This window comes from Pleurodeles waltl, chromosome 12 (genome assembly GCF_031143425.1).
Source record: "Pleurodeles waltl isolate 20211129_DDA chromosome 12, aPleWal1.hap1.20221129, whole genome shotgun sequence".
NCBI lineage: Eukaryota > Metazoa > Chordata > Amphibia > Caudata > Salamandridae > Pleurodeles > Pleurodeles waltl.
In genome coordinates this window covers 278,015,826-278,160,004 of record NC_090451.1, presented here as the reverse complement: position 1 = coordinate 278,160,004, position 144,179 = coordinate 278,015,826, and the positions used below count along the sequence as shown (strand labels likewise).

Below are 144,179 nucleotides of genomic sequence, written 5' to 3'. Positions count from 1 at the left end.
GGATTCCCCATTGGCATCCATGTTAACCAATGACTGTGCGAACGGCAGTAAACACCGCCTTACGCTTTACATCAACCGCTAGCGGTATGAGGACACTTCCACCACAACAGTTCTGGAATACAGGGGGCAGACATTGTGGCCTTATTAATAATAATGATATCTGCACAATGCAGGCCCTATTGTTCACCTAACGCACCTATGCATGTGACCATTAACAATACCACACATGACAAACCCTGAGCAATCATTATGATCTAGATGAATTTCTGTCAAAAGCATTTAGCATTTGAGTCCCTACAGTCAAGTCAGCAGTGCTCAATGACTGACAATGTGTGCCTATGTATGAGTGTTCCTCACACATGTTTCAAATCCCTCCTAGGTACCGACCCTTGTGGCGAGGAAGGGCCCCATCGGTGTTCAGATCACTTGTGGATATGCGGACCATGGTGGAATGTCACATCATAATCAATTACAGACTCACCCATGCAACTATTTTCAAACTTTGTGTATTACTGGATCCTGCACTGACTCCGGCAAATCGTAATCAGCATGCCATCCCTACTGAAGTGCAGGTGCTCTCTGCACTCCATTTCCTGGCCACGGGCTCATTTCAAGTGACAGTGGGCATGGGTGCTGGATTTTCACAGCCAATGTTCAGCATGATACTGACATGATTTCTGAATGCATTTGTACGACACCTGCAGTCCTATGTGAGGTTTCCACAAAGTACTGACCTCCCTGCCATCAAGTCGGACTTCTATGCGTTTGCAAACATACCCCATGTGATAGGTGCCATTTATTGCACCCACATACCTAAATACCCCCAAGAGTCAGTGAACAGGTGTACAGAAACAGAAAGAACTTTCACTCCATGAACAGTCAATTGGTATGTACTGCAGACCAGTACATCTCACATGTGAATGCCATGTTCCCCGGTTCAGTCCATGATTCCTTTGTGCTGAGGAACAGTAGTCTGCCACACAAGATGGAACAACTACAAGAGGACAGAGGGTGGATCATAGGTAAGTGTTTCTGTCACTAACTGCCACGTAGCAGACAGCCAGACTGTCTGACTCAGAGGCTTGACAATGACTGCTCTGTTTTGCACCTTTTTCTGGGTGATTCTGGCTATCCCAACTTGCGTTGGCTCCTGACACCAGTGAGGAATCCTGGGACAGATGCAGAGAGGAATTACAATGAGGCCCCTGGACATACTAGGAGGGTGATAGAGTGCACAATAGGTCTCCTGAAGGCTAGAGTTTGTTGTCTACATATCCGTGGGGGGTTCCCTGGCCTATGGGCCTGAAAAGGTGTGTAGAATAGTGGTGGCCTGCTGCATGCTGCACAATGTGGTAGTGAGAAATTCTATCCTCCTCTTGGAGGTGGATGGTGCTGTATATCCTGACCAGCTTCCTCAGAGAGGGGACAAGAGTGATGGTGATGATGAGGAAGGGGAAGATGTCAATTCCAGGACCCAACTGATACAACTCTACTTCCAGTAACTATGTGGGACTGAGGGCTGACATTGGTGTTTGTGAAACATACTGTCAGTGTGCCTTGTCATCTGGGGGGGGGGGGTTGAATGTGCTAATTGCAACTGTGTCCAGGTCTGCATAGGACATAATACAATTTAGTGGTTATTTATGAAATGGATGTTCCTTGTGTTTCCTCTAAGGGTAGTTCGTGGAATGTTGCTGCTGATGCTGTCATTGTCAGGGGCCTCCTGTACTGTGTGGGTCTCAGACTGGGTTTGTAAAAGCTGCAGCAGTGCTCCTGCTATGCTGGCCATTGTGGCGTTGTGCAGTTTCCACTGCTCCATGGCCTCTTGGTGGTGTTCCTGCTGCATCCTCTGACTATGCTCCAGGGTGGATACTATCTGGGCCAATCTGTCATGGGTACGCTGGTCGGCCCCCAGGACCTCAGAGATCATGTCCTGGGCTGCAGCATCCACCCCCCCTGGGCCACTGATGTCCTCCCATTGGGCCTAGCCCCCTGTGCCTGTGTCCCTTGTACTTGTGTTCCACCAGTGTGTGGACGGTTGCCCTGGGCTGTTGCTCTTACCTGGGTGGTAGAGGTGTCAGTGGTATCCTGGGTGGGGCTGCTGGATGGTGACAGTCCAGGACTGTGTGAGGGGCCAGCCTGCTCATCAGTGTCCAGGGTTCCATCACCAGTGTCCGGTGAGGTGCCTTTTTCTCCCAGGGGGGCACTGCCACTCCTTGTCCTGTCCATCAGGGTGGCATGGGTGATGGTGCCTGTTGGGGAAAATGGACATGTCTGTTACAAATGCATGATCGGATGGGCTGCACAAGGCAGGGCTGTTTTGTGCAGGTTTTACACTTTGGGGCCATGCAGGGTGCCTTTGTGAGGTTTGCACTGCATTTTGCTAAGGATGTGGAGTTGCATTGTGGGTGGTTTAGTGCCATTGTGATTCCTTGCAGAGGTAGGTGGCTGTGCACAGGGGGAGGGATGTGGGCCTGTTAGTGGGTTTGTGGGCATGCAGGGTGAATGGATGTTGTCAATGTGGGATGGATGGGGTAGTGTTCCTATTGGATGTTGGAGGGGTGGGGTGGTGCATGCATTCCAGGTGTGATGGATATGGGGTAATTGTAGACGACTTACCTGAGTCCATTCCTCCAGTGAGTCCAGTGAGTCCCTCAGGGTGCAGGATGGCCCGTACCTTTTCCTCCCAGTCGGTGTAGTCGGTGGTGTTGGTGGAGGTCCTCCCCCAGTTTTCTGGACTGCAATGTGGTGCCTAGATGCCATGGCACTGACCTTCCCCCGCAGGTCATTCCATCTCTTGCGGATGTCGTCCCTGGTGCGTGGATGGTGTCCCACTGCATTGACCCTGTTGACAATGGTTTGCCATAGCTCCATCTTCCTGACGATGGGCGTGTGCTGCACCTGAGCACCGAATAGTTGTGGCTCCACCTTCAGGATCTGGTCCACCATGGTCCTTAGCTCCTTTTCTGTGAAGCTTTGATGTTTGGGGGTGACATGGTGCGTGTGGTGAATGCTGTCGGGGTGGAATTGCGGTGAGGGTGCTCTTCTGTGGTTCGGTGTGAGTCTCGTGTATAGTGGCGTTCGGTGTCTGCTTCTGGTGTTCTCTGTCTTCGTTGGCCTACTTTTGTTGCAAAGGATTGTGGGGTGTGTCTGTGAGTGTTTTATGGTGTTGTGGATGTGTGTCAGGTGTGTGGGTTTCTAACTTATCCAATGTGTGCACTTCTTGCTGTTGGGTCCACTTGCCGCCTGTGGCGGTCTGCACCGCCAATGGTGGTTCAGCTTCCACTGACCGCCAAGGTGATTTGTGCATCATTATTTGGAGGGCATGAAGTGGGTGTGCTCGGCGGTGGCGGGGTGGGAGGTCCAGAATTTCCACTGACGGTGACTGGTGATTTTTGGCGGATTCTGGATTTTGGTTCATTATATGGCGGCTTTCTATTCACCGCCAACGGAGGTCTTCTCTTCACCGCCACCACGGTGGTCAGCGGTGTTTACCGCTGTGTTCATAATGACCGCCATAGTCCTTCATAGATTAAAATCCAACACCTTGTACTTTGGGGAGGTCCTGTGGATCCTAAAGTAACAAAGGTTACTCTTGTTATGTCTCTCCCATAACAAGAGTGACAAGCTCACCCAATATAAGGGACTCACCTCTTACCCATTTCTTACTCCTTTGGTGGGAAATGCAGACTTTTCCCTAAGTCTTGATAGCATCTGTTTCCAGTTGTGGAAAACACAGGGAGGCGACTGGTTTATAGACTATTATTGTAATGAAGATGGAGTCATAGTTTGGCTGCTGCATTCTGTGACTGCAGGAGGTGCCCTATAGTGTACTCTGGTAACACAAGGTAACCATTGTTAGCATTGTTAATCTCAATAGACAGCCATGTCTACCCTGCCTAAATGTCATGGTGGGCCCATAGGAAGTGGATAAAAGTGTGTTTAGTATACAATGCAACTGAATCTACCTAGCGTGCATGAGGCAGCTTGAGTCAACTAAAAACCCCCAGTTCTTTGACTAGCTGTGCAGAGTGAGGGAAGGGTTCCATGCTATTGGGGTCGTATCTCTTATAGGCATGTACTGGAGAAACTTCTAAGGAAATCACTGTTGAGTTCAGCAGGAATTTTCACAGTTATCCACCATGTATCAATTGTCAGTGAGGCATTAGCTATAATCAATGACTTTGGCATTGTCAGTGCTTCTAACTAGTGGGTCTGCACTCATTGCTGGCTGCATGGATATGCCCGTCTCATGCCCCCGAAGTTCTCATCTGTTCTGCTCACAGATGTGCTGATCAGACATGTGACACTCATGTGGGTTGAAAGTGCATACATTAAGGGATGGCACTACAAGTGGGTAGTAGTATAAAAACAAACTGGCAAACCTGCCAAAAGATTGCAGATGATGAATGAAAATTGTAAAGATTCTCTCATTGGATGAGCCATCTGTGAGCTTCAGTTTCATTATATCATGAGCAATCTGCATCAGACTCCATGATCCCTGTCTCGCAGCTTTCAGGTGCTGTTGAAAAAACAGGGGTTGTATCATGAGGGCCTACTCTGACTCGTTACAGAGCTAATGGTCTGTTTTTTCCATTTGAGGTGTCTAAAATGTACATATAACTCAGAATCTATCCAAATGAATGCATAAAAAGTGGACACCACAAGTCCGAAACAATGAGCAGTGATTGCCTCTCTGTGTCCGATTTCTCTTCTCTAAAGTTTATGCATTAACTGAAATAATTTCATAATAATGTATATGACATTTAGACAACTCAAATTCAATGCACAGGTGTGTGGCTCTTCACAGAGCCAGAAGTAGCTCCTCATGATATGGCCACAGATGTGCCTTACCGAAAGACTTGTCAATATTGTTGTGTAAGAACTAAGGGCCAGATGTAGCATGCCGTTTGCATGGCGCGAACTGCAAAAAAGGCAGTTTGCGCCATGCAAACGGCCTCACACGATGCTCATTCCCAAATTGCGAGTCGGTACCGACTCGCAATTTGGGAATGCGACTCGCAAATAGGAAGGGGTGTTCCCTTCCTATTTGCGACTCACATCGCAATTCAGAGTTGCTTTGTGACCGCGAATGCGGTCGCAAACCAACTCGCAGTTACCACCAGTGTCACACTGGTGGTAACACATTCGCAAAAGGGAAGGGGTCCCCAAGGGACCCCTTCCCCTTTGTGAATGTCGACATAAATATTTTTTCAGAGCAGGTAGTGGTCCTATGGACGCCCCCGGCACCCTTGTTCCGCCAGCGTTTGCATGGCGGGGCTACCGGCATGCAAATGCTGGTGGAATGGGGACTAGTAATCCCCAGGGCAGCGCTTTAAGGAACGCTGGCCTGGAGGATTACAATCGCCTAGACCGCCAGGCTGTCCGCTGGCGTCAACCTGTGGGTGTTGGTGGCCCGACTGTGGCGACTCCACCACGGTCGTAATGTCACAGTCGGACCACCACTTTGGCGGCAGTCTGACTGCGCCTGTGACCGTGGTGGTCTGGTGACCTCCAGGGTCATAATGGGGGCATAAGTGTATAGAGTGTCTTGGTCTTCCCTTTGTCTGGCAAGAAATGTAAGCTAGCTCCACTGCAATTGAATTTGATCTCAGGGACTGATCCATCTGTAGAATATTTTTCATTGTGGTGTACCAGATACGTCTGTCACACACTGCACAAGCTGCAGCAGTGCCTGAGATGAAGAGACTGGTTACAAAGACTATTGGGACTCACCCACCCCATGCTAGGGGCTCAACCGTCTCCTTTTTTAGATCCCTTGCTCTGGAATTCAGTCAATCCTACTCTAACTCCCATCCATCACGTACTGCGGTACTCATTGAACTATTCTCTGGGACTCGCCAAATCCCTTTGGTGGATATGGGCAACAGTGCTTTTGGGCTTCACTGATACCGTGCAGAGTGGTCACTGATAGTCTGCATGGAGGCTCACTGATATCTTGCTTGTGTGGGAATCACTGAATCCTTCTATGGGATTCACTCATTGCTGATGGTCCCTATGAGTAATTCACCTAATTTTGTATGATTACAATTCTCGCTATATGTTGATGGGAATGCCTACAATCATGAAGTGCTGGATCGAATGAGTGTGTTCGCATGGCTTTGCTTATACTTTACAAACTATGTAATATGATGGACCTTTTAAGGTAAAGCAAGCTTGAGCCTATCGCAGTACACCATTTAATTCTGAGCACCCCAGGTATTCACTGAGATTTGATTCTTTAGTTAAAAAAAATATTTAATCTTTGGCTTTATCTGTAATGCCAACAATAACACTGTCCATCAACCTGTCTTTGTCCCCATATCCACACTTATTTACTTTCATCACAATATCCCTTGTCTTACCTTCCCTTCCCTTCCATCTATTCTATTCTATTCTATTCTATTCTATTCTATTCTGTTCTACTCCAATCATCTATATACAAGGACCAAATTATTTAGGTTGGCCAGATTTAACCCACAGTCACTTTACCCATATTCCTTGTTGTATACAAGCCTACTATTTAGGATAGTCTGCTGCACTCTTATAGACTTACGTTTCAGATCCAATTACTCTATTATGCTCTGCTAAACCTATGTTAATCTGACTTTTCTACAGTCTCCCACTCTTTCAGTACCTATGCTCTTCTACGTTTAACGATCATACATTAGTCTGGCTTTTGTATTCTAATCTACCATTACATTGCTCAGACTTTTCTCCTCTCTTTCACAATTACATTATTTATAATCCTCTTCCCCTCTCCATGCTATTGCTCTAAATCTTTCTGCTACATCTGGCCATCACATTACCTATACTTGTTTATTCTCTTGCACACTTACTTTGCACATACTGTTCTACTCTCTCTTTCTCTCTCTCTCTCTCTCTCTCTCTCACACTTCCTTAAATTACACAAACCTTTTTATTGTACCCCACGCTCACACACAGATTATCTATAGTCTGCTCCTGTTTCCCATCCTCATATTGTATATATTTCTTCCCATTAGCCAGACTCTTTTAGCCCATGCTTACCTTGCCAAGAATATTTTTCTGTCTCCTCCTTGCATTACACAGACCTTTTAACACTCTTCCCCAGTTACATTGTCATTAGCCTGCTCCTGTCTCCCACCATCATAGAATAGATATTTCTTCTCTCTTACTACCCAGACCGTCCTAGTCCCTTCCACCCTACTGTACATAGACTCCCTACTGTCTCCTCCTTACATAACCAAGGCTCTTTACTCTCTTCCAAATTTACATAACTAAGAGCAGCATTTTGTCTCCCTAACATATATAACAACACCTCTGCTCCCTCTGACCCATGCAATATTCAGACTGTTTTACTCCTATTCCTACATTATTAGTAGCCCTCCCAACATTACACATTTGTGTTGTGTAGTGTGAGTGTGTATGGCGGACCCCTTTTGGCTCCTAAAAGACTTAGGCGGTCATTCTGACCCTGGCGCGGAGGACCGCGGGAGCACCGCCGACAGGCCGGCGGTGCTCCAATGGGGATTCCGACTGCGGCGGTAAAGCCGCGGTCGGACCGGCACCACTGGCGGGCTCCCGCCAGTGTACCGCCGCCCCATTGAATCCTCCACGGCAGCGCAGCTTGCTGCACCGCCGCAGGGATTCCGACCCCCCCTACCGCCATCCAGATCCCGGCGGTCCGACCGCCGGGATCCGGATGGCGGTAGGGGGGGTCGCGGGGCCCCTGGGGGCCCCTGCAGTGCCCATGCCACTGGCATGGGCATTGCAGGGGCCCCCGTAAGAGGGCCCCTACATGTATTTCACTGTCTGCTGCGCAGACAGTGAAATACGCGACGGGTGCAACTGCACCCGTCGCACAGCTTCCACTCCGCCGGCTCGATTCCGAGCCGGCTTCATCGTGGAAGCCTCTTTCCCGCTGGGCTGGCGGGCGGTCTGAAGGCGACCGCCCGCCAGCCCAGCGGGAAAGTCAGAATTACCGCCGCGGTCTTTCGACCGCGGAACGGTAACCTGACGGCGGGACTTTGGCGGGCGGCCTCCGCCGCCCGCCAAGGTCAGAATGAGGGCCTTAGTCAAATGAAGACGCAAGTGTTAGAAGTGGGTTGCAGTTACACGTAGATGAATAAAGACGTGTAATACTTAGCTCCGTGTGTGACATAGTCATTGATGGGTACCCAGGCTGGGGAGGATGCTATAACTGGTAATGAGATAGGGCATAAGTAACCCTGAAGATCGACAGTTCTCTCCCAGAGAGTTTGCTGTGGTTCAAGCAAAGTGCTCATTTGTGCCACATGTGCCTTTGTCAAAGCGCCAAAGATCAACGTCTGGCTTATGTGGAATCAAAGTGCAACTCCAGCCGGTGTGAAGCGTTAAAATAAAAAAAGCTTCACGGAGAAGTTTACGTATTGTTGGTCAGGAAAATACTAGAAAGGCCATACACAAAGGTATTGCGCTTCCATTTAAAATAAAGCTATACATTATATAGAGTGTTACTGCTGAAGGCGGATCCAACCTGAATTTGAAAGTACAAAAAATAGCGACAGCAAATTACATGGTAATGCTGTGATCAGAAGGGCTACAAGGCAGAGATCAACCAGGTGTCAAAGTGCAAAAGAACACCTGAAAAAGTAGCAAATCAGATGCAAGGAAAGGTCATCTGCTTGCCAGAATAGAATAAAGAAAATTATCGTACTACTGCTGAAAGTGGTCTCAAGTGGTCTGCAGCAATGAAAGGCCCAGTGGAAGGTAGTTCTTTCAATGGAGACCAAGTAAGAGGCCACGTTTCCCCCATGCATTAAAGATGACCCCGATGCCAGCACATCACAGGGCCAGCAGATGGTATGAATGGAACAGATACTGATGAACGGTTGATGGAGTCTGAGAGAGCTCCAGTCACAGTTTCAGACAATCCCAGGAACAGTTATAATGTTGTCTCCTTCCTGAAACCACCACCACCCTTTGATACTGTGAAAAAGCAAAAGTATTGGTGATAGATTAGCTGCCTGGATGGAGACATTTGTTGTCTTCATTGATGTGCTAGAAGCAACAGATAACAAAAAGATTATCAAATACCTCAAGAATATTGCTGGTGATGGTGTAAAAGAAGTGATAAAGAAAATGCATCGAGCTGATGACGTTACGTACTGTCAAATTAAAGAAGCCTTGAATCTCAAATTCAATCCAATGCCGAGTGTGGATTATAAAAGAGGGATTTTCAGTCAAGAATGACAAAGAGTTGGTGAAACGATAAATTAATTTGTTGAGAGACTAGATGCACTCATAAAACACTGCAGATTCAATTAATTTAATGGCAAAGAAGCAATATGTCTCATAGCTATTGACGAATGCCAGTCCTATTCATTCAGACGACAAATGCTGAGAGAACTCTTAGTCAGGAGCGAATTCTCATGGCTGCTAGAGATGAAGAGCATACTGATCGACAAGCTGCGTACATGGAGGTTGGAGGTGCCCAAAGTGAGTCACTCATGTAATGAAAAGCAAGCAAAAACACAAAGCTGAAGGAAAAAAGGTGATGTGCCCGCAGAAAAAGTTTGTTTTTCAGATGTGGATAGTAATTTCCACATGAAGGTAAATGTCCCACAATTGGACAGATATGCACAGGCTGTGGTAAAGAGAACCATTTTGTTAAGGTTTGCAAGGCCAAGGAAAAAGCAAGTGTCACAGCCAGAAGACAAAATGGCCAACCGAACGTTCCAGAAGCGCTGATCGATAAACACGCACAAGGCCAAGCGACCACATCAGTTGAGACAAATCAACACCAAACTGATTTGATGGTCATCTAATCATCATTAAAAAGTTTGTCAGTATCAGTGTCAAGTTAAAGTGAAGAAGATGATGGTGCAATGTTGATGTTTACCTCAGAAAAATGTGCACATTTGGATTGGCTGCATGTGGAGAAAAATACCTGACAGAGAAGCTGACATGAAAAAGCACCAAAGTAATTGAAACAATGTTTGAAGATTACACTGAAAATAAATGGTTGTTCCATATCTTTTATCGACAGTGGTGAGTCTATAAATATTGTGCCTGAGGAGAAATATAATGAACTATCTCCATTACAATTACTCATGCCATCAAAAACCAAAGTGTACACATGGGCTGCATTAACACCCTAGAAAAGTAAAGGTTAATTTGCAGTGACTATAAAACACAAGAAAACAAAAGTACAAGCGCCAAATCACATACCCCAAGGTACGGCATCAAGTGCCTGTTTGCTCAGCTCCAGTACTGCTGCTGATATGGACTGATATCAGTGAGCTACAGTATCAATGCTCGTTGTGAAATAGTAAGTCAGTTCCCTTCATTATTACATGGATTAGGAAAATTTAAGACTATGAAAGTAAAATAGCATATTAATGAGGATGTCCGTCCTGTTGCTCAGAGACACAGAAGAATTGCATTTTATTTGGAAGAAGCTGTTGAAAAGGAACTCAAATCATTCTTTAAGCATGATATCATTGAGCGTTCTACTGGTCCAATGCCATGGGTTTCTCCCATTGTGGTAGAGCCCACAAAGGGCAGTGAAGGAGGTGTACTCATCTGCGTGGGTATGCATCAAGCGAATAAGGCAATTGAAACAGAACAACTAGGTCTGTACATTGCTGACATGATAACTCAACTGAATGGAGCGAAGGTCTTCTCTCGCCTTGCTTTAAGTAAAGGATATCATCACTTGGAACTTGAAGAGAATTGCAGGTACATTACAACTTTTTCTACCTGTATTGGTCTGTTTGGATACAAAAGGCTAAGTTTTGGTGTGTCATCAGCTGCAGAGATTTTTCAAATTGTCATTAGACTCATCGTACAACCTGTCATTAATGCTGTCAACTATAGCGATGACATATTAGTTTACGGGGCTACACAGAAGGAACATGACAAAACACTCAGGCAAATATGTTGCTTACATGTTGATGCTGATTTAACACTAAGGGCCTGATTCTAACTTTGGAGGACGGTGTTAAACCGTCCCAAAAGTGGCGGATATACCACCTACCGTATTACGAGTTCCATAGGATATAATGGACTCGTAATACGGTAGGTGGTATATCCGCCACTTTTGGGACGGTTTAACACCGTCCTCCAAAGTTAGAATCAGGCCCTAAATGCTGAGAAATATGAATTTAATAAGACAAAGCTAAAATTCTGTGGCCAGATCTTTTCGGTTGAGGGCATGACACCAGAGCCAGCCAAAGTACAAGTGTTATCAACTGCCAGTACCCAAGATGTTTCCATGTTATGTTCATTCTTTGGCATGGCCAGTTACTGTTCCAGATATACAAGAGACTTAGGCCCTCATTCTGACCCTGGCGGATTGAATCCGCCAGGGCCGAGGGCAGCGAATGCACCGCCAACAGGCTGGCGGTGCATTCATGGGCATTCTGACCGCGGCGGTAACGCCGCGGTCAGAAACGGGAAACCAGCGGTCTCCCGCCGGTTTCCCGCTGCCCATGGGAATCCTCCATGGCGGCGCAGCAAGCTGCGCCGCCATGGGGATTCCGACCCCCTTCCCGCCAGCCTGGTTCTGGCGGTTTACACCGCCAGAACCTGGCTGGCGGGAACGGGTGTCGTGGGGCCCCTGGGGGCCCCTGCAGTGCCCATGTCAATGGCATGGGCACTGCAGGGGCCCCCTAACAGGGCCCCACATTGCTTTTCAGTGTCTGCTTAGCAGACACTGAAAAGCGCGACGGGTGCCACAGCACCCGTCGCACACCTTCCACTCCGCCGGCTCCATTCGGAGCCGGCATCCTCGTGGAAGGCGCTTTCCCGCTGGGCCGGCGGGCGATCTTTTGCAGATCGCCCGCCGGCCCAGCGGGAAAGTTGAAATGCCCCCCGCGGTATTCTGACCGCGGGGCGGTGTTTGGGCGGTTTCCGCCCGGCGGGCGGCGTCCGCCGCCCGTCCGGGTCGGAATGAGGCCCTTTGCCATTGCGTGTGGTCCTTTAAGGGAGCTGATGAAAAAGAATGTTTCATTTCACTGATCACATGAATGTGAGCAAAGATTTTAAGAGAATCAAACAAGCTACTGAAAAGCTATGGAAATGGCATATTTTGATCCAAAGCAACATACACAAGTTGTTGTCGATGCTATCCCATTTGGATTAGGAGCAATCCTTGTACACCACAGCGGACACCAAATGCTCAAAGACATATTGTGGCTTATGCAAGCAAAAGTTTGTCCCAGACTGAATGTGCTTATTTACAATCTGAAAAGGAAAGTTTAGCAGGGGTGTCAGCTTGTGAACATTTTCACGTGTTCCTATATGGAAAACCTTTCACGCATGTGACAGATTTTAAATCATTGCTGACCATCTTTGGCAATCCAAAGGCCAAGATGCCTCCGCGCATTGAACATTGGAATCTTCAATTACAAGAACACAACTACACAACTGTACATCATCCAGGGAAAGATAGATCAAAATCCTGCTGACTACTTCCACCGCAAGATCGCAGACATCCATGATAGCTTCAGCACCCAGACCCCCTGTCAACCACCAACACCACAGACACATCACCCACAAGCCCCCTGCTCTCCTGGACCCATGTCAATGACAACGACACCTTCAAAGTCATGAACACCATCCACTCCGGCTCACCAACCGACCCCTGCCCTCACCACATCTTCAATAAAGCAAGCTCCGTCATCACACCCCAACTCCGGAAGATCATCAGCAGCCAATCTGCCACCTTCCCGGAGAGCTGGAAACACGCCGAGATTAGCGCCCTCCTCAAGAAACTTAAGGCGGACCCAAATTACCTTAAGAACTTCCGGCCCATCTCCCTGCTACCTTTCCCGGCAAAAGTCATAGAGAAAAATTGTCAACAAACAAATGACCCATTTCCTCAAGGAGAACAGCACTCTAGACCCATCCCAATCCGTATTCCCAAGCAACCACAGCACCGAAACTGACCTCCTCGCCGCCACAGACAACATCAGAACCATACTGGACAACGGTGAAACCGCTGCCCTCATCCTCCTGGACCTCTCAGCTGCGTTCAGCACCATCTGCCACCCTATGCACATGCCTCAGCGACGCAGGAATCCACTACAGAGCCCTGGACTGGATCACCTCCTTTCTCACCGGCAGAACTCTGAGAGTCCATCTCCCTCCATTCCACTCTGAAGCCACCAAAATCATCTGCGGCATACCCCAGAATTCGTCCCTTTGGCCAATCTTCTTCAACGTCTACATGGCTCCGCTCGCTAACATCGCCCGATCCCACAACGTCAACGTCATCTCATACGCCGATGACACCCAGCTGATCCTCTCCCTCACCAAGGACACCGCCAAGACCAATGTACATGAAGGAATGAAGGCCATCGACGAATGGATGTAGAACAGCTGCCTTAAACTGAATTCCAACAAGACGGAGGTCCTAATCTTCAGCTCCACCCCTCTGCATGGGACGGCTCCTGGTGGCCTGCTACACTGGGAACCGCACTGACACCCACTGGCCATGCACGCAACCTGGGATTCATCCTGGACTCTTCATTATCTATGACCCAGCAAGTCAGCGCCATCTCCTCCTCCTGCTTCAACACCCTCTGCATGCTTCAGAAGATCTACAAATGGATCCCCACTGAAACCAGAAGAACATTCACCCAAGCCCTCGTAAGCAGCAAACTGGACTACGGCAATGCCCTCTACACGGGAACCACAGCCAAACTCCAGAAAAGACTGCAACGCATCCAGAAAGCCTCAGCACGCCTCACCCTGGATATCCCCCGCCACAGCCACATCACAGCCCACCTTACAGACCTGCATTGGCTCCCCATCAACAAGAGAATCACCTTCAAACTCATCATCCACGCTCACAAGGCACTGCACAACACCGGACCAGAATGTAAGAATCCATTTTGAATTGCTCCTTTTCCTTTAACACGTGTAAGTTTGAGCTCTTTCTCTCTGAACGCACTGCCTATCACATATGTTATCTTATGTATATTTGTTTAAGTAAAATAAGCCTGGCTCCACACCACAGGCTTGCAGCTGGTTTCTTTCCCTAGCTGGGGCACGTTACTCATTATAATCATGTGATAAAAATAACTAACCAATCTCGGCTGTTGTATTTTGGGGAGGGAAAGGCTGATATCTATACCTTTGAACCATGCAATCCTTTGAAGGGTCTCAAGAATGTGGGAAGTCAGGCAGCTGCAGAAGGGAGTCGAGGACGAAGCAGGGAATGGAACCGGCGACCGGAGAGAAATCCAGGAAAAGCAGATAGTCAGGTAAGACTGTTCCTCGCTGGCTATTTGTCTGCTTTAACTTGCATTTGAGAGAATAATTGTTTTTGGATAACTTATCAATTTTGGGAATGATTAGTTCTTGGTAAATTTGCATTTGTACAAGGTACCATTTGACAATTTGTATTACACGTGTTTTGTTCATCTTTAATATTTTGCCCAGGCCTCGAGCAATTTGTAAGTTGGTAAACATTTGAAAAGCGGTAAAAAAATAAAAATAAAAAAAAAAGTTTCTTTGTTGCATATTACATTTTTTAATTTAAAAGGTTAGATATGGGAAATAAAAAATGCTGGCAAGGGCTATGTCGTTGTTTTCGCCGAAATCATGTTCCACTTTTAGATAAAAAACAACCGATCCCAAAAGAGGGAACACCAGGGTGGGACATGTTAAAGGATTATGGTTTAAAGAATAATTTGTATAACAGTATATGGCGCAGATATAGTAAACATTGTCCTGACCTCCAGTGGCCGGAGGATGGTTCTTTTGTTTTAAAGAAAATAACCTACCTACAGGAATGTTTGTTTCATAAAAATGCTAGACAACACATGTTTGAGGTATACAGAAAATGGGAAACAGAGGCCACCAAAAGAAAAATTAAGACAGATAAACTGATAGAGAAAGAGCAAAGGAAAACCATCATGCAAAAAGCCGCACAATACCACCATTCCCCAAACCCAGAAAAGAATTGAGTCTAAAGATAGAGTCCATAGAGCCCAGGTGGAGGGAAGTAATGTATCAAAGTCAACAGAATCCAAACATGCATTAGAGGAAGATGAGGTATTGCTACAGATATTAGATAATAGCCCCAGTGCACCTCCACTTTACACACCCCCTGCAGTAGCCCAACCTATCATGGGGGCATAGCAACAGCAGCAAGGGAAAGGGCACAATTTGGGAAATCCAGGTGCATCACCACAGCAGCATGTGCCACAGCAACCACAGACTCTAGCCCAAGTCCAAATCCCTCCTCCACCTGCTCCACCACTACCAGCCAGCACTGCAAGTTTACTAATAATGTCCGCTGCCCCTAATACCCCAAATGGACAACGCCGACGGTGTACAGCCATTCATCCACTTTCACCCATGTGGAGCACACCTATGAAGTCGATTTCGCCCCCTAGTACCCGCTCCACTATTGGGGAGGAAGAAAAACAGGTTATCAAAAATCAATCAGAGACCTGGATGGCACATCCTATTTACACTCACACCGATATTATGCACACAATACAACAGATGTCACATTTTGGACAGCAATTAGCAATACAGTACATGATTGAAAAATTGGAAAGGGATTGGAATTCTTGTGTTAGCGACTCTACCCCTCTCCCTTATGAACAAGAATTACACCAATTTTGGCGGGACAGTGTGGCTTGTAGCTTGATAGTAAGGGCATAACTGAGGGAGTACGCATTTGCGTTATAGCCAGAGAAGATGTTCTCAATACATATGACAAGGAGTACCCAATGAGGGAAGTACACCCTGATCTTCCGACTGCAGCTGCAATTGCAGCGGCAGCTGCCGCCCGACTACCACCTCCCGTACCGGTGGCCCTACTTTTTTGGTGTGTTATTGGGCCCTGAAGTCTGGCATAAAATTCGAAGAGTAGATGATGCGCCTACATTGGGTGATACATGGGGGGGTTTAGAAGCACATGAAGCACAAAGAGCACCAGGATCCCTGCCTCATCAGGATATTTTAAATTTACCTAACCGGATATTGACTAAATTAGAAACTGTTATTCCCCTTCAGACTGTGGATTGGGGAAAACTTGCCAATTATAAACAGAAAATAGGTGAAGATGTCCCAGATTATTTTACTAGAATTGAACAAGCTTTCATAGATTTTAGCGGTCAAGACCTCGCCACCGTAACAGGTGTCACGCTATTTGTGGAACGCTTTGTTAACGGCCTTCTACCTGAAACATCACAAAAAATTAAAAGCAACAGAGAGTTCGTGGATGACGAAGGGACAGGCAGAGATTTTACAGATGGTACAATATTATGAGAGCAGGTACAAGGAAGAATTAGAAAAGAATGAGAAGTCAGTAAAAGAATTGAAGAAAAAGGTACTATTACAGCAGGCATATCCCCAGCGGGACACAACCCCTCAGCCAAGGGGTGGCCCACCAAGGGGACGGGGAAGGGGTCGAGGCCGAGGTGCATCTGCACCACCCCAAGAGTGCCGATTGAACATCAACCAATGTGCCTACTGTAAACAAGATGGCCATTGGCGTGATACTTGTCCATTACTGGAAGGAAGGCAAAGTATGTCACTTGATAGAGGGAACGCATCAGGTAATGCACGAGGGCGAGGAAGAGGGAGAAATGGTCAGAATTTTCAGAATGAGAACCTGGTCCTGGGTAATAATAATATTTTTGACAATGCATTTGAACGACAATATTATGCTAATGATTCCTTTTCTGAATCCTACAATTATTAGGACAGCCACAGACAGGGCCAGGGGCGAGTAAGTATTCCTGTAGATCAGAGTGGTCCCTATATCGATGTATAAATCGAAGGAGAGGGCCATAAGTTTCTCCTAGATACTGGTGCCACCAGAACATCTGTTGCACATTCTGCAGTCCCCGGGGCTCCCCTGTCTGGGCTTCATACCACGTCAATTGGGATTTCTGGGATCCCCGTGGTGAGCCCCATCTCAGCACCTATGGGAGTCACTGTAGGACCATTTACAGTACACACGCCACTCTCTTTAACCTCAGGTTGCAATGAAAACTTGTTTGCATTAGATATGTTAAAGAAATTAAATGCAGTTATTCACTGTTCAATGGATGTGGTCTATGTAAATTTGGATAGTGTTTCCCCTACTTGGTGCATGTTCTCACAGAAATACGACTTACCCCCAGAGCTAAAGGAAATAGACCCTTGCTTATGGGCCAAAGGCAAAAATGATGAAGGCATTATGGATATCGACCCTATTGTAATAAAAATCAAACCAGGTGCCCGGTTACCTCATGTTCCTCAATACAAATTACCTAAAGCAAGCGAAAAAGGGCTCAAGGCAGTCATTTCTGATCTTGTGCATGCAGGTGTCATAAAGGAAATAGTGAGCAGCCCCTGTAACAGTCCAATTCTTCCTGTTGTAAAGAAACAAAATGATGCTAATAGATCAGATGGTGAGCAATCAGTTACTGATAACACGGTATATCGATTAGTTATTGATCTTTGAGAAATAAATAAAATAGTAATTCCCCAGTTTCCTGTGGTCCCAGACATGAATAGTCTTTTCACCATGGTCCCACCCTCTGCGTGTTATTTCTCCATTATTGATCTGAAGAATACGTTTTTCAGTATTCCAATTGCCGAAGAAAGCCAATATTTGTTCAGCTTTGCAATATTTGGTAGATCATTTTCACTGACAAGAGCTCCACAAGGGTTTGTGCAGAGTCCCAGTATATATAATCAGTGTCTTAAACGTCAACTAGACCAATTCAATCCACCTTCAGGCTCTGCACTGTTGCAGTACATTGACGATATTTTAATTGCCTCAGATTCCATGACACAATGTAAGACTGATACTGTTGCATTATTACATCATTTAGCATCCCTGGGCCATAAGGTGTCCCTCCCATAATTGCAGTATTGTAGAGAGGAGGTCACCTATCTAGGACACCTCCTCTCTAAGGAGGGAAGGAGATTACATCCAGACAGAATTAAACTGGTTCATACAATGACTGCACCACGCACCCCTTCTGAAGTCCGAGCATTTTTGGGATTTACATCCTTTTGCAGACAGTGGATTCCAAATTTTTCACATATAGCAAAACCATTGACTGCTCTGACACTTTCAGATGTGGCCTCTCCTGCACCTTGGACTGACAGATGTGAGGAGGCTTTTCAGGAATTAAAAAAGGCGATGTGCTCTGCTCCTGTATTGGGTAATCCGGATTACAGCAAACCATTTGTTTTATTTGTGCATGAAAAGCATGACTGTACATTGTCTGTTTTGACACAGGATCAAGGTGGGAGACAACGCCCTTGTTCATACTTCTCTTCCACCTTGAACACTGTGGCGCTAGCTTTGCCTACTTGTCTTAGAGGAGTGGCTTCTGCAGCTGCTGCGGTGAATCAAAGTGAAGGGTTTGTTGGTGGCAATCCGCTCACTGTGATGGTTCCTCATGCAGTTGATATTTTGTTAAACAAGACACAGACGCAGCACCTCACCAGTGCTCGTCTAACGGGTTATGAATTAACATTGTTCAGTCCAAATATTACTTTGAAGCGGTGCAATGTCTTGAACCCAGCTACGTTACTACCCCTCTCTCAGGACAATGTGGAATTTGATCATAATTGCATTTTTGCCACTGAGGAATAAACCAAGGGACGGGTAGACTTAACAGATACTCCCCTATCTGACCCACAGGGAGAGCTGTTTGTAGATGGGTCTTGCTTGAAGTTACCAGACGGTACAAGCACTGCAGCCTATGCCGTCACCACATTAAAAACAGTAGTTGAATCTCATAGAATCATGCAAAATTCGGCACAGGCTGCCCTCACCAGAGCTTGTGAAATAAGTGAACATCTTAGTGTTAATATGATAGCCAGTATGCGTTTGGAGTAGCTCATAATTTTGGGCAACTCTGGGCGAATAGAGGCTTTATCACATCACATGGCACTACCATTCAGCATGGCAACTTGATTGTGACACTTTTGAATGCTCTCAGCCTGCCCCGTCAGGTCGCAATCATTAAGTGTAGTGCCTACAAGAAAATGACTGATGATATAGGACGAGGAAATGCTTTTGCAGATTCTAATGCGAAAGCAACAGCACGAGCACCATTTGACAATGCATACGTTGAGAGCAGTATCAGGGGGGAGCCCAAGAACGAAGTACTAGAAAATACCTTGCAGTGTGTGAGAGATATTCAAGCAGAAGCAACAGCAGAGGAAAGGGAACAGTGGGAGAAGAACGGTAGACTAGACAGAGAGGGTTGTTACACAGATGACACAGACAGAAGAAGATGGATATTACCTAATTGTTATGTACACGCTATGGTTACTATGGCCCACAGTCCTGCACACATCAGTGCCCAAGGCATCAAGACAACTTTGGACCAGTTTGGTGTATTTCCATGATATCCAAAGCTGCTAATAACCTGGTCAAAAGTTGTATGGTGTGTGCAGTACACAATGCAGGAAAAGGGACCCCTACGCCCCCTGGCCATTTTGCCCCTCCTCACCCCCCCCTTTGAGGCTATACAGATGGATTTTATCCACATGGAACCATGTAACAAACTGAAATACGTGTTAGTGGTAGTATGTATGTTTTCAAAATGGATAGAGGCCTACCCATTAAAAGACAATGGTGCCCTCTCTACCGCCAAAATATTACTGAAAGAATACTTTCCTAGATACGGATTGCCAAGATTAGTCTGGAGTAACAATGGCTGTCATTTTGCTAATGAGGTAATGGGAAAGGTCTGTACCGCCCTTAACATCAAACAGCGATTTCATGCTGAAAATCACCCACAATCAGCGGGCCTTGTAGAAAGGTATAATTACACTTTGAAGAGCAAAATAGCTAAGATTTGTGTGGGGATAAATTTATAATGGCCAGATGCTTTGCCCCGGGCATTAATGTCCATTAGGACGACTGCCAGTAGCAAGTCACGATTATCCCCCTATGAGGTAGTCATGGGAAGGCCAGCCAATATCTGGGGGCTACCACGACCAAAGAAGCTTTCTGAAGTAGAATATCCTTTGTTTGTAGACTATTGTAAACAATTGACTAAAGATTTGCGTTTGATCCACCAACAGGTCAAGGCCAGCCTACCGACTCCTCCTGAAGGCCCTGGTCACCCTTTCAAGCCGGGGGATTGGCTTATGACAAAGAACTTTCAAAGAACCAACAGTCTTCAGCCCAGGTTGCGGGGGCCAGCCCAGGTACTGCTTGCAACACAGACGGCAGTGAAAGTGGAAGGAAGGAAAACCTGGATACATGCTAGCCATTGTAAGCGTGCACCAATTCTACTGCAATCTACTCCAATAGCAGAATTACCATTGTCTCCTGATTACAGAGAAGTAGGGAGGCAGGAAACACCTCCACCTGATTCAAGTGCTACCATTTCTGCTCCTGAGGTGACACAGCAGCTCAGTGATGAAGGTTTGCTGTTTGAAGATCAACAAACTCATCGATACAATCTGCGTCCTTCCCCACCCAAATGAACAGAATTCTGAAGGTGCGTAAAGTGGTGACCCCTACGAAAAGCTACATTTACATCACCCTGATAGCTCCCAGCCTGGAACTGCAAACTGAGGTCTTTTCTGAATGGCCAAGGAATCCTTTGCTCAGCAGAATACGGCTCGCTTGCCTTCATGAAATACAGTTCCCCGCTTTCACCGCCACAGGCATTTCCGATGCCCCTGCTGTACCAGCATTAAAACGAGCTATCCTCTCTGTTGTTACGCACACCTTGGGCGACGAGGTTGTAAATGACTGTGATGACTAAAACTTCAGCATAAGCATGAACACGGGTGACTAGCCTGTGCAACGACACCAGAACATTGATCAGAACAACTGTCTCAACTAGAACACAAGCATAGTGGGATGCAGCTTGTGCAACAATATTATCTGTGATAAAAAAGTGTGTAAGTGGGGTTAACAGTTCTGTGACTGGTGAGAAAAAACAAGTACCAGTTCTACAGAAGCGGCCAGTCATTAGGGTTGGTGCGGTTTGTAGTCCCAGCGGGAAAGAAGGTGCCTTTTTCTGTTAAGTACCCAGCACACCACCGATCTGGTGGCAATTGGTGGCCTCTGCCCTCATTTTTCTGAAACACTGAACAAAACTGACAAACTATACTGAAGACGAACTTTGAAGTATCGCAACTTACTCACTGGGAGTTGAGTTCCCATCAGGAGTTAAAACTCAACAAGGAGCGGTCAAGGGACCTAGGATCAAGCCAACATCTATTGTCCAGTATTTGAAAAACTAGTTCATGGACCAATTAGTGCAGCCGAACTGCTAGAGTGGGAAGCACGGCGTTGCTGAACCCTAGTGGGTTGTGAACATTGAAGGAAACTCACTTATTTGTATACATACATATATGATTATTAGTATAGTGGTCTCAATATTTTGCATTTGCATATTTGGTAATTGTGTGGGTATATTTTTGAACACCAATAGGTGGTTGAGACGAGTAAAACGGCACCATAAAAAGTTTGTAGGAACAAGGAGGAGAGTAGAATAAAATTATGAAAATATATCCATTTGGCAGGACAAATATCCCTCAAGAGAATAGAGAAGGGTGGTCTTATAATTATTTCTACAAAACAACAATGAAGTACCTAGTGACCCTCATGTTAATATGTACAATGTCCAGCGGTGTTGCATCATTGTTGCAAAATCCCACTATACATCCATTGATAAAGGTTCATGGAAAGTTGGCTGAGACATTAAGTCTCACTGACTGCTGGATTTGCCGGCACTTGTCTAGACACCCTGAGGACCCTATAGGGCTTTATGAAGTACCAGTATCACCAAGCGAATATGAAAGAGGGGAAGTGTGTCTTGTACCAAATACCACTTGGAGATGTGACCAACGAGAATATCAGTGGTACCCTAGGTGTGTTGTGCTCCCTAATACCCAGGCAGAATACAAGCTTTCCCCGATTCCTGGAGAGAATGCCACACTTAAAATGTTTCCCATATGTTTTGGTACCTATTTTTACGGGCAAAACCCAGAGGCAAAATCATGGGGAATATCCCACCTGAACAATGTGTTTACACTTTGTTATTTGATATTAAAACAGGGAATTGGGATCTTGAAGGAGAGGAGAAAATAGACAGAAATTGGACTGCATTAATTAATGGGACTCAGCAAAATTACACTGTAAATTATTGGAACCTGACGGTGGGAGGAAATGAGGTTCTGGTAGACCCAGAAGGATTGTTATATGATCCCTCCAGGGAACGAGATAGAAATTGGAAGAATTCACTTGAAATATTGTCCCGGGTTTTCTTTGGCCCCTTCTGGATGGCTAGATGTTCTTATGTTGCACCCTGGGCCAATGTGTCATTGCTAAATGAAATTTGGGTGGATTACAGGTATTGTAATAGTTCTGAGCATGACACACCCGAGGGTGTCGGTTTGCCCCGGATAAAATACAGTGTGATAAATTCACAAATCCAGGGAGGCATGTATTTTGTATGTGGAAGAACTGCATATAAAGTACTCCCCCTGAACTGGGAATGGATCTGTTCACTGGCATATTTGGCACCCAACATTACTGTGATATCAAATATATCATCTTCCCAGCCCCTTAACATGGGGAGTTTTGCACATAGGTACAAACGAGGGACGCCCATATTAGAGGAACAAAAGAACTGGGTATTTCAAGTACTACATGTTCTTATTCCAGGATTTTGAATATTTGACTTACAGCTGGCAATGATGAACATGTCTGCTGAATTAGCCATTGCATTTAATGCCACCAGGGAGGCCATAGGAAGTGTACAGTTAGAAATAAACTCTGCAGCCCAATTGGCGATACAAAATTGGCTTGCTCTAGATTTGGTTATGGTACAACAAGGAGGAGTATGTGTTTTAATCCAACATCAGTACCAGCAAAAATGCTGCTACTTTGTCAACAAGTAATCAGAGATAGAATTGGATATTGGGAAAATAAAAGAAGCAGTACAGGTATTTGAAAAGGGGGGCCAATATGAAGGAGGCAATTTAAGTTTATCATGGTTATGGTCTTGGCTTGGCGTGTGGGGCTGGTTGTTTAAAGACATACTTTTTATAATAATAGCTATTATATTAAGCTGTCTGTTAGTACAGTGCTTACCTGCTTTCTGTTCCTGTTTAAAATTGTGTAAACTTCCTCCAGTTAAAATATTAGAAACCAATCGAACTATGATGCAGAGAGAAGAGATAAATTCCCTAATGGCTATTGATCCCACTATTCTCACTACAGATACTGGGTGCTCATACCCATCGGTTGTTTATGTCCCCATGAATGTCAATTCCAAAGAAGTAGGAGTAAAATTCAACATATATGAGGAAATTTAGAACTCCTTTCAAACGTCGATTATGTTCAGGGAGTAAAAAAACTCAAAAAGGGTCGATTGTAAGAATCCATTTTGAATTGCTCCTTTTCCTTTAACACGTGTAAGTTTGAGCTCTTTCTCTCTGAACGCACTGCCTATCACATATGTTATCTTATGTACATTTGTTTAAGTAAAATAAGCCTGGCTCCACACCACAGGCGTGCAGCTGGTTTCTTTCCCTAGCTGGGGCACGTTACTCATTATAATCATGTGATAAAAATAACTAACCGACCTCGGCTGTTGTATTTTGGGGAGGAAAAGGCTGATATCTTTACCTTTGAACCATGCAATCCTTTGAAGGGTCTCAAGAATGTGGGAAGTCAGGCAGCTGCAGAAGGGAGTCGAAGACGAAGCAGGGAATGGAACCGGTGTGTGGAAAACTGATTAACTCCTAAAATATCTGTATGACGTATATCATTATTTACATACTTTATGTATCCTTTGATGTATGAGTATAAATATCACTGTTAAACGCTCCATGCGAGCACACTTTACTTCGGGCCAGGGATGCCAGTGGTAAACCTGTCCTCTTTTGCTGCAGCAAAAATAAATAGACCTACATGAGGTCTAGCTGAAGCTGAGTGCCAAGATGGCTGCCAACACTTTCTGGTTTGAAGTGTTGGCCGCCAATCACAGTTCTCCAGCTCTGTGCTCAAGCTCGTTTTTATTGGTGAAGTCATCGCGACCAGAGATATACAAATTTGGATTTTGTTTCATTTCTCCTAAACTACTGGACGGTTTTACACTAATTAACCAAAGCTCAATCTGTGTACCAACAGCTAGCTTTTTGCCAAATTTGGTGTCATTTTGTCCAGCGGTTCGGGTTGTAGTCATGTCTAAAGGTCCTATGGGAATTAACATGGGAAGATCAGCTTTTTTGACCCACCCTTTTTCTCAGCCCTCGCTTGATGGATCACCCCGAAACTTTCCATGCACAACAAGAATCACCATGACACTTTTTTTGGGAACAATTCATGAAGATTTGTCAAAAGGTGCCACAGATATTAAAAATATGATTTTTCCATAGAAGCATGGTCCTAACTATAACTACCTACTGGTGACTGCCAGTAGGTTAAAAAAATATACACACACATACACACACACACACACACACACACACACACACATACATACATTTACAAGGCTACATTTCTAACATTAGTTATGCTAGGACCTCTGCCTCCCCTCTCAGCTGGGAGTATGCAGCCGACCCGGTGCCCTGTATAAAAGAAACTGATGAATTATTTCAGACTTTAGAAGGGCCCCGTGGAAATGAAATGATACATTTCTATTCTGGTTTGCAGGATGACATGACCTTTGCCACAAAAACCTGCACATGTATTTAAAATTAAGAGTTTTAAATTTAAGAATATCTTTGGCGTGCACGGACAGTCCTCTGAAAACCGAGACTGTCCAGGGAAATTCGGGATGTCTGGTCACCCTGCTTCAAAAGCACTCTAGGATCTCAGGGGAGGCACTTAGAGACCAACAGGAGGGTGCAGTACAGTTTCAGTTTCCACTGGTTTGCTGGTCAGTTGCTGGAAAATGCCTTTTGTAGCTTTAACAGGTGGCCATTCTTATGACCCTTGGAGTCTACTTTGTCCTGGGTACAGGAGGGAATGCAGGTCAAATCGTCCAGGCTCTTCTCAGGTCTCAGACTGCTGGTTCAGTCCTCGGGCTAACCCTACCCACTTTGGGCCTTTTAAGATGGCTGAAGTCTTTAGCCACACTAAACCAGGGTTCTGAGAGCTAGGTATGTGTGTATGGGGAGTGTAGTATGGTAATCCTAGTGTCCTCCCATATCAACATTAACGTCCAGTTTTATGCAGTCCCTGTGCACTCACCAAAATCAGAGACAGAAGTCTTGGAGAAGAAAGCTAACCTTTGAGCAACCAGACAGTGTGGACACACACAAATTGTTTTGGCATTCGTTTTCCATCTTTTGTGCCCCAAATGTTTTATGTAATCCCAGTAGGCTTGTCAAACTGTCAAACAGGCTTTTGAACTGTAATATCAAAAAGAGGCCCGCTGTGATTGGGGCCTGACTGGCTGTGGGGACAAAAGAAAAGCCTTTCCCAAGTGTTAGCTAACATTTGCCTGTGAGATGAGAGGCCTCTTTGAAGTGCACCCCAGTGTCATATAAAAAATCCCAGCAGACATGTCAACCAGAATATGACATTCAAGCAGGACATAGCACTTTAATGTGAAAGAATACCACTGCAGCCTAACTCGCATATTTAGTCAAGTTCTGAGACCGTGTGCACCTATTGTGTTTTGGAAGTAGTTCAGTATCGGTCAGTTTAAAAACTCCCTTTACACTCTCTTTATGAATTACATCTAGTACAGCCTTTTGGCTGTGGATCTTCGAGTACCTATGTACCCTCATTCCTTAGATCTTTCTGCACTAGAAATGTGATGCATTTTCACTCCTTCTCACACAAAGACAGAAATTACAATTACATGATAATTCAAACTGAGTTGAGAAGTCCTACTGATGTGGTTACGTCCTTTGTATCAGAGGGCATGTGATGCTTTGGCTGCTATTTTATTAGTCATGTGGATGCATTTAATTTTGATAAGCATTTCTTGACATTTCTGAAGGTATCCTCGCCTGAAATGCTTGAGTAGTCATAGTATGATTTTAACATTTGTCATTGCTATTTTACCGTGATAAACTTTTCTAGTAAGTCGGGAGAATGTTCCTTGAGCAAAAGTAGTTCTCACTAAAGAAATGATTGGAGACCCGGGGAACTGAGGTTTTGATGATGAAGTCAATAGTTTCTGGCAAAAGACTCGGAACAGACCAGAGATTCCCACATTCTCCAAGACATGAGTTGGAGTTAGCTAAAAAGACTGAGGTGGTGGCATTGTTCTGAAGTAAATAGGGAAGATTGAGTAGAAGGATGGATATGTCTATGGTATTTGTAGTAGGTTGGGAAAACAAATCTCAGAAGACCAGAATGGAGTAACAATGATCACAAAAGATAGTTCTTGTCTGATTCTGGATAAACAATGAGAAATCATCAGGAAAGGAAAGTTGGATGCTGCAACTGGATAAAGACATATAAATTGGTAGGGGGCCACAAATGGTTTGAATATGTTGAAAAACTGGAACAATGAGTTTCCAATTCCTGTAATCTCTGAGATGTTGGAAGCACCAATCCACCATTGAATTCAGTTGGCCCAGTAGATATTTTGCTGTCACAGAAATATGTTGGTGGAGAATTCCGAAAACTGTTTTGCTAGGTTTACCAAAAATGTTTAACATGTGCCTTCGGGGTGATTGCAATATCTCACAGCAGTGTGATTATGTATCCTGAAGAGGACTAAATACTGGGAATGATCACTTGCAAATATTTGGATCACAGATGAGCCTGCAAGAAGCTCTAAATAATTTATGTGCATTGTTGACTCCCTCTGTGATCATCCACTACCAGCCGAGAACTGCCCGCAGCGTGCTCACCACCCTGACAAACTTGAGGCAGATTATAATATAACCTCTGGATTAGAATCAAAACTTGATATTCTATTCCATGTAAGGGTTACATGTAAGCATATTAGTGTCCCAACCACCAATTTGCCTCTTTTGTTGCCTAATCTAAAATAATTAAATCTGAATAGCTTAGGCCTTTTCACAAGTAGCAGAATTTGAGTCTGTTGATGGCACAGTAATAAAGTAGTCAAGAGAAATGGGGACTGGAAGACAGTATCATGGTCCAGTGTACTATCTCCCAAATTGTAATACAAAAAAATAAAAAGGTACACTGTAACATATATAATTTTCTGCAATACTTATTCAGAGAGGACAAAACAATCACCCAAAGCGATAGCTTTTAGGAGCAAGTGCCCTTACCCACCTTTAGGTGCATGCTTCATCATCGGGCATTTATCCTCATTGGGCTGGTGCTGCAATCAATGCCCAACGCACCCCGCAACAGCAAGTGAGTACTGCTTCAGTATGAAAAAAAAGTGTGAAGGATTGGGAAGAAGTGGGTTGTAGTTGAATTTCAAGAAATAAAGACGTGACACAACTCTGATGGCAATATAGTATATGTTTATCCAATAAAAATACGGCCAGGAGTACATCTCAGTTTTGTAACTGAAACCACACTCAACTCAGTTCTTACAAACAGCATCTTTTATAGTCTTGGTCTACCATTGAAGTTCCACATGTCTTATCATATTTCCAATTAGCACAGTAGCACAACTCTCTGTTATCTTTATTCATTTTAGCAAAAGCAATAATTCTGTAAACAGCATCTGACTACTTGTCCCTAAAATGCAGCTGTGACGTATATAATATATGAATTCATCCTCTAACAAGCACAGTGTCTTTTGATCTTACCTTTGGAACTCTATCAGTATATCCTTTCCACGCTACGTCCATACCCCTGAAGTTCTATGGCCTGTCTTCCCGCTACTAACCTTGGCGCACACAAGAATCTTATGTCTCTCTTTTAGGAATGTCATGATGTACGCCTCCCCTCAAGACTTGTATCCAAACTCGGCTCAGGCTCTTGTGTGTGTGACCTTCTTATTTATCTTTGGTATGCGAGGTCCAGCTGTAACTACTTTGCCGTCCATGTGGCCTCTCTCTTCATTTTCCTTCCTGTCCTTGTATTCCAGTCTAACATCGGACCCAGTTTGAGGTCTTCTGCCCGTCTTGCAAAATATGCACTTCTGCACGTTTCCATTCTAAGCCATGTGTTGACCAGAGTGGGCCTTCTTTCTTTTGCTTGAGGCCTATTACCGAGTTAAAACTGGCTACTGGTGCTGATGCTGTCACTTTCCTATAAGCGGTAAAACCTATGCCAAGGTTAAACCAAAAGGAGGAAGAATATTTGATGCTATGATCTGACAATTCCCAGTGATAAGTCTGTGTGCCAGCAGCAGCGAGAAAACTGAGTACCCATTTCATTGAAAAACAACACACTCCTGATGAATGGGTACTTCTGGAAACAGTGTCTGACCTAATCTGCCTATCAAGGAGCTATTAATGGGTATTCAGTAGCATCCTTGATGTTAACATCACCTCCCGGTTTATCCTATTATCCCACTATTAGAGCCAACATTGGTTGGGGATCTCATCTTTTAGCTAGTATGATTTCATCTGCTCATGAGCTCTGGCACACCAGGGATTTTGGGTAAAAGGCATGTTATTGTGACGGGCCGGTCGGAGACGGCCCGTGCACAATTGTAGCTGGTGCTGACCCTGCCCCAGGTACTCTGGAACGACCTGCGGCAGGACCCAATCAGGAATCGTCAGCGGCGGTGACGTGGAGGGGCCGAGGTGGAAACAGAACATCGGGAGAGGTGAAAACGCCGATGTCCGAGGAGGACGAGAGAGGCGGCGAGGAGGAGTAGGAAGACGGAGACGTTGACGAGCAGTGTCTGCCCCTGAAGAAAGAAGAAGACGAGGAGGTAGCAGCTGGAGAATGGAACACTGCGGCGGCTCTGGGAGGCCAAGCGAATAATCCCACCACGCTTCTAGAGAAGCGTGGCACTATCAGGTGTGTGTCCCCGCCCCACTAGGAATAACCAGGGGTACGGGAGGACGGGAGGAACGGGAATAAAAAACAAGGGGGAGTGGGTGGAGGAAAAACGAAATCAAAGGGGAGGGAAACCGGGCACAGCACGAGCACTTCTGCACTAAATAAAGGCACAGCGGTATAAAACCCACAAAAGCCTTAAGAAGCTAACGTACGGACATCACTGGCAGAAAGGGTGTTTGCCAGGAAATCACTGAAGGCACTGTAATAGAAGGGGAAGGCGCAAAAGAAGAAGGAACTCACAGAAAGGGCAGGAAAACAAGCAGAAAAGCTACATGCAGAAAGGGAAAACCACAAATAAGAGACAGGAACGGAAGAACAGAGGCACAGAGTCCTAGATAGGACAGAGACAAAAGAGAGAGAGAAAGAAAAGGAGTCAGTAATATCCAATACAGAGAAAAGGAAGAAGAAAGAGACCAAGACGTGCGTGAGACAGAGGAGTAAGGAAAAGAAGAGGAAGAAAAGGATAAGAGACAGGTAAAGAATAGAACCACTTACCGATACTGTTCTTGTTCTTCTCCCCGCATGTGCTTCCTGGGTGCCCTGAAAGGGAAGAAAAACAACAAAGAAGTAAGGATCCAGGGAAAAGAGACCAAAGTCGCCCAAGGAAAACACTACAAGAAAACCAGAGAAAAGCATAGTCATTACTTCACTATTTTCTTCAATAAATCACATTCGAACTATACTCCCAGACCTCGTGTTGTCCTTTAAGCCAACCTATTACAGTTATAAATTAGGGTTCAATGCCCTTTATCTGTAGCATTTAGCTACCAACAGTATGGTGTGTTGCTACAGTTTTAAGATTTAAGAAAAAAAATGTTCTTAGTGATAATCAGACCCTGGTGAGAGTTGATCACAGTCTATTCCTCATTTCTATGTTTTTCAAATTCTGAAGCCTTTCCCTTTAATTATTCTGCAGTGCCAATGTGTGAATCAACCAGCACACCGATGACTCTTGAAAATTTGTCATCCACTGTAGTTCCCCACTTCCAGGGTCGTGGACTAGCGGGTAGGTCAGGGAGCCTGCAGCACCTCCGTTTACAAGTAAGTGCAGATGGATGTTTAAATTCCTTGATCCTCAGCCAACTGACCTGATAATAGTGGGAGCACTGCCGCTCATTGCTCACTGGCCGGGAATTGATTTCTCCCCCCATGAGTGGGTACCAGCCACAACTATTTGGGTTTTATACCGGCTTCTTGAGCGGTGGGCGAGTATGCATTTTACCTCCCAGACAGCTCTTAAAGATCAGCCTTCTTAATCCATAGACGATCTGTGGCAGACCGCGGGATAACATTTTCATCCTGATACTGAAAGTCATGCGACTTACAGAAACACATGGGAGAACAATCTCAAATAGGAAGACCCATTCCTTTCACCGCAGTGTGAGTTGAAATGGTGGGATCAAATTTTCTGGAATCTCATGCAATGTGGCTTACAGTACATATGATGTTTGTCTCTATGTCATTTACAGCATTTTCTGTTTTCCCAAGCTGTAGGTTTGACATTACCATGAAGGTGGAGACATGTTATTTAGATGAGACTTGGAGGTGCATTACAGGAACATTCTTCAGTGATTTTCTAATTACCCTGCACAGTGAGGTCTGTACACACTGTATTTTAATTGAATATGGTCCTATTTTAAGAATATGTCCTTGGCGGGGGCTTTGACAGCAACCGGTACAACTATTAACACTGCGCCTTGGAACTTATTTTCATTGTGGACATTCTCCTCTTTAGAGTCTGCATTTCTAAGTGCCGTAATCACGGGAACACCTCAGTGTTACACCTTACTTGATATACCTGCATCTTCGGTACTTAATGTTAGGCCATTTTGTTTGTTTCACTTGTGAGTACATTATTCTAAACACAATTCTGTAAGGTGCCTGACTTGGTCACCACAAGGAGATATGTTTAATGTTCACATCTTGTACCTAGAAGTGAAAGCATGAGTTTGGCATGATTACTCACTGTTACTTGAGCTGCCAATGTGAGCATGACTACACTGATTGTGAACACAACATGTTTGGTCCATGATACTTACTTGACTTGCTTCATATTTTTTTTGTTTCTTCTTTACAGGTCACCTTTGGAGGAAGTACACACATACATCAGTGTAAGGTACATTAGGATGTTGGCATACTTGGCATCAGAGCCATCTTACCCTCTCTTAGTAAGGATTAGGTTTGTTTTTGGTCTTGAAGAAATGCCACTAGATCCACAAGTACATACCCAGTGCGTGAAACATGTCAACCTTAATTCTGGTAATGTAGGATGCATACACACAAACTTTTCACTGGGAGTCGTCTGATCATAGCTTCTCTTTTTCTTCCCCCTTTTGTTTTCACCTTGCCATAGGTTCTACTACTTATAGTAAAGTGACAGCATCAGCACCTATCATCAATTTTAACCCACTTCTTTCCAAGAACATATGTGGTTCAATGCCCCACCTATGTGGAATATGTTAGCCACTCATAATAGCAAACGCTGTTAAAGAATCCCCACGTAAATGCTGGCTTGTGTGACATTAAAGATAGAGATTACGTAAATATTGAGTGTATAGGAAGAAAACAATGTCCACCTGATATGCCAGTTCCCTTAGCTCCTGTATTTTAATAGTCTCTTCTTAGTTTCCAAATCTGTCTTTGTATCATGAATATATATATGTATATATATATATATATATACAGGCATACAGTTAATTATGCATTAGTCACAGAGCAGTGGCCACCAAGCCCATCTATTTTGCCAGTTTTGCTTAGTTTCTGAAGTAGTTACTTTATACACGTGTGAGACCAATGGAGTCACCTAGTCTACTCATTCTACTTGCCTTCTGTAACTATGTCATCAGTAGCCTTCTGTTAACTCATGCACTATTGCTGAATTGTATAAAGAGACATGACTAAATATATATTCAAGGCAAGTTACAAGCTGATACTCACATCGAGATTTCCCTATCTCGCTTCCTCTTTGATCAGACACACTCACTCTACCTGCGTCTTTGTCTTTGGTCTTGTGTGTGTGGGGTATGCAGTGCTAAAGAAAACAACAATACGTCATATGGACTGTTAGATAGGGTTCTTTGGAGAACTTAAAGCTGGGTGGGGAGACAGAGACAGGGCTGCAGCCCTGCCACCAATGTCTGTACACACATTAGCCAGTGAAAGCATTATGGGACTATCTTCTCACACCATGGAAGATAACTCCAGCTTTCCCCAAGCAAGGAGCCATTCAAGCTTTTTCTTTTCTCCCTTGAGGCATTATTCAGTCAAACTCTATCCAGAGGTGTTATTTCTGCGGCAATGAGGAGCAACATCTACAAAAAGTGACTGCAAAGCCAAATGGTCAGGTAATAACATTAACTTGGGGGACCAGTTGACTTTGCCAATGATCATTTAAACCTGCAATCATTCTTATTGTGTTAGAAAGGATGGCAAGTTTTATTGAATGAGCTATCTATGAAAGCAATTACTAAATCACTGAAGAATGATTTCAAAGCAATGGTTATTTCCCAAATCGCCTGATAATCAATAATATTGCACAAATACCTTAGTTATAATTCAAATACACATCCTCATTGTAACCCATTAAGAACATACATTAAACATGTGAAAATAAAGGTGCAGTAAATATTAACATACTCATGCACATGTACACACCTTGAAGTCAAGATAGCGGGTTAGGATAAAATTTTAAAGAATGACACCTAAATCAGGCCACTGCTTTAAGGGCAGTTATAAGTAGGTAGAATAGTGTTATTTCTGCTTGGCATTTTGTCCAGGAAATATTTGTTGAAACTCAAAAAAGTGAACTTTGTTATTAGAAAAGTCTATATTCCATGGCAAGGCAATACACTTTTATTATTTAACACTAATTACTACATATGTGCCTCTCTGCTGATTTTCCTGTCCTCAGCCATTCCGTACAGACAATTGGCATCTTTGTTGGGCACCTTGTGCTCTAATTTTGAAACCAAATGATTTTAAAGTAAAGGCACAGTGTCATGGAGCTCAAAACCCAGCTGTTCTCAGTCAACTCTTCAAATCAAAGATGGAAAACGAAACATGAGGTCACCACACACTGCCTCTGGCTAATACCTACAAATCCTCCCTCCCCCAACACTGTCCTTTCACGTTCTACTTACAGTGTGCTTTTTCATCAAGTGATGGTATACTCAAGAACGGTTTCTGCACCCAGAGGAATTATGGGTCATGATCCTACTTCAACCAATAAAACAAACTTCATTTGGCTCGCACATGGGTGCGAACCTTGCTTTTCCTCACGTAGGACAGTTTGTAAGCAAAAATATAGGTGAGCATTAGGGAAGCTAAAAATGAGTGTCTCAGTTATACATCATTTGATGGTATCAATCCCGGGCAACATGTCAAAGAAATGCATTTTATTTGCACTGCTCTTTCATATTTTCTTTTATCATAGTGTCTTAGTGAACCACAGGTGTCGTAATACATCCAGGATTACATGCTTGAGTGTGGTGGGTAAAGCAAAGCACTGCTATAGCTTAGTGTTGACAAAGTAAAATAATTGTTTCTGCTAGTTTGGAGTGGAAACATGTCACTTTAAAATATGAATGCTTGCCCTGCATAGTGTATATGGATACTTAATGCTTGTTTTGTTTACATGTTTTCCAACTCATAAAACTTGGTGACAATTGATTCCGTTGAAGAATGAGAAAAAAAAAACACATTTTCATACGCTGATACAAATTCATCCTGAAGCTGTTGTGAAATCATCCTAGAGCAATCCACAGGGACCTGAAGTTGTCCAACAATGATTGTCATACAAATTCTCTTTACTGGGGCCTTCAGGCATACCGGCTGAAGAGACTGCAGCTGGCACAGAATGCTGCTGCCCGGCTTTTAATGAAAGTCTCCAGAGGGGCACACATTCTTCAACACATTAAGGAGCTTCATTGGTTGCTGACCAAACAGAGGGTATGGTTTAAAGACCTCACTTTGGTTCATAGAGCCTTTTATGTGATTAGCGCTTTGTATTTGGCCAAGAGGCTTATTCCATATCATCTTGCCAGAAACCTTCGTTCTTCTGGTGCCGAGCTGGCAGTGATCTCGCTATTCAAGAGAAAAAGATGGGTAGCACGTCTTTCTCCTATCTTGCTGCCACAACTTGGAATGTCCTTCCTTCGAACCTATGGGCTATGAAGGATGAGTACATTGGTGCAGTGTAAAATATGGCACCACCCCTGATCTCGCCGCATCAGCCTATAGGTACACGTGATGTTTCACATCACGTGTACTAACATTATTAATGGAAAGTGTTTCACTCGACTTCAGTAATTAAGTGCATTCAGTGAGAACTAGAGAACCATATACATTTTGTGCCTTAACCTTTTTAAATGGTAATGGTAAGTTTATTGTTTAGTTAATAAAAACCATAACAAAAAAGTTTTAAAAAGATTATAGCTAGCAAACAAAATAGCCTAGAAAACGATTCCAAGGTTAAAACAGTTTAAATATTTCTACACTAGCATAAAAGGAAACAGCCTAAAACTTCCAAGTTCACTCAGCCAATAAAAGGGAAAATTATGGAGTTCAGTTAGTAAAAAGGGAAAGTTATTACACAAGATGCCGCAATAAAGCTGGGTTAAAATGCAACATACTATAATACGGTGCACCCCCAGCCAAATTAGGGACATGCTATCATGGGATCACTTGGATCTTATAAAAGTATTTGGCTATGAGTAAGAAGATTTTTTTTATACAAAAGTGCCACAGCTAGTCGGGCACTAGCAGGACTAAAGTCCGTCATGCAGAAATTCTACCCCAAACCAGGCAGAGACAATATGTATTGAAGCCGATTAGATTTTGTAAAAATAGTCTGTTATAAGTCTTTTGCTTACAGTTGTTATATTTTTTGACTTTGGGTTGGGGGGCGAAGGAGATTCCTGAGCTCCCTCACATATTTAGTGCATTTGGCTCATAACATTGCGTTGGTCCAAGAGAAACAGAGCGAGGAGGCCTCTCGACAGGTGAACACCCCTTCTGCAAGAAAAATGTATTTCAGTTAGGACTTTCTGTTTATGTCCAAAGTGGGACAAGAGCACAGTAGATGCAACCAGGACTCTTGTTTAAAGTTGCACGGCCCGCAGGCTTCTCCTTGACATGCACTAGTCCAAGCTGAATTAAGGTATTTTTTCGGGAGCTCCAGAAGTCTCATCTTCAGAATATCGGTCCATGCCTGGAAGTTCATTGAGTCAGCAAGGTAGGATTGGGGCCTCCTACCAGATAGGAAGAGATCAATGGAAGAACAATATCCGAGGAGTTCAATGAGGCAGTGTCTTGCTGAAAACAAAATTAAATGACACTGCCGGTTGATCTCCCTTTTCTACTCCGAGAAAGGGAAAGAGTTCGATAACGAGGCTGGGTCAACAATTTGGGATGTCCTTATGGCTTTCTATAGAAGGTCGTGCCATGGATTTCATGGACTTTGAAAAGCATCTTTTAAATTGGCCTTTAGTGAGCTCTTGGGTGCCTTCAGTACCCTCAGGTAATACTTCACATGTGCCTTGCCATGACAGACCAAATTCTAAGTGAATTCTGGTACTCCGTAGGTGCCTTGGTAGGTGGAACAACATTTTATAGCCCAACGACTGGACTTTTTCCAGTATTGGTGAGCATGCCCTGGGGAAGACCAATTGCCCATAACATAATGCAGGGAGGAGAGTGGCATTGATGACTTTCAGAACTGGTGCTGCATAGTAACTCTTTAAGTTCTTATTGAGACAGGAAAGGCCATGCATTATCACAATGGCTTTCTTCTTAATGGCAGCTACCTGGCAGCTGATTTTGCAGATTCTGAGAAACTTGTCATTGACTTGATATCACCGGGACTGGCATCGAAGAGCATCAGTCGAATGTTTCATTTTCGGTTTGCCATTTTTCAGATTGGCATATATTTTGTGCCTTACCAAAGAAGCCGCTGCTGAAATAGAAACGGAATCTCGTAGGACAGAAGGAAAGGCCTTAGGATGTCAACCATGAAGACAGAAAAAGGGAGTGGCTTTACAGAACTGTGAACAGTGTAGTTATAGGAAAACTCCACTAGGGATGAATAAGATGAGCAATCTCTTTCGGTGGAATTGCAGGAACCCTGGAGATATTGTTCTAACCCTTGATTTTATTCAGTCAGCTTGACCATTGGTCTGGGGATGGGAACCTGAGGACACGGCTGTGTCTATAGGTAGGGACTTCCAGAAACGTTTCCAGACCCAGAAGATATATTGAGGACCTCGATCGGATATTATGACTTGTGGTAAACTATGTAACCGAAAGATCTCCTGCAGAAAGATCTTTCCTAATTCTTGTGCAGGGGATAATTTACGTAAAGCTGTGAAGTATGCCATCTTAGAAAAAGAGTCTACAGTTACCATAATAACACGGATGCCTGTGGATGGAGGTAATGAAGAAATAAAATCAGTGGATATTGAAAGTCAGGGTGCAGGTGGAACAGGTAAAGGTCACAGAAACCCTACAGGCCTGGTAGGAGGGTTCTTGGCTTGAACACAGATGGGACATGAAGAGACCTAGGTCTCCATATCTTCTTTTACTGATGGCCGCAAGGAATGACAGAATATATGTTCCAGGGTGGATTGAGTCTTCGATGATCAGCAATGGGAGAATCATGGCACATCTGTGAGGCCTCAACCTGTAACTTCTCTGTAGGAGGACATATCGCCTTCTCCTTGTAATAGTGGGTGTCATGCTGAACGAGCTCTTTTGTTATTGTTTCTTTTTCCTCTGCAGGTATAGAAGCATAGCTCCATTGGACTCTATCAAGGAATGACTGGACTGTGCCTATAATACACCAGGGAGACAAGTCATCAGCCAGAGTGTTCTGAGAGCCAGGTATATAGGTAACAGTGAAATCTTACTGCCATATGCCTATTGGGTTTGGCGACTGTTATGACACTGGATACTGCAAAGACATTGCAGATTTCTGTGGTCTACTCATATTTCAAATGATCCCCTTTTGCCCATTAAAAATTGCCTCCAATCACAACAGGTTAGTTTCATGGCCAATAGTTCCATTTCAAGAACAGAGTAATTTCTCTCATATTTTGACAGGACATGTGACATGTAAAAAGACAGGTTCTTTAAGCCTATCGTCTTTCTGTGTCTGAAGAAGTATCACCCCTATAGCTTGGTCTGATACACCTGTTCGTACGATCAACTTATTGGTAGTATCAGTGTTGTGTAAGATTAGTTCCTTGTAAAGGCCGGTTTAAGAGATTAGAAGGTGTTTTTGCTGCTTCAGTCTATTTGAACCCTTGCTATAGGTTTTCCTTTTTTTAGGGTTTGCAAAGTGTAGTTTGTTCGGTGGGCAAAGTTGCTGCTAAATTGGCAGTAGAAGTTCAACAGTCCCAAAAACATTGAGTTTTTTTTTATGGTTGTGTGTGAAGGCCACTCCAATACAGCTTGTACCTTTTTAGGATCCATTGTGATCCTTGTCTTGTTGATTAGAAATCCCAGGTATTCCACCTCTGCCTAGTCAAATTCACATTTCCCTGGCTTGCAATATAGGTTGTTCTGGCGCAATCTTTCTAAAACCTGAAGAGCATATTCTTGGCGCAATTTATGAGCCACAGAATACACCAAGATGTCATTTAGATATATTACAACAATCTGATTCAACAGATCTGCGAACACTGTATGCACGAATCTTTGAAATATTGCAGGAGCATTGGTTAGTCCAAATGGCATTACACAATATTCAAAGTGACCAAAGGGTGTTCTAAGTGCAGTCTTCCACTTATCTCCATCCTTGACTCGAAGGAGTTGATAGGCCCTTCTAATAATCAGTTTGGTAAACCTTTGTGCCCCTCTTATCGGTCCCAGTATATCCTTGATCAAGGGCAAAGGATACCAATCTTTATTAATGACCTTATTTAGTTCTCTGAAGTTGATGCATAGTCGCAGATCTTTGGTCTTTTTGGGTACGCAAAAGAAAAAATGCCCCTCTGGTGAAGTAGAACGTGTAATTAGGCTACTCCAAAGGTTCTCCTTAATATATTGTTTCGAGGTTTCTTATTCTGGTTCACCCAGGAAGTAGAACCTCCCAAAGGGTACCGTAGCTCTTGGTTTTAGAGGTATAGTACAGTCAAATTCCCTATGAGGGAGTAAAGTAGTTTCTCTGGTTTCAGGAAGACGCCAGCATTGGACGGATAATGACTAGGTACCCCCTGTATTACATTAATGGAAGTACATACATCTTCTTTCACTAGGGGTACATCCTTAGGAGACCAATAGTTCTCAGAAGTATAACAAAAACATTGACATAACCAGGACGACAGACAGATGGTCCTTGGTTCACAGTTGATAAAGGGATTCTGTCTAACCAACTACGGAGTGCCTAGTATGATGACATGATTAGGTGAGGCAATCAGGTCAAAGGAGAGATACTCTTCATGCTTACTGAAGGTCAGTCGTATTGATGGTGTCATCTCCTTAATGGGTCCTGAACTAAGAGGAGTAACGTCTACAGTGTGCACTTGTTCTGGTGTGTTTTTTGGTACTCGACCTATCCATCTTTCCATGGCCCATCTTTCATCTAGATACATTCCACTAGCACCACAGTCCAGGAGTGCTAATACTCTTTCTCCTGTTCCATTTGGTAAGCCCAGAAGCATAGGTAGACAAAACATAGAGTTGGAAGTCCCATTTGAAGAACAAATTGAAGGGATTTCCGACCACCCCGCTCTCTTCCTTCTCATAGAGGATGAGATTTAGCATTTCCTGATGGTCTGGCTGGGCCAGTTGGGCAATTACAGATCATATGACCAGAGGAATCTCAATATAGGCATAAATCTGCTCTTATCCTGTTTTCTCAATCTCCTTCAGATAACGGTTTTCTAGCCAGGCCAATCTGAGTGGGTTCTTCACTTACTGAGACAACTCCCCTTGTGCAGGAACAGGTCAATGAATCATTGAACGTGAGGTCCTGGGATGAAGGTAGGCACATACTTTCCTTTTCTCTAATATGCGCTCATAGAGGCGGTGTTCAATTGACAATGCAGGATCTATTAGACTGGCCATGATCTCGACACAAGGAGAATTTACCAACTCATCCTTGATTTCATCTTGTAGTCCTCTACGGAAGAGTGTTACAAAAGTCAGTTCTACCCATGTAGTTTCGGCAGCCAGCTGTCTAAACTGAGTGATTTATAGTTGGACACTTTGAGTTCCTTGTTGAATCTCACACAAGGCTTCTTCCGCAGAGGTATCTAAAGTGGGCCTTTCAAACATGTGTTTAAAATCCACCACAATGGTTGTATAAATGGATATTCAGGGATCTTCTGCAGTTACCAAGGGTGTCGCCTAAGCCAATGCAGGACCAGATAAGGTGCTGATTAGGTAACCGACCTTGGTTCTGTCCTGTAAAAACTGAGCGGACAGAAGTCAATGAATCCAGGAATTCCTTTAATTTATTTGGATCACCAGAATATCAAGGGGTTGTAGCTGAGACAGACGGTACTTCAGATGTCTTGCCCGTCAAAACCCGAGGTAAAGCCAGATTTTCATGTCATAGTTGTTCCACCTCTTGAGCCTGTTGTTGGACTGTGTAGCAGGACTTGGGTAGCCTCTGTATAACCCTCTGAGGATGTGGGTTGCAGAACATCCATAGTGTTGGAACCAGAACAGGATTTTGGGCGTTGCAATCTGTCACGTTCTGTATCTTTGATTCCAGTGCCAGATCTTCATAAGATTCTTGCATGGTAGCCACAGTGCTGACGAAGGGACGTTAGAGCACACTGTGACCTCCAGAAGATGTCCCAAGAGGAGAAAAACCCTAGGGGAAAAACCTCTGGGCAGACAGGAAATCCTGATAAGAAGAGAGGACATGGTTGGGGATCAAGGCAGAGCCAAGCGAGAAGCAACGAGATGGACCAAGGCAGGTACAGTGTAAATCAAGAGATTCAAGAGAATCCAAGAAGGACAGGTCAACAGGAACGTAGACACACCAGGCAGAAACCAGATGCACCAATGGAATGAGGACACCTCAACCAGAAGTGAAGAGTGTTGTAAGGTAAGGAAATGAAAAGCACAGCCCCTTTTATTACCCACAGAAATGAAGTGACACAACAGGAAGTAAGAGGCGTCCATCTTGGATAGTGAAAGAGCAATAGGAAACAAGGAAGAGGCCACCATGTTGGAAAGGTGAGTAAAAATACTATTGTTTAGGCATTCTGGGAACAAGAAAGGAAGAAGGAAAGAGCAGAACATGGCTCCAAGAGAAAGGGAAAAAGAAAACAAAAAAAAACAACTGTACAGACATAGGAATCACAGCTCCAGTTGGAGTCGCAGTGGTAAATTTAATGCAATATGGGCCGCCACACCATCCTGCGGCATGCCCAACATAGATTCAAGACAGGCGCTGTGGAGTTCTTCCACAATGCCAGAATGACCCCAGCAGCTGCCGAGTTAACCCGTGACGCTCCTGGAAAAATGAAGGGAGCACCGCAGGCAGTGTCACATCCTGCAGAGGTAAGCCAGGTCGCTTCGCAGCCCGAGTCGGGGCCCGTGGCATGACAGAAAGTAAATAAAAGGACATGGGGAGGAAAAAGAGAACCATATATCAGCTTGTAAACAACTTGATTGATTGAACACTGCAGTGTTGGGGAGAAGGTAAGATACTAGCATAGTGACCCTATGAAAAGTCTGGTCATTCATTTATCAAGGAGTGAGCAAACAGTTACATTTTTATGAAAAAGATACAACATTGAAAGAAACTAAAACAAAACCAGGTCTTGGAGCCCACCTGCTCACCACACCCAGCATGTTCAGACAGGAGAACACATGACTGTAACATTGCTACAAAGTGCATATCATCATGATAGATGCAAAACTTGCAACAGTTCCATGGCAAATGTGCGCTTTAGAGAAGGAATGAGGAATGGGTGTCTGACAAACTTTGGAAGTGGCAGTCATTTTGATGAAACAGATTTCTTGAGTCAGAGGAATCCTCAACAAAGTGTACTTAAATGATGTGTCAAGAATAACACCAATAGGATGAAAGCATAATATGTGAGCACATAAGGATAGAAGTTTTGAGTTTGGCCCAGCCCATTAGGTTTATCCTGACACATATATGGATGAGTTAGAAATAGATTCTTCACAATAATGGAGCTCTGAAATCCAAAATCTGTTAACCACCAACGACCCCACTGCATTTTACCACTCTATTCTGCGACTCATCCAGAAGAATTGAGACCACAAATTAGACCCAATATCTGTAATGTCACAGTAGCCCTATGGCACACCAAACATTTTTGTGAGTGGTATTAACACTGTGCAGATTCTGAGTCAAATGCATATTGCATCAGCTCATGAGGGAGACCTCCACCTCAATGGTGAAGCTCCTCCATTGGTGAAGTGTAGGGAAAGTTAAAGAGTTTATTATACTTTAAACACAGTTAGAACAGTTTTATGTTAAATGATAATGTCATAATTTTATATGTTTATTTTAAATGTACTTCAAATTTAAAAATGCTAAAGCAACATTGACCTAAATTTGGAGTAAAAGTTTAATTGATGTAAATATATTTAATTAAATAATAATATTTGTATAGGGAGAAAGTCCCACCTAAATTGAAAAGATTATTCGGGTCATTACAACATTGGCTGGCGGCTAATGCCGCCCACCAAGCTGTAACCGCCGTGCAGCCGCCAATGTGGCCGCACTCCCGCGGTCCCCATTACAACATCCCCGCTGGGCCGGCCGGCGCAAACCTAGTTTACGGCCGCCGGCCCAGCGGGGATGCGGCCGCAACATAGGAGCCGGTGGTGTTGCGGCCGTGCGACGCGTGCAGTAGCACCCGTCGCGCTTTTCACTGTCTGCTAGGCAGACAGTGAAAAGCTGCACGGGCCCTGTTAGGGGGCCCCTGCACTGCCCATGCATGTGGTATGGGCAGTGCTGGGGCCCCCGGGGGCCCCAGGACTCCCCTTACCGCCAGCCTCTTCCTGGCGGAGCAAACTGCCAGAAACAGGCTGGCGGTAGGGAAGTCATAATCCCCAGGGCAGCGCTGCTTGCAGCGCTGCCCTGGCGGATTATCACCGCCGGGGCTAAAACGGCAGGAAACCGCCGGACACAGCAGTACGACCGCGACGCTACCGCCGCGGTCGAAATATGGGTCTCAGTACCGCCAGCCTGTTGGCGGTACAGATGCCACTTTAGCCCTGGCGGTCTCAGACCGCCAGGGTCGTAATGACCACCTATATGTTTATTATGGTATAATAATTATTAAAAGTGATAAATATAATTATTTCAAAGGAATCTAATTATATTTATATAAAAATGAACCTTACATTCATTTTTTAATTAAATAAGGTTATTAAAATAGATTTAAAATTAAATAATATGTTTTACTTTTAGATAATTACATTTAGTTATATTTTAAATAGTTCAAATAATTTGATGCAATGTAACATCATTTTCGATAGGGTTTTAAGTCTCTACATCCATTGATTTCTATGGGAGGTTCTGATGCTGCACCTACCCAGCTGTGTGCTGAGCTACATGTATTTACTAATGTATTGAGCCTTTTTTTGGCTAAATGGCCTTAGATGTGTAGTTTGTGAATAGAATGGGCTTACTCTTTTATGGGTGGGTGACTTTCCCTCACTAAACTCCTCCTTAACACTCCCTTTAGTCCTTTTTACTCCTCTCTTAACTCCACCTGTTTTGTATTAAACACATCCAATTTTTTAACCACTCCCCTAGTCTCTCCTACGTTTACTACTAAGTTTAAACTTTCATGTGTAAGAATCACCCATACCAAAGATAGGAAATGTAAAAATGGTGATTTAGACTCATAATTTTGTGAGTGGCATTTTGTGATAATTTATAAGTACTAAGTTAGTACTACTAAAGTACTACAAAATGCAGTTTGTGGATAGGGCCCACTGTATTTGAATCATTTAATTGAAATCTGCTTACCACCAAACAGAATTCCTTTTCTTTTTATGTTTGTGCTATCCCTCAAAGAAAACCTCCTGCAAAACAATGAAAGAGTGCTGTAGGGGAGGAGGGGAAGAAGAATGAGATAAAAATGCCCTGAGGAAGGAAAGGAGGTAGACATGTCTACATAGCAAGCAGGAGAAGAAGCCCATAAGAAGAGATTTACAACTCTTACATTGGAAGAACAAAGTTTAAGAGCACCAAATAATTAACAGAAGGAACATGAATCCAAATTAACATAGCTTTGAAGTGTATTTTGTAAATGTAGGCCTTAAGAAGATGGACTTTCATAGGTAGCACAGGTCATCAAGGGGCAAGAGTGCAGAGTAGCTTGAGTTGGGGAGTGAGGGGTGGTGTCCAAAGGGAATAGGGGTTGGTGCACATTTGAAGGCTTTCTATTTCTTGTTGTCTCTTTGCATGCAATGGGGAAACAAGATTGTGAAATTGAGTTATTCCAGGTGAAAAAAGTTGTGGCAGTGAGTTAGGCCTGGAGGAAGGTAAGTTAGTTAAGTTGAAGGATTAAGGGAGTTGGTAAATCGGAAAAGATGTAGTAGAGGCATGGCAGGTTTGTGAGAGGTTGACAAGAGGCACTGAAAGTGTCACAGGAGGCCATAACGGAGGACCTGGAAGATGACGAGTTAGGCAGGAGTAGGCCTTGGAAGTGGTCAGGCGTCATTATGGCAGGAGCACTATTGGCATGATCACTGCTGCGCACATGCAGGTCAGGAATGTCCCAGTCTGCAGAGATGGATGAGGCACAGTCTTTCGTGGGTGTAAAGGGGGGGAGCTGAAAGGGAAATAGCAGGATATGAAAGCATAGCAGTGGAGGGGTCAAAGGATGGGGTGGCGGTATTTTGCCAGCAGGTGGTGCTGTATGGTTTTTATGGATGCCACATGGATCTCAGTGCCTAGTGCTGGCGAGATAGGAGAAAGGTGTGTAGGAAGGAGAGGTGCTAGTTAGACTTTTGGAGGGAGGTCATTTTGGAGGCTACTGGGGTACGAGAAAAGCTAGGAGAAAGGCCAAGAGCAAAAATAATGGTGAGAGGCGTTCAGAAGATGCAGGAATTTCGGCAGACTGCGACCAGAGTGCTAAGGTGTATGGTGGTCTTAAGGTTAATGAATGATGATGACTTTCAAGAAGGGAAGATGCAGGATGAGGGCAGACCATCATTGCAAGAATGCGTAGGAAGCAGGAAGGCAGGTCACAGATACTCGACCTGGTAGGCAATGGAGTTGGAGGGGAATGCCAGGTGGCAAAAATATAACTGGGGAGGAGAGCAGTAGCAGCATGCAGAAAGCTGAACAGTGAAGAATGGAGGTAGAAATGATATGTTGAGGAGTAGGACAAAGCCCTAAGAAGAAAGGGTAGCTCTCCCTCAGCGAGGTAGAAGTTGGTGGAGTGTGTGGGAGGTGGCTCTGTGGGAGAGTTGTGGGGTGAGGAGTAAGGTAAAGGTGAAGAGATGTAGATTTATACAGGGAAAGTGTGGAGTAGAGTGGGCAAGGGTGTAGGGACATAGAGAAAGGGGTACAGCAGAAGATATCACTTTGTAAGAAAAGATGTTGACTGAGGGTGGTGCTGCAGAGAAAGTGAAAAAACGCATGGCCAGTGCTGGTGCCCAACATTTTTCGTTAGATGCTGCTGCCCCATTCGACCACTAGTAGAGGCCACTTTCATCACTGATGCAGTCCAAACCCACTACCCCTTTGTCATTTACAATGAATTTCACAAAATCCGATTGTAAAATACACCTTTGGACCAAATTTATCCTCAGTTTCCGTGAATAGCCAAAAATAGTAAACTTGACCAAAAATTTAAATTATTCAGAAATTTATAGCCTCCAAATCAGTCAATTTGATGATGACCTGTGAGTTACACTTTTGAAGTAAATTAACACTCAGATGTTGTGAATGGCCAAAAAGTACTAAGCTGGCTCAAACATGTAAATTACTATAGCACCCAGAGGCCCATTGAACACAATGGGAGCCTCTTTTTAACACTTGCACTTAGCAAGTGTTCAAAAATGCAGATAAAAATGGTGCAAAGGAATCTCATAGATTCCTTTGCACCCTTTTTACAGCCCCCAAGCGCCGGAACACCCCCCCTTTGCGTACATTATGCCTGGCGCAGGCATAATGTGGCACAAGGGGTTACAAAGTGGCGCAATGCAAGCTTTGTGTCACTTTGTAGATATGGCACAGCGTTTTGCTCCTCCAACGCAACAGTAGCATAAAATCAAATGATGATAATGTGGCGTTGGAATGCTGCAATAGCAACATAAATCTGTGCCTTAGCATTTCAGTTTGTTTTACTATCTACTATGTTTCGCCCTGGTGAGCTCAGATTGAGTCCTGCAACTTGAAATTGCTATCCGTTCATGTGCTGGGCTGGGGTGAGGACCATAGGAATAAACAAACTATGTTGCAAGAATGCCCTTCATAGCAGGGCACACTGATTTCCTCTTAAGAAAGAAAGCAGGCGCTAATTATCGACCCATTTCACTCCTTCCTCTATTAGACAATATTCTGGTAGGTCAAATAAATTCTCAACCTGGAAATGCATAATTTGTTGACAGTACACATTTATAACAAGGAAGTGGTTAATGCTATATTGTCGCACATCTGAAACCAATCAATTTAAAGTCGCGTAGCCTGTATTTGTGCGCGGTGCAAACCTGGTCGTAGAAACCCAACCACAAAGGGTTTCCAAATTGCACAGGTTTCGTAGATGGAACCCCAGAGGGGACCACCCATGGACTGTGCTGTGAGATACAAGTTGAGAAGGAAACAGGGACCAGGGCACTCTGAGTCTCTAAAATAAATATATAGTCCAAAAAGAATAGAGTTGCATGGAGTGTTTAATCCAAGAACAGACAACAGCCAACACGTGTTTCGTCCTAAAGGACTTTTTCAAGGCTGAAACATAAACAGATGGCAATTCTTATACATGAGATGATACAATGTATGAGGATCTGTCACATGGATACACATTTTTGCACGGGGGATGAACCCTTCGGAATACACGAATATTCGACCAGAAAAGCGATACCCCATTACTTAAACAATAAAGCAATTATAGTAAGCCTCTTTAACTTATTTTTAAAAAACAAAAGGAAGATGGTGCACGTGGATGAGATAGGTGAAAAACACCTAGGAGGTTCCTTTTCAAAGTGAGTAGAGAAGTTTCCCTTGTGCAATAGGGAAGCATGCAAATAAACCTTACATTTCGAACTGGTGTCCAAGACAGGGATAGATGCATGCATGGTAGGTAGCAAATAGGAGGAAAAAACGTGTATGCAAGCCAAGATTAGAGTAGGAATACTACACAAATAGGTTGTATTTACCTCATAGATTCAAACTTGTATGAAGAATAGTTTCACTAGGGTTGCTGTAGCCCCTAAAATATAGCATTGGTTCTAGAAGGAGAAACCAGATGAGACATGTTATGCTACTGAAATATCGTGGGCCGGGTAAACTGGATAAAACGGTAGGAAGAAGAAGAAAGTAGTAGTAACCTACCCAATGTAAATAGTGAGTCTTGACATATTTTGTGGCTAGTGCTCCTGTCTTTGGCACTATGCGGCTTGCCGTACTTGTAAGTATTGGTCAAATAGTATATCCGTGATTACATACGGTGATAGACACAGGGTCCCTCTGGGCCCAACCTGCAAAGAGTGACATAAAAGGAGTGGGTATATCAATGTAGATAATAAGTCTTGCCATATTTTGTCGCTAGTGCTCCTGTCTTTGGCACTATGCAGTTTGCCGTACTTGTAAGTATTGGTCAAATCGTATATCCGTAGTTACATACGGTGATAGACACGGGGTCCCTCTGGGCCCAACCTGAAAAGAGTGACATAAAAGGAGTGGGTATATCAAGGAAAACTTGAAATGGCAACTCCAGCTAGTAGTCCAGAAATAGTATGAGAGCTACTGCCTACACTCTCATTTTTGTTGAAAATAACTGGGTGGTTACAATTCTTCATCCATATAAGTCGAATGGTCTAGATTAGGCAATGTTATGTTCTCCTAGTGCTCGTAGTTAAGGCTGAAAAATGCTAAAAAAGGGGAAAGGAAACGTGCAATAATCGCTACTCCTTGCATTTGGCGATACCATATGCCATTATGCATAAAAATATTGTTGTCTAGGACCATTTGAATCAGGTCCATCAACATGTTCGAGTGGTCTAGTAAGGAGGCTTCCCTGGTGTCTAGATAGTGTTGTATGGCAGTGAGTCCTTCTGATCTAGGGATGCTCGTGTACAGAGAGGTGACATCCAGTGTGGCTAGATAATGTCCTTCCGTCCACTCATAATCTGTAATTTTACAGAGTAGATCTTTGGTATCTCTAATGTAAGAGGGTAAATTTTGGACAAAAGGCTGTAGAAAGATGTCAATATATTCCGATAGTTTTTCTGTAGGAGAGCCAAGGGCTCCCTAAGCGCTCTATCAGACTAGTTCGTAGTCCTTTTTTAATTTCTTAATGTTTTCGGCGCGCGCATATAGACGCCGACAATCTGCAGGACGCAGATTACACCGGCAACAAGACAGCGTTATCATGCGCTGTTTCTTGAGCTCTTCGAACTATTGGACGCATGACCAAACATACAGCGACTAAAGGAAATAAGGTATGTGCAGTCCATTTTCAGCAGCCGCAGAACCGCACCGGCATACGTTGCCTTTCGTATTTTATCCCTTCTGAGCATGAATTACAGGAACCCCGACGGGGCAGATCTTCCCTTCTTTTCGTTTAATTGGATGAAAGTACTTTGACGGGGATTCCCGCTTATAAGGAGTCTGGACTTGAAGAACCAGAACCTTTTGGGCCTGGCGGCGCAGGGTACGCCTAAAATCTCCTTGGATTCACCTGCCTCAACTAACAGAGACACGGGACACTCTGTCAGGCGTAAAAGATCAGATTTTATTAGCTGCAGCTAGTACAGTTGTCCAAGAAGTACACAAGGTATGTTCTCAGGAGACTGCCACTTTACTTTGTGGCGCACAATCTTATATACCGTATAAAAACATTTATTAACTACATACACTCCCAGAACACATAGAAAGGAGCCAGTAAGAATGATGTAAAGATAGAGCAGAGTCAATAGAAATGTCGGAAAACAAGACAGAACAAAGTATCAAGTGACTTAAGGTTGCCTCCCCTCCAGCTGTGTTTGTCACCCCTCCCTTGAACTAATTCATTAACCGATCCACAACGAAGTTTGCATGTGGTGCGATAAGTTTGTGTGCGTTTGGAAGACAGTTGTGAAATGAGAGAATACTAGCAAAGGACAGCGAAGGCCAGACGATAAGATAAGATCGGCGGAGAATAGTGTGAGCCTACAGATAGTTGAAACAAGGATTAGAAAACCAGACAGGGATTAGTGTACTCGGTCAGACCTTAATACCAGCCTTGTAAAGATAGAGGCAGAAAGCTGTTTTGAACACCATGTTGCAGAATAAGCAGAAAAGGCAGAATGGACTTCGTTCGCTGTGCTGCCTGAGTGAAGGCAACATAAAATGGCGGCGGGCCACAAAATGGCGGGTCGATACGATCGTATTAAAAAATCGAATTTCCTCAGACCCTCCTTTTGCCAGAACTCAGGCAAGATACACAAACTCATGTTAGTCTGAGTCGATGTCTATGGCCATGAGGTCATCAAGCTGTTGCTGTACCATCATTTTGATATTCTCTGCTCTTTGTGACTTGGGTTTGGGAATACATGCAGTAGCACATAGGTTGCAGACGGCAGGACCGCAGTGCATACAAAGACAACAAGAGAATATAAAAGCTAAAATTACTCCAAAGAATGTCAATACCTTCCAACCCCATTTGGACAGTAATCCCCAAAACCACTCTGAAAAGGACCAATCTCCTTCGTCCTGATGAATCGATTCGGAGATTATGTGTAACTTAGAGATAGCTTGGTATACTGTCGGAGCGTCATTAGGTATGAAAATACAGCAACTTGATCCGATCAATTTGCATACTCCACCACGGTCCGCAAGAACAAAGTCTAAGGCAACACGGTTCTGCAAGGTCATAAGACGATCAGCCTGTAGTTCAGCTGTAATGTTACTTAAAGCTCCTACAGTGATGTCTATGGTGGTTTCTACGACACGAACCAATTGCCTTATATTTCTGCTGTTGGCCATTGGACCCCAGAAGGGAAGAAATCCTTTGAGGAAATCTCCTCCCTCTTGTCCTGCTGTGTCTTTCGAATCCACAATCCCTCTGCCATATCTATTTTTATGATGGTTCGCAGGAGCGGTGTATGTAGGGGGAAGAAGAAAGGCTATATAACAAGTACCAGAAAAATAAGCTGGCAACCATGTATAAGCCCTATCGTGGCAAACGAAGTATGTACCTTGAGATGGTACTAACGGCGGTGAATTCAGGGCTGAATAAACATATGTATGGGAACATAAACTTTCTCTTTGTCCGGTGTTTGGAGTTCTACCATTTATTTGCAGACAGAAATTTCCTTGTTGGGGTATGAGCCGTATCGGAGGAGATTTTCCTTGCTCAATCTTATCATTGAGGCTGGAAATGTAATTAGTTATGTTCCAATATGCTTTTCTTTCATTTATGGAAGCTTCACTTTTTTCCATGATTTTAGCCATAGCTACCATTCCCTTTATCAATAAACTATGACTGAAATCTGAACCAACACTATGTGAACTGACAGGTTGTTTAATTTTACTTTGATATGCATTATTGAAAATGACAAAATAAGCCCAAGCGGAACCTTCATAGGAGAATGGAAGAACTAAATATGGCATTCCATTTTCTACTGTATGTGGTATGAGTCCACACACCCAACAGTCAGTTGTATTGATCACTAACTGATGTTGATGTAACAACTGGACGAAGGAATTGTTAAAGTATTCAGTTCTTCTGATGAGTTCATGCTGGGGAAGAGTGTGAAATAGGTGCGGAGAGATAGTAGAAGAAGATGTAGAGGTAGGAGAAGAGACAACTTTTTGCTGCAGAGTAATAATGATCCAGTTTACAGATGCCAAAAGAATACACGACAATATAATGACGCATAGAGCAATACTACAACGACTATATATTTCTTTACAATTATTCTTTACGTTTTTACTTTCTCTTTTATCTAATGTAGCCTCCATTTTTCTAAGTGGATGCTCACGGCAATCTTCCTCAATCACTGTAGTCACGATTATCTACCGTCCTATGACACTGTGAGGTCCTGCAGGCCTATTGCCACTTACTCAGGTCGTGACTAAGACTCCTACCGTGACCCTGCAACCGGGATAGAGTACTACATAGGAGAGAAAGTTACAAGTTCTTTGGTCTTGGTCTCAAATTATAGCGTTCCTGTCCAGAGGCAGTCTGGTTTTGAAACAATGTTCCTGGATTTGTCGTGTTCAAGCGACGATGCGATGGTATTGCTTCTTGAAGGATGTCGTCGTCCTCTTTCTCAGAAAGTGTTCCAATTAGACGCGCATCACTGAATGGTACAAATTGCGGAACTTTCTCACTTTCAGAGTCACTGATGCCTCTACGGACCCACTGATCGAAAGGCAAGGGCAAAGGCACTTTCTTGCAGTGCACGGCATGCACCCAGTTTTTCTTTCCTTCGACTTTAACTGCTGTTCTTGTGGTCAAAAGAACCAGGCGTGGCTCTCTCCATCGGGGCTCCAAATTTCTCTGTCGTTGGAAATTTTTCGTGCAGACCCAGTCACCTGGTCGGATGGAATGACCTGGGTCTGTGGAAGCCTCTGGTAGAGCACTCTGAACCTGTTGATGAAGAACACGCAATTTAGTTGTAAGGTCATGCAAGTAGTCAATCAACATCGGGTATGGCAAGTCTGAGTATTTCTTAGGGCGAGGAACTCCCCATACATTAGCTGGGCGACCAAATATCACTTCGTAAGGGCTAAGCCCCAAACGAGAGTGTACTGCTGTTCTGATGGACAGAAGAGCCAATGGTAAAGCATCAGGCCAATTAAGTCCTGTGCTAGCTTGCACCTTAGCAATTTTAAGCTTCAAGGTTCCATTGTAGCATTCTACTAAACCAGCCGACTGTGGGTGATTCGCCGCGTGGAACTTCTGTTTTATGCCAAGACCTGCACAAACTTTTTGCATGACTTGACCCACAAATTCGCTCCCATTGTCACTCCAGACAATGCGCGGCAAACCAAACCTAGGGAAGAATTCTTTCAAAAGTATTTTGGCAGTTGATAAAGCAGTATTGTCCTTCAGAGGGTAGGCTTCTACCCATCTAGAAAAAGCACATACTACCACCAGAACATATTTGAGGTTGTTGCATCGTTCCATGTGAATATAATCGATCTGCAACACCTCAAATGGATATGTTGGAGGAGCAAAATGACCTGCTGGAGTTGGGGTTCCCTTTCCCGGATTGTACATCAAGCAAACAATACAATGTTTTACTACATTATTTGCACACTTTGGGATACCCTCATTTTGCCACACTGGAGCCAGAAGTTTACATATTCCTTTTGCACTTAGGTGAGCTGGACCATGTGCCATAGTAACTACAGGTAGTACATAAGCATCTGGTAACAGCCATCGTTGATGTTCTGATAATTCAACCCAACATCCCATCTCATCTAACATTCCTGTACTTTCCTTCCACTTTCTCAACTCATTCTCCGTAGCCTCTCCTTGAATTGATTTCACACTCTCTACTGTATCTTCACACATTCCCTTTTCTCTTACGCAGTTTGCGGGACCTGCAACATACATTCGACTTGTGTTGTCTCTGGCTGTCTTTTTCGCTACCTCATCTGCAAATGCATTTCCTCGACCAACATCGTCCACAATCTTTTTGTGTGCACTACACTTCACAATCGCTATCTGAGTAGGCATTGTAAGTGACTCAAGAAGTTCAGTCATTAATTGACCATGTTGTATCTTAGTACCATGGGAAGTAAAGAATCCTCTTTCCTTCCATAAGCGCCCAAAGTTAAACGCTACACCAAAAGCGTATTGGCTATCAGTGTACACGTTTACTCTTTTTCCTTCGGATAACACACACGCTCTAGTTAAGGCTATTAATTCAGCTGCCTGAGCTGAATTATGTCTAATGCGTGCTGTCTCCACAATCGAATGCAAAGTAGTAATAGCGTAGGCTGAAACTGTATCTCCATTCGGGAGCTTGAAACAAGAACCATCTACCCATAGTGTTCCATCTGGATTTACTAATGGCGTGTCTTTTAGGTCAATTCTACCCTTAGTCTCTTCTTCAGTACGGAGAAAACAATCATGCTGTTCAGAGACATCTCTCTCTTCTGGAAGAGGCAACAAAGTAGCTGGATTCAGGGTATTACATCGTTTGATGTGTATGTGACTAGCCAAAAGCGTCAGCTCATATCCGGACAACCGAGCACTCGTAAGATGCTGCGTTTTTGTCCTATTTAGTAAAATATCCACTGCAAGTGGCACCATAACAATGAGAGTATTATCTAGCACTACTCCAGCAGACTGTCGAATAGAAATTGCTGCTGCCGCTGTCGCCTTAAGACAACTAGGCAATGCTTTAGCTACTGGATCTAACGTAGCTGAGAAATATGCGCATGGTCGCTGTTGGTCTCCAAAACGCTGCGTTAAGACTGACAATGCACAACCCTCTCTTTCGTGGACATAGAGCGTAAAGGGCTTACTGTAATCAGGAGTACCCAATACAGGAGCAGAACACAAAGCAATACGCAAATCAGTAAAACTCTTCTGACACTCGTCAGTCCACGGAAGAGGCTGAGGCGTATCTTTTAAAGTTAGTGCCAACAGCGGTTTAGCCAATAAAGAGAAACTCGGAATCCACTGTCTACAATAAGAAGTAATGCCCAAAAAGGCACGTACCTCTCTTTGTGTGGATGGGACTGACATTTGTGCAATTGCCTGAATTCGTTCGGGGGTCAATCGTCGTCCCTCCTTTGACAAGAGATGACCCAAATAAGTCACCTCGCGACAGACATATTGTAATTTAGAAGGAGAAACCTTGTGATTCAGATCAAACAAATGACGCAACAGTGCAACGGTCACGTTTTTGCAAATCTCCTCTGAATCAGCGGCAACTAATAAGTCATCCATGTACTGAATGAGAGCGGCACCGGACGGTAAGAAAAAGGCATCAAGATGACATTTTAGAGCTTGACTGTAAACAGAGGGACTTTCACAATAACCTTGAGGTGCGCGTTTAAACCGGAAGCTTCGGCCTCCGAGGGAAAAACCAAAAATATCTCTACTCTCTTCGGCGATGGGAATACTAAAGAAAGCATTCTTTAAATCGATAACTGAAAACCAAGTCGCTGTAGAAGGTATCATCGTCAACAGAGCAGTGATATCTGGGACTACAGGAAACTGCGGTACGACAATCTTGTTTACCTCCCGAAGATCAATTACAAAACGATAAACAGGAGGCTGAGAAGGATCAGTGCGTTTAAGAACCGGAAGAACAGGACTGTTACATATATTTCCTCTCGTTTCCTCAACCACACCCTTCTGAATCAAATCATGGACAATTTCCAGAAGTGCTTTCTCACCTTCAGTAGAGATTCTGTATTGCGGAATACGTGGCATTTCAGCATTGGGTTTAAGAGTAACAACATAAGGTGGGATCTCAAGACAACCAACGTCATTCGGACCCGTAGCCCAAAGCGTTTTGGGAAGAGAAAGCAATTCAGGTGGGAATTGATCTTTTGATAAGTACATTGGACTAGTCATTTTCTGTCCTAGAGTGAGGTATACACCAGAAGGTGAACAATATATCGTAGCATGCATTCTTTTTAATAGATCTAAACCCAACAGATTTTCACCACAACCATTCGTCAGAAAAAGCGGAGCTTCTAAATCATAAGGGCCTATTGAAACAGGCAAAGGGCAAGAAACTGGATTGCGAACAGAGGCGCCAGAAAATCCTACAGATACATTCGTTAAGCCAGACAAAGGTGCGCCAGGGAGTTTAGAATGAATGATAGAGCTTCTCATGGCACCAGTATCTAAAAGAAATGGCTCTGAAACACCCATTGTAGTGACATTAACATAAGGTCCATTCTGATCCACTGGAATTGACGTAACCCCCTTACTTTGTCCATGGCTGTCCTATTCAAAATGAAGACTTTCATTCCCTCCTTCAATATACTGATCCTCACTGTAATACTGTGTAGACCTAACATTTTGCTGGTCAAAGTAATTTCCGGAATTTGGAGGAACAAAAGAACGCTGCCCTTGGGTTAACACACCTCGACCTCTACCTCTATTTGCTGACTGAGAACCACCACGACCTCGTGAAGCAGATGTTGCTCCATTACGCTGCAACAATGCCGGACAATTGTTCTTAAAATGACCTTCCTCCCTACAATAAGCACATTGATTGGGACCTAGCAAAGGTCTTGGAATGAATGGTTCAGGCTTTTGATACAACCTCTGAAACTGCGGAGGCTGTTGAAACTGAGGCTGAACATAACGAGGAGGATAAGCCTGTTGCAAGAGAACTTTAGTTTTTAATTCTTTCGTCTTTTTCTCTTGTTTTTCCCTTTCTTCTTTGTCTCTATTTTCATAATATTGTGCAGTAGCCAATATCTGGGCGGAAGAAGAAACTGCCCATGAACTCTCGGAGTCTTTTAGCTTGTGTGATAGTTCAGGAAGCAAGTTATATACGAACTTATCCACAAATAATCGCTGTCCCCCTTCTGTAGCCATATCTTGACCACTGTGATCAATGAATGTCTCCTCGAATCGGGTAAAGAAATCGGAAACACTTTCATCTTTCTTTTGTTTACATGCTGCTAGCTTATCCCAATTAACTCTCAAAGCAGGCATCATTGTTTTCATTAATGTAATAATCCTTCCAGGGAGTTCTGAGATCAAAGCATCGGGCTTTGCACCACCTACTTGACCTCTATCTGCGGCAATAATAGCGTTCCAATCGCCGCCTAATTCTTGAGCGTGATCCTCTCTACGAATTTTAGCCCATATTGTCTGTGGAACTACATTTCCCATCAACATGTCAATATCTGCTAGATTCATAGTACATGCATCAACTGTTTGCGACAACTCTTTATAGTAACCAGCAGGATTTTTGCGTGAATCTGGTAGTGACTGTTTAAGTGCTAAAACTTCAGACCTTTTCCAGGGGACATGTATCCATATGCGCTGAAAATGCGCAGGAATAGCTGGATTAGCACCTGCTGCTGCAACTTCTTCCTTCCATATTGGAGAAACCTCTCTCATGGGATAGTTTTTCAGTGCTGTCCTAACTGAAGGATCAGAATCAGGAAAAGTCTGTGAGAACAATAGGGATCTGAAAGAAATAAGTGTTCTGACAGCGTTTTCAACCTTAGGACCTACAATAAGTCCTTTGTCAAAGTCAGCCTGAACATCTAACAGATCCTGTGGGACCGAACCCAAATTCATATCCTCCCATTCTTTAGCGAAAGTATCGCACATAACTTTAAAAACATATCTCTGCGTAGGTGCATTCCATTGCAGAAAGGTGGACATAATATCAGACGTACTATATTGGGGACCCTTCTTGATCCATCTACAAGCAAGTGAGTCCAATTTTTCTCGCTCTTCGGAGTCTGGGAATTGACTACGAGACTGTCTTCGAGAAAAAGCTGGAGACACATTTAAAGCTTCAAAGAAAGGTGATAAGAGACCAGAGACAGTATCTGAAAATCGCTTACGCATAGATGGAGAATTTGACATAAGGATAGGGGACAAGGTATTAGGTGAATTAACTAAAGGAGCATTAGGAATTGCCAAAGGAGCAGAAGGCAAAGGAGTTAAAGGCAAAGCTGGCATAGGCAATACTTGAGGAGGCAAATGTGGAAAAGCTGGAGCAGGCGGAAGCACAACTGGCGGCTGAACAGGCTGTAACATCGGGGGTGCATTAGCACCTTGTACATAGGGCGGAGGCAATTTCAATAAGTGGGACATTAAGGAATCTTCCTCAAAATCTTTTCTCTTATCAAGGGAAGAGATAGGCAACGTCGGATAGCATTTATCTATTGCCATTCGATGCTGTCTGTCTGAAGTTTCCATTGCATTATCTATTTCATCATCCTTGAATTGCTGAGCAGCCTGTATAATCGTCATTCCCTGTGTTTTCCTATCTCGTTTCGCTTGTTTAATTTCTCTCTGTTTGGCTTCCTTACGCCAAAGGCGAAAAGAGTCAAACATTGCCGGCCGGGCTTTTCTTTTAAATAACGTTGCTTCTAAATTATCTAGCACATCAGTTTCGAAACTACCATTTTCTGGCCATTTTAAAACACCATCTTTCTTTGTATTTCGGGTCCATGTTTTATTAAAGGCAATAGGACCAACACCATGTTTAGAATAGAGCTCATATGTGGGAGTTCCAACCGAAGGAATCGGACAGAAGTCCTCAAGCTGGGAGTCCCTATTACAACCAAAGCAACAAAGTTTTCCAAACTTAGTCAGACCAGACATCTCACGATTTTTACTGGCTGTTCACAAACATCAAGGGGGTAAAACTTTCAGTTTACACAGCACAAATGCACTTACCCCTCGGCTTTGGCCACTGCAATGGCCAAATCTAAGAACCTAAGGACAAAACAAAGACCAAAATTTGTGGGCGCGACCCACCAAATACTTAACTAAGGATGTCTTCTTACACCAACAGAGGCCCGTCTATCGTCTCGCTTTACCATACATCATCAAAGAAAGGGCCAAGGCAGGGCGGCAGTCAGGGCAGCAGTCGTCAGTAGCCGTCAGGAAGGAGTAACCGCGCTGAAAAAGACCTTCGGACCACTTCGACATACAGGGGTCGCTTGACGTGGCTCGCGATTCCTCCAGAATTTTCTTGCGGGGTTCCTCACGACCTTCAGGCAGAACCGGTACCGCTGAAGCCGCCCCACGTTGGGCGCCAGTTGAAGAACCAGAACCTTTTGGGCCTGGCGGCGCAGGGTACGCCTAAAATCTCCTTGGATTCACCTGCCTCAACTAACAGAGACACGGGACACTCTGTCAGGCGTAAAAGATCAGATTTTATTAGCTGCAGCTAGTACAGTTGTCCAAGAAGTACACAAGGTATGTTCTCAGGAGACTGCCACTTTACTTTGTGGCGCACAATCTTATATACCGTATAAAAACATTTATTAACTACATACACTCCCAGAACACATAGAAAGGAGCCAGTAAGAATGATGTAAAGATAGAGCAGAGTCAATAGAAATGTCGGAAAACAAGACAGAACAAAGTATCAAGTGACTTAAGGTTGCCTCCCCTCCAGCTGTGTTTGTCACCCCTCCCTTGAACTAATTCATTAACCGATCCACAACGAAGTTTGCATGTGGTGCGATAAGTTTGTGTGCGTTTGGAAGACAGTTGTGAAATGAGAGAATACTAGCAAAGGACAGCGAAGGCCAGACGATAAGATAAGATCGGCGGAGAATAGTGTGAGCCTACAGATAGTTGAAACAAGGATTAGAAAACCAGACAGGGATTAGTGTACTCGGTCAGACCTTAATACCAGCCTTGTAAAGATAGAGGCAGAAAGCTGTTTTGAACACCATGTTGCAGAATAAGCAGAAAAGGCAGAATGGACTTCGTTCGCTGTGCTGCCTGAGTGAAGGCAACATAAAATGGCGGCGGGCCACAAAATGGCGGGTCGATACGATCGTATTAAAAAATCGAATTTCCTCAGACTCTCCCGCTCCTTGAAATATAGCCGGTGGGACCATGCCCTTGTCCTTCATGAATCCTAATGGAGAGACGGACACGTGTGTCTACATTTATTATATATATTTTTTCTCTGGTTTGGCCATTATAGCTCTTCCTTCCCTTTTCTTCTCCCTTCTCCACCGCGACCTGCTTTGTTTTGGCGGCCATTATTGCACGTTTCCTTTCCCCTTTTTTTAGCATTTTTCAGCCTTAACTACGAGCACTAGGAGAACATAACATTGCCTAATCTAGACCATTCGACTTATATGGATGAAGAATTGTAACCACCCAGTTATTTTCAACAAAAATGAGAGTGTAGGCAGTAGCTCTCATACTATTTCTGGACTACTAGCTGGAGTTGCCATTTCAAGTTTTCCTTGATATACCCACTCCTCTTATGTCACTCTTTTCAGGTTGGGCCCAGAGGGACCCCGTGTCTATCACCGTATGTAACTACGGATATACGATTTGACCAATACTTACAAGTACGGCAAACTGCATAGTGCCAAAGACAGGAGCACTAGCGACAAAATATGGCAAGACTTATTATCTACATTGATATACCCACTCCTTTTATGTCACTCTTTGCAGGTTGGGCCCAGAGGGACCCCGTGTCTATCACCGTATGTAATCACGGATATACTATTTGACCAATACTTACAAGTACGGCAAGCCGCATAGTGCCAAAGACAGGAGCACTAGCCACAAAATATGGCAAGACTCACTATTTACATTGGGTAGGTTACTACTACTTTCTTCTTCTTCCTACCGTTTTATCCAGTTTACTCGGCCCACGATATTTCAGTAGCATAACATGTCTCATCTGGTTTCTCCTTCTAGAACCAATGCTATATTTTAGGGGCTACAGCAACCCTAGTGAAACTATTCTTCATACAAGTTTGAATCTATGAGGTAAATACAACCTATTTGTGTAGTATTCCTACTCTAATCTTGGCTTGCATACACGGTTTTTCCTCCTATTTGCTACCTACCATGCATGCATCTATCCCTGTCTTGGACACCAGTTCGAAATGTAAGGTTTATTTGCATGCTTCCCTATTGCACAAGGGAAACTTCTCTACTCACTTTGAAAAGGAACCTCCTAGGTGTTTTTCACCTATCTCATCCACGTGCACCATCTTCCTTTTGTTTTTTAAAAATAAGTTAAAGAGGCTTACTATAATTGCTTTATTGTTTAAGTAATGGGGTATCGCTTTTCTGGTCGAATATTCGTGTATTCCGAAGGGTTCATCCCCCGTGCAAAAATGTGTATCCATGTGACAGATCCTCATACATTGTATCATCTCATGTATAAGAATTGCCATCTGTTTATGTTTCAGCCTTGAAAAAGTCCTTTAGGACGAAACACGTGTTGGCTGTTGTCTGTTCTTGGATTAAACACTCCATGCAACTCTATTCTTTTTGGACTATATATTTATTTTAGAGACTCAGAGTGCCCTGGTCCCTGTTTCCTTCTCAACATGCATAATTTGTTGGATGCCTCCAAATCTGGCTTTAGACCAATGCATAGCACAGAGACCACTTTAGTGGCTGTTATGGACCATATTTGCTGCTCTTCTGATTAAAACATTGCTTCATTAATGGTTTTGCTTGATTTATCTGTAGTATTCTATACCGTGTCTCACTCCAGGATGCTGCAATGACTGCAAGAGATAGGGATACATGGTACAGCTTTGGCTTGGTTCAGGGAGTTTTTAAGTAATCGTACCCAGACTATCAACTTGGGCACTTTTAAATCGCGGACCTTGAAAGTGGTAAAAGGGGTGGCTCAGGGCTTGTGTCTCAGCCCCACGCTTTTTAACATCTATGTGACCCCCCTTGCCAATGCTGTAAAAACATTTTGCGTTATCCCACCTCATACACAGATGATACCCAGTTGATTTTCACTGTGGATAATGATCCAAATGAGGCCAAAATTAATTTTGCTGCGGATATGACAGCTATTGCAGTATGGATGATGGATAATTGCCTTCAGCTAAATGCAAATAAAACATAAATCATGCTGTTTGGAAAGGCCCAACAGCTTTGGACTCTTAACTGGTGGCCTTTAGACCTTGGCTCAGACCCTAGTCCCAAGTTAGTCACTAAAACCTTGGGTGTTTGCCTCGATCAGCCTTTATCGAAGACAGACTAGGTCGGGACCACGGTCGAAAATTGCTATTACATGCTCCGTCTTCTATGGAAAGTATTCCCCCTACTCCCTCACTCGGCTAGGAAGACTTTGATTCAAGCATTGGTTGTTACTGTCTAAATTACTGTAATGCTTTTCTAGCCTCTGCTAAAGGGACAGTATTGAACAAACTTCAAATCGTTCAGAATACTGCGGCACGGCTCATTTATGATTTACCACCAGGTCGGCAGATTCTCCCCTCTTTTATGCCCTTCATTGGCTGCCTATCCACAAGAGAATAGCTTTTAAAGTATGCTGTTTGACTCATAAATCGTTGAATGGAAAAGCCTGCTTCACATAACTAGCAAGCTTGCTCAATACCATCCTGATAGATTTTAAGATCTTCAGGTAAAGCTCTGATTATAGTCCCACAAAAAATAAGGGCAAGAACAAGTGGAAGAGCCTTTTCATTCCTGGCTCCTCGATACTGGAATGAACTTCCTTTCCAAACTGGCAATGTAAGGACCATCTTAAATTTAGGAAGCTGTTTGAAACTGTGCTGTTTGTGGCGTAATCAATCGCTTGTTGCCTGGTCGGTGATCTTTTTTGGTGCTGAGATACCTCTCAAGGGGTGAGCTGAGCGCTTTACAAATAATATTAACATACCATAACGGAGGAGGTTTCTAAGGTGGCAAGACCATGCAAGATGAGATCTCTTCAAATGCGATGACTGGCAAGACATCCAGAAGCAGCATTCCATTGAGCAAGGTTGTCATTTAGAGGACACCAGTAGCTGCAGCTGCAATCCCTGGCTTGCCCTTTGCTACCGCTGGCACTTACTTTGTGATCTTTGGCCTCAGAGGTGGCGAATTCAGTGCCAGGAACACAGTGGCAGCAACGTCAGTTGGGGCTTCACTCTCTTTATTTTCTGTCCATTTTTTATTTCACAACAGTGAATAATAATATACTATTCTCTGTTAGAATAAAAATTGAGTACAATTAGCTGGAATATGCCCTGCCATAGCAGCTGAGGTAAGTAAAAATGCTTTTAAATGTATGCAAGTAAGAGTGTGTTTATGTGAGAGGGAGTATGTAATTGTGAAATTGTGTGTATGTGTAAGTATGTGTGTGTGTGAGAAAGTGGAAGTCTAAGGGCGTGTGATGTCATTTCCGGTAGCCCTGGCATTTAAGTGAATTGACGTCCATGACATGGAGCAGGAGTCAGAGGAGGAGATGGTCTCCATGTTGCATGTTGACCTGCAATCTATGATAGAAGAGGCTGCCTCGACTGCCCTGAAAGAACCTGTTGCAAAAAGGAAGATGTTAGACACTTTGGGTTTGACTCGATGACCCAACAGCAGGAAGAAAACTTATGCTCAGTATAGCAGGCACGAGGACAGTCTCTCTATTTATGGAGTCGATAAAACTTCTTTTCCACAAATTCTGTATAAGCGATATCATTTATAGGACTTTGATGAACCTTTTTTCCAGGTGCCTAATGTGAACACAATACTGTCAAACATGGGATTTTCTTCATCCTTAGTCTTATTATCAGACCTGACTGATAAAAACGTAGAAAGCTCTTTAAACTGAGCTTATTCATCTGCTGAATTTGCAAAAAGAATGAGTTTTATGGTGCATATGCATCAGACTTTGCTGAAGGACTTCATGGTGCTTTTAGAATGTCTTCTGTAAGATTCCGATCCTATGGCCATCTTAGAAAATATTTAAATATTGGCAAAGTTTATATCAAGTACATCTTTTGACTTATTTTGGTCACCTGCAATCATCTCTCCAATGAGGCATGGGACCCCTTCCAGTTTGTGAATGGACCCAAAAATATTTTTTCAGGGCAGGGAGTGGTCCCAGCGACCACTCCCTGCCCTGAAATAATACCGAAACTAAAGGTTTCGTTTTTTTTTTTTCAAGTGCAGCTCGTTTTCCTTTAAGGAAAACGGGCTACACTTAAAAAAAAAAAAAAACTGCTTTATTGAAAGCAGTCACGAACATGGAGGTCTGCTGACGACAGCAGGCCTCCATGTTTGTGAGTGCCTATACTCGCTATGGGGCCGCAATTTGCGACCCACCTCATGAATATTAATGAGGTGGGTCATTGCGACCCCATAGCAAGTCGCAGTCGGTGTCTGAGACACCGTACTGCATACCAATTTGCGACTTGCAAATTGCGAGTCGCAGGGACTCGCAATTTGCAAGTCGCAAATTGGGGTTTTGCTACATCTGGCCCTAAATTGTCAAATATTCAACCTTCGCAATGGCAATGTTACAAGTAGAGATTCTATTAATCAATAAAGGGTGTTTCCGGGTGACTCTAGTTCTGAAGGATGCATATCTTCACATCCCTATCCTTGGTAAAAGTCAACCATTTCTTTTCCGTAAATGGAGCTCACTACAAGTTCAAAACTCTTCACTTTGACCCCTTTTCAGCTTAGAGGATTTTAAGCTATTGGCTCCTGTAGTATTTTTATTGCAACTGGGGGCTGTTCAGATCTATTTATATATTGAGACAACTGAGTAATGTTTGCTCATTCTTGCACTAAAGGATACAGCGATGTGAAGAGAGTGCAATTGTCTCCAAAGCGTGGGTTTCATGCTGATCTGGAAGGAATAGAAACCAGCTCCAGCACAAAATAAATGCTATTGATAGGTGCCTTATTCAAGACAAAGCATAACAAGGCCTTCCTTCCTAACAGCAGGAGAATAACTCTGCAAGACAACATTCATTGTAAACTTTCTCTTCCTTAAGCCCTGCCAGTTCAAGGGCTAACAGCGGCAATGACATGAGTAGTTCTCTGTGTCAGCCATCTCTCAAAACCTCTTGTTTGTCACCTACTACTCCTTTGGGTCTCTAAGACACAAGACTACAAGGTTCTCGTTCCAGTCTCAGAATGAATAGTCCAGGATGTACAATGGTGGTTAGTTCCAGGAGACATTTAAAATGGGATTTCTTTCTACCCTCATAGTTATAACTACATATCTAAGTCATAAAGGGTGAGGGGACTACTTTTGTAAGGGAAAGAGGCTCAGGGAGCCTGGTCACAACCATAAGCTTTCCAGTCCTAAAGCTGGAAAGAGCAACCACCTGTGTTTAAGAAAATTCATGATTTTTCTGCTCAGATAGATGGGAAAGCGATTATGTTCAGGACAGACAATTAGATCGTCAGAAGCTACATAAATTGACAGAGGGGAACAATGGTGAAATCTCTGGCCTTAATGACAGCGAACATCTTTATGTGGTTATGGAATCACCTCCTTCCTACAACAGCAGTGTATATTCAAGGAAGGGACAATTTCTATGCAGATTCCCTGAGTCGTAATTTGTGGTCCTCAATCAATTATCAACTGAGGAAAGATTTGTTCAGACAGATCACAGTAACCTTAGGCCATCCATGTCTAGATCTGTTTGTATCATCATCCAATGGTCTCTTTCCTCAATGTTGTACAGAAACATTGACCCGGGAATCGGGGGTGGAGGCACTGTCAATTGCCTAGTGGACAGGACTTCTTTATGCTTTTTCTTTCATTCGCCTTCTCCTTAATGTACTCAAGGAGACTCAGGAGGTGATGGGTTCAGTCATTCTGATCTGTCCACATAGGCCATGGAAACCATGGTTTCCAACATTAGTTCAGAAGTCTGTAGAGTAGGACAGTGTCTACACCAAAGCTTAATTTGTAAATAAAAACATGACGGTGCCCAAATCTCTCCTCTGAGACACACGGCTGCTGCAATTAAATGTGCAAGCACAGAATACTGAGGCAGCGTAATCCTGAATTAATCTCGGGCCTCTCTAATTCATTTATAGCCACTCCTTGCCCCTTCAATTCACTCTTTTGCTTTCTCCCTTTGTTACGCTTTTTCGCATTCTCTTCCTCTGTCTTTCTTTTATGTCTCTTGCTGGCAGTAAATGCCTGAGGCAGAAAAATAAGTGCCGGTCCTCAAAAATAAGTGCAGGTGCCCAGCACCGGAAACCACCAGCTCAAATTAAGCACTGGTCTACACCTTCTCTTCCCTTCATCACCTCTGATGTCCCCTCAGTTAACTTACAAATCACTAAAAGGCTTCAGATCACAGCTTGGAGCTTGAGAGTGTAGGCTTACAAACCTTGGCCTGTTGAACAGAAGTAGCAATTGCCATATTGGAATCCTGAAAAACATCTGCTTTATACTTGTACAATAAGCATTGGAAAACCTCTGAAAATGATGAATAGAGAACGTATTTTAACTTATTCTTTGTGATCATTTCACAATTTTAGATTTTCTGGAATGTTTCCAGATGGGGATAACCCCATTGACTTTATCAGCACACTAGGCAGCCAGTAGGAACCTTGGAGAGTGTGAAAAGATTATTGAAGGTCTTTAGGCTTACAAATCCAGTTTCGTTTATTACTTCTCAACCATGGTATTTTTCCAAAGTTTTGAAGGAATTGCTGTCATCACCTTCTAAACCTCTACATTTGGCACCAAATCAATGGCTGACACCAAAAGTATTTTTTCTAGCAGCCATTACATTGGTAACAAGACTGGGTGAGATGGTAGCTCTTTTGTAATTTTCCTCTTATATAAGACTCTTTCCAGACAGGGTGGTATTTAGCATGGATCCTTCATTCTAACCAAAAACTCAGTCTCAATTTCACTCTTGTCAAGAGTTGCTGTTTCCAGTCTTTCAATCAGACTGGGATACAGACCCCCATGGTAATTACATGTAAGAAGAGCCCTTTTAAATTATTTAACAGGGACAGAAGATTCTAGAGATTCTAAATATCTTTTTTCTCTTATAATGTGGGTAACATTAGTGAAAAAACTGCTACATCGATATTGAGTAGATGGGTGCGGCAAGTGATTGTTCAGGCTTATTGGAGTGCCCATCCCTAGTAACATCCAGAACAGGTATATAAAAGGATTTGCTGCTTGGGCAGAAGCAAATGGCATCCAGTACTGAAAATCCACAGAGCAGTGACATGGTGTAATGTCAGTACCTTTATAAAACATTATTGTTTACATTTAGGAAATGGGAAATCCGTTAACTTTGCATCTGAAGTCTTCAAAACCGCTATAAAGTGAATAACAGGGGATTAGATACTGAGTCATTAAATCAGTAGTGAGCATCTTTAATTGTGACCCTGTGTTTGTGTCTGAAGAAGTCAAAATAATTGTGCAGATCCTCAGCTTGTTAGGACTGTGACAGGCAGAATGGATAAAAGGGTGATGACTTAATTACTGTAAGAAATTGTGCTATTAGTTGAAAGGTGTGGGAGCCCAACTCAAGTAATAACACAATCCTTGTTGTGGTGAACCGCAAATGTAACTAAATAAACCTATGCTTAACCCTCTGGTAGCTTGGCACAAAAGCAGTCAAGTTTAATTTATAAGCAATGTGTAAAGCGTTTATGCAGCACTCAAACATTAATAAAGTGAAAATATAACAAAACAAAAATGTACAAACCAATTTAGAAATATAGAGAATAATTCAGTAAATAAAATGACACTAAAATGACAAAAGTCCAATAAGTAAACCTGAGTTTCTGAATATTTAAAGTTTCAGGTGAAGTAGCACCACAAAGCACCAAGCTTCACCCATGCTTATCTGGTTAGCTTGTTGTGTTGGTCAAAGTCACAAGTTCACGCCAACGGTGATGAACCACAGGCCAGATACAAGGAGCAGGTATGTCAAGTTGGAGAGTTTTCCTTCTCATACAGTCGCCGTCAGAGCTTCATGTTGGCAGGAGATTCGGGCCATTGTTTGTTGTTGTGAAGAACCTCAAAACATCTGTTTTGTCATGTGGAGTCCAGATTTTGCAGTTTGCAAGACAAAGTAGTACACTCTCACACCAGCAAAAGTCCAGGACCTAGGGATGCACTTCTTGGGGGTCAGGACTCAATCCAGCTGAGGCCAAAAGCAGGGCTCACACAGGTCAAGTTGGTGCTCTGCAGATGCAGGGGAGGATTATGAAAGTTTGCTGTGGCCGTGTAGCTCAAACAGGAGGTCAAGTAACTGACTCTTTGGGTCACTTTTGGGTTCCTGGTTCATGGCAAGCAGGTTCATTTATCCTTCTTCAAACGGCAGGACAGTCCTTCTTCTGAATCTGCCATAGGTCCAGGAGTGTACTGATGAGAGGTATTGAGGGTGCCACTTTTAGACCCAATGCCAGCCTTTGTATGGAGGGCAATCACAGACCTACTCCCTGATTAATTCTGTCCAGTTTTCCCCTCTTCCCTGGGTTTAGCTAAACCCTGGCTAGGGGGACAAAGGCAAGGGCCAGCCTGGTGTCAGGTCCTTTTGTGTTAGCTTTAGGCAGAGTCCTTTGAATCATAATCTGGTTGGAGCACAGCTCCTCCCCAGCTATTCTGTCAGGAAGACCCACTCCTTCCACACCCAGGCCCCTTTTGTCTCCATGTCTGAAAGGAATAAACATCACACCACAGGTAAGCTATTCATAGTCATGTGACCCTGGTCACTGGCAGAAAAGCACATCTGGTTTATGCAGGAAAATGCCACCTTTTCAAAAGTGGTGTTTTCAGAATAATAATGGAAAATCCAACTTTACAATTGAAGAGGATTTTAATTACATTTAAAAGAGTGATAGAGGTGATTCTCTAGCTGCTTCTAAACTGACTTATCGCTTAAGTGTAATAAGATAACTCAATATTAGTCCATGTTGAGATAGCCTTGCCTCAGTGAAAAAGGGTTTCACTGTCAGGACATGTAAAATTTAAATACAGATGTCCTACTTTTTAAGCACCATCCACCCTGCCCCACGAGCCTTGAGGGCCTACCTTAGGGGTGACTTGTAGGTATTAAAAAAAGGTTTATACCTGGCAAAAGTTTTAATTTGCCAGACTGAAATGCAGTTTTCAAATGCACACACATAATGCAAAGGCAGACCTGGAGACATGCTTTTGAGGGGGTACTTTAGTTGATAGCGTTAGTGGTGCAGCCCACTAGTAGCCTTTCATTTACAGGCCCTGGGAACATAGTACCATTTACTAGAGACATTACATTAAATGCACCAATCAGTTGTAGTCCAAGTTTACCATTTTTATGTGGGAAATAACAGGAACATCACCACTGGTTAGCAGGAGTAAAGTTTGCAGAGTCCGAAACGCCAACAAAAATGGGTTCAGCAAAGTAAGGTAAAATCCTGGGGTAACCCCGCAGAAAGGGCACGGTTTTAAAAATTACTTTTTGGTAGTCTTCATTTCCCTGCTCCATAGTTCTCCATGTCACAGTCCACATTACCTCCCTCCCAAATTTGTTTTATTTATTTATTTATTAGAGGAGTTTTATATATCCCGAACATGACCTGTAAGGGTAGCAGAGCGCTGTACAGATAGAATACAGGTCATACTTATAAAGTAAGAAAGCAATCAGGAAAAAAGTAAGTTTCAAAACAAATGTACTGTTCACATAGGTCCGGTAGGTTCGCATTCCTAGGCACAATGCTGATCTCTGTGTGATAACAAGAGGAGGGAAACAGGGGAGTAGGAGTCTGGATATTTAATAAAAACTGAGCAGAACACTTGAATACACCACAGTCTTGAGAGGGGCGGGCCTTCTCAACGTGTTAGGTCTGAAATGGGGAGGACACGGATTAGGGTAATGAAGATTACAGTCAGTACTTATAAAACCATTCCACTCTTCTATCTGCACCCACTCTAATACTCTTATCTACTTTAAAGATCTATTCTACTCACTCTACATTTCTCTATCTTTCTCCGTCTCTTCTTCCTATGTCCCCTTTGAGGCTCCCTTGAGCTCTTGTCTTCTCTCTCCCGCCAATGCCTGTCAGTTCTCTCGCTTACTATGTACAGCTGCACTGTCTATCCAGAGTACATGGTTAACACCAGCTGCACACTCTGAACTGGTACTCACAAGCAGAGGTATGCCAGACCTGCATGCTGACAGCTTAAGCCTGCCACTGTAGACTGCAGTTCACTGTTCTCTCAGCCTGGTCCATGGCAATGCTGAATTGAAAAAAGCAAAGCAACAGACGACTGTGATGTCAATGTTGACACAAGACATGAAACTAGCATGCATGCTAACACACCAGGAATGCCTGGACCTGGACAGGCATTCAACGAGACAAACGCGGCTTTGTCAGGTCTAGACAATAGTTTCCAGTTTACTGAGGACTGCAATGACCTGGAATTAAACTGGAAGGATTCCTGAACTCCAGTTAAAAAGTGCCGGTGGTGCCCACGAACACCCACTGGCACAAATTAAGTACTAAACGATGGAGGAAAAGCAGGACATGGTGAGGATTGTAAAGGCAAGAAGAGAGAAGACAGAAAGTGATGAAGTGACCATATGGGAATTACAAAACCACTGGGAGCCTATTTAATGGTGACCACAAAAGGAGAATATACAGAGGGGAAAGTTTCAGAACATTCTGCTGCTCCCTTATTGGCCGTTTTTCCATAGTCCCAATCACTATGGGTTGGACAATGTTGCACAGGGCCAGGTGCGGTGAGAGGAGATGACTGGACATTCGGCAGAAGAATGATCAGTTGACCTATTTGTAGATTACCGCATAATGACTTCAGATGTGGAGCAAAGCATGCACTGGTGCAGTGTGGGGGAATATATGGGATGCACCGCAGGACTGAAGGGCGCGGCAAATGCTTTATGGTGGGGTAAAGACTTGTAGTCTGGTTAAACAGGAGACTTGGCATTCTGGCTGGAATCATGACATATCCAAATGTAGTGTAGCAGTGTGGTGTAGCAGAAGCTAAAACAGAAAACTGAAGAAGGCAGGGTCTCAGTACAGCTTAGTGTTTGGCCGTTTGGGAGTTATTCTTAAACATGCAGGGGAGAATTCAGCATTATTCATCACTGGTTGTGAGTTTAGGGCCAATCTTTAATAATTTCATTGTGTAGAGTTGTTCTTTGCAGTATGCCAGAGTGGATGATGCAGTTTGGAGTGCTGTGGGCGGTGGATGGGAACTGAGATGTCAAGATGTGACATTGAGTCTAGTTTTCACTTGCTTCTGCTACAACTGAAGGAATTTTAGTTGCTGAGTAAGAAATTCAAATGAAGGATATATGTGCAGAAGGCTCTGCCTATGCCAATGGGCCGCTCAATTTTGTGTGCACTGTTTGAGACTTGGACGGCTTTTTTGTTTAGGCACGGTGGAGTGTTGTGTCAAACTACGGATATTCCCAGAGGTGAGGCCAAGCACTTACATCACATTTCAATTGATCAACCTGGATACGATCAGTGTGAGCCCTAATGGGTATGGAAATTAGATTTGAGCAATTGCAGCCCATGATCTGAACTTTGCTTAGAGATTGGTGGCAGGACTTTCTTCATGAGTATGGGTTTAACCATGTGAAGAGATGTGTTGCCAAACCACAATATCAGACTGAAGGTGAAGATGATTTGCCAGTCTGGGTGACATTCTTGTGAGTTTTAAGTGGCATCATAATGCAGGCATTCAGGAGAGAAGGCAAAGTACATAATGTATGTTAGAACTGGAATCCTTGACATGGTTTCCCCTTTTTGCCCTCTTACTTACTGTTTTTCAGATTCATTTTTACTGGGTTTTAGGATTCTGTGCACTTTACCACTGCTGAACAGTGCTAACGTGCAAATGCCCTGTGCTCTAAAACATTGGCTTATCCACCATTGGCAAATGTATTTTACTTGTAAGCCCCTAGTAAAGTGCACTAGGTGTGCCCAAGGCATGTAAACTAAATGCTACTAGTGGACCTGCAGCACTGATTGTGCCACTCACTACAGTAGCCTTTGAGCATGTCTCAGACCGGCCACGGCAGAGCCTGTGTGTGCAGTTTTAAGCTGCCATTTCGACCTGGCAAGTGTAAACCCTTGCCAGGAACAAACCTTCCTTTTTATTACTTATAAGTCACCCCAAATGTAGGCCCTGGTTAGTCCCAAAGGCAGGGTGCAGTGTACTTAAAAAGTTGAACTTGTACTCTTTAGTTTATTATGTCCAGGTAGTAAAAACTCTTAGATTCGTTTTCCACTGCTGCAAGGCCCATCTCTCCCACAGATTGTCAATGAGATTGCCTTAAACATCTTTTCAAGTGTAATTTCCAAATGGGGTGAGGTTGGATCCACTCACCACTTTGGAGTTTGGTGTCTCTGGACTCACAATTTAAAATCATAACTTGTGGTGAAGTCGGATTTTAAATTGTAAGTCTGAAAATGTCACTTTTAGAAATTTGGCATTTTTTTCCTTTAACCATTCTGTGCCTTAGACTGTCTCTGAATACTTGTCTGGACTGGGCTGGGTGACAGCTGCATTTTGTGAATTCCCTCTACACAGCCACAAAGACAGGACACTCAGCTACATCTGCACTCATCTGCATACTGATTGGTCTTCCTGGGCAACTGGAAGGGGAAGGATTCACACTGGTGCTTCAATAGGTGGTGTCCTGTCTCTACACAAATAACGTATTACCCCCTACAGATGTCCTGGCAGACAGGGCTACCATTAAAGGGGCCCTTGTGCACTTAAGAGAACTCCTTTGAAGTCTCCCCTACAACAAAGGCCCTTTTGGGTATAAGTACTGTGCCCTAAACCCCACCAAAACAGTTCACTTCGGGGTTCTAAGGAGACACTGCACCTAAGAGGAGCTGTGCTGCCGGGAGGGAGCGCCGCTTTGTTACTATACATGTGTTGGCCTGCTACCTGCTACCTCTGCAGTGAGGAAGGACTGAACCTGCCCTCCATATCCTTCAAACTTCCCAAAGAAATCCAAGTGCTTTTCAAGCTTACCTCCTTTTAAGAAGCCTTAGGGACAGAAAAGGCTCTGTTTCCCCTCTACACTGTGATTGGACCCTGCTACTCTTGAGTCTTGCAACCCAGTTCAGCACCCTGTTTCCAACTGTAGAGGGACTCCACAAAGGTTCAACGCTCCGTCTTCTGACCTGCATCTTGAAGAAGCAAGAAACAGAGCCTGTGCCAATCGCTGACACCTTGTCAGTTCTATACCCACAGCACTGAGGGAAACTCTTCCAGCGTGGCTCAAGAAGCATAGCTTTAATTGCTGGGACTCTCTGGTGATGCTGTGGCTGTCTGCCTGTACCCGCTGCCTCTATGCCATTTCTTGCTACTTCAGAGGCTCCTCCGGAAGAAAGCAAAATGCGGATCCTTCTTGTGGGACCACCAACAACCTGTGTCTGCTTTCGGCTTCACAGGCAACTCCGGGCTGAATGGAATTAGCACAAGATACTGTGTTCATTGAGGTCTGGGGGAGCGGCTGCAGTCTTTCCTTGCTCCTCTGCAAACAGCTGGATACGAGGAGCACTGTTTTTGGCATGCACTAATAAACTTCAATGCATAACCCTGGCCACCAGACCTGCATAACTTTCAAATGCTGTGTTAAACCAACATACAGAACTCTATTTTTCATAATCAATCAATCAATCAATCATAGTATTTATAAAGCGCGCTATGTACCCGTCAGGGTTTCGAGGCGCTGAGGGGGGAGGGGGGAGGGGAGCGCTGCTGGTTTATCGGTCGAAGAGCCAGGTCTTGAGGAGCCTTCTGAATGCGAGGAGGTCCTGGGTCTGGCGAAGGGATGTGGGGAGAGAGTTCCAGGTCTTGGCGGCGAGGAAGGAGAAGGATCTGCCGCCGGATGTCTTGCGCTGGATTCGGGGTACGATGGCGAGGGCGAGGTTGGCGGATCGGAGTTGACGTGTTGGGGTGTAGAAGTGAAGTCTGGTGTTGAGGTAGGAGGGTCCGGTGTTGTGAAGTGCCTTGTGAGCGTGGGTCAGGAGTTTGAAGGTGATCCTCTTGTCTACCGGGAGCCAGTGGAGTTCCTTTAGGTGAGGGGAGATGTGACTTCGGCGGGGTATGTTGAGGATCAGTCGGGCGGAGGCATTTTGGATACGTTGGAGGCGTTTGATGTCTTTGGTTGGGATGCCTGTGTAGAGTGCGTTGCCGTAGTCAAGTCTGCTGCTGACGAGGGCCTGGGTCACCGTCTTTCTGGTTTCTGTTGGAATCCACTGGAAAATTCTGCGGAGCATTCGGAGGGTGTTGAAACAGGAGGAGGAGACGGCGCTGACCTGTTTGGACATGGTGAGGGCGGAGTCCAGGATGAAGCCGAGGTTTCTTGCGTGGCTGGCAGGGGTGGGTGGGGGTCCGAGGGCGGAGGGCCACCATGAGTCGTTCCAGGCCGAGGGAGTGCGTCCGAGGATGAGGACTTCCGTCTTGTCGGAGTTGAGTTTCAGGCGACTGTTGTTCATCCAATCGGCGATAGATTTTAGTCCCTCGTGGAGGTTTGTTTTGGCGGTGAGCGGGTCTTTGGTCAGGGAGAGGACGAGCTGGGTATCGTTGGCGTAGGAGATGATGCTGAGATGATGTTGGCGGGCCAGTTGAGCGAGGGGGGCCATGTAGACGTTGAACAACGTGGGGCTGAGGGAGGATCCTTGGGGGACGCCGCAGATGAGGTTGGTGGCTTTGGAGCAGAAAGGGGAGAGACGGACTCTCTGCGTTCTGTCGGAGAGGAAGGATGAGATCCAGTGGAGGGCTTTATCTTGGATGCCGGCTTCCTGGAGGCGGGTCAGTAGGGTGCGGTGGCAGACGGTGTCAAAAGCGGCTGATAGGTCGAGGAGGATGAGGGCTGAGGTTTCGCCGTTGTCCATTTGATGTCTGATGTCATCTGTGGCGGCGAGGAGGGCGGTCTCAGTGCTGTGGTTTCGTCTGAATCCGGATTGTGAGGGGTCCAGGATGGAATTGTCTTCGAGGAAGTGGGTGAGCTGAGTGTTGACGATCTTCTCGATGACTTTCGCTGGAAAAGGGAGGAGAGAGATCGGACGGAAGTTTTTGAGGTCGTTGGGGTCAGCCTTGGGTTTTTTGAGGAGGGGTTGGATTTCTGCGTGTTTCCAGCTGTCCGGGAAGGTGGCAGAAGTGAAGGAGAGGTTGATGATCTTGCGGAGTTCGGGGGCGATGGTGGCGTTTGCTGAGTTGAAAACATGGTGGGGGCAGGGGTCCGTGGGGGAGCCTGAGTGGATGGTGTTCATGGTTGCTATGGTTACTGCCTTGTCCACGTGGGTCCAGGCGGTGAGGCGGCAGTCGCGGGAGGAGACGTCGGGGGTGGGGTCTGGCGGTGGACCGGTGATGAAGCTGTCGTGGATGGTGGTGATTTTCTGGTGGAAGAAGGTGGAGAGGTCGTCGCAGAGTTTCTGGGAGGGCGGGATGTCGTTGGAGTTGGCTTTCGGATTGGAGAGTTCCTTCACGATGCCGAATAGTTCTTTGCAGTCGTGGGCGTTGTTGTTGATGCGTTCGGTGAAGTGGGCGCGCTTGGCGGTGCGGATCCGTTGGTGGTGTTCGCGGTTGGCGTTTTTGAGGGCGGCGAGGTTGTCGGGTGTGCGTTCTTGGATCCATTTCTTTTTGAGTTTCTGGCAGTTGCTTTTGGAGGTGGTGAGATCGTCTGTGAACCAGGCTGGTTTTCTCTTTCCTTGGGTGGTGGTGGGTTTCTTGAGAGGGGCAAGGGTGTTGGCGCAGTCGAGGATCCATTGATGGAGGTTGATGGCGGCTGTGCTCGGGTCGATTGCGTCGGGTGGAGGGTTGTTGACGAGGGTGTTGGTCAGTTGTTCTTGGGTGATTTTGCCCCAGCGGCGGTGGGGAGGTAGCTGGATGCGGTGTTGCTCTGTGGTTTTCTTATAGGTGAAATGGACACAGTGATGGTCAGTCCAGTGGAGTTCGGAGGTGTGGCTGAAGGAAATGTGGTTGCTAGAGGTGAAGAGGGGATCAAGGGTGTGTCCGGCGATGTGGGTAGGTGTGTTGACTAGTTGGCGGAGACCGAGGTTGAGGAGGTTGGAGGTCAGTGACGCGGTGTTGACGTCGTTGGCATTTTCCAGATGGTAGTTCAGATCTCCCAGGAGGATGTAATCCGGGGAAGCGAGGGCGTGGGTGCTTGCAAGGTCGGCGATGGTGTCGTTGAAGGGGGGTCTTGGTCCTGGAGGGCGGTAAATGAGGGTTCCTCTGAGGGTCGTGTTGGGGTCCGTGTGGATCTGGAAGTGGAGGTGTTCGGCTGTCCTGAGGGTGTCGTCCGAGTGGGTGTGGATTTTGAGGGTAGCTTTGTGAGCGATGGCTATTCCGCCGCCGATTCCGTTGGTTCGATCTCGTCTGGTGATTTTGTATCCGTCCGGTATGGCGATGGCGATGTCCGGAGACGAGGAGTCGTTCCACCAGGTTTCGGTCAGGAAAGCCACGTCAGGAGCAGTGGTGTCGAGCAAATCCCAGAGCTCGATGGCGTGTTTCCGTGCGGAGCGGGTGTTGATGAGGATGCAGTTCAGGTGGTTGGGGTTGGATGTTTTCGTAGTTGGATTGGTCGTTCTGATGCAGGAGAAGTTGCAGGTACGGCAGGAAAAAGGTCCTTTAGTGTGCTTCGGGGATGCCCGGTAGCATTCAGTGGAGGGGCCGGGGTTGAAGGCGCGGAGTTCGTTGATCGAGTAGCGGATGCGGGGGGCGCAAGGGCCAGGGGGTGTGGCGCTGGGCGCGGTCCAGGCGTGGACGGGCGCAGACGGGCTTGCCTCTGGCGCGCCTCTGGCGCGCCAGCGGCGCGGACGTGCAGCGCCAGCCATTAAGAAGGGAGGGGGGAGGGAGGAGCAGCTGGGAGGCGGGAGGGAGCGGCAAATGGGGGCGCGAGGGGGGCGGGGCCGCAGGGAGGCAGCGGCAGGGAACGGGGAGCGCACAAGGGGCAAAAACACTGAAAACGAGCAAAAAACAGCAGTTACAATAAGAAAAGCACACAATCAGAAAAAACAAAATGGCACAATATACGATCGGGGAGACAGCAATCAGGGGGGCACAAAGGGGGCAGAAGCGCCGGCGGCGAGGCGCTGAAAAAAGCGAAAAAACGAAAAACACTTACGGGACGGCGGAAAGCGGCACACGGGTCAAGTGAAGCTAGTCAGAGCCCACTAGACCCCAGGGATGAGGTGCAGGAGGATGCCTGCGGGTGGAGGAGGGCCTCGAACACGCAAACAGCAGCGTGGTCAGGGGACAGAGGCAGGAGGCAGCAGGTTGGTGCTGCAGTCGTGGGGGGCGAGCTCAGGACCTGAAACAGGTCAGAGGTCGCTCACTCGCGACGCGCAGCGCCAGCCATTAAGAAGGGAGGGGGGAGGGAGGAGCAGCTGGGAGGCGGGAGGGAGCGGCAAATGGGGGCGCGAGGGGGGCGGGGCCGCAGGGAGGCAGCGGCAGGGAACGGGGAGCGCACAAGGGGCAAAAACACTGAAAACGAGCAAAAAACAGCAGTTACAATAAGAAAAGCACACAATCAGAAAAAACAAAATGGCACAATATACGATCGGGGAGACAGCAATCAGGGGGGCACAAAGGGGGCAGAAGCGCCGGCGGCGAGGCGCTGAAAAAAGTGAAAAAAACGAAAAACACTTACGGGACGGCGGAAAGCGGCACACGGGTCAAGTGAAGCTAGTCAGAGCCCACTAGACCCCAGGGATGAGGCGCAGGAGGATGCCTGCGGGTGGAGGAGGGCCTCGAACACGCAAACAGCAGCGTGGTCAGGGGACAGAGGCAGGAGGCAGCAGGTTGGTGCTGCGGTCGTGGGGGGCGAGCTCAGGACCTGAAACAGGTCAGAGGTCGCTCACTCGCGACGTGCAGCGCCAGCCATTAAGAAGGGAGGGGGGAGGGAGGAGCAGCTGGGAGGCGGGAGGGAGCGGCAAATGGGGGCGCGAGGGGGGCGGGGCCGCAGGGAGGCAGCGGCAGGGAACGGGGAGCGCACAAGGGGCAAAAACACTGAAAACGAGCAAAAAACAGCAGTTACAATAAGAAAAGCACACAATCAGAAAAAACAAAATGGCACAATATACGATCGGGGAGACAGCAATCAGGGGGGCACAAAGGGGGCAGAAGAGCCGGCGGCGAGGCGCTGAAAAAAGCGAAAAAAACGAAAAACACTTACGGGACGGCGGAAAGCGGCACACGGGTCAAGTGAAGCTAGTCAGAGCCCACTAGACCCCAGGGATGAGGCGCAGGAGGATGCCTGCGGGTGGAGGAGGGCCTCGAACACGCAAACAGCAGCGTGGTCAGGGGACAGAGGCAGGAGGCAGCAAGTTGGTGCTGCGGTCGTGGGGGGCGAGCTCAGGACCTGAAACAGGTCAGAGGTCGCTCACTCGCGACGCGCAGCGCCAGCCATTAAGAAGGGAGGGGGGAGGGAGGAGCAGCTGGGAGGCGGGAGGCGGGAGGGAGCGGCAAATGGGGGCGCGAGGGGGCGGGGCCGCAGGGAGGCAGCGGCAGGGAACGGGGAGCGCACAAGGGGCAAAAACACTGAAAACGAGCAAAAAACAGCAGTTACAATAAGAAAAGCACACAATCAGAAAAAACAAAATGGCACAATATACGATCGGGGAGACAGCAATCAGGGGGGCACAAAGGGGGCAGAAGCGCCGGCGGCGAGGCGCTGAAAAAAGCGAAAAAAACGAAAAACACTTACGGGACGGCGGAAAGCGGCACACGGGTCAAGTGAAGCTAGTCAGAGCCCACTAGACCCCAGGGATGAGGCGCAGGAGGATGCCTGCGGGTGGAGGAGGGCCTCGAACACGCAAACAGCAGCGTGGTCAGGGGACAGAGGCAGGAGGCAGCAGGTTGGTGCTGCGGTCGTGGGGGGCGAGCTCAGGACCTGAAACAGGTTTAGATACATTAAGAAAGTTGAATGAAATACCCTGGCCTGCTGCCATCGTCAGTCGCGTGCAGTATCTAAAATGCTATATTTATTCAAATATCTTTGGAAGTGAATAACTTATGAACTAGTGACTGAAATTGTGTTGTTTTGGTCGTACTCTAATCAGATACTATGTATTTTTCTAAACTGGTGTGGGGTAATTTCGTAGTGTCTTTCACTATGTTACTGTAATTAAGTGTTGCACAAATACTTTACACATTGTTTCTTACGTTAAGCCTGACTCCTCTGTACCAAGCTACTAGAGGGTGAGCACACATTAATTTAGGGAGTGTAACTGACTTACCTTATCTAAGATTGTAGTCTCTTCTTGGACAGGGTGCATACCTCTGCCGACTAGAGACCCAAATTCTAACAATGTACATTTATTTGTGTTCAGCACGAGCAGCAGGATGTTGCTATTACTCAACGGGCAAGTGGTGCACAGAGCACTGGCAGAAATGTGGGTAAGGCTAGAGAGGGGAATTGTGTTTCAGGAGTTTGTTCCATTAGTGGTGGTATTAGTATTATAGTGGAAGAAGATGGCAAACAGGAAGGTTAATTTCTATGTGGATAACAAGGCAGTGGTGGAATTGACACACATGCAAGAAACAAGAGGAAGCCAAGAATGTTTTAGATTGTTTGATGCAAAATATTATCCCTCAGACATGTCATTTTCTGGGAGTTCATAATGATATTTTGGATGCTTTATCTGATTTGCATTCGTGGATATTTTGTAGATTTAATCCAGACACAGATTTTAGAAAGTTGATAATGCCATTAAAATTGCAGCTGCAAGAGATCACTGGTGCTGCAATGGATTGAGAGACCAATAACAGAGTCCACAAGGATGGCTTGCAAGCAGGCTTAGCAGGAATTTGCTGTAAGCAGGTTGATAGTGGTATAGAGGGGAAATGTTGGATATGAAGCAATCAAAAGGATGTAGGATGTCCCATGTTTCACGTTGTAACTGATTGACAAACGTTGTGACCTGTTACTATAACATGGAAGATGGTTGTGATGGTCTATGGTAAATGGTTTTGGAGATATGAGGCAATGATGCTGGATAGGAAGTGACATTTATTTGATGGTGGGGTCGGGGGGGGCAGAGAAGAATAAACAGGCTAGAGGTACTGGATAACTTGAAAGGTGTGCTGGGGTGATAGACACATTGTGTAGATCAAGCTGGGATGGAGTGAGCTTGCAAGGTTTATCAGGATTGGATTGCAGCAGTTGGGTTTGAAGGAGGAGGAGATTGGTACGTATTTATTTAAGATAGAGATGGTGACCGAAGCAAATGAGCAGAAAGGATTTCAAAGAGACAAGTTAAGGGATTAGGGCTATAGGAATCAAAAGATTCAAATAGTTAGGCCCATATTTATACTTTCTTAGCGCCGCAATTGCGTCGTTTTTTGACACAAAATCGGCGCAAACTTACAAAATACCATTGTATTTTGTAAGTTTGCGCCGATTTTGCATCAAAAAACGTCGCAAACGCGCCGCTAAAAAAGTATAAATATGGGCCTTAGTCTTTCTGTGATCCTCATTCCCTCCGTTCTTGCATTTTCCATAGCTAAATGAAGATTTGTTTGTGCCCAGAAAAACGGGAGGTTGAGCGTATGAATATACATTCAATCATTGGTCAAGTGGGTGCAAGATTGCTGTGTTCCCCACAGAATAATACGTCCATATGTTAATGTTTTATGATTCTGCAAAGGCCCAGGTTTTTTACTTAAATAGAACTTTATATAAAATCATATGTATTCTTTTTTATATGGCTTTGATGTCTACTGTTACTTTAACGACCAGTCATTGGTCATTGGGCCAGCCCAAGAACACATTTTAAAGTGCTTCCTGTTTGTATTTGGTTTTGTATTCAGCTTTAGGTGATTTTAGGTCAAATACTGATCTTGCCAGTTCAAAAACATTCCAGGTAGTAACCCTAAGTGGAAAGCACTACAAGTGTAGATAAGGGATTTTAGGAAGCAGCTGTTAATACTTGTTGAAGGATTGCAAGTAGATTAGTGGAGTAAAGAGAAAAGGAGACTGGGTCAGCTGTTGCTTACCATTCCATAATTTCCGGTGGTTCTCCAGACTTGCTAGTCGTGCACCAAGGGAGAATACTTTGATTCAGTTGTCAGGGGGTAGATGATTGAAAGAGATGAAGAGGGATTTGTGTGAGATAAAGACTTATTGGTCTGGTTTGTGGGTAATGTGGACAGTGTTTGTTGCCTAGAGGGTATGGCATGGATGTTAACGCCGGCAGCCATTGACAAGGCCAAGAGGGAAGAGGACAGTCAAAAGTGAAATACAGGCCTTTTGTAGGATGGAATGAGTCATTTTCCTATGACACGGTGATATCAAGTTTAAGGATTATTAGATGTTTATGATTGATGGGGTGCGTGTGTCATGCGTCCTTTATAGGTGTTAGGGTTTTTTGGGAATACGACTGGCAGTAGAGGGAGTAAGAGGAGAGTGGGTCAGGAAATACCTTGTGAAGTTTTTATTTGGGTAGTGGTATTAGGGGCAGGTCAAAGAATTATGAAATGGTTGACTAGGGTTCTGGGTAAATGAGACAGCTCAGTGGAGAGGGAAAGAGGGGTGAATCGAATTGGGCCATTGGGCTCTTAGTGGGCAAGGAGGAGGTTAATTGGAAGTGGGCATGGATGGAATAGAGGCATATGACATTGCTAGGAGTTTAAAAGGTTTTATGGATTTTGTGAAAGTGGGGACTCTGAAATGCTGATTTATTAGTCAGGCCTTGCTTGTTAGCCTGTGAGGTGGTATTTTAGGGTATGGTATTTCAGCGCAAAGCTAGTCTCAGTAAAGCAGTTTTTTTACACTCTCAAATTACCGTTTATTGTGATTATGGTGTCTGACCATGGTTACCACATAATGCTTGCAGCATTAAACTGCAGTTCCCTTGATCAACCTACCCTGCACAATGTGTTGACCTACCCCCACTTTTTTAGACCACCATTGAAGGGCAAGATTTTTCCTGCTCATGACTTGGGGCAAGAACTTATTAATTATGCATTAGTAACTCAAAGACTGCATTTTGAAAGAATTTCAGTTGCCTGTCAGTCCAACTGAAATATTGTTTCTTATCTATCTATGACTAAGGCCCTCATTCGGACCTTGGCGGGCGGCGGGCGCCGCCCGCCAAGCGGTAACCGCCGAATGACCGCTCCGCGGTCAAAAGACCGTGGCGGCTATTCCAACTTTCCCACTGGGCCGGCGGGCGACCGCCAAAAGAGCACCCGCCGGCCCAGCGGGAGAGCTCCTGCAACAATGAAGCCGGCTCCGAATGGAGCCGGCGGAGTTGCAGGGCTGCGACGGGTGCAGTGGCACCCGTCGCGATTTTCACTGTCTGCTAAGCAGACAGTTAAAATCTTTGTGGGGCCCTGTTAGGGGGCCCCTGCACTGCCCATGCCAGTGGCATGGGCAGTGCAGGGGCCCCCAGGGGCCCCACGACACCCGTTCCCGCCATCCTGTTCCTGGCGGTAAAAACCGCCAGGAACAGGCTGGCGGGAAGGGGGTCGGAATCCCCATAGCGCCGCCATGGAGGATTCCCTGGGCCAGGGGAAAACCGGCGGGAAACCGCCGGTTCCCCTTTTCTGACCGCGGCTTTAGCGCCGCGGTCAGAATGGCCCTGGAAGCACCGCCAGCCTGTTGGCGGTGCTTCCGTGGTCCCCGGCCCTGGCGGTTTGAAACCGCCAGGGTCGGAATGACCCCCTAAGTGCTTTATCACTAGCCATGTTTGCTTACTAAAGTCCAAGTTTTTCCAACGCCAAGTCCTGTAACGTGATGCTGCATAGCACAGATATACCATAAACAGGCACACACACACAGTGCACATGAAAATGACAGGGACCACACCAGTTGTGTTGCATGTTGGTTTGATGAGGCAACAGGGTAACTTACAGGTGATCCATAGTCAGTCAGTGATGATCTGTCTGACCTAAGATGACTGCCTGCCTGATTAGCCAATGAGGACTACACAACGTTGGTGATGAACCTTTGGGGGTTCATCCCATATCTTGACCCTATTGCCCAGGAGAAGAACCTCTGCACAGAGGCAGAGCATTACAGAGACTGGCCCTCAGTTGCTCAGGTTTACACCTGCCTATGGGAAAAATGGGACGCTATCACTTTCGTCCTGGGTCCTGCCATATGCATTCTTGAAGTATTGACATAAAGCCCCTACGGGCTCTTTCTTGTGGTTGCTTTTTGCACAAGAATCTTTGAAATCACACTGTAACTCTGTCAAGCTATAGAAGCAGCAACCACCAGCACTGAGGCCCCACGCCCTTACCTGTATCTTTATGAGAGGTGAATTTACTTCTCGTTCCATTTTCCAAGCAGCCTTGCTTCTTTAGAATGCCACTGATGTTTACAGTGGTGCATAACTCATGGTATATTGGCAAACACTGTTTATAAAATGTTGTGGGTTGGATCTGTATGAACCTCCAGCACAGGTCTTCTATGCCCAACGTTGTTGCCTTTCTCCCTCCATGAAGACTGACATTGGTTATCCAGACTCCCCTATTAACTTAAGCTGCAGTGTGAAAGATGAATCCTAAGGATTCGTCTGCCATCTACAAATGCACCATGTGGTGTTCCCACTTGTTCCTCCATTGTTGTACTTGTGTGTCCCTACTGTACAAGGTGGTGCACTCCCATTTAATAACCTACGCGCATCGCTGTCACTTGCAGTGGGAAGCCCCTTTAGGAGGAAGAAATCCAGCTTTTTTGTTTTGTTTTTCACATGTGCGGCATGACAACATGTCTGTGACAGCAGCAGAGATTGCTTGCATTCAATCAAACCCATGATCCTTACTTCAGAATTAATGTTTCATTCATTATAATATTTATATCTATAACATGAGTGTGTGTGTGTGTATATATATATATAAGTAACTACAGGGTTTTGAAGCTCTGAATGTGAGAAAAGAGGATAATTGGAAACGGACATAGATGGAGTTGTGGTGGCATATGAGACTGTTTATTGTGAAATGGGGAGGTTTAAAGGTAGTAGAAATGCTAATAAATTAGCATGCATGCCAACATTTTAAAAGTAGAAAGTGGGGGATTTAAAAAAATAAATAAATCGGGGAATGTATTTTCTCTGTTGACATATATTGTGGAAGAGGCATTTTTAGGCATGAGACAGCTAAAATAAACCATTTTTGCATCACAAATGAGGAGTCCTGCCCGAGTCGGGTCTGTTGGCACGTATGCAGGGCCAACCTTAGCTCTGGCAGTGCCCATTGTGAGAATGTTTGTTGGCGCCCCCAAAGACCACCTCCACCACGGATTACCACTGTTCAACAGTGCCCCTCAAGTCTCCATAACCAGTCTCTCACAGACGCATATGATTCGTTTAATAGTCCCACTAATTCCAGTGTAAGGTTGCCAGAGCACTTTACATCTCACAAACATTACACAGAGACAACCAATCATACGTGTGCAAATCAGTGTATAAGAAATGTTACATAAGAAAGAGGACTACAAGGTGTAGAGGTCATGTGTCATCTATGCTGGAAGGCAGCATAGTTTGAGAGGTTGATCTGGAGAAGCACAAACTCAGAATTTAAAATGTAACACCATGACTATACTCAATGAAACCCTGATTGAAACACTGGGATCATGAAAGACTGTGGGGAAAATAATAACGCTCTAATCTACACTTTGCCGAATGCACGCAGTTCTTTTATGTTACTGTTTTATATTAGGGTTTTAACTTATAAACTGTAAGTAACAAAAGGACCTTTCTGACAAAAGCAGCAACCCACCCACCTGTTTGCGTTATATGCTCTTTGTGATCTGCATGGTACAAGTTCCTTGCAAACCCTCTGCGCTTCTTTAAAATTCCCACAGGAGAAAACTCCGATCTCCCTCCAGTCAGAACAGTAATGACTACTTATCTTGACAGTTTTATTGTTGCCTGAATATTGCAGGACAAGGAACGCTGCAGCAGGGGCTTTCAAAACTAAAATATAATTGGAACCAGGGCGTCCCCTCCCAAAGTCAGTACCCGGTCCGGGGGCTCCGGTCGCACCCCCCTACAGTCGGCCCTGCATATATGTATTAGTTAGGCCGTATTAGTTAACCTCTGGGGTGGAATTTCAATGAATAGTATTTCCAGCTCGCAGTTATTCTCAGCAAAGCGGCGTTTTACCTTGTGCTGTTTGCTGTGCCTCGCCCACACTCAGCGCACAAAACTGGAAGGGTTAAACTGCAGTTTTCTCTTGACCAACCAACGAGTTTCTGCTCAGTGTGTTGATTTACCCCACTGAAATGTTAAAATACAATATTTTGTATGCGCGTGACTTGGGGCCAGCGCATATTGGTTTTGCGTCAGAAACACAAATAAGGCTTTTTGAAAGAATTTCAGTTGCCAACCAGGTCAACTGAGTTATTGTTTCTTTTCTATATTTGTGACAAAGTGCTTTGTCACTGGCCGTGATTCCTGACTAAAGTCCAAGTGCAACCGCTTCAATCCAGTGGCACCTCGTGACGCAGCAGATCCCGTCTTAAATAGAGTTAACAAGTCCAGGGCACTTCCGGATCCATAGAACGTCTTGGAGGCCACTTTTGCTTGGTGGTCGGAAGTCACCTTTCACGTCGCCAAATACACGGCGGCCACAGAGCGGTGACATCGGCTTGTCGCCAGCGAGAGGGAAGCTGCGAGCCCGAAGCAAGGAGCAGAGTTTCAGCGTCCCAGGCCCAAAGCGAGAGGGGCTTCCGCAGGTCACGTGACGTCCAGCCTGCCCTGAGGAATGGCCGGTGAGTGCGCAGGGAGATGCAATAAAGTCACGCGCCATGCTGTTGAATTATAGTTTACATTTATTTAGGAGTTTCCACTAGTACACACTTAACCCGTTGAAATGTGCTCTAAGAGCGTGCACATTTATGTTTTTCTTTTTTCTAGAAACACGACATTGAAATAATTTGTTTGCAAAGTGCACAGGGAGCCTCTGTCCTGTAACTGAATGGGATGCATGTTTATTCACGACAAATAATAATCTACCGTGACACTGACACACTGGAAAATGCATAGATGTATTTTTTATTTGCTTATTTTTGCTAACACATTTTCCACCTCCTGCACCTTTTGCGTGAGGATTTTGTTTTACTAGACAGGTGCATTCTTTGACGAATGATTACAGATTGGAAAAGGTTACTGTTTCTAGCCTGTTATTGTATACAGGGAGTGCAGAATTATTAGGCAAATGAGTATTTTGACCACATCATCCTCTTTATGCATGTTGTCTTACTCCAAGCTGTATAGGCTCGAAAGCCTACTACCAATTAAGCATATTAGGTGATGTGCATCTCTGTAATGAGAAGGGGTGTGGTCTAATGACATCAACACCCTATATCAGGTGTGCATAATTATTAGGCAACTTCCTTTCCTTTGGCAAAATGGGTCAAAAGAAGGACTTGACAGGCTCAGAAAAGTAAAAAATAGTGAGATATCTTGCAGAGGGATGCAGCACTCTTAAAATTGCAAAGCTTCTGAAGCGTGATCATCGAACAATCAAGCGTTTCATTCAAAATAGTCAACAGGGTCGCAAGAAGCGTGTGGAAAAACCAAGGCGCAAAATAACTGCCCATGAACTGAGAAAAGTCAAGCGTGCAGCTGCCACGATGCCACTTGCCTCCAGTTTGGCCATATTTCAGAGCTGCAACATCACTGGAGTGCCCAAAAGCACAAGGTGTGCAATACTCAGAGACATGGCCAAGGTAAGAAAGGCTGAAAGACGACCACCACTGAACAAGACACACAAGCTGAAACGTCAAGACTGGGCCAAGAAATATCTCATGACTGATTCTTCTAAGGTTTTATGGACTGATGAAATGAGAGTGAGTCTTGATGGGCCAGATGGATGGGCCCGTGGCTGGATTGGTAAAGGGCAGAGAGCTCCAGTCCGACTCAGACGCCAGCAAGGTGGAGGTGGAGTACTGGTTTGGGTTGGTATCATCAAAGATGAGCTTGTGGCGCCTTTTCGGGTTGAGGATGGAGTCAAGCTCAACTCCCAGTCCTACTGCCAGTTCCTGGAAGACACCTTCTTCAAGCAGTGGTACAGGAAGAAGTCTGCATCCTTCAAGAAAAACATGATTTTCATGCAGGACAATGCTCCATCACACGCGTCCAAGTACTCCACAGCGTGGCTGGCAAGAAAGGGTATAAAAGAAGGAAATCTAATGACATGGCCTCCTTGTTCACCTGATCTGAACCCCATTGAGAACCTGTGGTCCATCATCAAATGTGAGATTTACAAGGAGGGAAAACAGTACACCTCTCTGAACAGTGTCTGGGAGGCTGTGGTTGCTGCTGCACGCAATGTTGATGGTGAACAGATCAAAACACTGACAGAATCCATGGATGGCAGGCTTTTGAGTGTCCTTGCAAAGAAAGGTGGCTATATTGGTCACTGATTTGTTTTTGTTTTGTTTTTGAATGTCAGAAATGTATATTTGTGAATGTTGAGATGTTATATTGGTTTCACTGGTAATAATAAATAATTGAAATGGGTATATATTTGTTTTTTGTTAAGTTGCCTAATAATTATGCACAGTAATAGTCACCTGCACACACAGATATCCCCCTAACATAGCTAAAACTAATAACAAACTAAAAACTACTTCCAAAAATATTCAGCTTTGGTATTAATGAGTTTTTTGGGTTCATTGAGAACATGGTTGTTGTTCAATAATAAAATTAATCCTCAAAAATACAACTTGCCTAATAATTCTGCACTCCCTGTATAGGAGATGGATAAGATATGGACATTATATCCGGTTGTTTACCTGAAAATGGTTTAGAACGCGTGAAATAGTTGATAACAAAACATAAAACCGCGTACAGTGCAGATGCGCTGGGGCAGGTGGGCTTTAAAAATCATAAGTGACTTGTGTCACATTGACACAGCCTGACAACCAATAGCCAGAATTTTCTTTCAGGGACCGAATCTGGCGCATCTAGGATGACTTCACAGTGACTGTGCATGGCGAGACTAACCCTGCACAAACCTACCACAGCTAAGTCAATATATAGAAGAATATGGTGTAAAAGGCCTAGTGCCCTCTTGTGAATCCTCCAACATTAGGGTGACCAGACGTCCAAGATTTGCCCGGATAGACCCGGTTTTCTGAGGACTGTCGTGGTGTCCCGACGCTCTTGTTCATTTTCAATAAATACTCCGGTTTTTGGGGCAAAGGTCAGGTCAACATGCGAGGCAGAAGTGAAAGGTGTGCTCTCCTCTCGCATGCAGCTCTAGAGTCTTAAATAATTGACAAGTAAAATATTGGTTTTTGCCTGTCTGTTGCTGCCTGCTCCTCTGTATGTGTGTGTACACATACACACACATTTACAGGACAGGTCAAATATAAAAGTGAGACTAAGGGCTTTAGTCCTACTTTTATGTCTGACCTGTCCAGGTTTTTACTTTTCAAAATCTGGTCGCCCTATCCAACATTAATGCCTCTAGGCTAATACAACGGGGAATCATGCAGTCGTATGTGCGAGGGATCCCTAGTTCCTTTCCAAATTAAAACAGGGTTCTCAGAAAGGCGCAAAAGGCAGCCATCTTATGAATACGCTCATCCACCTTCCATAGGTTTGTTGACCATACAATTCACTGGAGGGATTTAGTGACATGCTTTAGTATACTGTATCCTTTTAACAAAACTTTAATGGGAGAGATTCAAATCTGCTCTTCTGTTTGTGCGAGGACAACTTTTCTAAGTGCCCCATGTAAGAGAGACTGCTTAGGTTTGCCGTTGTAATAAAAGTATCTCTGAGGTATGCTTGCTTATAGGGACTCTCAGTCTGCTTTTTGTATCCACTGGTCTGTTAATGTGTCATTCATACTTTTGTTCCACCCACCACAAAATACAGCCTGGGGCACAGGGTCTGGTGTATCATCCTAAGAATATTTTGGAGCCCTGGTAAATACATATTTTAGGGCCCCCTCTTCATTTCATGCTTACCGAAGCTAACATAATGTTAAACTATGCTAAACTTCCACAAACGGATTCACACAAAACAGCTGGAAAGGCAAACGTGATATATATATATATATATATATATATATATATATATATATATATATATATATATATATATATATATGGGGGCCTGGATAATTGCTGGCTTTGCCCATGCCTTAAAACGTCTCTGATGGTCAGCTGATCACCACTGGCTTTCCTCTCTGCGAGTGACGACATTCTGCTCTTGTACATTGGGCTCTTATAGACAAACGTAGTCCCCTAGTACAGTTTTACAAACACCATTCACAACATTAGCAAAGTCAAAAGGCTGCAGTCAACCTTTTGGCCTTGCCAATGCTTGGTTTACCTTTGGTGGTGCATGGTCCCTGAACCCCTTGGCTGTTGGCGAACAGTGAAGTAATTCAAAAGCCAATAAAATACATGGCGTGAACCAGTGATTAGAACACACGTCTATCGCCTTCTTTTTGAAAGTGATGCCAGTTTTAATGAGCAGATTTGTTTTTCTATCAAAAAACCAAAGCTGCAGATGGACTTTTTGAGATGCCAACTTTAAGTCCTCCAGCACGGGTACAGCAATATAGTTTCCAAAACATGTTTGTTAGACATCCAAAAGAGCGAAATGCAAGTTGCTGTTTTAAGAAAATGAATTTTCATTTAATTCAGCACAATTAACTATTTCATATTTTGCTACAAGGTAGCGGTGGAATTATGAAAAATTGTGCACGAAGTAAGGAGAGATACAAGATAATTGTGGAATTTAACATGATTTCACCTAACCTGTATTCTGAGCTGGACTTTGCTCAGATAACGCCCGAGGGAAATCCAAATTTGGTACCACCTCCCACTTATCCTCTTTAATTGTCTGTGGATTTTGGAGAGCCAAGGACCGGAATCCGCCTGCTCAAATTAAGCACTGCCTTTAATTATATTGTTGGCCTTTCACCTTCAGGCGACTGCATATAAAATATACTGCACACACCTTAAAAAAATAAAATAAATTCAATTTAAGCTTATCTGTGGGAAATGCATTTTCTGGTAGGACAGCTCAGAAGGTTAATGCAATCATTTCAGATGTCTGTGGATAGTCACTGATTTGAACCCTGGTCAGTGCACTGGGAAAGTAGTGACGTATTCATGATGCTAAGAGTCCAATCCTGTGACAGAAAGCACTATAAATGGGTAGGACATTAGTTTAAAAAAAGTATTACCCAAGTATAAAATAGGTTGCACGTAGTATAAATAGGTGGTTGCAAAATGTGGAAACAGAGTGTGTTTGAATGGTCACAGTGCTTGTGGGGGCCGGAGGATGATGGGCAGCGAGTGGAACTGAACCGTACCAGATTCATGTCAAATCGGTATAAAAGTGCATTCTTATGTGATCTCTGTTTGGGAGCTCGTAGCAAGAACATGCTTCCCCCTTCACCCCCCATGGCTAAGTCACTGTACATACCTGTGTTACACTTGTGTCACTGACTGACTTCATCTCTCCTGCTCCCTTGTGAGAATGATCCTTCTTCATGTGACAAAGCCGATGTCTGTCTCATGTGCCATGTTTTTTTTCTTGTTCAGAAAACCAATAAATAATATATTTTTTTAAATGTTCACAGTGCTTTTGATAACGCGTCCCAACCTTGATAATTTTACTTACATAGTGACTCGTTTTAGGCCAATGAATCTTTTGACCCTAATTGGGGACTCCTTAAGACGACACAGCTCAATAACATCTCCTGACATGAATCAATGACCTAATCAATATGCGCAGTATCTAAAAAAAATTAATCAATAACATTTATTAAGGAACCAGACACACCATGACCTTTCAGCCATGAATAACCACACAAATCTAGTAAGATTTTAGATATTTATTCCCTATTCGTTACAACCTACTAGCATATTCATTAGTCTCAATACCAACAAACACATCATCAATGTAACAATATGGCAACTTGAATAAGACTTAATCAAAGCAAATATCATGAACATTAGGACAAAACCCAACGTCAACATGAATCAACTTTCAGCAGAGTATCATTAGCACGTTATTTCAACAAAACAGGAGTTCAGTCATTTGTCTATTTGCACCCAATTAGTGAATTCCTTAACTAACCTCTAATTAGCATCGGCATGTTGGGCTTCATGCAAAACAATTTAGCGACATAAATTTGGAAAACATCTAACTATGGCCTCTGTCAAAAGAGCAGTTGGTACCTAGAAAGGAAAGGCAAACAGACAATTACAATTTATCATCATATAGTTACCCTCCGTAATGGGTCAGCATACAGAGTCAGTCTTCGTCCTCAGGACAGCAGTCGATTCGCCATCAGCCAGGATAGAACAGCAAAGTCTCAGCAAGGTAGGGCAAAAGGCTCTTCCCTCATAAGGAGGAGAAGCAAGTATTGGGCGAGGCAAGGAAGGTAAGGATAGTTCAAAGTGTTAAACAGCAAAAGCTATAACGGAATATCAGAGTAACTGCAAGAGTGTCCCTCTAATGGCTGATCTCTCCTTGTGTCACGTTGTTAAATTGAATTGGCCAGACAAGTCTCTAATTTCCAATTGGTCAATGTTTGGTGCATTGTTATCTTTGTCCAATAATCTGTTGATCATCTTACTAGAATTTTCACCTAAGACAGTTCTCATGCATTTTATTGGTTCCTGTGATTGACGTCTTCAGCGGGTAGAATGTCAGGTAAGAAAAGTTACACTCGTCGCTCCAGTCAGTAGTTCCATTGTCTTTACCAGTTTAGGCGACCTTGTACCTGTTGCGAGTTACACTGTTGCATTCAGCAAGAATGTCTCCTTGAGCAAGTCGGGTCTCATGAGAAAGAATTCACTACGGTTACACACACATTTCTCAAGCTTCTGGAAAAGGACAGTTTCACGTCCTTCAGGAAGACAGCACATTGCACGTTAGAAAAACACAGGGGGTCATTCCAACCCTGGCGGTGTTAAAGCGGCGGCTAACCCGCCAACAGAGACCGCCACTTTAACACTCCGACCGCCACGGCGGGACAAACAAACAGCGTGGCGGTCACCGCCAACAGACAGGCGGGAGACAATGTACAATGTACCGCCCACCCTATCACAACCCACCAATCCGCCACCTTTTCCGGGGTGGTAGCCCCGCCGATAAAAACACGGCGGAAACAGCCATTTCAAACAGAAAACGCTCACCTCCATACACCCCACGAGGAATCTGGACAGCATGGGACCCGAACTACACATCCTCCCAGCTATTGTATTCCTGCTCCTCTACCAGGAGCACGAACGCCGGCGCAGAAGACAACGGTGAGTACTGCACCTACGACACAGGGGAGGGGGGAGGAGAAAATATTACCGGCACACACATACGCGACACACCCACCCCCACCCTCACCCACTACAACACACACATCAATGCATAGCAATACATCACAGTTACAACCCCCAAACCCCCCGGAAGAATGCAAAGACAAAAGAAAATGATCATAAACAGTCGAATATATTGTATTACTGGCTTATAAAAATATCACACATTTAAAACTATTATATACATAAATATTAAAAGTCCGATAATTTTTGCAGCCATTGTCCGTGGACCACTGGGCCCAAATCACATGGGCAAAGCCCACACAGGATACCTGACACCAACGGAGAGAACACTGCCGGGGCATCAGATAGCAAAACTACAGGCACCTCAGGGGGAAGGGAAGGGGGGGGCACTTCAGCCACATGAGTCCACAACGCCAGATCCACAAGGGGCCTCCATGGCCACTGTGCCATCCTGGGGAGTGCAAAGCCACAGTCTCTCAAGTCCATACAGTGGGTGGGCTGCCCACTGTCACATCCTGGGGAGTGCAAAGCCACAGTCTCACAAGTCCATACAGTGGGTGGTTTGCCCACTGTACCATCCTGGGGAGTGCAAAGCCACAGTCTCACAAGTCCATACAGTGGGTGGTTTGCCCACTGTACCATCCTGGGGAGTGCAAAGCCACAGTCTCACAAGTCTCTACAGTGGGTGGGCTGCCCACTGTTACATCCTGGGGAGTGCAAAGCCACAGTCTCTCAAGTGGATGCCTTTCTCCACTGGTTCTGGAGGGGGACTGGTGCCCAGAGTGCTTCGTGCAGCCCTGCCCGACACAGATGAGGGCCTGCCCCTTCTGCCAATGGGCCAGCGGTGCTTGAGACGGCGGTGCCCTGTTCAGCGGTGCTTGAGACGGCGGTGCCCTGTTCAGCAGTGCTTGAGATGAAGGGCCCAGTGCAGCAGTGCTTGAGACGGCGGTGCCCTGTTCAGCGGTGCTTGAGATGAAGGGCCCAGTGCAGCGGTGCTTGAGATGGAGGTGCCCTGTTCAGCGGTGCTTGAGAGGAAGGGCCCAGTGCAGCGGTGCTTGAGACGGCGGTGCCCTGTTCAGCGGTGCTTGAGACGGCGGTGTCCTGTTCAGCGGTGCTTGAGACGGTGGTGCCCTGTTCAGCGGTGCTTGAGATGAAGGGCCCAGTGCAGCGGTGCTTGAGACGGCGGTGCCCTGTTCAGCGGTGCTTGAGATGAAGGGCCCAGTGCAGCGGTGCTTGAGATGAGTGTCCAGGTCAGCGGATCCGGCCATGGCATGGATGTCACTCGCCACCTGACATGTGGCTGGCGGGGCCTTCCTGCCCATCTGTCTGTTGGCTTGCGGGGCCCTCTTGGGCTGCAGTACCGGGCTTGTGGGTGTCCTCCTGCACACCTGGGATGGGGCTGGTGGGGCCCTCCTGGGCAGCTGTCCTGCTGCCGGACTTGTCGGGCGTGCTGCCCTTCCCACCCTTCCCTGGTCGTCTGTGGCCCTTTCCAACCTTTGGCGGTGTGTCAGGTGGCACCCCACTTCCTGACGGAGCCAGGGTAGGGATTTTGGTCCCTGGTGTCTTTGGCCTCTCGCGCCGGGCACTGGCAATCTTTGGGTGCTTTTCCGGGGGTGGGTTGGCCGTGCCTTGGCTCCTAGCAGAACTAGCTGCCCTTGAGGGTGGGGGACTCCACAGTCCTTGGCAAATAGTCTTGATAGGTCCTGGTTTTGTGGTGGCTGAGGTGCTGATTGGAGTCTTATGAGATGGACGGGGTGGGGGAGTTGTTGGAAAGAGGTCAAGTTTGGAAAGGAAAAGCAATTTAGAAAGAGAGGGACGGGTAGGTGTAGTGGGTATGGGAGTGGAGGAAGAGGATGTGGTTGTAGGTGAGTGAAGTCTGGTGTCTTTGGGTGCAGGTGCTTGGGCTGGAGGCTGTCGTGAGGTGGATGGCTGTTGGGTGGGTGGCTGCCTGCGTTTGTGTGGTTTGGAAGAGGGGGTGACAGACACACTGGGAGAGGACACAGGGGACGTGTAAATGGTAGTGGGGGTGGTGACTGCACGTGTGCGGAGTGTTCTGGTGGGTGTGCTGGTGATGGACGTAGTGGCTGAAGATGTTGTGCATGCAAGTGTGAATGGAGACGTCACAGGGAGGGAGGAGGGAGATGAGGAGGAGGGGGACACAGAGGAGGCAGTGGCTGTTGGTATGTCTGCATGTGGATGTTGCTTGTGTGAATGCTTGTGTGATGTGTGGTGTTTATGTCTGGATGAGCTTCTCTTGGGTGTTGAGGTGTGTGCAGGCTGGTCTGATGGTGTGTCTGGGATAGGCAGAGGTACAGTGGATTGGGTCTGGGTGGAGGAAGTTGGAGGGGGGAGGCTAGAGACAGGGACAATGGCTGCCGTCAGTGCTGAGGCCAGAGCGTTGAACGATCGCTGATGGGCAGCCTGACCAGAATGAATGCCCTCCAGGTATGCATTACTCCGGTGCACCTCCCTTTCTACACCCTGGATGGCAATCAAAAGGGTAGACTGCCCAACAATGATGGTCCTCAGGAGGTCAATGACCTCCTCACTGAGGGCAGCAGGGGTGACAGGGGCAGGGCCTGAGGTGCCTGGGGCGAAGGAGATGCCCACCTTCCTGGGTGAGCGGGCATGGGGCAAACGCTGAGGGGCTGCTGGGAGGGCGGTGCTGGTGCGCTGGGTGGCGGCTGTACCTGTTGTTGTGGGGGGCACGGATGTTGCCGCCACCGCAAGGGAGCTCCCTTCAGAAGACGAGTCGCTGTCACTGACATCAGCACGAGTACCCGCTGTGGAGCTCTCCTCGCCCTCCGTCCCACTGGTGTACTCAGAGTCGTTGCATGGCCCTCCGGGGCCATGTGGGATGCAGCTCCCTCGTGCTCCGATGCCACTTCTCCTCCGCCTGATGATGCTAATGCACACATGAACAGGAAGACCAAAAAAAAGGGTGGGGGGAGAAATAAAGACATGTTGAGTGCATGCATAGGCGACACCGTTGGCGGAGAGGACAGACACAGAAGCCCCCTGCACTACGCCGCGCACTTGGGGTCCACTACTCAATCAGTGGGACATGGCCTACAAGCCTATGGACGACATCTGCACACATAGATGACACAGGGCCATGGATACCTGTACTTGGCACCCTACAGAGGTGGGGGGCGGGGGCACAGGGCCATGCCTTACGGAGGGGCCTAGCCTACAGAAATCGCCCTGGCCTAGGGATACCCAAAGCCTTCCTCCCCCACCCAGACACCTCACTGCGCGCAAAGTCAGCAGAATGTGCTTGTACTCACCCCCTTGTGTCTGCTGTGATGTCCTCACGCGCCCATCCAAATCGGGGTAGGCCACCGCCAGGATCCGGGACATCAGGGGGGTCAAAGTACGACTGGCACCCCTCCTACGTTGGGAGGCCATCCCCAGCTGAGCCTCCGCCGTCTTCCTGCTCCAGCGTCGGATGTCCTCCCACCTTTTCCGGCAGTGGGTGCCCCGTCTATTGTGGACCCCCAGGGTCCGGACGTCCTTGGCGATGGCACGCCAAATAGCGACTTTCTGGTGGGCGCTGACCTATGTGACATGTACAGGGGGAGAAAGAAAATCATCACCTTCTGCATGCTCGATGTGAGTGGCCCCCCATCCCCACCCTTGCCATGTGGCACATACTCTCATCTGTCGTTTGATGCATGCCTCAATCGCTCCCCTCCCCACCATCTTTCATCCACCCCACTCAACACAGGCATTGCCCACAAAGCATGGTCCCAGTGTACTTACCTGTTGGTCTGGAGGACCGTAGAGTAGCGCATACTGGGGGAGGACCCCATCCACGAGTTTCTCCAATTCTTCAGAAGTGAAGGCAGGGGCCCTTTCCCCAGTTGCATGAGCCATTGTCTCTTCCAGACCGAGGTCACAGCAGCACTTGCAGTGTAGGTCCTCTCCTGTGGAAGATCAGTTATCGAGTGATTAAGCAGATAGAAAATGGCGGTCACGCCCATGGCGGTGCGTACTGCGGCGGTGCATACCGCGACCGCCGGCGCACATCGTCCTTGGCTCCTGAAACCCATAGGGTTCAATGTTAACCAATGCGGCTTTGCGGCGCGGTCTTCGACCGCCTACCGCCGCGGTGTGCCACGCCAGCACATTGACCTCACATCCCACTGTCGCACTTCACAGGTCAGGCAACCGCCATTTCAAGGGCCCACATGGCTTAATTACTACTGCGTCACACATACCTAGGCCTTGCATCAACACTCATACAAGCCATTCAATGCATAGTGAATCGTGTTATGTGCAATCTGTGGGAACGTACCTGTGGGTTGATTGACTCTGTGCTCGCTGTTGTCCTTCATAGGCACCGTCCGCTGGGACATGCAAGGAGATGGAGGAATCTTCCTGTGTACAGACCGCTGGTGGACCTCTCGACAATGGAGGAACGACATGTCATACTGACATACAGGCTTGACCGAGCCACTATACAGGAACTGTGTGCCCAGCTGGAGCCAGACCTGATGTCACCCATCCGCCAACCCACAGGGATCCCCCCTCTAGTGCAGGTGCTGTCAGTACTCCATTTCTTAGCAAGTGGTTCCTTTCAAACAACAGTGGCCATATCATCAGGGATGTCCCAGCCCATGTTTTCCAAGGTGTTGTCCAGAGTGTTGTCTGCCCTGCTGAAACACATGCGGAGCTACATAATTTTCCCTGAGGTGGGGGATTTGGTTACAGTGAAGGGTGATTTCTATGCCCTTGGACATATTCCCAACATCATTGGTGCCATTTATGGGACATATGTTGCTTTGGTCCCCCCCAGCAGGAGTGAACAGGTGTACAGGAACAGGAAGAGTTATCATTCCATGAATGTACAGATGGTGTGTTTGGCAGACCAGTACATCTCCCATGTTAATGCCAAGTTCCCTGGCTCAGTGCATGACGCCTACATCCTGCAGAATAGCAGCATCCCGTATGTGATGGGTCAACTCCAGAGGCACCGGGTGTGGCTATTAGGGGACTCTGGTTACCCCAACCTGTCATGGCTACTGACCCCAGTGAGGAATCCCAGGACCAGGGCAGAGGAACGGTACAATGAGGCCCATGGGCGGATTAGGAGGGTGATCGAGCGAACCTTTGGCCTCCTGAAGGCCAGGTTCAGGTGCCTCCATATGACAGGTGGATCCTTAATGTACTCACCAAAGAAGGTGTGCCAGATCATCGTGGCCTGCTGTATGCTTCACAACCTGGCTTTGCGTCGCCAGGTGCCTTTTCTGCAGGAGGATGGTCCAGATGGTGATGTTGTAGCAGCTGTGGAGCCTGTGGAGAGTGAAGAGGAGGAAGCGAAGAGGACGACATAGAGAACAGGAACACAGTAATACAGCAGTATTTTCAATGACACACAGTTAAGAGTACACACCGGCATATTACATTTACTTAAAGACTTCTACCTCTCTACTGTCTGACTTTTTCCCCCAGTGTATGGTAACTGTGTTGTGACTTTCCCTTCCGTTTTCAGAGATGTGGGCCCCACTGCGTGACATCTGCTTTGTTTCCCCATGGACTACAGCTGTGTGACAGCGGTTTGTTGGCATCACAATGTGAATGAACATTTTGGCACGGTCATGTCTAATACATTTGTTAAAATCACAGACAGACTCCAGATTGTTTATGTGCAATAAGTGTATTTATTCAAGTGCTCTAAATTGGATGGATGGTTGCAAATCGGTGAGGGGTGATGGTGGAGGATTGTCCATGGCAGAGTCCAGACTATCAGTATCACAGGTGCATTGTCCACATGCCTGTGGAAAGTGGAGCAGGGGCAGTTTAAAGTGGGACAGGGTGACAATGTGGGACAGTGGGATGACAAGCAGGGCGGTATCCTTTGCTGGCAGGGGTCTTGACATCTTACTCTGTCTTCTTCCTGGATCTCAGAGCCCGCTTGCGGGGTGGTTCTCCTTCTGCAGGGGGTGGGGTTCTGGTGGCCTGTTGGTCTTGTGTCGGGGCCTCCTGTCCACTAGCGCCGGCGGAGATGGTAGGCAGTTCTTGGTCCATGCTAGTGACAGGGGCCCTTTGAGGTGCCACAGTGTCCCGCAATGTGGTGACTACCTGATTCAGGGCCACTACGATGGTACCCATGGCGGAATTGATGTTTCTTAGTTCCTCCCTGAACCCAATATACTGTTGCTCCTGCAGAAGCTGGATCTCCTGAAACCTGGCCAGGACCGTTGCCATCGTCTCCTGGGAGTGGTGGTATGCTCCCATGATGGAGGAGAGGGCCTCGTGGAGAGTGGGTTCCCTGGGCCTGTCCCCCCCCCGTCGCACAGCAGCCCTCCCAGTTCCCCTGTTTCCCTGGGCCTCTGTCCCCTGGACCGTGTGCCCACTACCACTGCCCCCAGGTCCCTGTTGTTGTTGGGGTGGTGGGTTAGCCTGGGTTCCCTGTAGTGGTGGACACACCGCTGATTGACGTGTCCTGGGGACTGTGGAATGGGCCCGCTGGGTGGGTGCTGTGCTGGTGTTCCCAGAGGGGGGAAGGTCTGCTGTGGCCTGTGGCTGTCTGAGGGGAACCGACTGTCCTGAGGTCCCCGATGGACCGGGCTGGTCATCTAGATCCAGGGAGACAGAGCTGCTGTCATCACTGTGGGCCTCTTCTGGGGCTGGAGTGGACATTTGTGGACCCTCCTGCGCGGTGACCTGGCGTTTTGCAGCGGTACAAAAGTATGGTTATTGCTTCTGTGTGTGCCAATGGCGTGCAATGGGTGGGTGCCCGTGTACCCCAGTGCTGGCATTCCTTTGTGGGGGCTGTTGTGATGGTGGTTTGGGGGGGGGATGGGTATGTGCAGTGGGCATGCTTTGGTGATGGATGTCCATGCTTTGTGGTCGCATGCAGGGCTAGGTTTTGGGATGGGTGGGTTGTGATGGTGAGACATTTGCAAGGAGTAGGTGTGATGGGGGTGGGGGTGAGGGTGGGGTTATGATTTGGCATGCTGGTGGGGTGGGGGGGGATGAAGTAGTGAAGATGAGACTTACCAGAGTCCATTCCTCCAGCTACTCCTGCGAGGCCCTCAGGATGCAGGATGTTCAAGACCTGCTCCTCCTATGCTGTAAATTCTGGGGGAGGAGGTGGGGATCCGCCGCCAGTCCGCTGCACCGCGATGTTGTGCCTGGATACCATGGAACGCACCTTCCCCCGTAGGTCGTTCCACCTCTTCCTGATGTCGTCCCGATTTCTTGGGTGCTGTCCCACAGCGTTGACCCTGTCGACTATTCTGCTCCATAGCTCCATCTTCCTGGCAATGGTGGTGTGCTGCACCTGTGTCCCAAACAGCTGTGGCTCTACTCGTACAATTTCCTCCACCATGACCCTGAGTTCATCATCTGAGAACCTGGGGTGTCTTTGAGGTGCCATGGGGTGGTGTGGGTGATGTGTAGGGTGGATTGTGTGGTGCTAAGTGTGGTGATGTGTATTGTTGTGTTGTGTGAAGTGCGTGCTAATATTGCTGGGTGACAGTGAATTGGGCATCTGGGTGCTCGGATGTCTTTTCTCGGTGCGTGCTTACGAATCTGTAGGAGTGGAAGTTTGTGGGTGATGTGGGTGTGTGTTTTATATTGTATTGGGTGTGTGGGACTGGTGTGTGTATGTGTATCAGGTGTGTGTATTTTGAATTGTCCAATGTGGTAGTGTTTTGTACAAGTATGTGTATTTCGAGCGCGGCGGTGTGTACCGCCAATGAAATACCACGGTTGAAAGACCGCCGCGTGGATTCGTGTGTCGTGATAGTGTGGGCGTATTTCTGTTGGCGTGACGGTGGAGGTTTGGTCATCGCCAGTTTCTCGCTGCCCTTTGGTGTGGCGGACTTTTATGGATGTCGGGATTTTGGCGGTTTGCCTGTTGTGGGTCAGAATGACAGTGGCGGTTTACCGTGACCGCGGCGGTGTTATGGCGGTCTTCTGTCTGGCGGTAAGCGCCTTTTACCGCCGAGGTTGGAATGACCACCACAGTTAATTTGAGACCAGGCAGCTAGGCCCAGACTCTTGATAACTAAGGCCTAGTGATTAACATAGAAAAGCCTTAATACATAATGCTAGTACAAAATCATACATGGGCACATTATTTATTCATTATTAGTCAAGTTCATTAATCATCGTATACATTGGTGGCCACTCCCTGTGGGCACATTTCAACCGCGTACATACATTTTTCTTCTATCACGTTTTCTATGCAGCTTCATTATACATTATTTTGCAAGCATTTCATGTTAATATTGATTATGAAAGTCACACTCCAACACTTTTAAGAGTTATTTTTAGACATATGCTGACTGTACCGAATGCAAACCTTTTTATAGGTTTCCGTTAATAAGATAAATTCCAGATTTTATTAATTAAAGCCTCTACGGGCTCCCAAGCAACATTTAGATTTGCCGATTAGCTTTTCCTTCAGGAAGCAGGCGCCCTCAAGAGAAGTCTTGTTTCTTCTTTAGCTGCCTCCCGTTTCTCTCACTTCACGGTAGAGAAGACCCTTCATCTCCTCCTTTCAACCTGCTGCAAAGTAACGATTCAGAAACTATTGTTTTTTTGGTAAATAAAGAATATAGGAATTGTTCTGATCAAATGAGGTTTGGAACGTTGTCCCCCATTCTCTCGCCCACGTCGACCTCTCATTGCTCTCAGCCTCAGAGTTTTCTTTTTCCTCTGTTTAGTTATTTTGACAAATAAATATGAATTGTTCTAAATAATTGTGGAGTTTTTCAATAATTTGTGGCTTCATCATATAATTCAAGCACACCACTGGAGGATAAAAACCAAAGCCTTTCATGGCTGTTCGAGGTACATTACGCCAATAAGCCAGAAAGAGAGTAGAGCTGGTATAGGTGTACATAAAGCAGAGCTGGCACATAAAACAAAACACCTCTGAAGGAGGACCTGTTCTATTCAAAAGCAACACTAAGCAGCCACCTGGGCAACCACCTGCAGTGGAGCACCAGATGAGCCCTCAACTCTGAAAATGTGTCCCATCGGTCAGTGTAGTGGATAATCTGACACACATCCTTGTTCAATCCCTTCTCTGAGAAAGGCATGCTCTCCCCAGTGTGTGTTGGCATGCAGTTTATATGGAGCACTCCATTTTGTGGTTTCTTAAGTAACAAATGAAGTCCCCAATATGTTCTGTAGTCTCTCACCCTGTGGTCAACACATTGAAGAAAGAGAACACGTTTGGTGATTTACCTTCCTTGCAGATATCACCTTTGAATGGAGTTATTTTAGGAGATTATTTAGCTCATGCGTCCTTCAAAATATTTTTTAGTTTAGATCTTCCACTCTTTGAAGCGCCGTACCAATAACAAACATCCCATCTAAGATAAATGGTTGCCTTTTTGGCCCATTGATTTCATATACAAGGTGGTTAAATGCTTGTGAAAGGATTCACTTACACAAAGATTTTCTTGTGACCTAACCAGCTTCCTTGGGCAGAGAAGGGATGTCTGCACAATGACAATATTTCATGGTGGAGAAAAACGAAAAATGTTAGCAAGTGCTTTTGCAACAATGAAATTATACATGTGTATTACAGGACGTGTGAAAGGATAAGTTACTCACCTGTAATCCTAGTTCTCTTCCACAGGAATCCTTATCAAAGTCATACGCATTGAATTTTCCCGCCCACAGGCGGTGATCCCGAAGCACATATTAAATATATAACATATCTATATATGTACAGGGAGTGCAGAATTATTAGGCAAGTTGTATTTTTGAGGATTAATTTTATTATTGAACAACAACCATGTTCTCAATGAACCCAAAAAACTCATTAATATCAAAGCTGAATATTTTTGGAAGTAGTTTTTAGTTTTAGCTATGTTAGGGGGATATCTGTGTGTGCAGGTGACTATTACTGTGCATAATTATTAGGCAACTCAACAAAAAAAAATATATACCCATTTCAATTATTTATTATTACCAGTGAAACCAATATAACATCTCAACATTCACAAATATACATTTCTGACATTCAAAAAAAAAAAAAAAAAAATCAGTGACCAATATAGCCACCTTTCTTTGCAAGGACACTCAAAAGCCTGCCATCCATGGATTCTGTCAGTGTTTTGATCTGTTCACCATCAACATTGCGTGCAGCAGCAACCACAGCCTCCCAGACACTGTTCAGAGAGGTGTACTGTTTTCCCTCCTTGTAAATCTCACATTTGATGATGGACCACAGGTTCTCAATGGGGTTCAGATCAGGTGAACAAGGAGGCCATGTCATTAGATTTCCTTCTTTTATACCCTTTCTTGCCAGCCACGCTGTGGAGTACTTGGACGCGTGTGATGGAGCATTGTCCTGCATGAAAATCATGTTTTTCTTGAAGGATGCAGACTTCTTCCTGTACCACTGCTTGAAGAAGGTGTCTTACAGGAACTGGCAGTAGGACTGGGAGTTGAGCTTGACTCCTTCCTCAACCCGAAAAGGCCCCACAAGCTCATCTTTGATGATACCAGCCCAAACCAGTACTCCACCTCCACCTTGCTGGCGTCTGAGTCGGACTGGAGCTCTCTGCCCTTTACCCATCCAGCCACGGGCCCATCCATCTGGCCCATCAAGACTCACTCTCATTTCATCAGTCCATAAAACCTAAGAAAAATCAGTCTTGAGATATTTCTCGGCCCAGTCTTGACGTTTCAGCTTGTGTGTCTTGTTCAGTGGTGGTCGTCTTTCAGCCTTTCTTACCTTGGCCATGTCTCTGAGTATTGCACACCTTGTGCTTTTGGGCACTCCAGTGATGTTGCAGCTCTGAAATATGGCCAAACTGGTGGCAAGTGGCATCGTGGCAGCTGCACGCTTGACTTTTCTCAGTTCATGGGCAGTTATTTTGCGCCTTGGTTTTTCCACACGCTTCTTGCGACCCTGTTGACTATTTTGAATGAAACGCTTGATTGTTCGATGATCACGCTTCAGAAGCTTTGCAATTTTAAGAGTGCTGCATCCCTCTGCAAGATATCTCACTATTTTTGACTTTTCTGAGCCTGTCAAGTCCTTCTTTTGACCCATTTTGCCAAAGGAAAGGAAGTTGCCTAATAATTATGCACACCTGATATAGGGTGTTGATGTCATTAGATCACACCCCTTCTCATTACAGAGATGCACATCACCTAATATGCTTAATTGGTAGTAGGCTTTCGAGCCTATACAGCTTGGAGTAAGACAACATGCATAAAGAGGATGATGTGGTCAAAATACTCATTTGTCTAATAATTCTGCACTCCCTGTATATCATAAAAAATGGATGTAGTACTTTAATAGACATGCATATACATATATTTACATATATCTATGCAGCCTGTTTTAGAGGCTAAAAATGCCTAATATACATTGAATTTTCCTTTGATAAACCCCTTACCAGACTCAATCATTTCTGTGAATCAGAAAGAGAGCAAAAGAGTTGCAAAACACAGCCTTTATTGAAGAGAAAACTGCAAGTGACTACAAAGGCATTGTTAGCCAATAGGCTGCATTAAAAGCATAACTAGAACATACTGGCATCGTGCCTTTAAGTCCTCCAGAACACCCTGTATCGCATCATGCCCCAAAGGTGATAGATAGGTCAGTAGTTTTTATGGTGACATGAAGAACAGAAGACAGACATGTATAAACTGCTATATGCAAGATTCGTCCTGGTGGTGGGCTGGTTGCTTATGACTTTGATGATGAATCCCCTGGAAGAGGACTAGGATTACAGGTAAGTAATGTATCATTCTCTTCCAGGGGATTGTCATCTATAGTCATAAGCAATTAGTAGAGTAGCAAGCCCTCCCACCCCCCTTGCTGACAAATCAAGAGCAAGCACGAGCAGCTGTCATCATCATTGTAATAGATTCCTCAAGGAGGCTTGCTCTATATTGGTATCTATCTTAGTGTCTGAATCTCAACATTAATTCCTTTTGAAAGTATGAACCGATCTCCAAGTAGCAGCTCTGCAGATTTTGGAGATGAGAATATTCCTTAATAGGGCTGCTGTTGCCGCCTTGTCCCTCATAGAGTGGGCTTTGTGTATAGCAGGTAACTTTGTTGGTTAATTGGTAGGTGTACAGAATACAAGAAATGATACATCTAGAAATGGTCTGCTTAAAGCTGGCAATGCCTATCCTCATAGGGACATTTCAGCACTCTCTTAAGATCTAAAGAGTGTAACACTCTTTTGGCTGGTGTGGAAGGATTAGTAAAGAATGTAGGGAGTAAAATAATCTGGTTAATGTGAAAATCAGACACCACCTTGGGAAGAAAACTTGGGTGAGTTCTCATCACCACCCTGTTAGGATGGAATACTGTGTAAGACTCTTTGGCACAGAGTGCCTGAATCTCACCCACTGCATTCCAAAGTTATAGCCTAAAAGAAATACAGCTTTCCAGGTAAGGTGCTGAAGGGATGCTTTATGCATAGGCTTGAGAGGGGGACCCATAAGTTTCAAAAGCACCACAATCAATTCCCAGGGAGGAGAGGGGGAACAAACAGGTGAGAACACCTTCTTCAGTCCCTCTAAAAAACCTTTACCACAGTCATTTGTAAGAAAGAGATCTGTGTAGGGGACTTCCTGTACACAGTAATCACTATAAGATGTGCTGCAGTAGAGGGAAATTGTAGACCAGATTTTGCTAAATGGAGGAAATTACATGATATTACCTCCTCCTGACCCAGGATTGGATGAAAATAATTTTGAGCACACCACATGTGAAATCTTTTCCACTTGAAAGAATAAGAACACCTGGTCGATGGTCTTCAGGACTCCCTAAGAATTTTCTTGCATTCCTGTGAGAGACCTAAATGTCCATACTGGAGGAATTCAAGAGCCATGCTGTCAAGATCAGTGAAGGAAGGTTGGGTTGGAACATCTTCCCTCCAAACTTGAAGAGGAGATCCGGTCTGCATGGCATGACAGGTGGAGGAGATCTGGGTACCACCATTGGGGCTGGCAGGATCATTCTGGTCCTGACTCTGTACAGTTGGTTGATGACTGTTGAGATCAACGTAATGAGAGGAAATGCTTACAGAAATGTCCCAGACCAGTCTATCAAAAGGGCATTTCCCTTTCTTCACAGTCAGTACAACCTGGATGCGAAGTCTCTGAATGTTTTGTTGCTTTTGTCTGTAAAGAAGTCTATTGGTGGATGCTGCCATTCTGAAAAAATATCTCATACTACCTCGTTGTGCAGGATCCAGTCATGCCTTTCAGTGAAGTTTCGGCTTAGGAAGCGTGCTTGTGTGTTCTGGACTCCTGGTAGGTGAATCGCTGAGATTGTCCACTTTCTCGCTATGACCAGTTCCAGATGACCTGCACTTTCAGGGATAGAGTGCGGGACCGCGTGCCCCCTTACATGTTTAGATGCGTTGTGGAGGTGCTGTTCATTTGGATCAGGAGAGCGCTGGTTCGAATGGGTGGATAAAAGGAGTAGAGGGCTAAATGGACACCCACAGCTCTAGTATGCTGATATGGTATTGCTGCTCTGTGTCTGACCACAGGCCCTGCATCTGTAGGGAACCCATTTGAGCACCCAACCCTGAAGAGACGCATATGTTATGAGTGTTTGCGTGGGTGTGTCCTGGTGAAGGGGGACACTGATCAGCAAATTTCGTCAATGAGACCACCACAGTAGTGATATTTTTTCAGCCTGAGACAGGGTTAGTTTGTTGTCCCAATGTTCTGTGAATTGATTCCAGTGATCCTTCAGATTCTGCTCCAACGGTCTCATGTGCAGTCTGGCATTGGAAACAAGGAAGATACATAAAGCCATTGATCTCAGAAGAGATGCCATCCATGTGGCCAATAGGTGTGGAGTGTTAAGGACGTTGGCACACTTCTGAGCAATTGAGGATAGTCACTCCTTTGATGGACACACTTTTGTGACTTTGTATTCAGAGTGGCATATAGGTAGTGTAGACTTTGAGTTGGAATCTGGATTGATTTTTCAACTTTAATCTGAAGATATAAAGATTGAAAGGTGTTGACGCAGATTTGGTAGTGTTTTCTCGTCTGATCTGGAGAGGAGCTTTCTTACCAGACAGTCATCTAAGTATGAGTAGACAAATATTATTTTCCTTAATAAGGCTGCTGCTACAAAGTGGCAGTGGCTCATAGTGGTTCAAAGTGGCAGTGGACGCCACTTTGAACGGTAGGAACTTTCGATGCACCCTGGTGATTGGGATGTGGAAGTAGGCATCCTGGAGATCAATGGAACTCATTCAATCTGGAGCTGGGGGCATATTTGGTAGAGAGCAAGCATTCTGAACTTTTCCTTGCATATGTATTTGCTTAGCAGACATAAGTCTAGAATGGGCCTGTATTCTTCATCTGGGCCTTTTTTCCTTACAAGGAAATACAGTGAGTATACTCCTACTCCCCTTTGAGAGAATGGAACCTCCTCTATTTCCTCCTTGCGAAGTAAAGTGGAGACTTTGTTCTACAGCAAAGAGATAACCATGTGCAAATAATTCAGTATTAGTAATTTTATGTGTCTCCTTCTCTCTTCATTCTTTTCCGAATTCACATAGTAATTAGTTCAGCAACGAGAAGTGATTTGCCTACAGATCTCTATTTAAATACGAGCATCTGTTGGTGGAAAGTCACATGATCAAGACCAAGGCCCTCATTCTGACCTTGGCGGTCGGCGGAGAGGCGGCGGTCGGACCGCGAACAGACCGGCGGTATTAAAAATGGCATTCTGACCGCGGCGGTCACCGCCGCGACCGACCGCCACTTCCCCACTCCGACAGCCACGGCGGTCATGACCGACGGGCTGGAGTCTGCGCACTCCGGTCCGGCGGTCGACCCAAGACCGCCAACGGTATCATGACCCTGCTTACCGCCGCGGTTTCTGGCGTTCGGGAACCGCCATGCGAACCATGGCGGTAGGCACTATCGGGGCCAGGGAATTCCTTCCCTGGCACTGATAGGGGTCTCCCCCACCCCCCACTGCCCCCCCGAGTCCTCCCCCCACACCCTCCACCCCCCTGCCACCCCCCAGAGGTGGTACGAACCCCCTCCCCACCCCCACCCCGACATGCACATACACGCACCCCGACATGCACACACCCCCAACACGCACATATACACACCCCCTACACACACACATACACAACGGGGACACATACCCGCACACATACATGCCGACATGCGCACCCGCCGAACTACACACATTGCCCATAGGCACAGCAGCACTCCCCGCCCGCATGCACGCACTCACACACCCCCTCTACACACTCACACGCACACCCCCATGCACGCACACATCACACAACACCCCCCCACCCCCTCCCCTCACGGACGATCAACTTACCTTGTGCGTTGGTCCTCCGGGAGGCGACAGGAGCCATGGGGAGGTGACCGCCAACAGAAGACCGCCAACAGAAGACCGCCACACAGAAATGTGGGTCGTAATTCTGTGGGCGGTGTTCTGCTGGCGTGGCGGTGGAGGTTGACCAGTCTCCACTTTCCCGCCGACCGCCAGTGTGGCTGCTGGCGGTTTTCCGGCCGCCGCGGTCGGCGGTCTTCACCGCGGCGGTAACTCGGCGGTCTTGCGAAAAGACCGCCAAGGTCAGAATGAGGGCCCAAGTCTGGTCGAAACATGTTGTGTTTCCTTGTTGCCGTTCTTACAATAAAGATCGTTGGATTGTACTCCAGTGGCATTGCTCCTACATTTTTTGTTCTGTGAAGATTACCGGACATCAATTGGAGAGGTATTTGCTATGATGCACACAGTGGGAGCTCTGGTCCGCTGGCAGGATTTCTCTTTCGCGTCAAATGGATGTTTATAAATATATATATATATATTTATATATATATATATATATATATATATATAGATGCTCGGTGGTCCCACATGTGTGCTGGAATATTTAGTGCTGATGATTTTGATGAGGATCCCCTGAAGAGAACTAGAATTAAAACATTTTCCTAAAAAGTCCAAAGTCTGTGATCGTTGCAGGTTTTCAGGTGTGTGCTAGAAACCGTTTTTGAACTTGACTAAATCTACAAGTAGATTCACTCCATTCCTTTGTGAATCGAGTGCCTTGCTTTTATGTGTGAGGTTACAGTACACCTTTATTACATTCTTCAACAGAGCAACCCCACTTATGAAAAGAGGATTGCATGCACTCCTTATAAAGACTCTGCGACACATGCTATAGTGACTGTGGAAGGTAAAAACAACTGAGTCGAGATAAGATTCTGCACTGGTCCATGTAGGAGGTCTTCTAAAGATGGTGACTATACACAGTGCTTTAAATGGAAAAATAGAAGTGCAGGTACTCTGTAATAGAGTACCTGCTTGTTTCTGAGAAGTGCCGGTACTCTCCAATTGAAAGTATTACGTTTTTCTTGAGATGTGCCGGTACTCTCCCTCTCAAAATAAAAAAGTGCCGGTACTCAGTACCGGAGAGTACCGGCCCATTTAAAGCACTGACTATACAATGATCCATGTCAGTCGTCTAGAGATGGTGATCATGTACTGATCTATGTGGATGGTCTTCTAGTCATAATGATGGTACATTGATCCATGCCAGTTGTCTTCTGGGGATGGCGATCATGCATTGGACCATGCAGGTGTTCTTCTAGACATAATGATTGTACACTGATCCATGCCAGTTGTCTTCTGGAGAGGGGGATTGCACACTATCCCATGCAGGTGCTCTTTTACACATAATGATTGTGCACTGATTCATGACAGTTGTCTTCTGGAGATGGTGATGGTACACCCTACCATCCATGTGCTTTTCTAGGCTTAATAATTATACATTGCTCCATGCCATTTGTCCTCTGGAGATGGTGATTGTGCATGTGTCCTTCCAAGAGGTCTTCTAGACATGATTGTACACTGATCCATGCCAGTTGTCTTCTGGAGATGGTGATTGTACTGTGGTCCTTGCAGGTGGTCTTCTAGACATAATGATTGTACATTGCTCCATGCCATTTGTCTTCTGGAGATGCTGATCGTACACCTGTCCATGCAGGTGGTCTTCCAGACTTGATTGTATCAGTTGTCTTCTTGAGATGGTGACTGTACAGTGGTCCTTGCAGGTAGTCTGCTAGACATAATGATTGCACACTGATCCATGGAGTTGTCTTGTGGAGATAGCAATAGTCTACTGGGCAACGCAAGTGCTCTTCTAGACATAATAATTACACATTGCTCCATGCCATTTGTCTTCTGGAGATGGTAATTGCACACCGGTCCATGCAGGTGGTCTTCTAGTCATGATTATGCCAGCTGTCTTCTGGAGATGGTGATCGTACAGTGGCCCTTGCAGGTGGTCTTCTAGACATAATGATTGTACAGTGATCCATGCCAGTTGTCTACTGAAGAAGATGATAGTTTACTGGTCCAAGTAGCTGGTCTTCTAGACATAATAATTATACATTGATCCATGCTAGCTGTCTTCTGGAGACAGTTATCATACGCTGGTCCATATAAGTGGTCTTCTAAACATAATGATTGTACCTTGATCCATGGAATTGCCTTCTGAAGATGGTGACTGTACACTGGTCTATACAGGTGGTCTTCGAGAGCATTCATGGACACAGATTCCTTTTGAAACAGTGGACAGTATAGCACAAGGGAGACTGTGGACCTTTGTGTATTGAGACCCAGAGAGAAATATCATGGCCATACCCAGGGACAGAACATTTATGATTTCCCAAGCTAACTGCACTGTCTCACCAAGTCATTAGTTCACCTATTTCTTTCTCCACTCAATATCGGCGCAGCTACATCAAAGACGCCGATAAGTTGAAATAAACCATTACTATTACTCCAAAGCCTATATATACCAAAAGGACGAATTCATGCAGGAGACTATAAAACACAATGACATGTACAAAACACAACTAAATCATTCTCTGCAAGTTGGTGTACAGAGCCTCAAAGCTGTTTACATGTCAGTTTGCCTGTTTGTGTTTTGCTACTACAACTCAAGGGTGTAAGGCTCAGGGGAGAAACACAGGTCTATGCAAGCGTTTCTGCCTTTTCCCTCACTCACTATGTATTACGTTCTGCTGTTGGTTGCTACTGTTTATATCACTCCTGTTACTGTCTTTTGGCAGAGAGGAAAGAACTCGTCAAGCGAGCTCTCATCATCTTTGCTCATGAGGAGCGGACTTCATTCAACTATGCTATGAAAGAGGTGGCAGAGAACACGTTGAAGAAAAATGGCTGGGAAGTGACTGTGTCGGATCTGTATGCCATGAATTTTAACCCTGTGCTGTCACGTAAGGATATAAAAGGTACTGCAAGCTGGTCCTCGTCCATACAAGATTCTTGTAACGTTTATTCAAAGTTCCTCTCTGCTTCTTTAAAGTCACTTACACTTGTTTCTCTCTCAGGGAGTCCAAAGGACCCAATCCACTTCAAATATGCAGTTGAGACAAGCCAAGCTTGGAAAGAAGGCTCTTTAAGTGATGATATTGTAGAAGAACAGAAAAAATTAGCAGCCGCTGATCTTATTATATTCCAGGTAAATTGTGATCTTTAAACATAAACTCAACCAAGACAAACCTGACTTGGCTGTGAGCATTTTTTAGATGAGCACACAACTAAATCAGGGAAATCCAACATTGGTCAATGAGGGCCAGATAGATGTCATGTCAGATTTCCAGGGCATCCACATTGAATAAAATGGATACAATTAGATGATACTACAGTACATTAAGTAGCCAATAGTTTTTCTGAAAATCTGGCATGGAGTCACTCCTCAGTTATATATTTTCACCTCCAAATTAGATGTAGTCATCTTAGAATCTTTTTTCAGTGTTAATGAAAATACTACAGCACAATTTAAAATATTGATTAAAGTATCTGATTGAGTTATGGAACCACTACCAAACACTAGGATTGAATTCAAACAACTGTCCACAAATATGCTGAAGATGGGACCCTTCACCAAAGCTGGGATACCAGACATTTTAGAATCAGGAGGCTTTAGAAAGAGTATGTTACTATGTAGTCTGATGTGGTGGTCAGTCAGACCTTATGTTATATTATAAATTTGTTTTGTGAAGCTTGTCACACGACAAGGACAAATATGCCCTCTAAATACTGTAGACAACAGAAGATTATCATAACAAATTTTAGATGTTACATAAATAGTGCATTTTTAGAACTAACCTAAAGATAAAATGATCTTCAGTGGATTCTCTGTGACGTGGAAATATATTCCATAGATCACATACATCATGGAGAAAACTCTGCGATGCATCTTTTTGAAAGCAAATGGCGGGACAGGCAGCAAGAACTGACACAGAGGAGTTCAGATTTTGCAGTGGGATATCCAAGTGAACAGAAGTTTCATGGATTTGTAAAACGTGAGATGCAATATACATTCCACTTGTCTACTGATCACTGACAGTGGAGGCTGCACAGAGCTGTTATAATAGTGTATCTGTAACGAGGATGGATACAGGGATTGGTGCTTCATTCTGCAGATGCTGGGGGAGTCCTATGAAGTACTTCTGTAACACAAGGTTACCATTGTTAGCACTGTCAGTCTCATACAAGAGCTGTCAGGACTGCCTAAATGTAGAGTTGGAAACTAAGGAAGTGGGAAAAATAGATTTTAAGCATGAAAATGTACTTTTTGCAACAGCATCTTCCTGGGCCAATATTACGTAATGGAAGCACTGTCCCTGTTTGGACCATGGTGCTCCTTTAAAGTGGTGTGCCATATGCGAACAGTGGGCAGGGCATCTTATGGTGATACCTCCAGGGCAGCTGCCAACCCTAGATGCCCAGAGGGCAGCACATTAGTAAAATATGGAGCGACTGTTTGAAACAGCTGCTCGGTCTTTCTCTGTGCAGGAGCCATAAAGGTCCTCCTGCTGGCAAGTGCAGTGAGTGACTGCACATGGCCGCAGGGGGATGTAACTCAGTGGTCACAGAGGTTACAAAGATCACACTGTGTCCATGATAGGACCATAGCCCAATGCTAATGAGGGAGTTTACCCCTGAAGGTGGCAATGACACTCTGTGTACAACGGAGCTATCTGTCTTACAGAAGTATGTGCACAAGCAACTGCACCTTCTTCCGTAACAATACAGTGCCCCGGGGACACAGAAAACATATGTATGTTGTCCCAAAAGCTACTTGTATATGGCTTGTTCCATATGTTTGTCAATAAATCTAAGGTAGCTCACAACAGGTGTTTGATCTCGAGAATTTGGGGTAACAAATATTTCTGACTGCAAATTGCAAAACCTTCAGTCGACCCTGAAAGACAGAGTGGTGAAAGAGGCTCGTGGGGCTCACCCATGTCATCCTAAGGGCCTCAAAAGTCTCCTTTCGTGGACCACAATGATTCATTGCTGTTTCATTCCAACAGCCCTCACCACCAGGCTCGCCCATCACCTGTTTGGCTGTTATTCCACCGTGTTGTGGAACTCACTGCTTCCCTTTTAGTGGACTTGGGCACCAGTGCTGTGGGTTTTGCAAGATACTGTGCTATGGGCCTCACAGATATTCTGCTGTGGGGCTCACTGATTTCTTGCTGCGTTGCTTTCTATATAGATCCTCACTTTTTACTGTGAGACTTAGAGAATCCATCCATGGGAATCACCGAACCCTTCACTAAGACTCGCATGCATCCTGCTAATCCCTAAAAGTAATTAACCACACTTGTCTGATTGCAGTTCCCGCTGTACTGGTTTGGAATGCCTGCCATCATGAAGGGCTGGATCGAGCGAGTGTTTTTGCATGGCTTTGCCTATACATTGCAAACCATGTACAAGAGTGGACCCCTTAAGGTAAGACGAGCATGAGTCCATAAAAGCACCTCATTAAATTCTGAACACCCAGAATTCACTGAGATTTGAATTACTAGTAAGAAAATTCAATTTAATCTTTGTGTCTCTCTCGCCCAATTATATACCTACCCATCACCCGTCTTTTTCTAGAAATGTGTTGTGATTTTCTTCTTACTCAACAGTCTTCAATCTGATTCCACTCTCCCATTGTCCGGACGTATTTACTCCTAACACAGTAACCCTCATCTCTCCCCTCCCATTGCCCCTCTCTCCCCCTCCTCTCCCCTTCCACCCTTTCCCCTTCCCCTCCCACCCCTCCCATTGTATGACCTACCCAAATGCTTAAATGCCCTGAATGAATCCCCTGGCATGTTTTTCCTCCGTGATTTCACAAAGCAGTTTTGTCAAAACTCCTAAGTACTACTACACATCCTGATGCTTTCCATATTTGCCAGTGCATCTTCGATGCATTAACATGTTGCACCCAACAGGTGTTTATTCATTCCTCTTTGATGTCAATGTGTTAAATGTGCAAGACTTGGGCACCTGTGAGGGCCCCTGTGCTTCTCCTCTGCATTCTCCTAAACTCTTAATGTCAGATTTTTGTGATACCACGATTATTATAAATGACTTAGATGATGATGCTCCATTTCAGAGAGGTCGCCATCTTTCCTCTTGTAGGTTCACCTTCTGTCTGCCCATGGCACCAAGCATAGCTGCCGAATTCGTGGCACGATTTTCTCTACAGGGCATGGAAAACAAAATGGGAATACTTAGGATATGTGAGCAAAAGCAAACTATATAGCACAAGTTCGCCTTTAGAGATGCTCAGAGTGACTAAAACAGAGCAGGGGTTCGGTGCCTAGCCCTGATGGTGCTAGGAGCGCATAGGTTTTCTAAGCTATGGATTGCCTGATTTTACCTGATTTAATTTTACGTGGGCTTTACATTTTTCTAGCACTTATTTTATATAATGCATTATGTATGTTTGTAAATACACTACTTACGTTACACATCACAGTGTCTAATAGAGGTTTGCTTTGAGAGAGCAAACAGTTAGCTGTTTAATGCCCTTGCACTGACATGACTAGATGCCACTGAGACAAGAAGGTCTGCATATGTCCAAAAATCTGCTCTGTGGTAGGATCAGCCTTCTACAGGGCCAGGAAAAGACACCTGTTCAGGGGAATTCAGTCCCTTCGTGAGACCACATCTCATAACGTGGGAAGGAGTGATGCTCACAACTACTTACCTTCTATGAAATGTGTAATATGGAGGTTGGTGAGACGTCAGCATGAGGTAGAACATGAGAGTGTGGAGTTAGGATGGTTGGAAAAAGTCAGCAGAAGTGTAGAGTTATGAAATTGCCTTGAGGGGTCATTGTGGTGATTAGATGAGAAGTGTTGAAGTGAAATAGTGTGACTGGATGGTAGTGAAATGCTGTCTTCAATGAGGAATTCAGATTTACCTGTACTTATGTTCAGTAGTACATTTGTGTCCTTTGTGCATATGTTAAAGTTCACATATACAGGGAGTGCAGAATTATTAGGCAAATGAGTATTTTGACCACATCATCCTCTTTATGCATGTTGTCTTACTCCAAGCTGTATAGGCTCGAAAGCCTACTACCAATTAAGCATATTAGGTGATGTGCATCTCTGTAATGAGAAGGGGTGTGGTCTAATGACATCAACACCCTATATCAGGTGTGCATAATTATTAGGCAACTTCCTTTCCTTTGGCAAAATGGGTCAAAAGAAGGACTTGACAGGCTCAGAAAAGTCAAAAATAGTGAGATATCTTGCAGAGGGATGCAGCACTCTTAAAATTGCAAAGCTTCTGAAGCGTGATCATCGAACAATCAAGCGTTTCATTCAAAATAGTCAACAGGGTCGCAAGAAGCGTGTGGAAAAACCAAGGCGCAAAATAACTGCCCATGAACTGAGAAAAGTCAAGCGTGCAGCTGCCACGATGCCACTTGCCACCAGTTTGGCCATATTTCAGAGCTGCAACATCACTGGAGTGCCCAAAAGCACAAGGTGTGCAATACTCAGAGACATGGCCAAGGTAAGAAAGGCTGAAAGACGACCACCACTGAACAAGACACACAAGCTGAAACGTCAAGACTGGGCCAAGAAATATCTCAAGACTGATTTTTCTAAGGTTTTATGGACTGATGAAATGAGAGTGAGTCTTGATGGGCCAGATGGATGGGCCCGTGGCTGGATTGGTAAAGGGCAGAGAGCTCCAGTCCGACTCAGATGCCAGCAAGGTGGAGGTGGAGTACTGGTTTGGGCTGGTATCATCAAAGATGAGCTTGTGGGGCCTTTTCGGGTTGAGGATGGAGTCAAGCTCAACTCCCAGTCCTACTGCCAGTTCCTGGAAGACACCTTCTTCAAGCAGTGGTACAGGAAGAAGTCTGCATCCTTCAAGAAAAACATGATTTTCATGCAGGACAATGCTCCATCACACGCGTCCAAGTACTCCACAGCGTGGCTGGCAAGAAAGGGTATAAAAGAAGGAAATCAAATGACATGGCCTCCTTGTTCACCTGATCTGAACCCAATTGAGAATCTGTGGTCCATCACCAAATGTGAGATTTACAAGGAGGGAAAACAGTACACCTCTCTGAACAGTGTCTGGGAGGCTGTGGTTGCTGCTGCACGCAATGTTGATGGTGAACAGATCAAAACACTGACAGAATCCATGGATGGCAGGCTTTTGAGTGTCCTTGCAAAGAAAGGTGGCTATATTGGTCACTGATTTGTTTTTGTTTTGTTTTTGAATGTCAGAAATGTATATTTGTGAATGGTGAGATGTTATATTGGTTTCACTGGTAATAATAAATAATTGAAATGGGTATATATTTGTTTTTTGTTAAGTTGCCTAATAATTAATTATGCACAGTAATAGTCACCTGCACACACAGATATCCCCCTAACATAGCTAAAACTAAAAACAAACTAAAAACTACTTCCAAAAATATTCAGCTTTGATATTAATGAGTTTTTTGGGTTCATTGAGAACATGGTTGTTGTTCAATAATAAAATTGATCCTCAAAAATACAACTTGCCTAATAATTCTGCACTCCCTGTAAGCTTGTTAGTATATACATTTAACTAATAATGTGAATTGTAGCCACACATTGGATGCTTGATGATTAATATGATGCCCTGTTTGAAAACTGCACCAAGTCTGAAAGTCTGTACTAAATATCAGCTGAAACAAACAATATCCTTGCTGATTGGAGCTCAGTCTTTTATTCACACACCTCTTAGGAACCTATGTGGTTTATGTTTAACAGAAGCCTGTACATTTTATTTCTCACAAGAAATTGCATTGTTTTTTCCACAGGGAAAGAAGGCTATATTGTCTTTCACTACAGGAGGGGTAGATTCCTCTTTCGGTCCTTCGGGTGTCCATGGAGATATAAACCTGGTTCTGTGGATAATACAGGTAAGATCTGAATACATTAACCACGGCAGCTCTGTACACCTATATATAAAACGGAAGTGATCTTAAACCAGCAGGGCAATGTTAATTTTGAAACAGTTGTCAAGGTCGTTCCATCTATTATTCTTAAATCAACATTTTGAAAAAAAAAAAAAAAACCTCTGTCTTTCTTGGTTTCCACACCAAAGAAATTCAGCTCTCCCTCGTGGTAACTTTAGCTAATCCCTTGCCTTCGCACCTTTAGAAACAAATTACAAAGCTTTTTTAAAAGAAATTCCTCATGAACAGTGACCTTCCATTTTCTTGCACCAGTGCAAATATTGCAAAATATCTCCCTATGCCTTCTGGACATGACCCCTGACTTTGTGGAAGTTCTCCAATGCACCCCCTTGATTTCAGGCCGATAACATCCATAGGTCCCTCTGCTTTGCAACCACTCCTCTTTTAATGTAATTCACATTTGTTTTTCCAAAATACTGTCAGGTGTCCATCCTTTGTGTCGTTCAAAAACACTTTGTCTGAATTATCAGTTTAACTTTTGACATATCCATCGTATGGCACTAAAGAATGTAAAAGGTGTTTTATATTCCCACTTCCTTCATTTAACGTTCCTGAATAACTAAAAGTGCCCATTTCCTTACTCGTAGTTTTGCCATATTCTTCTGTACATATGCTTTTGGTTGGTATGTATATATCTTCTAGCACAGGATAACACTTGATGTCAGAATGGTTTGTTCTGATATTAGACTGTTTTTAGAATATCTTTATTAACATCTCATATGACCAACAGTGATGGACATGTTGTGACAATGGCATTCTGAGATTAGATTTAGCAAGCATTTTTCGAGAGGTGTTATTTCTAACTTTGCATCATTATAGCACAATTGCATTTAACTCACAATTTTTATGTATCCTGTCAACTGGGGAGTGCTCCTTAAGGCATGGTATCAGACTGTGAACATATTAAAGGTATATGTGACATGTGAGTCATGGAAGAATAGGGGATGTTCAACCTTTGGATCTCAAAAGTTCTCTTAGTTTATCAATTCAACTCAAAACCAGCTCTAGAAAAAGGCAATTTCAGGTATCAGCCTCTTGCCCCAGAAGGGCACCAATTTCCCTCATAGGGCAAGGGTTGGCGAAAAGTAAATTTGAGTACTTGCATATTCCAAACTCCTGTTCCCGTATTGTACACAGCGCACTCTTTCCATGTCTAAATGTTGCGCTTGGCACAACTTGAGACAGTAAGCCCTATTACAATGAATGTGCTGCCCCCAGGGCAGCAGTGATCTCGAACCTGCTCGGGACAGAACATACAGTGTATGGAGCAGCTGTTTCCACGTGGCTCCATGTTTCACAGTGCCGGTTGCACCCCTCCTGCACTTTAGCTAGGGGGCGCATTTTTTGGTGCATTGAAAATGTGCTTTCTAATGCATGTTTGCTTCTGCATCTGTATCCGTAATATTTTAGGGCCGCAGAGGCAAAATGATTCCCTCATTTGCATGGGGCCATGCCCCCATGAAATGAGAGGATGCCCTCTGAAATTAGCACTGGTGCTAAATGTGCACCAGTGCTAACAGTACTACAGAAGGGACCGCAGAAGCATTTGCACCATCTTCTGTAATACCATAGTGCCCTTGGGGAGGAACAAGCAGGTGCACACACCTGTTGCGCTTCAGGGGGCACTATGTGTAATATGGCCAAGTGCTTAATTTGTTAAAAAAAATAGTGCCAGGGCCCTTGTCAGGAGCCCGCAGCAGCTTGCTCTACCCGTTGCCCCTGCCAGCACTGCCGATTATGGTACCAACATAACTACTAATCATCACACTCCTGCAAGTTTGACAATTCAGGCTATTCCAGGCCTCGTGCTATAAGAATGACTTGAGTGGCAGGTATTAGCCATTTTAATGTATATTGAATAATACATGACTGTTGTTGTGCTCATCTTTAAATTAGACAGGCAGTGACACCATGTGAAAGACTGTGCTAAGTGCAGGTGTTAACAATTAAGGGTTGGTGCCGAGCATCAGACACCACCGGCTCAAATTAAGCACTGACAGGCCCGAGAGTCAAAGTTATAGCAACCAATAAATTCCAAACACCCGATATCAGATTTTATCAGATAGAACTTTTATTATACGAAACATCAGGACTACAACAATGAGGGCATTAATTGTAATCAGGCCTTTAGAATGTTTCGAAGCTCCACTTGCAAGGGTTGATCACATTTTCTAACACACACTTAAATATGTTTGCATCTTTTGTGTGACTCTCTAGAATGGAATACTGAACTTCTGTGGTTTCCAAGTCCTGGAGCCCCAGCTGTCCTACGCCGTCTCACACATCTCTAATGCGGCACGCATGCAGCTCCTAGAAGCATGGAAGACACGACTGGAGAACATCCAGGAAGAGAAGACCATCAGCTTTGTGCCTGGAAGTGATTTTGACATTTCTGCTCCTGCTGGTAGCTTCACACTAAATCAGGACGTGAAGGAAGCCAATGCCCACCGTAAATACGGCCTAACAGTAGGGCAGCACCTGGGGAAACCTTTACCCCCTGATAATCAGGTTAAAGCTGCTGGTAGTAAGAACTGAATTAAACTATTGTACGTCACAAACATCTCCTTGGTTTGTACTCTAACATTCATGTGCAAGAGATCTACTTTAAAATAAAGTATCTACAATAAAAAGTTTTGTTTCACACCATCTTTGGGGTACTTCAGCGTTCCCAATTTATGCCTCATAAATATGCATAAAAAAATGATGCAAAGAGACTCATTGAGCTACAGAGGAACCACCACACTTCATCATTGGTTAGAAAATGGAGCTCTTTCTCAGTATGAAGATTTGCTTTAACATTGTTTACTTTTCTTTTAGTTTTACTGTCTAGATGAAAGATCTAATAATGACCACAAATGTGCCCCCTCCGCACCTGTGGAGGGAACTAACTGCAATAATTTACATAGACACACCAAAGTCCTGCATTTGAATTCTAAAGACTCTAACAATGAAGGAGTATGTAGCGGTGTGGGGCATGACCATGATGGCTGAAATGGTGGGCGTGTCTTGCTAGAGCTGCATCCTACCACCTCACAATCAACAATCATCGCAGCCTAGAGCCCACTGGTGACAGTGTCAGAGAGCCCTCATTCCCTGCAGCATGCTCTTCTCCCTACCCTGAGACGCTTCCTCCCTCCATCAGCCTGATCTGTGTCTGCCAGTGAATCCCATGCCCACTGGCCTTGCGCTGATGGGCGCTGTGATGGAGGGCTCCTGCCTCACCCTCCATGACTGAAAACTGCACTCTATACTACAGATGGCTGCCAAGCGCCCCCACCTGTCCCTGGGCGCTGGGGCAGCGGAGAAGGACTCTGCGTACCACGAGGACCAACACCACCCACCTACCTTTTGGCACTCAGCTATAGTTCACCATCCATTTGGTGTTCCAGCCTCATCGTCCCCCTCACTTGGTGCTTGGGCTGGGGTGTGTGGGGAACGCATGCTGATGAGTGAATAGCCTGTGTGACCTTGCATGATGACACTGCCGGGGGGAGCAGGAAACCTATGCCCCATCGCTCCGGTCCTCGATGAGGCCACGCTGAGATATGGCGATGCCAGAATCCCTTTTTGTTTGGACTGAGACGCTGCAACCTGGGGGGGAGCAATGGCGGGGGCCTGCTGCCTTGCTCCTTACTACTGTGAGGCTGTGCTGCACATCACATGACAGCTGTCTATCCCCACATGTCCCCTGAGGCCGGGGGTAGTGGTGAAGGACCACACACACTCTAAGAACCATCTCAGCCCCTCAGCCCTTTGGGGCCCGGCCAGAGCGGCTCATCTGCATGGCGCCCTCACACCAGCAGGCTTTCCTGAAGTGGTGCTCCAGTCGGGTGCACGGGGAGTGTGCACTGATGAATGCATACGTTGTGAGAGCCACATAAGGCAGCCATATCAGAGGCAGAATGGGAGACCTGAACCCCACTAGTCCAGCCATCGGTGAGGCTCTGCTAGGGACTGGCAGCACCGGATCTCCCCCTGGTGTGGCAGACAAGGAGCACTGCTAGGAATGGCAACCTGATCCCGCTCCCTCCTCCTCTCTCCTTCATCCTCTTCCTCTCCCCTGACCTCTTGGGGGAGCAACAGGGGAACTCACAGTGTGCATCAACAAGGGCACTGAGGCACCCCACCTCTCCTGGCCCCCAGCATAAGCGCCATAATCAAGGCACACAGTAACGGGCAGCACCTCTGGGGCCCTCAGCTGCGGCTCACACCCCTGGGCCTAGCTCAACTTGGTGCGTCTACCCCCTTGATATTATAGGTTGGATGGAGTTGGCCCAGGGGGCTGCACCGCAGCTAGGGCAACCAATGAAGGCCTGGTCCTGACACTATGAAGAAGGCCCCTAGCTCTGCTCCTCTACTAAGACCCTCAACCACACTCTCTGGCTCCTCATGCTCATGAACTAACTCGGAGGGCCCACTCTGGTAAAGTTCAACTGCTTTGCACCTCACTACACAACAACCGAACCTGCCTCTCCCCACCCCCGGATCACCCCGTATCCAAGGTGGCATTATATGCTTTGTGTGACTCCCTGAGACCTCCACACAGGAACTGCCACCCACATCGGTGCCATAATCGAGGCACACCATGAACTGTGCTATCACTGATGCTCGGGGACAAGGTCTTGAGTCTGTGATGCCTAGACTTTCAGTGCTTCCAACTCCTACTCGTTAGTCATACAAACTAGGCTGCCCAACACCAGTCCTTGGCGTGGGACGCCCATTTGGGGAAGCCCACAGATGGCCGCCCGTCCTATCATCATTGGTTGTCACTATTAACATATCGTTCTCCAAAACAACTTGGCGCTTCAACCTGTTGTCCCCCCAGATGCACTTTGGAGGCACTACTACCAAGCCAGTACAAACTCAAAGCTCCTCTTCTACAGCTCAGAACCAGATCACCACTGTGGCTCTACCCAATCCCCCCGACACTCATCTCCATCCTAAACCTTCACCTCAGGACTGATCACCCTCTGGCAACAATGGGTAGGCTACGTTCTAACTCCGCTACGTGGCCTCCACCCATGGTGGGCCAGCCCTCAAAGACCCCTGACATCCCCCACTCTGAGAGCACTTCTACTCTGTCCACCTCCGATAAGCTAGACAAGATACTGGCAGTCATTGAACGCTCCAGAGTCTCAATAGAGACCAGTTCAGCTCTCTAGCAGTGGAACTTGGCTTTGTTCGAGACGACCATTGCAAGCTGGAAGACAAGGTCCTGGAGAGCGAAAAGACCCTTGCTATTCCACAACCACTGACAGCAGACTATCAGGCTGCCATATGTCACCTTGAAGACCTGAAGGGCAGGGAGGATGATGTGGAATGCCTCTCCTGTTGGAGCAGACACATGGTCGAGTTGGTCCCAGTAAACATCTTTATTGTTTAGACACGTCTACAAAACAATATACTCACACACAGTAAAACTCCACAACCCCAACCACCCCCAACCCATTGTACAGTCATTAAAAATCATTTAAAACAACCAGCTCCCCCCCACACTTGATCCCCCATAAAAATACAAGTGAAAATCACTGAATGGCTCCCCTCCTCCTATAACTCAACATGAAAATTCAACATGTATTGACTATTATTAGTCTCTACTATAGTTCTAGGACACACTTGCTTTTAAGAAACTTGCTAGTGCACAGGCCACATCAAAGAACCCCATGTTTGTGAGAAGTGCCAATGTCTCTTTTTGATGACGGATACCATATTTTAAAAAGAGCGACTTTAAAATCTGACGTAGTATCTTATAAAAGTCCAGGCAGTCTAAGACAAAATGAACATTTGAATTTGTCATCCACAACACACAGTTGCAATTGTTCACAGTGTCAATAATTGCATTAAATACCTCCCCTTATAAATACTGGAACTTCAGCAGCACCTAAAATTTTCATACCATCATGCAGTTCTGGGGGCTCGGACATGCTGATATGTAAGGATGCCACCTTGAGTTGGCAAAGCCTCTACCTTATAACTTGCATAGGGTTTTCCTGCAACATAATTGAGGTCTGTTAGCCTATATTCTCTCTTGCAGGCTTCTTTCAGTTCCCCCTTCAATAAGTGGGATGCCGGTGTTACAAATGTGCCCACCTTCAACCTTGCTGTGATTTTTACGAATCTATTTTTTACAAGCACAGCCCATTTTAGTTCGCGTCTTGAGATTTCCCGAGTGCAAAGGCTTGACACTTTTTGACCTTCCGAAGTACGGAGCGTATCCCAGAAGCATAAGGTAGCCTTAAAGGCTAAGTAATTCTATGACTGCAAATTCCCTCCCAAGCATATGGCCGGCACTTAGGCCCGTTTTTATACATTTTTAGCGCCGCATTTGCATAGTTTTTTTACGCAAAATCGTCGAAAACCTACAAAAATGTAGGATTGCGCCGATTTTGCGTCAAAAAACGACACAAATGCGACGCTAAAAAAGTATAAATATGGGCCTTAGTGCTTTTGGGAAGCCCTAACAATCTTTTCAGGCATTTACCCTAACACTTCTTCCAGCTGCCCTCTGTACTTAAAGTCAGCAATTCTGACCCATTTAGGCATTGAGTCGGAGCCATAGCGTTAAAAACTGCAAATACTGGGGACAGAGATGGACCCCTATATGTATTTTTAAAAAAATTGGGGCCTCCTATAGTAGATAATGCACATGCCTCCACCATTTCTTTATACGGAGTCCAGTGTAATTTATTATCAAACAAAATTCCTAGATATTTGTATGAGGTTACCACCTCCACCGCATCATTACCAGCACCCATTTGTATGCTTTTGTTGTTTTCCCAAAATTGATTATTTTAGTTTCCTCCAAATCAACCTTAAACTTGTTAACCACACAATATGAATTAAAACTTTCCAGCTTCCTCTGAAGGCTCACATGGGTCAGATCAAAAAATTACCAGGTTATTTGTATAGAGGAGGCACAATATGTGCTCCCATATGAGCAACATTCGCATCCTGGGACTCCTAGAGGGGCTGGTGGGCATAAATACACTCGCCAATTTGAAGAACTGGTTTAAAACTTTCACCCCAGTGCCGGAACTCTCCACTTTCTAATCCTTGGAACAGGTATACCATGTGCCGGCCCAGCATTCCTCTTCAGGGGCACCCCTCACCCAATGCTAGCTAAACTGCTGCACTTCAAAGTCTGAGATGGGATTCTTTGAATGGCTAGACGGGATGGTCCCCTATGAGTGGAGGGCACAGTTATCATGCATCCTGGATTATACCCATGCAGTCCAATGCCAACATTCCTAATTTCATGAAGTTAAAAATAGATTCCTCCAAGTGGGGGTAAAATACAAACTACTGTTTCTGGCCAAACTCAAAATAATGGTAGATGTCTCAACCACTTTCTTGGTAAACTCCCAGGAAGCATGGGATTGGGCAGACTGCTACCACAGTTCTATGCCACGCGTGCATCCCAAAACCTAGTCAGCCCTGTCCAGTTCCCATGGGCGGCGCTGGGGAAAGCCCAAATTAAGATCTACTCCCTGATCCTCTGTGACCTCGTTGCCCAACCTCAAACAGATCATAGCGGATCGCAGGTGGGCCCTCCAGGCAGCGTCGGACCTGGGACTTCCACCAGTAGCCACTGACCATGAAAAAGGGCCACACATTTTCTCATCTGATGAAGACACCATCCACTCCCAAGACTCAGAGAGGGCCTCATAATTCCCCCCACCCCCCAGTTACGCCTGAGACAGCAGATACTTTAATCTAGCTTCATTCCCCTAATGGTCTTGCTTACCTGATTGTTTTTTCTTGTTTTTTCTTGTACCGTCTGATGATATGTCCTAATCTTGAGGGAACCATATCGTAATACTCAATGCATTGAGCATCAAACATCAAACAGAACTCGCCACACACCTCTAGAGGATTCCATCTCTCTCCCTAACCCCCACCCTTTTCCGCCCACCCCCTCTGTGCTACCTCGACCCCGGGCCAGTATGTTGATAAACCTGTGCTAGTTGTAAGACACCCCCACTATACCCTTGAGTAAGAACTCATGTTCAGTTTGGATGTGCCCCTTGTTGTGAAAGGTCCCATGCATTGAGTTTGTTTTACCACCTTCTTTTTGTTATGTCCTCTTGCATATGCTTCCTTCAACCCACACACAGTCCCACCAAACAACCCAAGCAGTTGTAATTGGACGAGCCCCAATCGATGCTCGTAGACAACACCAACCAGCAGCGATTCCTATTCCTTCGCACTCCAGCACACTCCCCTTTACCTATGACATGCGTAGCTGACATTAGGTTCCTCATGTTAAACATCCAAGGAATGCACACAGTAAGAAATCGATACACTGTACAGTCTTACATCAAGTGCCAGCTGGCTCAAATCATCCTCCTGCAGGAAACTCACATAACATACTCAGAACTGGGCCGCTTGCTCGGGGGATGGCAGGAACAAATCTATACCTCAACCCACTCTACATACACCAGAGGTACCCTGATATGGATGTGTCCTGGTGTCTTGTTCCAGGAACTGGACTCCACCGTCGAGGAGGGTCACTACGTCATACTTTAGGGCCACCTCAGCGGCCAACCCCTAATTATAGGCATCATTTGTATGCATAACACCGACCAGGGCCCCTTCTGGGTCTCACTCTCCATAAATGTCACCCATTAGACCCATCTGCCATGGGTGTGCGGAGGTGACTACAATTGTGTACTCAACCTCACTTTGGCTAGATCACATCCCCCATTGCCCTGATCTCCCTCATGGAGCAGCTTTCATATATGGGTACAAAACTAGGGGCAAGCAGATGCATGGCACACACTAAATCCGACAGCTCAAATATATTTTTTCTATTCTGTACAGCACAGCCTCTATGTTTTGCTCCAGAAATTCCTATGTTCCCCCACGTAATTACCCCTCCTTCAACACTCTGATTACATCAGGCTGGTCATCTCTGATAGAGATGCACACATCATGGACATCCGCTGGACTGCCCTACCACGCTGGTTCCCATGTGGAAACTGCCCAAGGACTGCCTGGAAGACAGAGGTGGTTTCTCTTTTAGGGCTGAAGGGCTGCGTCCCTCAGAAATTCCTACACAGTCATATAAAATATATTAAATAGATCGATTTGTTTAGGGATACGATTGTATCTCTAAAGAAATCAATACATTTAAGTCAGGGCTGTCTGTCCCAGGTTGCCTGCCCAGCCTCAGTTTGTAGCACAGAAGCCAGGCAGTAAATCAACTTTATACACTGTGATGCACAACCCAGAGCTGATGGCTCTAAAGCCCTTCATTTCTATTGTGATTTATGGCCATATCCACTATAGGCCAATGAAGCGTTTACCATCATGTTTTTGGACATCAGAGTCTTCACCCCTGTGTGAGGGCAGCCATTTGACATTAATAGGCATAGATCCAACCGTTTCCCCATTCATCATGCAGTAGGAGTGGATGCAAGCATGTGTGATTTAGTGCCTTGTCTTTCATAACGGTAAGTATTATTATTCTAATCTTGTGGGGGAGAGGTTTGTTCTGAGACCCCTTGTCGCGCTAACCTCTCCAATGTGACACCCCAGGCCCTGGCTGCAGATCGCTGGCCTTTAGAAGTGGAGCTACTGTATTTATTTCTTGTGAAACTGTTCCAAACGATGAGCAGGATTCTTGCTCCCTTGTGAAATGGATCCAAATATCAGAGTCAAGCACAAGGGGAGAAATGCGTGCTTACAGTAAAGGCAGTTATTTGTTGTATGGCGTTAAAATTGGCCCTATTGTCATGCCCTTAACATTAATGCCACAAACATGGATTGATATACGAACAATGAATGTTAAAATGTGTGTTATGTGTGTCAGCCATTTAGCTCCTCTCATTTTACATCTTTTACTTAATGTTGCATTCCCTAAGAGAGTTAGCTGTTTCATCATGCTGTGTTTCTGTGCAATGTATTACTCTTGCATAGTGCATAATATGACTCATGCCAGGTATTTATGAGGGGCTTTGATTGAGAGGGCTGGTGCTGAGGCTGAAGGCAAAGCAAAGTGCCTGACAGTGGGTTGGTCTCTCTGCAGAGCACACAGAACAATGGTCATGAATTCCAGTTGCATATGAAATTCAGTGTAAATGCGTGTGAAGGGGCTCGTAGAGGTCAAAATATTTAGAAGGCAAAAGCAAATTGAAATAAAGTGCTTAAATGTGAATGAGTGCAGCGTATGTTTGGGGTAGTAAAATGAGGAAAATGCGAGGGAGTGCCTTCAGTAGAGAGAGAAAAGAGAGTGCTGAAGAGGAAAGAGATGAGGTTGAAAATGTGCAGATGGATGAGATTTGAAGTGAAAAAATGCATTCATAGCTAACATACAGCACACATAACTGAAGGCCATACTCCTTCCTCAGGCCTCAATAATATTTAATTCACAGTCTCACAATTTCAGAATGTAAACATTTCCATTGTTGATTATTTATAACTAATCATTGTTGCTACTCATTTATCTTAAATAGCTATCAACCATTGACAAAGCCATTGACAGGTTTAAGGTGTATGTCTGTTTTTGTGTTATATTTCTGGATGCAATAACTTCTCAGAGAGAAACCAAAATACAAGCGGGATGGCACTCTATGGGAATCACAGAAATGTTTTTTACATGTTCCCTTTTAGAGAGCCCTCACTTTTTTTCATCCGACTTAAAGATCTGTCTGCACATATTTCTGTATGATTGATTGTAGCCAGCAGATGCGGGTGCTTCCTAGTGCCTTTTCAGATCATTTTCTTCCAAAGTTGATGCTGCATGCAGTGTAAGACACTGGGCAAGCACACACTTTAAATTGCCTGAAGTTGTCACACTGTACAATTTGCACATTAAAGTAACTGTTAAAAGTAACAAAGTAGTAAGATATGGGGCAGTTTTGAATGTGTTTAGTATTTTAAGACTATGGCCCTCATTACAACCCTGGCGGTCAGTGATAAAGTGGCTGTAATACCACCAAAAGGCTGGTGGTAACTGCTGCCAAAATATGACCATGATGGTGAGAACTCAGATAGACAGCCACTTTACCACACCGATCGCCAGGCCGGAAACAAAAACCATTGCAGCGGTAGCCGCCTACAGCCAGGCTCAATGTTCTGCACACCATATTACAACAACACAATCCACCACCTTTTCCGGGGAGGTACCAACATCAAATGCCTAGCGAAAACACTGCACAGAAGGGAAACGACTCACCATTGGGGACACAGAAAACAACCACGCCGCCATGGAGCACGACCTGCAGATACTTCCAATGATCTTTTACGTCCTGCTTCACCACGAACAACAAACAACGACGGTGAAGATGACCACCGTGAGTACAGCCACCTAGCACTCGAGGGGGGAGGAAAAGGAGAATGACACACACACGCAACACACAAGCCCCCACCCCCAACACCATACACACAATCAGATGCAGTAATAAAACATATTTACCCCGTACCCCTGATGAATAATCCAAGGACAACAGGAATGTGATAAAGTGAGTGCAAAAAGATCAACACAGTAGAAAAATGAAAATGCTATGCAACTGATGTATACATATGTACAGTTCAAGGGACACTGCCCAGTCCTCATTGTGCGTGGGCCATAGGGCTACAGGCCAAAGTCCAAGGCCCCACTTGTTACCTGCAACAACACGGAGAGAACACTGCAGGGGCATCCTTTGGAAAATAGGCAGGTACCTCAGGGGGATGGGAAATGGGGGGGTACCTCAGCCAGCAGATGGAACAAGACCACTGGTTCTGAAGGGGGCAACATGTCCCATGCTTGATCCTGGTGAGTGCAAGGCCACAGTCTCTCAAGTGGGTGACTTGCCTACTGCTTGGTCCTGGGGAGTGCAAGGCCACAGTTTCTCAAGTGGGTGATTTGCCCACTGCTTGGTCCTGGGGAGTGCAAGGCCACAGTCTTTCAAGTGGGTGATTTGCCCACTGCTTGGTCCTGGGGAGTGCAAGGCCACAGTCTCTCAGGTGGGTGTCTTGCCCCACTGGTCCTGGAGGGGGCATCATGCCCTGTGCTTTTCATCCTGGGGAGACTGGGGTTGGTGGGTGTCTGACCCACTGGTTCTGAAGGGGGCATTGTGCCCTGTGCTTTTCATCCTGGGGAGGCTGGGATTGGTGGGTGTCTGACCCACTGGTTCTGGAGGGGGCATCGTGCCCTGTCCTCTTCTCCCTGGGGAGGCTGGGGTTGGTGGGTGTCTGACTCACTGGTCCTGGAGGGGGCATCGTGCCCTGTGCTCTTGATCCTGGGAGACTGGGGTTGGTGGGTGTCTTACCCACTGGTTCTGGAGGGGACATTGTGCCCCGTGCTCATGATCCTAGGGAGTGCAAGGCCACAGTCTCTCAAGTGGGTAATTTGCCCACTGCTTGGTCCTGGGGAATGCAAGGCCATAGTCTCTCAAGTGGGTGATTTGCCCACTGCTTGGTCCTGGGGAGAGCAAGGCCACAGTCTCTCTGGTGGGTGTCTTGCCCACTGTTCTAGAGGGGGCATCGTGCCCTGTGCTTTTCATCCTGGGGAGTGCAAGGTCACAGTCTCACAGGTAGGTGTCATACCCACTGGATTTACAGGAGGCATGCCGCACAGCACCCATGGAGGCAGGACTACACACCGTCTGACGGTGGTGACGGCTGCTTAATGGTGGTGGTGGTGGGGGGAGAGGCTCCAGCCCATCTCCTGCAGCCTCGGATGGCTGCCCACTGGTGGTGGTGGTAGTAGTGCTGCTGCTGCTGGTGGTGGGGGGGGGAGGCCCCAGCCTATCCCCTGCAGCCTTGGATGGCTGCCCACTGGTGGTGGTGGTGGTGGTGGTGCTGCTGCTGCTGCCAGTGGTGGTGGGGGGGGGGTGGCTCCAGCCCATCTCCTTCAGCCTTGGATGGCTGCCCACTGGTGGTGGAGGTGCTGCTGCTGGTGTTGGTGGGAGGAGGCTAAAGCCCATCCCTTGCAGCCTCGGATGGCTGCACAACCATGGTTGGTGGTGGGGGCTCCATCTGAGTCCCTGCACCAGACCCCTTGTCTTTCATGGCAGCTGGTGCTGGCTCCTTGCCCTTCCTGGCAGCAGCTGGGCCTGTCTCCTTGCCCTTCCTGGCAGCAGCTGGGGCTGACTCCTTGCCCTTCTGGGCAGAAGCTGGGGCTGGCTCCTTGCCCTTCCTGGCAGCAGCTAGGGCTGACTCCTTGCCCTTCTGAGCAGCAGCTGGGGCTGACTCCTTGCCCTTCCTGGCAGCAGCTGGGGCTGGCTCTTTCAAACTCTGCACAGGTGACCTGGATCCTTTTTGGGGTCAATGGTGGAGAGGAAAAACTTGTTGGGGACATTGGGGAGGGAAGAGAGAGAAGGTTTGGGAGTGGAGGAAGAGGGGGGTAGTAGGTGGTGTCTGTCTGCTGTGTTTGGGTGCAGGTGCATGGGCTGGATGCTGTTGTGAGGTGGATGGCTGTTGGATGTCTGAGTGCTTGCGTTTGTGTAATTTAGGAGGTGGGGACAGACAGTGGAAGAGGACACAGGGGACGTGTGCATTGCTGTTGTGGAGGTGTCTGCCAGTGAGGTGTGTGTTCTGCTAGGTGTGGTGGTGATGCTGGTGTTGGATGAGGATGTAGTGCATGCAGGTGGGAGTGTAGACGCAACTGGGAGGGAGGTTGAGGAGGAGGGGGAGACAGTGGAAATTGTAGATGTTGGTATGTATGCATCTGGATGGTGCTTGTGTGAGTGCCTGTGGGATGATGTGTGGTGCTTGTGTTTGCCTGTGCCACTCTTGTGTGTTGTCTTGTGTGCAATCTCGTATGCCTGTGTGCTTGGGATCGGTTGGGGTTGAAGGGAATGGGATTGCGAAGAGGAAGTTGGAGGGGGGAGGGTGGAAACAGGGACAATGGTTGCCATCAGGAAGGAGGCCAGAACCTGTATTGACCGCTGTTGGGCCGCCAAGCCAGTGTGAATGCCCTCCAGGAATACATTAGTCTGTTGCATCTGGGCTGCCAGCCCCTGGATGGCATTCACAATGGTTGACTACCCTACAGGGATGGATCTCAGGAGGTCAATAGCCTCCTCACTCAGGGCAGGAGGCTAACTGGGGCAGGGCCTGAGGTGCCTGGGGCGAAGGAGATCCCCACCCTCCTGGGTGAGCAGGCACGGGCAACTCGATGAGGGGTTGCTAGGAGGGTGGTGCTGGTACGGGGGATGGCGGTTGTACCTGTAGCTGGGGTGGGCACAGAGGTGTCCACGCCACCAGGGAGCTTCCATCGGTGGAGGTATCAGAGTCTGAACTGTCCCCTCCAGTCTCCGCTGTGGTGCTCCCCTCTCCCTCCGTCCCACTAGTGCCCTCACCGACGGTGGACTCTGCCTCCTGGGTACAGTGGGATGCAGCTCCCTCCGTCACCGGTGCCTCTGCTCCTCCACCAGATGATGCTAATTCACATAAGGACAAGGTGACAAAACAAAAAGAGGGCAGAAGAGAAAAAGGATACACTGAGTCAATGGGTGCACTAACACCACAGTTGGCGTACACAGCACACTCACACACAGCGAACAGCCCTATGCATTATGCATTGCACTGCCAGTTATAATGCTACCCACCAAGGCATGGAGAGGGGCACACAGCGCCAAATGCAGCACACATGGGACCCAGACAGCCCTGACCAGTTGTGGATGCCTACGAGCTAGGTAGCAGAACCCTGGCCAACATGGGGTCTACTCTGCAATGTCAGGCCTGGCCTAGGGGCACCCACTGACACACATCCCCCACCCGATTACCACCCGACCATGCGTAAGTTGTGATTATGGGCACTGTTCTCACCCCCTTGTGGCTGCTGTGATGCCCTCAAGCGGCCATCCAGCTCAGGATTGGCCACCCCCAGTATGTGGGTCATCAGGGGGGTCAGGGTTCGACGGGCACCCCTTCCTCATTGGGAGGCCTTCCCCAGCTGGGCCTCCGCCATCTTCCGTGCCCAGCATCTCAAGTCCTCCCACCATTTCTGACAGTGGGTGCTCCGCCTGCCATACACCCCCAGGGTCCGCACCTCCTTGGAGATGGCACGCCATATACCCTTCTTTTGATGGGCGCTGACCTGCAGAGGAAATACAAATATGAAATAGTAGCAGTCAGACTGTCCGGCCTGTTACACTTATGGCCCACCATACCCATTTCCCTCACCATTTACACACACATGGCCGAGCACACAAGCTGTATGCCGCCCAGGGGACATCCACCCAACCTCCCTACACGAGGATTTCACACACACCATGCCATGCATTCATGCCACATGCTTCGTACCCACAGTGTACTCAACTGTTGGTCTGGAGGCTCACACAGCAGTCCGTACTGAGGTAGGACCCCATTCACCAGTCTCTCCAACTCTGCCGATGTGAAGGCAGGGGCCCTTTCCCCAGTCACACGGGCCATGGTAGGTTCCAGACACAGGTCACAGCAGCACATGCAGTGTAGGTCCTCTCCTGTTGAAGGTCAGGTAGCAAGTGAGGAATCAGATAGAAAATGGCGGTCACGTCCGTGGCAGTGCATACCGTCACCACCGGCGTACATCACCATTGGCCACTATTCCCCATAGGGCCCAATGTTAGCCAATGAGGAGTTGCACAGCGGTTCCCCACCGCCTACTGCAATGGCGCACAACGTCAGTGGAATTACCTCAATTCCATCGGCCCCTAGGCACAGGACAGCGGACACCATTTCAGGGGTGGGAGGCAGCCCCTGGATGATAACTGTGTCACAGTTAACAATTGGACATACAGGACAAATTCCATTTACACATTATTAGTTAACATCATGCATTGTACTGTTGTGTCTCCAATGTACAGTTTGTGACCAGCTCCTCACTCATTTCTCCCTTAGACTGCAACCGCTGTGGATGAATAGAAGATGTTGACATACCCCTGTGTACAGACCCCTGGTGGACTTGGTAACAATGGAGGACAGGCACATTATCCTCACCTATAGACTTGACAGGGCTGTGTGCCCAACTCGATCCTGAACTGATGTCTGCTATCCGTCATCCCACTGGGATCCCCCCTCTTGTGCAAGTCCTATCTGTGCTCCATTTCTTGGCAACGGGTTTTTTCCAAGTGACAGTGGGCTTGGCAGCAGGAATGTCACAGCCAATGTTCTCAATAGCGCTGACAAGAGTGTTGTCTGCCCTGATTAAACACATGTGCAGCTACATAGTATTTCCCCAGGTTGAAGATTTGGCCACAGTGAAGGCCAACTTCTATGCAATGGGACATATCCCCAACATAATTGGGGCGATTGATGGAACTCATATTGCATTTGCCCCCCCTCCCCCGGCAAAATTAACAGGTGTACAGAAATCGTAAGAGTTTTCACTCCATGAAGGTACAGATGGTGTGCTTGGCAGACCAGCACATCTTGCATGTCAATGCTAAGTATCCTGGGTCTGTGCATGATGCCTTTATCCTGAGGAATAGCAGCATCCCAAATGTGAAGGGCCAACTAGAGAGGTACTGGGTGTGGCTAATAGGTGAGCCCTGGTTCCCACCCAGCATATGTTGGTGTATGGGTATGGTGTGGACCATATAGGATAGTTTGTGGCTAAATGTTGTCTCTCGATATTTGCAGGTGACTCAGGTTACCCAAACCTTTCATGGCTACTGACCCCTGTGAGGAATGCCAGGACAAGGGCAGAAGAACGTTACAATGAGGCACGTGGGTGAACAAGACGGATAATCAAAAGAACTTTGGCCTCCTGAAGGTCAGGTTCAGATGCCTCCATCTAACAGGTGGATCCCTGTGCTACTCACCCAAGAAGGTCTGCCAGATAATCGTGGCATGCTGCATGTTGCACAACCTTGCCTTGAGACGCCATGTGCCTTTTCTGCAGGAGGAGGAGGCTGGAGATGGCCGTGTGGCAGCAGTGGACCCTGTAGACAGTGAGGATGCGGAGGCAGAGGATTAGTGTGAGGACAACAGAACAGCAGTGATACATCAATATTTCAAATGACACACAGGTAAGACAGTGTTACTTCTCATTTCATTGTCATTATTTTGATTATCTTTGGCAATGGCATGCTGTTATTTCCCACTGCAATGCCCACTCACTGTACCCTATGGCAATTCATTTTGCAGATGTTGGTGCCCCACTATCGCTCCTGGTGTGATCACTGCAGGACACTACAGGTCTTTCCTATGTGAATATTACTGTACAGTTGAATTGCAATATCTGAACCTGGTTAATCGAATACATACTTAAAAAATCTTACATAATCCATACTTGTATTTTTTCAAGAGGTGTTTATTGAGGTGCAAGAAGAAGAGGGGCAAGTGCAAGGGGATGGGGTGATGATGGAGGAAAGTCAAGGGTATTGTTCCAGTCTGTTTGTAGCACAGGTGCATTGTCCAAGGGGACCTAGGAAGGAGAGCAATGGCAGTTCAAGGTGGACAGGGTGACAGAGTGGGACACAAGGGTGACAATCAGGAGAGTCTAATTTCCTGGTGGGGTTCCTGGCAATAGTCTCTGGCTTCTGCCTGGATTGCAGGGAACGTTTGCGGGGTGGTTCCTCTTCTGCAGGGGGAGGGCTGTTGGTGGCTGGTGAGTCCTGTGGTGATGCCTTCTATCCACTAGCGTCAGCGGAGGTTGAAGGCAGTTCAGATGTCTGGCTATTGGCAGGGGCCTGCTGGTGTGAGACTGCCTCCCTCATAATTTTGGCCATGTCTGCCAGCACCCCTGCTATGGGGACCAGGGTGGTGTTGATGGCCTGCAAGTCCTCCCTCAGCCCCTGGTACTGTCCCTCCTGCAGCCGCCTGTTCTCCTGCACGTTATCCAGGATCTGGCCCAGCGTATCCTGGGAATGTTGGTAGGCTCCCAGGATCTTGGTCAGTGCCTCCTGGAGAGTCGGTTCCCTGGTCCTGCCCTCCCCCGGTGCACAGCAGTCCTCCCAGTTTCCATGTTGGCCTGTGCCTCTGTCCCCTTACCCGCGTTCCCACTGCTACTGACCACAGGTCCCTGATTATCTTGTGTATGAGGTGTGCCCTGGGGTCCATGTAGTGATGGACCCACTGTTGATTGACTTCTCCTGGGGACAGAGGTATGGGTACGCTGGGTGGGTGCTGTGGTGGTGTTTCCAGATGGAGGAGGCTCTGTGATGGTGTGTGTTGGACTTTTGCTTATGCAGGGTCATCCCCAGACTTTTTTGCCTCCTGCCTCCTATATTTTTCTGACATGTTGCTGTTGGCTTTTCAACTCTGAGCACTTTACCACTGCTAACCAGTGCTAAAGTGCATATGCTCTCCTGTTTAAATTGTATGTAAGTGGTTTATCCATGATTGGCATATTTGATTTACTAGTAAGTCCCTAGTAAGGTGCACTAGAGGTGCCAGGGCCTGTAAATCAAATGCTACTAGTGGGCCTGCAGCACTGGTTGTGCCACCCACATAAGTAGCTCTGTAATCATGTCTCAGACCTGCCACTGCAGTGTCTGTATGTGTATTCTTACACTGTAAATTCGACTTGGCAAGTGTACCCACTTGCCAGGCCTAAACCTTCCCTTTTCTTACATGTAAGGCACCCCTAAGGTAGGCCCTAGGTAGCCCCAAGGGCAGGGTGCAGTGTATGGATAAGGTAGGACATATAGTAATGTGGTTTATATGTCCTGACAGTGAAATATTGCCAATTTTGTTTTCACTGTTGCAAGGTCTGTCTCTCTCTCATAGGATAATATGGGGGCTACCTTTAAATATGATTAAAGTGTAGATTCCCCTAGAGAGTAGATGGACATGTGGAGTTTGGGATCCCTGAACTCACAATTTAAAAATACATCTTTTAGTAAAGTTGATTTTAAGATTGTGCGTTTGGAAATGCCACTTTTAGAAGGTGAGCATTTTCTTGCTTAAACCATTCTGTGACTCTGCCTGGTTTGTGGATTCCCTGTCTGGGTCAGTTTGACAGCTGGGTTGTTTTTCACCTCGCACCAGACAGTGACACAAAGGGAGCTGGGGTGTGATCTGCATTTCCTGATTAGCCATCTCTGCTAGGAGGGAGGGGTGGAGTGGTCACTCTCATCTGAAAGGACTGTGCCTGCCTCTGACAATGCTGTCTCCAACCCCCTGGTGTGTGTCTGAGGCCTTGCCTGGGCAAGGCAGGATTTCACAAGAAGGTGTGAGTCCCCTTTGAAGGAAGGTGACTTCAAAGACTAAAATGGGTATAAGAAGGGCACCCAAACTTACAAACTTTAGAAACACTTCTGGAATCAAGAGGAACCTCTGCCTGGAGAAGAGCTGATCGCTGAGGAACAAGTGCTGCCCTGCCTGTGACTGTGCTTTGTGGAGCTTTCCTGCAGTGCTGCTTCTGCCAGAGTAAGAGGGCAAAGACTGGACTTTGTGTGCCTTCCATCTTGAAGAAGAAATCTCCAAGGGCTTGATGTAGAGCTTGCCTCCTGTTATTGAAGTCTCAGGGATAGCAAAGACTTCTTCCTGCCAGCACCTGGAGTCTCTGGAGAGACCCCTACTCTGTTCTGTGGTGCCCTTCCAGTTCCTGGGACCCTGAAAGGAGAGGCTGGCAGCCTAAGGACAAAAATACACGCACCGAGCGCCGTGCGGGGAAAAGATCGACGCGAATCCGATCGCGGCTGAGAAAACGACGCGACGCCGGCTCCGCAGCTGAGAAACGACGCCGCAGGGAACGCGACCGGAGAATCGACGCCCGGAGCAGGAGAAACGACGCGCAGCATCGCTGACGAAGGCTGAGAGATCGCAACCTGCGCCGCGGGACTTTCGGACCGTCGCGGGGCTGGCTTTTTCGACGCGCATCGCCGTGCCGAGTTGTTTTCGACGCACACCGCCCGTGCGGGGTTATTTTTGACGCAAACCAGGTACATTTACACGCTAGCAGCGCTAGTGTGTTGTTACAACTACCTAAAGACTCTTTTTATTTTAAACCTTAAAAAAATCATAACTTGACTTGTGTATGTTGGATTTTTGTCGTTTTGGTCTTGTTTTGTCTAGATAAATATTTCCTATTTTTCTAAACTGGTGTTGTGTCATTTTGTAGTGTTTTCATTAGGTTACTGTGTGTGGTGGTACAAATACTTTACGCCCAGCACTCTGAGGTTAAGCCTACTGCTCTGCCAAGCTACCAAGGGGGTAAGCAGGGGTTAGCTGAGGGTGATTCTCTTTTATCCTAACTAGAGTGAGGGTCCTTGCTTGAACAGGGGGTAACCTGACTGTCAACCAAAGACCCCATTTCTAACATTGGTGACCAGCGGTCGGGATTGGACTTGTATTTGTACTTGACATACAGTAATTAAGTGTACACTACTGTTTTGATCTCAGACCACTACGTGACCACATACTACTTGTTTGGTGATCTTTTGATTTTTCTCTTAAGGACTCTTTTTGTTCTACTTCCATGATTTTGCTGATCCCTTGACTGATTCTTTTTACTTCATTGGGAACTTATTTTCTGCCTTTGGAACTTTGCACTTGTGACCATCATGTCTCAATCTGGAGATGCAACAGCTGGAGCTGTGTTTGAAATGGAGAAACTGAAGGAGTACTCAGTTGCTCAATTGAAACAGTTCCTTAAAGATCTTGACTGTCCCACTAAGAGCTCCACCAGGGAGGGGGAGCTGCAAAAGGCACAGAGGGCCGGGGTGACAATCAAGAAGGCTGGAGGGCACACAGAGGAGGAGAATGTGGGTGGGGAAGTGCAGAGGATACACAGTGGTGTAGTGGAAGAACCTGTTACGCCTGGGGGGAGGGTCCCCAGGAGGGATGGCAGGGTGTCACCCAAGGGTCTGACTCCTGAAGAGTTACAGGACAGACAGGCAGAAAGGGTTCGCCGGTTGGAGGCAGAAAAGTTGAGGATGCAAAGGGAGTATGACAAGTGGGAAGAGTTGGAAGAAAGGAGGAGGAACTTAGAGATTAAAAAAATGATTTATGCTTACGAGCTTAAATTGAAAGAGCTGGAAGTCATGAGGGCTGAGTCCAGCTGGAATGGTGGCAGCAACAATTGTATATCCAGTGATGCTGCAGAAGTGCACATGCCCAGAGAGGTGGTGCCCTACTTGAAGGAGGGAGTTAACACACGCCAGGAGGTTCAGGGGTATGAGGTAGCTCCAGTGATGCACAGGGTCCCTGAGGTGGATTGGGGAACTGGCATGGGGAGTCATATTCCTACTGGTGGGAGGGACACTCTACTGACTCTAGGTGAGAGTGACAGGGAGAGGGGTTCCCCCCAGGTAGAAGTCCTGGTTATGGAGTGTGAAAACATCCCAGAAGAGTGTGGGTTGAGTGTCAGGGACAGTCAGGTACTGTCTCACCAGTCTCAGGAGGGTGATGTGGGGTGCTTTTTCAAGGCAGAGTCACTGGATGGTTGGGTGAAGGGTACTTTGGTTAATTCATGTGAGGGGCTGAGTGATGTAATTGCTGGAGAGCATATGTCTAGTCCTTATGTTCCAGAGCTATGCCAACACCAGGTGGAGTGTGAGTTCTCTGACCCCAGGGAGCTTACAATGGAGGCAGACTTCTGGGTGAGTACCAGAGAGTCTGAAGAGGCATTTGGGGGTGCTCCTGAGAGGAGTGGTCTAGGTAGTTCCCAACCAGGTGAGGTAGGGAAGGATTGTAGTGTCCCAGGTAGGTCCCAGTGTAGTGGGATGGGTGAGGGACCCCATGTCCAGTCTCAGAGGAGAGGGAATGGGGATGGGTTGAGGCCCAAGGTGCCCGAGATCCGGTCCCAGGTCCTGGAGGGTTCCCTGCGGGAGCACCAGGAGGGGAGCCTAGCCTGTACCATAGGGCCATCTGTTGAGGGAGACCCCACAGTGTCAGGAGAACTTGGGGGGGCGGCTGTAGCCAGCGTCCCACCAGTTCTGGTGTCTGGCAGTACCACTCCTAGTGAGGGGGTGCAGAAGTCCAGACAGAGGGTTGAGAGGGGGTTGCGGACCCCAGTGGAGAACCTGGAGGGTCAGGGGTCAGCTCTGAGAGCAGAGCCCCCCATGAATGACCTTGGTGAGACCATTTCTGGATTGGGGGGAATCCAGACTCTGTCAGATGGGCAGAGGTCAGGGGACCTGCGCCCGCCAGACTCTTGTGTGGCCCTTCGGGACAGTGTGTCCCTTGAGGGGGGTAAGTGTGCCCCCCTGGAAGTCCTGGTGTGCCAGGCAATGGTTCAACCGCAGGGTGGTGACTCTGGGTTGAATGATCAGGTTCAGGGGGTAAACTCTGACCTGATGGGGGGTAAGTGTGCTCCCAAGGAAGTCCTGGTGTGCCAGGCAATGGTTCAACCGCAGGGTGGTGACTCTGGGTTGAATGATCAGGTTCAGGGGGTAAACTCTGACCTGATGGGGGGTAAGTGTGCTCCCAAGGAAGTCCTGGTGTGCCAGGCAGTGGTTCAACCGCAGGGTGGTGACCCTGGGTTGGATGACCAGGTTCAGAGGGTAAACTCTGACCTGGTAGGGGGTAGGTATGCCCCCCAGGAAGTCCTGGTTTGCCAGGCAGTGATCCAGTCTGTGGGTACAGACCCTGGATTGGGAGGCCAGGTTAAGGGTGTCCCCCCTGACCTGGAGGAAGGGGCTACTGCTAACAGTGCCCCTACCATGTTGTCTTCTGGGGGGGCCACTCCTAGTTGGGTGGTTCAGGACCCCAGAGGAGAGGGCAGGGGGAGGGAAGCCTCACCCCTGGCCCTAGTCCAACCTGAAGGTACAGACCCCAGGTTGGAGGATCAGTTGCAGGTTAACATCCCTGCACTGATGGAAGAATTGTGCAGGACTGCTTCTACAAGCACCCTGACAGTTTTTGACTCTGGGGGTGCCGCTTCTGCAGGAAGGGTACAGAGCCCCAGAGGGGAGGACCAGGGTCAGGTTGTCATCCCTGACCTGGTGGAAGAGAGAGTGGTCAAAGGGTGCCAGGCACCTGGGGCTACCACCCCCCACTCTCCACAGTCACAGTGGTTAGAGAGGCCTGAGGTCGGGCTCTCATCCCTGACAGTTGTCTGGGGCCACTGTGGCTTGCTGTCCTGGTGGACAGAGTTGCCCCTGGGGGGGGGAGGACGAGAGTCACACCCCGGGGGTGGAGTGGGCAACACCACTGTGTTGGCCCTGGTGGTACTATCTGCCCATTGCAATACATCTGTGAGCAAAGTAAAGTTAGGTGTTGCACAGATGGTGTCTGTAGATGTGGAGAAGGGTTCCCCATGGGTTAGCTTAGTGGGCCCTGAGAGTATGGACAGAGGGATCCAACTGGAGTCAGGAAGGCGTAGAACTGGAACATGCCCCTGCTGTTGTGGGCCTGGGTCCCTGTTCTATCGCCCCAATCAGGGAAGTACATCAAGGTATTGATTGTTCTCCCCTGGCTTTAGGCTGGTAGGGGGTCGTGTTGGACTTTTGCTTATGCAGGGTCATCCCCAGACTTTTTTGCCTCCTGCCTCCTATATTTTTCTGACATGTTGCTGTTGGCTTTTCAACTCTGAGCACTTTACCACTGCTAACCAGTGCTAAAGTGCATATGCTCTCCTGTTTAAATTGTATGTAAGTGGTTTATCCATGATTGGCATATTTGATTTACTAGTAAGTCCCTAGTAAGGTGCACTAGAGGTGCCAGGGCCTGTAAATCAAATGCTACTAGTGGGCCTGCAGCACTGGTTGTGCCACCCACATAAGTAGCTCTGTAATCATGTCTCAGACCTGCCACTGCAGTGTCTGTATGTGTATTCTTACACTGTAAATTCGACTTGGCAAGTGTACCCACTTGCCAGGCCTAAACCTTCCCTTTTCTTACATGTAAGGCACCCCTAAGGTAGGCCCTAGGTAGCCCCAAGGGCAGGGTGCAGTGTATGGATAAGGTAGGACATATAGTAATGTGGTTTATATGTCCTGACAGTGAAATATTGCCAATTTCGTTTTCACTGTTGCAAGGTCTGTCTCTCTCTCATAGGATAATATGGGGGCTACCTTTAAATATGATTAAAGTGTAGATTCCCCTAGAGAGTAGATGGACATGTGGAGTTTGGGATCCCTGAACTCACAATTTAAAAATACATCTTTTAGTAAAGTTGATTTTAAGATTGTGCGTTTGGAAATGCCACTTTTAGAAGGTGAGCATTTTCTTGCTTAAACCATTCTGTGACTCTGCCTGGTTTGTGGATTCCCTGTCTGGGTCAGTTTGACAGCTGGGTTGTTTTTCACCTCGCACCAGACAGTGACACAAAGGGAGCTGGGGTGTGATCTGCATTTCCTGATTAGCCATCTCTGCTAGGAGGGAGGGGTGGAGTGGTCACTCTCATCTGAAAGGACTGTGCCTGCCTCTGACAATGCTGTCTCCAACCCCCTGGTGTGTGTCTGAGGCCTTGCCTGGGCAAGGCAGGATTTCACAAGAAGGTGTGAGTCCCCTTTGAAGGAAGGTGACTTCAAAGACTAAAATGGGTATAAGAAGGGCACCCAAACTTACAAACTTTAGAAACACTTCTGGAATCAAGAGGAACCTCTGCCTGGAGAAGAGCTGATCGCTGAGGAACAAGTGCTGCCCTGCCTGTGACTGTGCTTTGTGGAGCTTTCCTGCAGTGCTGCTTCTGCCAGAGTAAGAGGGCAAAGACTGGACTTTGTGTGCCTTCCATCTTGAAGAAGAAATCTCCAAGGGCTTGATGTAGAGCTTGCCTCCTGTTATTGAAGTCTCAGGGATAGCAAAGACTTCTTCCTGCCAGCACCTGGAGTCTCTGGAGAGACCCCTACTCTGTTCTGTGGTGCCCTTCCAGTTCCTGGGACCCTGAAAGGAGAGGCTGGCAGCCTAAGGACAAAAATACACGCACCGAGCGCCGTGCGGGGAAAAGATCGACGCGAATCCGATCGCGGCTGAGAAAACGACGCGACGCCGGCTCCGCAGCTGAGAAACGACGCCGCAGGGAACGCGACCGGAGAATCGACGCCCGGAGCAGGAGAAACGACGCGCAGCATCGCTGACGAAGGCTGAGAGATCGCAACCTGCGCCGCGGGACTTTCGGACCGTCGCGGGGCTGGCTTTTTCGACGCGCATCGCCGTGCCGAGTTGTTTTCGACGCACACCGCCCGTGCGGGGTTATTTTTGACGCAAACCAGGTACATTTACACGCTAGCAGCGCTAGTGTGTTGTTACAACTACCTAAAGACTCTTTTTATTTTAAACCTTAAAAAAATCATAACTTGACTTGTGTATGTTGGATTTTTGTCGTTTTGGTCTTGTTTTGTCTAGATAAATATTTCCTATTTTTCTAAACTGGTGTTGTGTCATTTTGTAGTGTTTTCATTAGGTTACTGTGTGTGGTGGTACAAATACTTTACGCCCAGCACTCTGAGGTTAAGCCTACTGCTCTGCCAAGCTACCAAGGGGGTAAGCAGGGGTTAGCTGAGGGTGATTCTCTTTTATCCTAACTAGAGTGAGGGTCCTTGCTTGAACAGGGGGTAACCTGACTGTCAACCAAAGACCCCATTTCTAACAGTGTGTGACTGTAGCTGGGTAACTAACTGTCCAGAGGTCCCTGATGGGCAAGGTTGGTCATCCAGATCCAGACGACCAGAGTTGCTGTCATCACTGTGGGCCTCTTCAGTTGGGGGGACTGGATAGTGCTGGCACCTCTTCTCCGCTGACATTGGCTGGGATACCTGTGGGGATGTAAATGCTGTGTTATTGTTTCTGTGTGTGACACATTGAGGTGGGTTGCCCTATCTGGTTGTATTTGCCCTGGCAGCTTTAACTTGTGTAAGTTCCCATATGGTGGGCTAGCTGATTCTCTCTAGTGTGCATGCTTTGGTGATAGGTGTCCATGCAGGGCTGTTAGTGATGTCCATGCACTGGTGGTGCATGCAGGGCTTGGCATTGGGATGGGTGGGATGTGATGGCGGGTGTGTGGGAGGTGGTAGAGTGATGGGAGTGAGGGTGAGGGTATGTGATGGCATGCAGGTAAGGGGGTAGTAGTAGTATAGAGTTGACTTACCAGAATCCAGTCCTCCTTCTACTCCAGCCAGGCCCTCAGGATGCATGATTGCCAAGACTTGCTCCTATCATGCTGTTAATTGTGGGGGGAGGATGTGGGGGATCCACCGTCAGTTCTCTGTACAGCGAGTTGGTGTCTTGCTGCAGTGGAACACACCTTCCCCCGTAGGTCGTTCCACCTCTTCCTGATGTCGTCCCTTGTTCTGGGGTGCTGTCCCACGGCGTTGGCCCTGTCCACGATCCTCCGCCATAGCTCCATCTTCCTAGCAATAGATATCTGCTGCACCTGTGCTCCAAATAGCTGTGGCTCTAACCTGATGATTTCCTCCACCATGACCCTTAGCTCCTCCTCTGAGAATCTGGGGTGTCTTTGTGGTGCCATGGTTGTTGTGTGAGGTGTATAGGTGAAGGTGTGTAGGGTGATGTGTTGGGGTGTGTGATGTGGGGTGCGTGGGTGCTGTATAGGTGTAGGTGGTGTGTGGCTCTGGTTTTGTCTGTATTCGTCGTGTCTGTCTCGTGCCAATGGTTTGTAATGGTAAAGGGTTATGGGTAATGTGGGTGTGTGTTTTATAGTGGTGTGGTTGTGTGGGTGTGGTGTGTGTATGGGTGTCAGGTGTGTGTTATTCAAATTGACCAATGTAATTTTGTTTTGTATGTGTGTGTGTATTTTGAGCGCGGCAGTATGTACCGCCAAGGGTTTACCAGCATTGAATATCTGCCATGGTGATTCGTGGGTCATAATGTGATGGGCGTAGTTCTGTTGGTGTAATGGTGTGGGTTTTGATACCGCCAGTTTATCACTGACCTTTGGTGTGGTGGAATTGTGTGTGTGGCTGAATAGTGACAGATTGGTGTGTGTGTGTCATAATATGGTGAACGGATATACTCTGCGGCTGTGGTATGTTGGCGGCAGTCTGCGTGCCGGTAAGTGGGATTTACCGCCGGTGTCATAATGACGGCCTATATGTTCCCACTGCTTTATAAACCTTGTTCTCTCTCTACGTTCATTTGCTTTCAAATGCACCATTTGTCAATCTTTTTTCTATTTTTTTCCTGGGAGGAGGACTCACCGTGGACCCCATGTTTGTTATTAAGCTTGCTCGCTTAACTCACTACATAAAATGCATAAACAACTTTTATGCCACACCACTTTCAAATGTCACCAGGCGCCACTGCTGGAAGACCCCGTTTTTCAGCAGGAACAAAAACACCACATCCATCACTACTGCTTTGAGAACTCAGGCGCTGCCTCCACCAAGGCAATTGAGTGAGATACCTTTAAGGCTGTAACCAGGGGTGCCTGCATACAAAACATTTGTTGGAGTCTGCCGCACCCTGGAGAAAGATACAGAACAGGCTGAACAAAAGCTGACTGATCTCAGTAAGGAGGCAGAAGCCCACCCTGGGATTCCCCCTCAGCTCGCGGAGGCAAAGACTATATACAGAGCACTCTAAGAAGACATGAGACTCTACAATGTTAAGGCATATGCCTGCATGGTGCACAAAGAAGGTGACAAGCCTGGTAGACTCTTAGCCTGGCTTGTTCCACAGGAATCTACAGCCCTTCCCATAACCATAAAAGTGGACCTCAGGGGTGATATGGTATGCACACAAATAGAGACACTGCAGGCCTTCAGGACTACTATTCATCATTATATAAAGCACCGGCCACATCTCCGGAGGCCTTTCTTACACAAGTTCACCTCCCATCCATTCTAACCCCACCAGACTCTTTCTTGGCATGGCAATTACTGTTACAGATGTTAAGCAGGTGATTCAAGACCTAGCCCAAAATAAAGCAGTGGGCCTACATGGTCTACCAATAGAATACTACAGTGCCTTCTCCTCCTTGCTCGTGCCCCGTCTTGTGGAATTATATGATGAAGTGCTATGTACAGGTGAGCTGCTCCACACATTACGAGAATCCTTACTGGTCTCTATCCATAAACTGGACAGGAGCCCCACCAGTCTGGCCCCATACCGGCCCATTGCCACCCTAGGGACTGACTATAAAATCTTGGGTACAACCCTAGCAGACAAGTATGCACAGACTCTTCCTAAACAAAAAAAAAATGAAGAGGTAGGTGGCAATGTTTGGCTGCCTCTCATGAGATATTTTATTTTTCCATTTTTTTTACCATAACTATTTACAAGGTTATCTCTATTCTGACTCCCTCACATAGGAGTGTAGCAAATTGGCAGAGGGACACAGAGATGTTTTGAGAAATATTTATTTTATCATTATGGAATGCATACAGTTACTCTCACAACGTAGTGGTAGGCAATTTAGTGGTTGCAATATTTTTTACATATATATTATTAACCTCAATATAGTGTCATGCAACCCTATAAATTGATAGAGGGAAGAGTTTTCCTTTCTTTGTTGTCTGGCCGGAGGATCTTGATGAAAATGGGACTATTGATTTTGACACAGCAATTTTGAAATGTCACATCATCAATAAAAGATGTTATAATTTAATGGTACTCAGTTCAACAGCCTCAGAAGGATTGGATGTTGAGTTGACTTACTGAAACTGAAACTTTCGAATGTTCGACATTTTTATGATTTCTTGTCAGCAAGTTGGTGGGGTGGACAAACCTATGAATTATTGCCTGGTGTCTTCATAGTGCATTTATGTCTCAAACTGCAGAGGGCTGACCAGTGGCAGCTGGTGACATTTGAAAGTGGTGGGCCGTAAAAGTTGAATATGACTTATGTAGCGAGTGAAGCGAGCAAGCCTAATGAACAAACATGGGTCCAAGGTGAGTCCTCCTTCCAAGAAAAAAAATGAAAAAAGATTGACAAATGGTGCATTTGAAAGCAAATGAATTTATTGAGAATACAACGTTTATAAAGCAGTGGGAAGATATAGGGGGTCATTCCAACCCTGGAGGTCGGTGTTAAAGCGGCGGCCAACCCGCCAACAGCCAGGCGGTAAAAAAAATGGAATTCTGACCCTGGCGGGAACCGCCAACACAGCCCGCCACTTTAACACTCCGACCGCCACGGCGGGACAAGCAAACAGCGCGGCGGTCACCGCCAACAGACAGGCGGCAGACAATGTACCGCCCACACTATCACGACCCACCAATCCGCCACCTTTTCCGGGGCGGGAGCCCCGCCGATAAAAACACAGCGGAAACAGACTACGAACGGGAAAATGCTCACCTCTATACACTCCACGAGGAATCTGGACAGCATGGAACCCGAATTAAACATCCTACCAGCTATTGTCTACCTGCTCCTCTACCAGGAGCACGAACGCCGGCGCAGACGACAACGGTGAGTACTGCACCTACGACACAGGGGAGGGGGGAGGAGAAAAGGTTACGGGCACACACATACGCGACACACCCCACCACCCCCCACCAAATCCCTACACACCAATGCAGAGCAACAAGTCAGAGTGACACCCCCCAAGCTCCCCGGAATAATGCAAAGACAAAATAAATTGATCATTAAAATTGAAGTATATTATACCATATTTAAAGTTAAGTGAAATATGAAATATCTAAATAAAATATATTACAACATGAACAATATATACATAGCCCAAAAGTCCGGCACATATTGGCTACCTTCCATTGTTCGTGGGCCAATGTGCATAAACACATGGGCAAAGCCCACACACGAGACCCGATTCCATTGGAGAGAACACTGCTGGGGCATCAGATAATAAAACTACAGGCACCTCAGGGGGAAGGGAAGGGGGGGCACCTCAGCCACATGAGTCCACGACGCCAGATCCACGAGGGGCCTCCATGCCCACTGTACCATCCTGGGGAGTGCAAAGCCACAGTCTCTCGAGTCTCTACAGTGGGTGGATTGCCCACTGTACCATACTGGGGAGTGCAAAGCCACAGTCTCTCAAGTCTCTACAGTGGGTGGATTGCCCACTGTACCATCCTGGGCAGTGCAAAGCCCCAGTCTCTCACGTCTCTACAGTGGGTGGATTGCCCACTGTACCATCCTGGGGAGTGCAAAGCCACAGTCTCTCAAGTCTCTACAGTGGGTGGGTTGACCACTGTCACATCCTGGGAAGTGCAAAGCCACAGTCCATCAGGTGGATTACAGACTCCACTGGTTATGGAGGAGGCATGTTGGCCAGAGTGCTTCGTGAAGCCCTGCCCGACACAGATCCGGCCCTGCCAATGGGCCAGCGGTGCTTGAGATGAAGGGCCCAGCGGAGCGGTGCTTGACAGGAAGGGCCCAGCGGAGCAGTGCTTGAGATGAAGGGCCCAGTGGAGCGGTGCTTGACAGGAAGGGCCCAGCGGAGCGGTGCTTGACAGGAAGGGCCCAGCGGAGCAGTTCAGAGACGGCGGTGCCCAGCGGAGCGGTGCTTGAGATGAAGGGCCCAGCGGAGCGGTG

At 46.1% G+C, this 144,179-nt stretch overlaps 1 protein-coding gene across 3 annotated transcripts; it reads left to right on the top strand.

Annotated features, from left to right (window-relative positions):
* The first annotated feature begins 28,615 nt into the window (after positions 1–28,615).
* On the top strand, positions 28,616–116,547 carry LOC138267141 (NAD(P)H dehydrogenase [quinone] 1-like). 3 transcript variants are annotated; one of them, XM_069215995.1, is made up of 8 exons: positions 28,616–28,825; positions 30,945–30,983; positions 36,641–36,742; positions 107,718–107,897; positions 107,997–108,127; positions 110,296–110,409; positions 113,765–113,866; positions 116,141–116,547. In XM_069215995.1, exons 4-8 carry the CDS (start codon positions 107,789–107,791, stop codon positions 116,456–116,458), a joined length of 774 nt encoding a protein of 257 aa, XP_069072096.1. In that variant the 5' UTR covers positions 28,616–28,825; positions 30,945–30,983; positions 36,641–36,742; positions 107,718–107,788; the 3' UTR covers positions 116,459–116,547. The 3 variants fall into 3 exon arrangements, with proteins under 3 accessions (XP_069072096.1, XP_069072094.1, XP_069072093.1); XM_069215993.1 differs by lacking the exon at positions 36,641–36,742; XM_069215992.1 differs by lacking the exons at positions 28,616–28,825; positions 30,945–30,983; positions 36,641–36,742 and adding an exon at positions 82,794–83,108.
* Positions 116,548–144,179: the final 27,632 nt, after the last annotated feature.

Bases quoted from the DNA above. Each gene is read 5' to 3' on its own strand.
- LOC138267141 (XM_069215992.1), top strand. The intron at 108,128-110,295 runs GTAAATTGTGAT...GTCTGATTGCAG, and splicing joins CTGATCTTATTATATTCCAG to TTCCCGCTGTACTGGTTTGG. The intron at 113,867-116,140 runs GTAAGATCTGAA...GTGACTCTCTAG, and splicing joins TGGTTCTGTGGATAATACAG to AATGGAATACTGAACTTCTG.